At 33.6% G+C, this 124986-nt stretch overlaps 2 protein-coding genes across 9 annotated transcripts in view; one reads left to right on the forward strand and one right to left on the reverse strand.

Annotated features, from left to right (window-relative positions):
• The window catches only part of LOC100645113 (NK-tumor recognition protein), a 21116-nt gene extending 2148 nt beyond the window's left edge, over positions 1–18968 (forward strand). For 3 of the 6 annotated variants that reach the window (XM_003393390.4, XM_048409707.1, XM_048409846.1), the window contains 9 exons: positions 48–332; positions 406–626; positions 1421–1549; positions 1919–3024; positions 4823–5248; positions 5337–5474; positions 13450–13638; positions 13713–13858; positions 18016–18968. In XM_003393390.4, coding sequence (XP_003393438.1) covers positions 48–332; positions 406–626; positions 1421–1549; positions 1919–3024; positions 4823–5248; positions 5337–5474; positions 13450–13638; positions 13713–13858; positions 18016–18131 — 2756 coding nt within the window. In that variant the 3' untranslated portion in view covers positions 18132–18968. The remainder of the gene's footprint in view (positions 1–47; positions 333–405; positions 627–1420; positions 1550–1918; positions 3025–4822; positions 5249–5336; positions 5475–13449; positions 13639–13712; positions 13859–18015) is intronic. The other 3 variants (XM_012313063.3, XM_048409800.1, XM_012313067.3) reach the window with 3 other exon arrangements.
• An 18855-nt stretch (positions 18969–37823) lies between these two features.
• Positions 37824–121550, reverse strand: LOC100645233. 3 transcript variants are annotated; one of them, XM_048409285.1, is made up of 6 exons: positions 121289–121550; positions 109548–109689; positions 96547–96635; positions 95606–95830; positions 56473–56940; positions 37824–39352 (listed from the first exon to the last, which is right to left on the reverse strand). In XM_048409285.1, exons 3-6 carry the CDS (start codon positions 96561–96563, stop codon positions 39055–39057), a joined length of 1008 nt encoding a protein of 335 aa, XP_048265242.1. In that variant the 5' UTR covers positions 96564–96635; positions 109548–109689; positions 121289–121550; the 3' UTR covers positions 37824–39054. The 3 variants fall into 3 exon arrangements, with proteins under 3 accessions (XP_048265242.1, XP_012168468.1, XP_012168461.1); XM_012313078.3 differs by lacking the exon at positions 109548–109689; XM_012313071.2 differs by lacking the exons at positions 109548–109689; positions 121289–121550 and having other exon boundaries at positions 95606–96467.
• Between the last annotated feature and the right edge of the window lie 3436 nt (positions 121551–124986).

Below are 124986 nucleotides of genomic sequence, written 5' to 3' on the forward strand. Positions count from 1 at the left end.
CTTTTATTGTAATATAGAGCTATTATATTTTATATTATATTTTATAGAATACATGACAGAAGGTAATTCATATTATAAAATTGATGACTTTATGGAAAGTGATAGTAAAAAAATAGAGATAGAAGCAAAATCATCATTAATAGAACCCAAACATTCAAAAAGTCAAAATAAGTCAAAAAAGAATATACATAAATATGATAGTATAGGAAAAGATATTAGTGCAAATTTGTTTTTAAAGCAAAAAAAGAAAAAGGAAGCAAAATGCTCACAACACAATAAAGATATACAAAATGGTGGCCAAGATAATAATAAAACTACAAATCAATTACCAGGTATATTTGAACAAAGATATTATATATATATTTACAATAGTTATTAGTAAATAATTTCTTCCTTGCTATTAAGTTCTGGAAGCTGGAGATGTTAAGAGTTTACTTGAGCAGTTTGAAGCTTCCGAAAGCACTTTAGTATCAACTTATTCATCTGCTGGAATGAATACAGAATATGAGCCAGATTCATCTATGAAATCTAATGAAATACAGCAATGTATAAAACAGCCTCAAATTTCAGACTTACATAAAGATATTAGAGATGCTTTACCCAAAGAAGTCATCGAAAAGATAAAGGTAATTATATGATTAATTAATAAACTCTTCGACAAAATTAAAAAATTATGAAAGCACAATCGAGAAACCGTCATTTTCTTACTGATATAATTTAACTTCTAAAGCAAAGTTGTACAGTAATCTATTTATAGTCATTTTGAAAGGTAACTCATTTTATTTTCTCAAGTTAATTTTTCTGGATGAGATTTTTACAAAAACAAGGCTAGGAGGTCAATATGGCTTTTTTCTTTTTCAAAAATTTTGCAAACTAGAATGTGGTTTAACATTTTTTGCCATGATTCATTAGTATTATGAATACAGTATTATTCATATTAGTATAAATTTGAATATTAAATCATCTATATTACAAAGTTGTTTTAGAAATCCAGATACATTTATTTTTTTTGTTTATTTGTACAACTACACATCAGCTTTTAAATGATTTTTGTAGAAGGTCTTAAAGTTTTAAGTGCATGGATGATTTTAATTGCGAACAAAATTTTGTATCCGCATGAAATTACTTGACCTTATAAAATTTTGATAAAGAGAAACTCACCTAATCTTCCAGTTTTTCTTCTTATTGTAAAATCTTCCAAAAAATTAATTTGGGAAGGTGAAAAGAAACTTCACTTTCAAAAATAATTGCAGACAGATTATTGTATGATTTTTCTGTATTAAATAATGTCAATCAATAATTTTTTGCTTAAATTTTGTGATATTTGCTTTTGCCATTAAAATATATATATAACAAGAAAATCAATATTTGGAATAAAAATAAACATAAAAATTGACTATATTGTATTATGTTATATTAGACATCTGCACGTAAAAAGATGATTTCAGTAATACCTGCAATGTCTAGTAATCAAAATAATGGTCACAGTAATGGAACACGTATGCAAGATGCTGCTGCATCACTTTTTCGAAACAAGCTATTGAAAATAGTTAAGTATAAATAATTTGTAACAATATATTCATCTTTATATATTTCTAATGCATAAAAATACATTTAAATCATTAACTTGTTTAAGATAATAAACAATTAATCTTTTTTGAAGCGTTAGAATATATAAATTAGATATTAGAAGAATTCTTAGAATTGGATCTCACATTATGAAATATTTTATTTGTACTTCACCTCTGCAGTCGTAAACAATTTTTTTACGTGTTATTATTATTATGACAATAATTTTCTTTGTTGATTACGCTTGTTATTATTATTATTATCAATATCATTTACATTATTACTATTGTTAAATAATCATAATGTTTGAATAAGTGTAAGTAATATAATAATTATTGTATTATATTAGGTGACAAATAATACTAAGAGTAAAACAATCGATGGCGGATTAGTTCAATTGGATCATGATTATTGTAGTATGAATTCCTGTATTAAAGGTTTAGATACTAACAGTGAGTATGAGAAACAATCTAGAGAAAAAGTGATTACTATTAAGAATGACAATCAAGGCGCATCTCATTATTACACAGCATATGAGAAACGATCATTTTCATCAGATTTGAATAAAAGTTTCACGAAAAATACAGAATATTCAACTGACAGCAATTCAAAGAAAGATAGTGGTTTGGAATCAGGTGAAGTAAGTGATAATAATGAAGAGCAATCAGGAGTTACAACAGTTAGTGATATTCAAGATAATAAACCTACAAAACAACTGCAAAATGAAACAAAGATTTGTAGAAAAGAAACATTAGCAAGCAAAGGAAATTGCCAACAAATTAATATTTCAAATAATACTACCAGTTGTGTTATTTCTCAAAATGAAAATGCATCTACAAGTAATGCAATACCTCAGATGAAAATACATTCAGCTCTAGCAGCAAACATTTTGCAGATACGACAAGGTGTCTTAAGTAAAACAAAATCTATAAAAGCAGGAAGTCAAAGAACGAAACAAATGGTTTCTGTATTAAAAAAACCACTTAATGTACAAGTACCCGTTGTAAAGACTATTTCCAATGAAAATATAGTAACAACTACTAATAGTTTACATGATAAGGTACAGAATATAATCGTCCAAGATAGCGAAAAGACATTTACAAAGGAGGAAGAAAAAAAACCTCCCCGTAAAAAATTAAATTTAGCAGAATATAGAAGTAGAAGAGAACAGAATCGCAGTGATAATAGTAGAACAAATTCACCATTGCAACCTATGACATTAGTATATATCCATCATGCTTCCACTACAACTGAACCTATTAAGGATGACCCTAAAAATTTAATTTGGTCAGAAAGAGAAATTGTCTCAGTTTTAAAACCAAAATTAGATGTAGATGAGAAAACAGTTCGTCCAAAACCACTCACTTATGACATAGGAATTCAAACTTATGAAACAGTATTTGAATTTCCTCCAAAATCTTTAATAGATGTTGATGAGAGACACAAGCAACGAAGGTAAAAATACAAAAATATAGATTGTTAAGAGCTGTTATCTGAAATAACTATTTATTTATTTTATTAAAAAATGTTTTATAAGTCCTGTTATATATATTCGTCGTAATTTTCGTTTCAAACTTTTGAGATATTTTTTGAGACGTTAGAGAAATCTTTTTTTTTATATAGTACCGTACATTTTTGTCAATATTACCTTTAGCTAAAATATAGATGGCCTCAAAAACCTATAATAAGATGATTTTAAATACATCGAATATGATGTACTTTATATAAAATATTTTTGTGTTGTTAAATTTATGAATTAATTTCAGATGTAAGTTCTTATTAGCTGGTTATGTTATATTATGCGTATAATGTGTTATAATATGTTATAGTATATGTTATAATGTAATATATAATATAACATATTATGCAGTGTATCTGAGTATAAATAGATATCTACCTAATATATATCTTCTTTGTCTCTAATGATATGATTTGTCTTTAATCTTTGAATAATTTTGAACAAGAGTAGAAAGAAATATTCCTTATAGTCATCTTTTTTTAATGTATCTTATAGTTGATATTATAATATTTTCAAATATACCTGACTTATAAACTTGAGATGACTTTAAATCAGTGTTAAATTATAAATTTACTATTTATCTGATAAACAATCAAAGTGATATGTGTCTATGAATACCTTCCGAGTTCCTTAAAACGGATGATCACAGATCGTAATGCTTAAATCTTTCTACCAAATTATCTGTGTGCATGATCATTAAATGTTTAATGAATAGCTATTCAAATATTCTATGAAAAATTTCCAAATCATTGGATTGGATATAAAGATTCAGTATATTACCACTTTTGATGTCATTGGACGTTTTTCTTTGGAGAAAAATAAGAAAAGATGTTTATTGACAATATATTATTAATTCAGAAGATATATGAAATTGTTTAATTAGAGTTCATGCTGCTGTCAGCAGCAAAAAAATAATTGAAGGGCATCACAATCAATAATTTCTTGTTGCAGAAAGTACATATCAGCTGATATTTCACTTTGTATCTTTGTAATCTCAACTTTGGAATTCAATCACGTTTTTATTGTTCAAGATTATAATTTATAGCTGAAATTTTTTGCTTTAAACATTTTTCATATCATTATAAAGTAGGTATTTAGGTGTTCTTTACTGTGCATATTCTCCTGTATATTTCTTAAAAGGATTCAGAACTTCCATTATGAGAAACTGGTCTTGTAATTAAATATAACTAAACAACCAAATATTATTATAAATGGATGAAAATTTGTTTTCTTTTTTATAATCATCTGTCTTACTATATTTATTTTGTATAATGTCCTCTTTTTTAGTTAAAATAATCTTAAAAAACATACGTATTGCATTTTCATTTTTATTAAAACTTCAAACTATTTTTTATAATAACATCTTTAATTTTTATGTAGTTATCCAGAGATATGTATTGTATTCAACTTAATCTTTTACTATTTAAAAGCATACTTATATTCAATGTAATATTTTCTATTATCGTATTGTAAAATGGAAGATGTTAATTTGTACCAATGTAATTATATTTATCTATGTATCACTCAATTCTTTGAGTTGAAACATAAGTATAATAGAATATGAATAAATAGGTACCTAGGTTTGGTTGAAATGAAGAATGGAAACTTTCAAAAAATGTTTATCTTTAGTTTTGAGTTCTTTTAAGATGTTTTGTAATTTAAGAAGAAGTATAATTTAAATTAGGTAAATATTTGCTAATAATGTATATTACTATAAAATTTCATAATTTTCAGGGATAATAATGTACGGGATAAAAATCAACGATCTAATAAAAAGCACGGGATTGGTTCCAACTCAAATCGATCTAAGTCAAGAAGTAAAAGTAAAAGCAAGAGTAGAAGCAGAAGCAGAAGTAGTAGCAATCGAAGTAGATCTCATAAACGAAGTAATACACGTCATCGAAGAATAAGTCATCGGCGTAGCTCCGTTAGCTCAAGCAGTAGTTGGTCATCGCGTTCACATTCACGTTCGCGTTCACGTTCGAGTTCACGTTCGCGTTCACGTCCGCGTTCACGCTCACGTTCGCGTTCACATTTCCGTTGTCGCTCACGTTCAGATACGAGGTCTTCTTTCAGTTCGGAATCAAGATATTCACGATCACGTTCTAGATCGACTAGATCAAGATCCCAATCATCCTCTCGATATTCTAGTTGTTCCAGGTATATAGTTATGAAATAGATTTTTTAATAAAAATTTAATGAAAGCGATCAATTCTTCAATTTAACAAAGTTGTAAAAATGATTACAGATCTTCATCTCGTTCAAATTTCGGAAGAATTAAATGGTCAAAAAGGAGAAGAAGACGAGATAGGAGACACTATATAAGTTACGACAGGCATAGACAACATTCTGCAGGAAGTTATCATAGCTACAGAGATTGGAGAAGGTAAGTGATTTTTTTGTATTTATAACGTTTTCAAAATATACAAACTTTGAAATTTATAACTATAGTAGTTATTAAAAAGATTGCTACATTTTTATTTATAAAAAGGAAGTGGAATTGGAATTCTGTAACTATTAGGTGGCTGATCGAGATGAAATTTGGTAGGTATCATGGAGACAGATAGTGGATCTGAAATATGAAAACTAAGTGTTGGCAATACACGCGATCAAAAAATATAGAATCATATACATATGTATAGCGTGAAATCCATGTCAGTCTGGTGGCAGCACCATTGTCGTTTTTTTTTCTGTTTGTTTTTTTTTTTTTTTTTCACCAGCTGTAGTATATTTAGTCCAAACTAACAGCAATACTTTTTGAAAGGTTCATATTTTAAAAGTTGTTTTTTTCGTTTATTATGTGTCTCTAGTCTTTGACATATACTTACATGTATCTATCAGCTAAACAGAATTTTTTAATAGATAAATTGCTAAAGATGAGATTTTATATTTCAGATCCACTATCTCTTTTCATGATATGTAGCAAATTTAATTTCAAACGACTACCTAATAATTTGAGAATAATGACAGACAGAGTATTATAATAAAATTCCACATATAGGAATGAAATTGACACTTTTACTAGCTAGATAACAAGATCTGTATCTTTTGGCACCAGAACAATTATCTAAGCATGTTTTCACATGAAATACTTGCATATTTGAACGAAATTTAGACATCCAGTATGAATGTGATTAATTTAGTATAGTATATGGAAGAGAATCACATAGTGTAATATTTCACTTTTTTCAAAATCATCTCTAATATTTTAATTATAAGCAAAATATTTTCACAACAAAAGATTCACAAACAATGTTTGATGTGTTATCTTGAAATATCAATAAACTTTCAAGTCCTTTTTTCAGAAGTATCTAGAATTTTGTCATAAATATTATATAAGCATTAATGTTCAAATTCAACTCAAATTCTATGATGTATATTATCAATAATAGATTAAATTTGATAAATGATGTTCTTTACGTGACCTTATAGAAAGAAATTTAAATGGAGAAATCTGGAGATTTAAATAGGTAGTTAATTGATAGATTTTTGACCATATTTTAGGAATAAAACTCTGTAATACATGCTCGCTGCAAATTGATTTCATTGCTTTATTGGGTAGAATTTTTTGGAAGTCTTTAATGTCGTTTAAAATCATTTTGATACATTACATTATTAGTTGTAATATTTTAAATTTTTGTTATAAAAGAAATTTAACTTCCATTTTTAACATTGAAAATGAGATCTTTAAAATTGAAAATGAAATGAAATCACTTCTGGATGACCAAAAAATCAAAATAAATGTTGATAAAGAATTGGATCTCCTCCTCCTATAGGATCAAAAAATGAAGTATTAAAATTTCGATCAAATAGTAATATAGTAATTGCTTCAGCTAATACTGGTAAAGATAAAATTAATAAAATAACTGTAATACATACTGATCATGAGAATAAATTAATTTGATCATAATTTAATGAAAAATTTTTTATTATTAAAATAGTTACAATAAAATTTAATGATCCAATAATAGAAGAAATTCCTGTTATATGTAAAGAGAAAATTGCGATATCAACTGATGGTGATGAATGAAATAAATATGAAGATAGAGGAGGGTAAACAGTTCATCCTGTTCCTACATTAGGTGTAAATATATTTCTTAATAGTAATATAAATAATGATGGGGGTAAAAGTCAAAATCTAATATTATTTATTCGAGGAAAAGCTATATCTGGTGATCCTAACATTAATGGAATTAAGTAATTACCAAATCCTCCAATTATGAATGGTATAACTATAAAAGAAATTATTAAAAATGCATGTCTTGTTACTAAAGAATTATAAATTTGATCATTATTAATTCATATTCCTGGATGTCTTAATTCTATTCGAATTAGTAAACTTATAGATGAACCAATTATTCCTGATCATATAGCGAAAATAAAATATATTATTCCAATATTTTTATGGTTAGTTGATATTAATCATTTTTTTATTAAGATTTATAAATTTATTTATATTTTTAATTTTGAAGATTAATAGTTTTTAAATTAACTTAAAATCTTTAAAATTTTAATGTTTAAGTATTATGTCTGAAAAAGAAATAAATTGTAAATTTATTAATGAAAATTAAAATTTTTCTAGCACTAATTTATATTTAAATTTATTTGTTTATAAATATATATATATATATATATTTATATATATAAATATAAATTTATATATATATATTTATATATATATATATATATATATATATATATATATATATATAATATAGTTTAAGAAAAATTTTAAATTGCAAATTTAAAGATCAAAATAAAATTTAAATTAAATTAAATAATATAAATATAAATGAATAAATTATTAAAATAGTTAAAGAAAATTTTTTTATACATATAAAATTAATTTTAGGTATTTTATTAAATTTAAATTTTAAAATTATAAATTTAAATAAAATAAAACAATTTCAAAGTATTAATATACTTGATAATATTAAAAGAAAAATTAAATTATTTCTTAAATTTATATTTAAAGTATAAATAAATTCTCATTTTAATATAAATGTTGCAAATAATGGGAATGATGCATATATAAGTAATATTAGAATTAATAGATAATAAGAATTTAATGAAATATTATTGAAATTTAAATTTCTAATATTATAAAATTTTAGAATTAAAATTAAATTAAGGAATGAAGTTAAATAAATAATTATAAATAATAAAAATAAATTTTTGTTTCTATATATTGTTAAAATAAATAGTAAAGAATTAAAAATTGATGAACATCCAAATAATTTTTTAATTGAAAAATTTAAATTTGTATATAATGAAATAAATAAATTATTTAAAAATAAAAAAGTAATTATAATTGGTGAAAGATAGATAATTGAAGAGAAGAAGTAGATAGGAATAAATTTTATAAATGTTGAGATAATAAAAATTTGTCTTCATGAGGATTTATTATAAATAAAAATTATTTAGAAACAAAATGGAAATATTCCAATTTTTATAAATATAGAAATTATTAATATAGTAGTGCTCGGATTCTCAAAAATCATAGATATCCTAGTTCGGTTCGGGTCGGAAAATATTAGCCAGAATCGGATGGGATCTGATATGGTATCCCACTACATGTATATACCTACATGTATATAATATGTATTCAGTCACGAATAAACGAATCGGGCCCCGAAAGTACATTTTATATAACATACAAATATACGTTTATATTAAAAGATAAACAAGTAGTAACAAAGATAGATATTTTATGTTAAGTTATAATACTGAAAACAACTTTTCTACATCTATGCCGCGCTAGTCCACAAACCGGAACCGGTCCGTCAGAAATTCCCTGTCGCTCCACGCGAAAGTTATTACTGTTTACACGTCTGAGATAATACTATTATAAAGTTATGATATAAAAGTTATTATATATATAAATACAGTTTTTATTTCTGCTTGGTGTCTCTGAAATAATTTTTCTATTTTCACCGACTCACAAGTGCAAAAAGGCTAAACACCACCGCTGGATATTGTCTAGTTGAAATTTTAACCTAATAGATGTAACAATATTTTCTGCACTAGAAATATGAATTAATTATCCTTTCTTATTGACATAATTATTATAAGCATTATCCCTGGGAATATCGTGAGAAGACAATGGATGAGAAATCATAAAAGAGCAATTGTTTTAAACGTTTTAAATCCTAAGTTTTGGATAATCTAATGCAGGAAATATTGTTACGCTTAGTATAGATCAAAATTTTTAGCAGTCAACGTAGAGGAATTATGTTTATTACATTATAATTTAAAATAAAGTACGGTATATAAGTATTATATACTATAATAAGTATGTATATTTAATATCTGTTACTATTTCTTCGTCTTTCGATATAAATGTATACCTTTATGTTGTATGATATATACTTTCGGGATATCGTCCATATTCTTGTATATATGTACAAGTGACAGTAAAACATTGAATATCGGATTATGTAGTACCACATTCATGTATAACATTTGTCTGAACTAATTTTCGCTAAAGTTAATGCTTGTGTAGTGAGCCATAATATACCAGTAGTCATTTTTTTATAGATAGAGGATTTTTATAAATTATTATGTTACTTGTGATATTTTTTCTTTTTGTTTAACAATAAATAACGATAAATATAAAGGAATAGAACAACAAGTCTTACATCATCAAATATGTTCGAGATAATTTGCGACATACATAATTGCCATAAGTCATTACTTCATACTTATGACGTTATCTCCGTATGAATCACTGTACACAAATATAAATATATGCAAAGAAAAACACGAAAGTGATAAAAAATGTAAATAATAAATTAATCCACATAAGTTCAGCTAATTAACATTGTCTATAAAATGAAATTTCCTTTCATAATTGCTAACAGATTTTTCAAACGGTAAATTATTCATTGGGTTGTGTCTTTGAAAAACACTAAAAAATGTTTACTAGGTAAAACCGGCAAATATAAACGTTATTGGCACACTGTATACATAGAATGTTTCATATAATTTTATCACTTGAAAAACATTGATTATAATTAAAATTTCATAGAAATGCTCCCTACAAAAATTATATAGTTTTGTGAAAGGTAATGTAATTACCATAGAGAAATCAATTTTTAAAAATGAAATTCTGTTTGCGTATAAGTTATAAAGGAATGAAATTTTTTCATGTGTAGGAGACTAATCAAAATATTGCTTCGCATAGAAAATTAGAAAGAAAATTTTTGTTACGACGCATGAAATGGTCCGCGCGACGTCCTTCATTGTCTGACCGTCAAGGCCCAAGCATCATTAGAGAGACCTTCAATAAACCTAAGTCTTATACCATAAATAACCATAAATAACCATTATCAATAAACCATAAACCGAGTCTTATTGCAGTAGAGCTTGCAGAAAATTTTAATCCTGCAGGTATTTTTGGTTTATAGCTAGTACTGAAAACAGTCCTTAGGTCTATTGCACATTCTTACAAATTACAGAGAAGCAGGTAGTTACCTAATGGGAAAAACGAGTAGTTGCCTAACGGAAAAGCTGATTTTTCCCATAAACCATGTCGCCCATGAGTCACGTTGGTAGAAGGCTTCTTCCTCCTATCTTCATTCCTAACATTGGTCATAACCAATCGGCATCGCGGATCGTTACCCTCACTTTTCTAACTAAAAGTGTACAGTGAGTTTCTCGAAAACAAAGCCTCAAACGAAAAATTTTTATTCTATATTTTCGACTTCTTTTTTCGCGTAGAATCACCCTCTTTCCGCTTGTGCCACCAGTTACCAACCACCCTGTATATTTTATAACCCTGTTAATTGCAGCGTTATACCAACTCAACCACCCCTATTATCTCAATGGAAATCAGGGGATCATCGATCTATTCGCAGCGTCGATTATTATAATCGTAACGGGAATTTAGGACTCCCGTTGACGTGTTTCTTCGCGATTGAAGATCGTCTCGAAATTGAACAAATTTTATTTGAAACATTTTTTTTAATGACGAACAATTTGTAAAATAATCGTGAGAAAGGATTACAACTTTGGTCTGTATTTATACAGAAGTATGTAAATAGGAGCGTCTAAATATTTCTCTTTTTATATACACGTATGAAAAGACAAAAGATAAAATCAAATTGTTGGAAGGAACAAACAAAATGATAAAAGGAAATGTTTTACCAAGATCATACTATTCGCGAGATTTCGAAATTATAATGACAATCTGGTTGTATCTTTTTTAAGTGAAGTAATTTTTGCTTTCTCTGGTAGAACTAAGAAATTATGATAACATACGTATCGTTTTGATTAAAACATTTTAATCTAAAGCTAACTAATACATATTCTTGCATATTAGTTCATATATTTATATAGTTCAGTAGGATTAGTTCTTTATATAAAATATAAGTATCAATAGTATAAAAATATAGAAAAAATAGGGATGACTTTATATTTTTTAAATAACTTTATTTGTAACATGTTAAGTTATTAAATATTTCAATTATTGTCCCCTTTTTATTTTTTTTTTTTTTTTTTTTGTCTTTTCCGGGACTACTGACTAATTTTAATAGCAAAATTCTGTTACTGTTATTTACAGCCTTTTCTAGTCCCATTTTCACGGTTTTACGTAAGATAAGATGTTACAACACTAGCAAAAAATATGCTCTGTATTATATATTTTCACAAATGAAAGTATCTAATAAGATATTTTATGAGCACAAATGTACTATGATTTTGTCTCACTAAATATGAATTTCTACAAAAGCAACATTCTATATGTATGTTTTCATATGTTGTGATGTGTAATGTATTTACATAATGTTAAAAAATTATTTGTTATCGTTTTGAAGGTTATTCTACATCTTCGGATTGATGGAAATCTCTTTTAAAAAGTTACTGCAACATTGAGTTTGGCCTTGAAATTTAAGATGAATTTTTTTCTAATGTATCATATTCTATTCACTATGAGAATCAAAAGTTTCAGAGGACCGTGAGTTATAACTCAACCGTTCTCTTAGAAAAAGCTATTAAAATTTCATTAATTCTATGAAAGGTACCCAGCAATTCTGGTACAGTCGGCGGTAGGATGATTTTATGTTAAAAAGGAAGTCGAAAATTTAGAATAAAATTTTTTTATATAATGCTTCGTTTTCGAGAAAATCGGGCTTGGAAATTTATCAAATATATTTTAACTTGGCTAATTACTTGTCAATTACTAGGTGTGAGTGAACAATTAATAGGTGGTTATTCTACGTGCGAGAAGTGTAAAATGAAAATTTTTCGTATCAAGCTTTGTTTTCAAGAAAGTATAGTTTAAACATGTTTAGTTAAGAACTGATCTGATATACGCACATAATAAATTTTCAAATTTACCTTTTTCGAAAACTTAACATTTATTTTGCATTTCTTACTTATTTTTATATGAAGAATGATCTTTTGTCAATGATTTACTTTGTTCAATCCGGAATTAGACAAGCTCAATTATAATTAGCTATACTTGATAAGTTCTCAAACTTGATTTTCTAGAAAGTGAATCTAATTTCACAATTATTGCCTATTATACCACAGTTATTGGGACAACTAAAACTCATTTTCTTTATAGTAATATACTAGCTGCCTGTCCGCGGCTTTAGTCAAACGATATTTATTTTTATGGTAAATTTACGTTTATTACTCTCTGAACATTTATGAATTATGAATATCTCGTCTCTTTGACTTGAGTAGACAACTCTAACTTTAGTGGCTTTAGAGATACGGTTATCCTTTTAAAACAAATTCTACCCCCTTTATATTCCCTCAGGGTTCGTCTTCCCAAAAATCCTTTCTTATCTTATGCCGATATCATGAAAGAAATATTATTTCCAAATTTTACGTTTCTAAATATAATGATTTGGGTTGGGCGTTGATAAATGTGTCAGTCAAAGGGTTTACCTTTTATGTACATATGTATATAGATCATAACATAGATGAAATTTGTTTTTACACGATGCAATACAAAAATTTAACCCTGAAATTCAAGATCGAGTTTAGTTTTGCAGTAACATTCTTAATAGATCTCCAGCGATTCGAAAGTATAGAAAAAGTGTAGGCCACGACAAACAATTTTTGAGCATTCCATATAGACTATGGAGAATATATTAGGATATTTTAATTCATGTACCTTTTTAGAAATGAACAAGAATATTGAGTACGCCATCATTTTATTCCGGACTGTTGGTTTTATTGAACTGTTTATATATCACATTATTGAAAAATACATATGCGAAGTAAATGACTATTTAGAAAATAAGTTACTTACTACAATAGTATTAGCTAAAGGAAGTATAGAAAAGTTATTATAATTTTTCAATGTTGACTTATTTATTTAACGTAACGTTTTACATTTTTATTTATGTTAGATCACCAACAACTTCATACCGCCGATCTTATGATAATTGGTACGACCGAGAGAAACAAAAACAAGTGGAAGAGAGAAGAGTGATTTACGTTGGGCGCTTGGATGAAGCAATCACTAAAGCTGATTTACGTAGAAGATTTGAAATTTTTGGTCCTGTAGTAGATATTAGTATACATTTCCGCGAACATGGGTAACTTTCTGATATTTTGTAATTCTTTGTTATACTCATTGAATATCCTAAATTAAATATCTTTTATATTTTAGTGACAATTATGGTTTTGTAACCTTTGCTTATAAAAATGACGCATATGAAGCTGTAGAACATGGCAATGATGATCCCACTTTACCTAGATATGATTTATGTTTTGGAGGTCGTCGGGCTTTTTGCAAAGTAAAATATGCTGATCTTGGTAAGAATAATTATATTACATTATATACATATACATACATATAAAGTAGCAATTTGCTTTAGGAAATTGTAATGAAGATCTGATTTTAACTAAGATTTCTTTACGAGTTTACTGAAAAATCTTTAAGTACAAATAATCTTCTGCATATGTTACTACTTGAAAAAATATTTGATATGTGCTGTTTAGATATACATACATATATATACGTACACATATATACATATGCATATATATTGAAATTTATTGCTGAATGACAATTGTTTACCAAAATCGAATTTGTATATGTTTGAATAATTCAGGAATTTATCTAGACAATATCATTTATAGCAAATATTTAGCTAATGTTATAATACCAAGGAACCATTAGGATGTGCGAGTGCACAGATCCTGCTTATTAATGAGTAATGATTTAAAATGTTACTTATCAATGTTAATACATTGGTTAAAATTAATAATGATAGATTCTAATCCCCTTGCAAATATTTCTAAAATAGTACTGATATAAACTTTAATTATTCAATGTTGTCTGGAATAGTTAATCATTTTCAGTAAATACCTTTTCTTACCTTTGTGTTTGTAATGTGGATGATAATCTAAATATTACTTTTAAATTTCATAACCTTTTTAATGTCTAGGTCACCTCAAGATCTTAATCCATACATGACGAAATACAATTACACTATACTGCAAAAGTAGCAGTGAGTTTGAGAAACTCAAAGAAAATAAGTCTGACGAAATTAGATTATCATATTATATTCTGTCCTCAAACATTAAAATTAAATATCAAGTATCTTTTTATACTATTGGTAACATATTTTAAAAAATTAACTTTTCGGAATAGTGTTTAGATAGCTGCAATTTTTATTAAAAATTTGGTAATTTTCATATTTCATAAGTCGCTTCTTAAACTCTTAAGATACTAGGAAAATTTTTTTCAATTTCAGCTTTTAAAAATCATTATCACCGCGTCAGTATTGGTTTTGGCATTGACTTAAAGACAATACGTATTAAATATTTTTTCAAAATCAATGCTTTTACGCTTTAAGATATTTGCTTATAAATAATTCCACAAATGTATACAATATATAATGTATAAATAATGATAGCAGAATGATAACATATGATAGCAGATTCAGGTAATGATTTCAAATACAAAATATAGTCAAAGATAATTTTTAAAATTAAATAAGAAAAAATATTATTAATTTTAAACATTTGGGAAAAATTACAAAATCTTTCTTTCCGACAAAATAATTAAAATGACTTCCTGGTAATATAGGCGGGAGTTATTAGCGTTACTATTAACTATAAACAACATTTGTACAAACAGTTGGTCGAATTTCTGTTAAGAAAAATTACACAGTCTAAAAAAGTTAATTATATATGTGTATATGTATACAGGATGATACATGTAAAGTGTGACAATCAAATATTGTCGAAAATATTGGTGGTACAAAAAATGTAGTTAAGAAAATCTAATGTGTTGTCGGTGCTACAACTTTCCTCATAATTAAATTTTTTGTACATCGAGGGATTAAGGACATTTCAAAACTATCAGCATTTTTTAAAATGAAACTATATATTTTTTAATTTATTAAGTATGGGCCACTTTAAGATGAATTCAATGACTATAGTCATTCAAGGTCAATCAACGTCACAAGTAAAGAAAAAGTCATTATATGACTTTAGAAAAAGTCTTTCCAACTGTATTCATAATTCATTGCAATGTTTACAATTTACGATATTTACAATTATTTAAGCAGAAGTTCCAAGTATTGCTTTCTCACTTGTATACATTTCATGAACCCATAATGGAACTTCATATATCCTAATTTTTTGTGACATAGATTGACCTTGAGTGATTATAGTTCAATTCATTTTAAACATATATATAGTATTAAAAATATTATATTAAAGATATATATAGTATCATTTTTAAAAAAGGTGATAATCTTGAAATGTCATTAGTCCCTTTGTATACAAAAAATTCAATTACATGAAAAATTGTGGTTCCTAGAATACTTTAAAATCTTTTTAACATTTTTTTGTATCGCCGACATTTTCGACAATATTCAGCTGTCACGCTTTACTTACCTTACCCTATATTATTATTACACACGGTGAACCACGAAACGTGATCAGCTTAAATTATTCTATTGTTAGTGGTCCGATCAAGGTCACTACTTTCAATTTTTTGTAAATAAACCAATAATCAGAACTGAGGAAAGATTTAAAAAATAATAGTTTAAATCTGCTAAAGAGTAATTAATTTTCTGTCGTTTTAATTAAGATAAAAGTATTTTTTTAACGTTTCTTCCGTTCGGATAAAAAAATATTTTATTATTCTATTTGTTGAATTCGTCTCAATATCCACTGAAAAATAGATGCAGAAAAATTGCAGATTTATTTACAAAAAGCTGAAGATGATTTTGAAAACTCAAAAAAAAAGAAGAGATTTGACAAAAAATTTATCATAATCATCTTAAAGCTCTCTTTGAACCATGTTATCATAAAAAAAAATGTTCATAAATTAATCATGTTTTGTTTCACCCTATAAATGAAGAATGTCCTTGTCTTTATTGAAATATAGTATTTTATTACTTGATTGGAAGATTGTCCAAGACTTAAAATTGGTAACAAATATTTTGTAAACAATATTTATCATCTTAAACATTCTATAAAGATATGAAGAAGTATGCGGGTATATTTATAATATTATGAGTTACGGTTGCGATTTTATTTTATTTTCCAAGTGTATACAGTAACAGTGTATTATATAGTTCATGAACGAATTTGATGTAAAATCCGCTATAATTACTGAGAAGTGAGGAGAACACCATGGAATAGTAAAAGCTTGAAATCTCGTAGTTAAACCCGATGTAAAATTAAAAAGTCGCGAAAAATATTAATCTCACAATTTTTAATTACTGAAATTTTTGAACGATATAAATCAAACGGCGAAGTTGTATTATATAGAAACGTTTAATTATATAAAAATTGCTAGTTTAAATAATGATCAATTTGAATTTGTTTTATAAATATGACGAACTATGATAATTAGCATAATTTTTATGTTGGCATCTACCTGAACTGTGATCATAAAACTTGCCGCCGTGGTCAAGGTGAACAATCCTGATTAGCAGTCAGTTCATGAACTTGTCAACTCATGAATTTTTGTTCATACGTCATTATATAATATTTTTCATATAAAAAATTTTTGAATACAGGTATAATTGCATGGCATTTATAATTGAATATATATTTCAAATTTGTATAATAAGTAACAAATTCATTCTTGTATTGTCATACCATTTCCAATTTCAATTATTTAATAATTTTGTTTTATCAATATTTCAAATTGTTTACAGAAATATACAAATACAAATCCCAAGTTTCAAAGATATATTTATATTTTTGTATAATAATTAAATTTATATCTTAAATGATATCATACAAATGTTTATTTCACCAATAGAATCAAAGTCTTTTATAAAAGATATTGTGCCTAATATAAAAAAATAGTATTTAAATAATTAAAGGAATAATAAAATTTATTAGTAGAGTAACTGTAGTGTTAGTTTCTGCATTTTGAATAACTAAAGTACATTACATCTTTATCTATCGAAACTAATATTTAACTATATATATTAATTATAATGTTATTAATATTATTGGTTCATCAATCTATATCAAATTACATATGATTTACTATTGTAATAAACAATTTTTTAAAAATGTATGACATTCGATAGTAGCTAATTACTATTACAAAATTTGAATCCTTTCTATCTCAAATGAAGTTTTATATGCTAATATTTCAAGACTATTATCTTTGTATTTTTTTTAATTGTGTTTTATTTTTGTAAAAGTTAAAGTTATTGTCACATTGCACTATCTTTTACAATTCGATATAAAATAAAGAAATATTCACAGAAAATGAATTGTTACCTCGTTATATTTGAGCAAAAATCTGTCCTGAACAGATCTTAAAATTGAGAAATTTTCTTAAATTCATTAATAAATTAGAATTATCTAATAGTGACCTGTTTCTCATTATTCAAATGAAATATAAAGTTTAAAATAATAATTATAGATAATACATATATTCTATTGCAAAATCATATTAGAATATTCTAATAAGATGTTATTTTTTACAGATGGCATGGCAAGCAGTTCATTTAATAGTGGGCACATGTTACAGAATAGTGAAGATAACACATTTGATCTTCTATTAAAAGAAGCAAAAGCGAAATTACGTAAAAGAAAGGTTTGACATATGTACTATTTGTTAGTTATAAATGTAATTTAAAAAATTAGTACAGAGATGTCGTCACTGATGATATTTGAAATAAAATTAAGCGAAGAGATCTATACTGGTATTTTCCATTAACAGAAATATAGTAAAAGTTATATAATTGTTATAGACTATACATAACTGTTGCAATATGGCATCTATAATGAAAGTAACAGTTAACTGCTGTATTTTTTGAATTAATTGAAGATATCAGTAGCAGACATATGTATAAAATATTTCTTTAATCTATTTTGATATTTTCAATAATAATGAAAGTATTAGATCTTTTCTATATGAAAGTCTGTTTAGTTAAAAATATATATATAACTCTTATAGATTTATTTTACTCACAGTTTTTATAAATAATTTATTGAAGCTAATACAATATTAATTACAAGATTTCTGATATAGGAGCATTTAAGTTAAAGAAAAAAAAAATTGTAACTTAAATAATTTTATCTTTGAACGTATGAATCATAATAATCATACATATTAGTTTAAAGCTATTTTTTACGTAGCAAAGGAAATGTATTTTCGTCGTCTTCGATACAAATATTATGCATTAATCGAGATGAAATGCATTATGGAAACTTAAGAACATCTTCATTATACCCTACTAAACTGTTTGTATGTTTGCATAGAAAAATGTAGTGACAAAAAAATAACAATCTGATAATACATTTACTCTATCTTATAATGGCTATAATTTCTTTAAGCAATTAAAGGTACGTTAAATGATTGTATAACATGGAATATATGCATATTTAAATTTGCTGGATAAATATATAATATGGAATACATATGTGCATATTTAAATTTGCTTCGCTTACTTACAATTTGATATATAGATAAATTGAGTTCCATATATTTTCAAATTAAAACTTTTATTCATATATTATCGTACAAACTGTTAACTGTATTATCACTTTTTACCTTTAAATGTTATAAACTCGTAATAAACTTTTATCACATAAGAAGTTTTTATTTTTATATGAAGAGTAACATGGAATTAAAAAAACAATCTTATTCTGACATTTATTACATTCTTTTTTCAACATTTATCTGTTTGTTAGTTCTTTTTATTAATATAATGTAGAATTCCCAATATTATGTATTTATATAAACATAATTTAAAGGTAAGAAATGAACACATTTATTATAGATTTTCAAGTAAATATATTTTATTTCAAGCCTAAATTAAGAATTCTAAGTACTAAGTTTTAGATTTCGTAAAAGTAATAAATATGATGCCGAATTGAAAAGAAGCAAATTGAAAATATTTATCCCTAATTTTAGGAACTATAATTTCTTTTATAGTAAAATATCAATCTCTATAAATTGTAATAAGTTTTATTAAATGTATGTATTGCTCATGCTGACTGGAGATTAACATTTAGTTAGCTTATTTTATCAATATAATTGTTTATCTTACTTAATTATCAATGTAGAATAATATAATAAATGAATCACAATTTAAAATACCTTTATTCGATAATAAAATGTACAAAGATAAGTACAATCGTTGAACTATATTGTCAATCTTTACTATTAAATTAAATACTGATCATCATTTACATTTTTTGTTCATAGATTAAAGAATTTTTATTTATTTTTTAATTTTATTATAATCCACTTTTATAGAATACAAAAAAATATATTTTTTACATTATTTTTAATCTATAGTCATCCAGTATTATTTACTTACCAATGAAAACAAATATTTTACGGGTATCCGGCTGGCAATGGTAATAAATATTCATAGACATGGGACAAATTGGATATGCAACTAATTATCAAACAATAAATTTCTCTTAAGATCATTTTTAAAATATTTGGTTTTTAGCAAAATCTACGAATATATTTGTGTGAATATTATGAAAAAATTATAAACATAGTATGTACAATTATACATATAATTCGTAAACAAACATTAGTAAATAGTTACGAAAGTAGAATATTTAAAGCATTTTGTGAACTACAAAAAATATCAATAAATACTTATAATTTTGAACAAAAAATGACATTGTGATATTAACAACATAAGATACACGATTGTGTTTTAAAATTGAAAGGTATGTCATATACACATGTAACAATACATGAAATTGAATAGATTTTGTAAACTTTCAGTATGTGTAAACTAAAAATACGATCCTTTCTTCATGGAAAATAGAACTATTATTTCACTGGATCCGTTCGAATGATAGTCATGAGGTAAATAACTGCGTGATTTGCACTACCTAACCGTTCGCTTTTTGTTCCTTTCTGCGAAATTCTCTTTACTTTATCTTGAGGACCCACAGCGTAGAAGTGAACACGAGAGTGGAACATGAGACAGGGAACCGATGTAAAAGTATAACATTCTCTTCACTAGACTTTCTTGATGTTGAAATCGTGCTCATTTTTCTATTTCTCTTTTCTCGGCTGATTTAATATTTGTTATAATTCTTATTATAATTCTCGTCTCAGTAATCAATATCGCAAAAGCGCTAAGTGAATGCTAGGTAGCTACTTCTGGTCATCAGTCTTGTCGGGGATCCTAGTCTTAATTCAAGACTGCTCGGACTTTCCTTTCCTGATTACCAGCCTTATTAGGGGCCCTAGCCACCTGAGAGTAACCAACTGAGACTGTGACCAGCAACAAATTAGTCCAAAATGATTCTGATTTAGACTACCGTACTAGATATTTCTGCTACTACGCATCGCTGGTTGGGCGACTTCTTCAAGTCCCGCAAATCTTATACCTCGTAGCGATTGTTGGATGACACCACATCTTCCACTTTGCACTGCGATGGTTTAAATTTGAAAGCACCAAACCTTTATTTCTGTTCAGTCTGGTTTTGGTTTGTTGATTGCTTTGCTTCTTTCTGCAGTTTTTGAAGATCCAGTAGATCCAGAATTGCTTGGATTTCTCCGGATAACGTTGCATTAGTTACTTTTCTGGGTTTATATTCAAACGGAAGCTGATCTAGACTTCTTATCGATCTATTGATTGTGCAATCTATTGTATTCGGTATCTTCTTTATGCTCGTGTTCCAGAAATCTTCTGGCTCTTCAGCACAAGTTGCTGCAATTTGAATTTAGTGCGATTTCATCTCTCACTCTGTCCGTTGGTTTTCGATATTTCAACAGCGTTTAGAAGTATTTAACACAAATGTGAAGTGAATGCACTTGCTCTGTCGGTTATCATTCTTATGGGAATTTTAAAAAGTGCTAATATCTGGTCTAGTGCCTTAATGGCGCACTTTATCTTTGTACTGCGTACGAGGTAACGGATACAAAACTTGGCAAACCTGTCAACGATTGTCAATATTTGTGTTTATTTTTTGGCCGCATAAATGAATCACTATAATCAAAGTGCAATGCATAGAAGGGCACTGGAACCTTGTCCATCGGGTGAAAGAACCCTCGTTTTCGACCAGCCGACGATTTATAATAAAGGCAGTTCAAACAAATTCTGATGTATTTAAAAGCAAATCATCTCATCCCTTTAACTGTTTGAGTCTCAAGCGGTAAATTTTGTGTCGAAAAGTCTCAGTACATTTGAACGCTACAGACGACTGACGGTATTTTGTATTTCATTGTTATCTTCTCATCTATCATTTTTATTGAACAAAACTTGAAATATTTATAAACTAATAGTACGCATATATAATAATATAGATGTATTTCATAAAAATAACAAATATGACGAGCGCTATTGCGCCGTTTGTTTTTCTTCGCAATTGATTAAGACAAGCGCTATCGCACTGTTCAGAATTCATCACCCTTTTTTTTTAAAGACACCTGGGACTCAAACGGTTAAATCAATGATTCCCACGTGATTTCCTTTTTCGTGGATCTTCTTAAAGGCAAAATGTCCCTGATATTTCATTTTCACCACATTTCAGCGAAACATACAAGCCACTATTTGTATCTATTCTCGGTTTTCCGAAAGACTATATCCTTCAGGCCATACTTCTCCTGTTTTACCTTTGGATGAACATTATCGACTTTCAATATTTTCCGTATTATATCAATATGATTATCCTGCAGTTGCGTCACCTTAATCCACTCATTGGTCATAAATGGTTATGTCCATAGACAAACAATTTATAGGATTCTTACTTACATAATCCAGATAAACTGTCTGGTCCACTGGGCGATACACGATTTCAAAATTGTAATCCTGGAAGTAAACGCATTAGCGAACCACTCTGGATTGAATATCTTTTTTATTTGCAGTCGAGCGAACTGCATTGCAGTCCGTAATCATTGTAAACCTTATATTAAGCAAATACACGCGAAAGATTTCAAATACCACAATAAATACTAAAGTTTCTAAATCATACGAATGATTTCTGCTCTTCCGGACTAGTTTTTCATATGTTCAATCAGCAATTAAATTATTCCAAATCCCACTGTCAAAGAATTCTGCAGGAGATTTATCAATAATGCTATATTCCGAGTAAAATTTTGAATAAATTTTCGAAAGAATTTTGAAACCCCTAAAAATCTCGTCGTATCTGTTTAACATTTGTTGAATCGGGAGTCTCTATAAGTGCACGGATCTTTTATATCTTGTCGCATGCCCTCACTGGAAATTTCTCTGCCTCAATATTCTATTTTTCTAAATTTACTATAAAATTCTTTTTCTCAAACACGCGTAGAACAATTTGTAATTACTTAAAACCTTTCTCAAGCTCCTTAATCTTTAACAGTTAGAGACATGCGAGAACTCGAAAATATCGGGTAGAGTCGGGATGAGAAATATCCTTGAAAATCTCGGGATTCTCGAATATGTCGAGATTCCTGAGGGTGTTGGGGATTCTCGATGATGGGGAGGATGGGGATTGTGTTGGCAAGGTAATAGATGTTATTATTTTAAGTATCATTATTTTTTGTTATTTATATTGTGTATAGAAGTGGCAAACACTATATCAGCGCTTATAGTTGATAGATGGAGTCCACGAAGTAGCTATTTGTCACTAACAATACATGACGTAACAAAAGACTATAAAATGTGCCACTATATTTTAAATTTATATCATTTAAGAGAATCACATACTGCGGAAAATATTAGAAATACATTGTTATCATTTATAAGTACATGGAAATTACATGTAGTTAATTAATATTTATAACTGACAACGGCCGAAATATTGAAAAGAAATAATGGAAATCTGTACAGATTAGAAACGAATATTTTGCTCCGTTCACTGATTACAAATGATAATAAAAATAATAATGAGAAAATTTCCCTCGTTCATAGTTTTAAACAAAAAATCCAAAAATATTGTTGCCCTTTTCTCAAGATATACGTCTGCAAAAACAAAAGGTTTTTATACATGCAGCTAGGTAAATGTAAAACCGAATGAGACGTCTTTGCAACTAGTCCAAGATGTGAATACACGGTGGAATTCCATGTACGTAATGTTAAACGTAATGTTCGGGATGATGGTGTAATCGGGAGTCATCCTTGGTTGATTGGGTCGTTAGGAGGAACCACTCTTCCTAACGCCGAACTGCCTGGGCCGCCGTGCAAGTCCGAAGGGAAGACCAGACCCTCTTCGGCGTGACGGCACTCTCGATGGATGTTGCCCTCTCACCCTTTCTCTCTCAGCGCGCTCCTTTACGAGCATGACATCTCGCAGTGAGAGCGGATGGCGATGTACTCCTGTTGCTCCATCAGTATGGCTTCTACGATTTCCTCGGAGGCCAAACTCTCACCGATGGCGAGTCGGACACGGCGCGGTTCCTCCCACGCCGGGCAGAACTCCAGCGTATGCTGTGCTGTGTCTTCCTCTTCCTCGCAGTGGTGGCACGTACTAGTCACCTCCCGCCGAATCCTTAGCAGGAACTCCTCGAACGCTCCGTGCCCGGTGAGCACCTGCGTCATCCTGTACGTCAGCGGGAGCCCGCCACGATCTCTTTAGGCCTCTCAGTTCGGTAGGACCGCTCCAACGGCCCGATGAGGCCGCACCGTATCCTCGGTGGCGAACTGACTGCGCCACCGTTTCCAGGCCTCCCCCGGACGTCGTGGATCGATTGGCCGGCAGAGGGCGTATCCCCGTCCGAGCACAGGCCCTGCAGTTGATGGTACACCCGTCCGAACGCTAGGGCCTGGAGCTCAAACGGAGGAGACGCCGCCAGGACAGTCGCCGTAGCATATGATATCGTCCGGTATCCCCTTACGATCCTGATAGCGGTCATCCTATGAAATCTCCTCAGCAAGAGTAGACTGCGTCGACTTTTCATCAGATCCTCTGTCCACACCGGAGCTCCGTACAGGAACCGAGAACGGATGACTCCCTCATACAGTCGGCGCACTCCGACTTCTGCCCCATCGATATTCAGCAGCAGCCCACATAGAGCGTTGGTTGTCATCGTCACTTTGGGAACCAGGAGCTTGAAGTGCGGCCCGAACGTCCATTGACTGCCGATAGTGAGGCCCAAGTATTTCATCTGAGGTCCTACACTCAACCTCCTCTCCACTTATGTCCAAACACAGGTCGAACGGAGGAGTCCCCCTACATCGGTAGTCATAAAACCATATGGCCTTCGACTTGCTTGGGGACAGGTTCAGGCCTAGCCTTCGTATAACCCGTATCACGCAAGCGGCGGCAAGCTCTCCGTGGCACAGCGTTTCGAACCACCAGCGTCCTCCGGCCAAGACCGCGTATGTCATCCGCGTAACACACCATGCTTGAGTCTGGGGGCATGGGGCAACGAAGTACCGCGTCATATCTGATGATCCCATAGTTCGTTCGTGAGTGCCGAGGCGTGCAGACGTGTGTCCAGTGCCCTGCAAAGTCCACAAAACAGCACGTGACCATCCAGTTGCTGCTGAGTGCCGAGACGTGCAGACGTGTGTCCAGTGCCCTGTGAAGTTCACAAAACTCCACGTGACGCCCATCTGTCGAAAGCGAATCCAACTAACCTAGCCAGGGGTTAACAGCCTCTCGACTAGTTCTTTCACACTGAATTAACTAGCTCGATGATGGCTCTATCATTCCCAACAGGCTCCCCGGAGCTAAATTATAACACGGCCATTTTTCCTCCCCCGTGACGAGAGGGCAACACATCTATCCTGGTAAACGACCATCACCCGAAAAAACGAAAGCTCGAACCAACAAAGACAAATGTAAACAAGAGTCAAACTAAACCACCGGCCGACTCGGGATGGCGGCAAGCAGAACGGACACGTGCACGTCGCTCCGTAAGCATAACCGAAATATCTGGGTATATTAAAGAATTCGGGCGGAAAGTGCACGAAAGTGAAGTTTCTAGTGCTCCGGAATGAGTGGGAACACAAGAGATAGGTGAGCTCGCTGGTATAAAAGCGAGAGAAACGATTGAAAGTGCTGTGTGTGAAAAGTGAGGTTAGGGGCAGAGCGGGGGCCATCTTGGGTCGCGCCACCGTGCAGGCTACCTGGGTAACCAAGGAGTGGTGGAGAGCGCCCCCGTGGAGGGCCAGTCAAAACTCCCCGCGTCGAACAGACACGAATCGCATACACGCGGAAGGATACAGTGGGATTATACGACGACCGGCTACGTCGAAGGACATCCATCTCAAACATACATATATACATATATATATATATATATATATATATATATATATATATATATATATATATATATATGTATATATGTGTATATGTATATATATATGTATATTAAGACACAAACACAATAATGGACAAGTACTGTAAGTCAAGTAAACTTACGGCTCAGGGGGTTTCGGAGCTTCCAGGCCCCGTCGGGGATTCGAGTAGCGTCCCAGGCTCGACCCGACGGTCACCCAACGACTGGACGAACGGCGAGGGGAAGGTCGATCCCAGGGCCTCCCCTCGTTCGGTAAACACGACCGGGGACCAAGAAACACCCGCAGTTGTTACAGAGGAAAAGACGTGCAAGAAAAGCACTAGAAGATACCTCGAATTTGATGAAGACATCGCGAGAATCATCGAGGATGTCGAGATGCCAATGCAGGCACTCAAGGATAAGACACCACCCACCGAAAAGGCGACCCGAATCGCCAAGGAAAAAATCTTCAAAGGTGACAAGATCACCAGATATATGAGAAAGTCCCCAGTGGAGCGGAGCGCGTGCAAGACAACGAGAAGCCTGGCCAGGAGCCAGCCGAGGGCAACGAGGGACGAAGCGGCCAGCACCTCGGAGCTAGACACACCGGCGGAAATGTCGGACAGCGGCAGCGAAGCGGCGGCACCAAGGGAATGTCTCAGGAGGAAGGCCATGGCGAATAGAGCAACGGCCGAGACCGAAGGCAACGACGAGGACAGTATCGTCATTAAGATGAGCGAATGGAAGGCGATGACGGAAATCATCACAGAAGTCTTCCGCGAAATCCAATACATAGGTAGCAAACTCTACCTCGTGAGCAAAAAGGATACCGACATCAAGAAAAGGAGGGACGCCATCAGTAAAAAAGCGATCAAGCTCCACTCGATGTTGGACGAAATGAGGCTCAAGAGGAACGCGAGGACAGTCGCGGCCACCAGGATGACCACCCCTCCGGGGAGGAGTGAGGAGAAGGAAGGAAAAAGGAAGGAGATATCGCCCGTCGAGGGGAAGGGCGATACCAAGAGAAAGAGACCAACGACCGTGGAGGCCTCCTACGCAGGAGCCTGTGCCGGCAACAGCTCGGCAAAAGCGACTACGGAATGCACGGACAGCGATGTAAAGGAAGACTGGATCCCTGTCCGCAGAAGGAGAGGAAAAGGAACGGACACCCCGACGGTGGTCAGGAAGGCGAACGCAGGAAGGGCGGCATTGGACAAGCCAAAGAGGCCGGAGGGACCGAAGAGGATACGTAACAGACCCGAAGCCATCCTCGTCAAAGTAGGGCAGGACAAGGAGTGGATCCAGGTCTACAAAGACTTGATGGGGGCAAGGGAGACCCTAAAAGAGAGCTGTGGGATTATGAGGACCAGAACAGGTGACATCCTGATCGAGCTGAAAGCAGGTAGCAGCGCCAAAAAGACCGCGGCGGATATGAACACGGCGCTAAGAGGCAAGATGAGAGCGTTACCAATGCGCGACAAGACCTCCGTAGAGATCAGGGATATAGACCCGCTCGTAGGCAAGGAAGAACTAGCCAGGGAGATAGTAGTGCAACTGGGCGTAAGCGACATCACTGAGGTCGAAGTAAAGACCCTAAAAATGGCGCCGTGGGGCACCCAATCGGCAATAGTGACGATGCCGAAAGCCTATCTGGCCAAAGAGGGGGCGAGCCGGAAGATCAGAACCGGCTTGACGATAGCCTCGATAAAGGCACTACCCAATGTGGTAAAGTGCTTCAGATGTCACATGTTTGGGCATATCGCGAACAAGTGCACGGCGATAAGCCCTGGAAAGGAGATTTGCAGGAAGTGCGGAGCCAAAGACCACACGATAGCTGCCTGCGTCAACGCACCCTGCTGCTCCATCTGCAGCAAGGAGAAAGGAGTGAAATTTGACCACGTAACCGGATCCCTGGCTTGTCCAGAATATAGAAGGCGGTTGAAAGCGAGTAAATGAGGATACTGCAGATAAACCTCAACAGATGCAAGCTGGCGCAGGACATGATGCACCAATGCGCGATCGAACTTAGGCCGGATATAATAATAATTTCCGAGCCGAACAGGCAGCTACCGCACTGGTTTAATGACACCAAAGGAGACGCCTCGATATGGGTCACACTCCTCAATGGAAAGCTGCCTGATGAAACAACGGAGGTCAAGAGCGACGGGATAGTGGGCGTCCGCGTTGGCGACGTCTTCTGCTTCAGCGGATACTGTTCGCCCAACATAAATAAGCCAGCATACTGCAAATACATAGACACGCTGTCTGCTATGACGAAGAGCGTTGCTAGACGACACGACAAGGTCGTCGTGGCCGGAGACTTCAACGCAAAGTCAACCTGTTGGGGAGGATCGACCACAGACAAGAGAGGGAGAGTCTTAATGGAGGCACTAAGCGCCCACCGGGTGTTTCTATTGAGGCTCAAGGAAAAGTACACCTTCTTCATGAACGGGAAGACGAGCTTCCCCGACATAATAAGCGTATCCAACAAGGTCAGCGAGATACACGCCGGAAGCGCGGTCTTGGACAAATACTCGGCCTCGGACCATCTGTACGTGCTCCACAGGTTTAAGACGAGGAAGACCCGAACCGTATCGAAGTTCTACAGGTACGTGACCAAGGACATGTCTCCGGAGGAGTTCCTGAGCAGATTCGACGACACACTGAAGAAGGAGGACCTCAACGCGGCTATCGGAGAGGATGGGGCCGAGCCCTTGCAAAAGAGCATCGAAGGTACGTGCGAAGGGATGCTAAGGAAGTCGAACGGTGCGGCGAGCCGCAAGTACGCGAACTACTGGTGGAACCCGATGATCGCGGAACTGAGAGCGCAGGCGCACAAAACGCTCAGGAAGGTGACGAGAGAAAGAAAGAAGAATGCCGGCAACACCGAGCCCCTCGTCAACGCCTACAAGGAGATCCGTAGGCAGTTAAAAAAGGAGATCGCCTGTAGCAAAAAAACAGCTTGGGCAGAATACTGCAAGATACTGGAGAGCGACCCTTGGGGCAAACCCTATCGCACGGTCATGAAGAAATGTAAAAGCAAGGGACCAACAAACGACATGCCGATCGACATGGTGAAGGCAGTCCTACAGAGGCTATTCACCTTGGGACACGGACCCCCCTCCCCCCCCCCCCCCATTATGAAGGCCGCGAAGAGGCAGAGACCGAAGAAGAAGGAGATATTAGCCTCAGCGTCGCCATCGACGAAGGCGATGTCGTCGATGCCGCCGGAAGAATGAACACCAAGAAGGCTGCAGGAGTCGATGGCGTGCCGGGCGAGATCGCGAAGCTGGTAGCGAGTCGCAGGAGCGAGCTCGTGACAAGGGCGTTCAACGGCATCACCGAATCAGGAAGGATCCCAGACTGCTGGAAGACGGCCAGAGTAATACTGCTAAGGAAACCGGGAAAGGATCCCAGTCTCCCCAACGCGTACCGGCCGATAAGCATACTCCCAACCATGAGCAAGATCTGGGAAAAATGCTTTAAGAGGATCATCGAGAGATGCATCGGGACGGACCCGTTCCATCGGAGGCAATATGGCTTCAGAAAGAAGAGGAGCACGGTAGATGCCATCACGCAGGTGATGAAGTTTGCCAACATCTGCAAACAGAAGAAGGTAATATGCGTGATGATCACCCTGGATATTAGCAATGCCTTCAATTCGCTCAGCTGGAAGAGCATATACGAGGAATTTGACAAGAGGAAGCTGCCATGGAAGGTCAAAAGGCTAATCAGCAATTACCTATCCAGAAGGAGGATCATCGTGAGCAACCAGCACGGCACGGTGGAGCACGAGGTGGCGGCGGGAGTTCCGCAGGGATCCATCCTCGGACCATTCCTGTGGAACTTGGTATACGACCGGTTGCTCGAGAGACTCGACAACATGCCAATGGTCAGAGCAATCGCCTTCGCGGATGATCTGGCCATCACATGTTCCGTCGGGAGGAACGAAGATGCCTCCGTCAAGGTCAACACGATGCTAAGGATCGCCAACGATTGGTGCACGAGTGTCGGGCTCACCCTGGCGAGGGAAAAGACGGAGGTCATGCTCATCACAAGCTTGCGAGTGCCGAGAGTGGTGAAACTCAGGTTGGGCTCCTCGGACATCGAAACGGTCGATCGCATCAGGTATCTCGGAGTCGTCATCGACTCCAGTCGGAGGTTCGGTGCGCATATCGAGATGGTGTGTAACAGAGCCGACAAGTTAATAGGAGCCCTTAGGGGAATTCTACCCAACATCAACGGGCCGCCCAGCTTGGCTCGTAGGCTCTACTACAATGTGTGGGAGTCCATCGTAACTTACGGAGCACCGGTGTGGGCTAGAGCAGCGAATACCGATAAGAACAGGAAAAAGCTGAAACGAGCTCAACGAACGGCCCTGTGCATAACAACGACGGCATACCGTACCGTCTCCCACGCGGCACTTTGCGTGTTGACCAGGAATCTCCCGATTTACATAAAGATAAAGATGCTCGGAGAGACCTACGAGAGGAACAAGATCCATGGGTCCAGGATTGGCACGGATGACGGCTCCAAGCTGAAGGAGGAACTGGAGGCGATTCGCAAGAAGGCCTAAGAGGACTGGCAGAAGGAGTGGAACAACTACAAAAAAGAAAATATCACAAAGAAGCTAATACCGAGTGCGCTACTATTTACCAAAAAGAAGATGGACATCGATCACCACACCATGCAGCTGCTAACTGGGCATGGGAGCTTCGGGGTCTATAGGAAAAGGATTGGCAGGGACAGCGACAGCAACTGTCTCGACTGTGGAGACCCGAACGACGATGCAGAGCACGCCCTCTTCGCGTGCCCGAAGTGGACGGACAGAAGGATCGAGCTGGAGAACGCTCTGGGAGGGAAGATAGACGTGGGCAATCTGATCGCCACGGTGACCGCCAAGGACGAGAGCTGGAATAAATTCAAGCAATTCTGCAAGACCGTCATGTGTCACAGGAGGGTGACAGCGAGGGCCTGGGAAGAGGCAAGGAGGAGAACGAGCGTAACAACAACTACGCGGAGCAATGAGGGCAAGAACTTGGAACAACGAAAAACCGCAGAAGAAGACCAGCCCAGTATTCTGAACTGGCTGAGAGGACGACATGAGCAGTAACTGCCCGAAGAAGTAGATACAACGGGGCACGAAAGGACAACCCTGATGACTGCCGACAAGTTTTACCGGGGTTGTCTGCCCTCTAAGCGGAGGAAGAAGGAGGAGGGGTTTTTAGTGGGTATGGCAACGACATCCGACCGACTCCCACATAACCCAGTGATGCGGGTCACTGGGCATGCGTAATAGTATTTTCCCCTCCCCACGCAAAAAAAAAAAAAAAACTAAACCACCAGCCAGTCAGGTGACCATCTACAATAGATTCTCAATACTGGAGTCCACGGAAGACTCCATGATTACAACCGAAAAGGTAAATAATCTCCATACTCAAAGAATTCCCCCTCCCCCACCGATATTCATTGACGACGTAATTGACATACAGTCAATGATTAAGACTATCGAAAAAGACATCAGCAAAGAGGACTACAAGTTAAAGATTAACAACAACCACGTGAAAATACTGCCGACCCACCCAGACGCCTATAGAAAGTTAACCAAGCTATTAAAAACGTTAAACGCTAAATTCCACACATATCAGCTCAAACAAGAAAGACCATTTCGAGTGGTGCTACGCAACATCCACCACTCGGTCGATCTAGACGAACTAAAGTGCGAACTGTTAAATCACGGCCACGAAGTAACTAACATCAGCAACATTAGAATCACAAAAAACCCACTATCCTTATTTTTTATAGACTTAAAACAAAAAACAAACAACAAAGAAATCTACAACATCAATCGGCTGATGAACTCCATAGTTAAGTTCGAGCCACCTCTTGTAAAGAAAGAAATAATACAATGCAAAAGGTGCTAAAGGTACGGCCACACGCAGAAATACTGCAATCATAACTTCCGGTGCGTAAAATGTGCAGGTAATCACCCCACTGACCAATGCACTAAATCCCCGGAAACCCCCGCCAAGTGTATCCACTGTCAAAGAGAGCATCCTGCGAACTACAAAGGATGCTCAGCCTACAAAACACTACATACTATAAAGTATCCAAAACTGAGACCCAAGGACATAACCATACAAGAACCTAAACCCCAAAAACTCACCTCACCAACAGTATCCTATGCGCAGGCAACGCAAGGAAACGTAAACAACTCGAAAACACACAGTGTACACACAGAAAATAGAATTCCCACCCCACAAAACACAGACAACTTCACCAGACTCGAAAAACTTATCGAGAAGCAAACTGAGCAAATTAACAACTTGCTGTCACTACTCACACTCTTCATGGACAAATTCATACGCACAGAAGCAAAATAAAACCAATGCGAATAGCTCTGTGGAACGCCAACGGTCTAGCTCAGCACAAATTTGAACTAGAACTATTCTTAAAACAACAGCAAATCGATGTGATGCTCATATCCGAAACCCACTTCACCGACAAAAACTACCTCAAAATACACGGCTACAACTTCTACCACACCCAACACCCCAGCGGAAAGGCCCACGGCGGCACCGGAATCATAATCAAATCAAACATTAAGCACTACGAACTTCCACCATTCCAGAAAGACTACCTCCAAGCAACAAATGTTGCAATGGAAGACTGTCATGGCACAATCACCACTTCAGCTGTATACTGCCCTCCCAGACACTCCATCGCCAAAGAAGACTTTGATAACTTCCTGGACACCCTGGGCAATAGATTCATAGCTGGAGGAGACTACAACGCCAAACACACCCAATAGGGCAGCAGACTGGTTACAGTAAGAGGCAAAAACCTCCTCAACAGCATAATAACCAACAACCTCAACTACCTTACCACATACGAACCCACATACTGACCCACCGACACAAACAAAATACCCGATCTTCTTGATTTCCTCATAACTAAAAATATCTCGTCAAGACACGTCCAAATCAATTCCTCGGCGGATCTCTCCTCTGATCATTCCCCCGTGATAGTAACAGTCAGTTCAACTATCATCGAGAATACACCTAATGGCTTTATTCACAACCAACTCACCATCTGGCAGCTCTTTAGAGAAGTCTTTAATCACTCAACCTTCGCTTCAACTTCACTAAAAACCAATGAAGAAATCGGAGCAGCCACGGAATACCTAAACACGAGCATATTAAACGCTATTCGCTTCTCCACACCGGCAAAAACGTCCATCAGCAAACACGAATATCCCCAGTACATATTAAAAAAAATAGCAGAAAAACGTAGACTAAGAAGAGTATGGCAGACCCATAGAACACCGGAGGACAAATGCAAACTAAACAACGCAACTAGAAAACTATCCAAAACCATAAAAAACTACAATAATGACTGTTTTCACAAATATCTCGCCAGCTAGTCCCCCACAGCCGAATCCAACTACTCACTAGGCCTCCTAGGAAACCTAGGAAGGCCTCCAGGAAACTCACGCGCCCCCCACAAATAATACCTCCAATCCGCCGCCCGCAAGGTGGATGGGCGCGTAACCCTATAGAAAAAGCCAACCTATTTGCCAAACACTTGTCTGAAGTATTCAAACCCCATTCCTCCGTAGCTGCTGCAGACGTTACCGAATACCTGCACACTCCCTTCCAAATGTCCCCTCCTATTGAACCCTTCACTTCCGCAGAGATCATAGAAGCAATCAGTCGTCTAAACCCCAAGAAAGCAGCAGGTCACGACCTAATAGGAAATAAAGCAATCAAGGAACTTCCCATAAAAGGGATTGCACTCATCGCATCAATCTTTAACGCTATCCTCCGCCTTCAACACTTTCCCAAGGCTTGGAAAATCTCACTGATCACCCTCATCCCTAAACCCGGTAAACCAATATATGAAACCAGCTCCTATCGCCCAATCAGTCTTTTACCTACCCTGTCTAAACTATTTGAGAGGATGCTCACGAATCGTCTCCTTCCACTCCTAGAAGAATTGAAAACACTCCCAGACCACCAATTCGGCTTCCGAAAACAACACTCAACAGTAGAGCAAATCCACCGCATAAACCACATGATCAGCCAAACCCTTGAAAAGAAAAAATACTGCTCAGCGGTATTCCTAGACATCCAACAGGCATTCGACAAAGTATGACATGAAGGGCTACTCTACAAGCTCAAAAAGATCCTACCCCATCCATACTACTCCATCTTAAAATCCTACTTAACCAACAGACAATTCATAGTTAAATGCCTAGGCGCCACTTCCGCAACATTCCCAATAGAATCCGGCATACCCCAAGGTAGTGTCCTCGGACCCCTACTGTTCTCCATCTACACTGCCGACTTACCTATATCAAACGAGGTAACAATAGCAACATTTGCCGACGACACAACACTATTAGCTACCCACGCAGACCCGACAATTGCCTCATCCACTCTCCAGCGAAGTCTCGACTCCATGGAAAAGTGGTTCCAAAAGTGGGGCTTCGAAATAAACGAAAAAAAATCCTCTCATGTAACCTTCACGCTCCGAAAACAAACCTGCCCCCAGGTCACCATTAACAACACAATAATCCCAAGCAAGGACTCCGTAAAATACCTGGGCATGACCCTGGACAGGAGGCTAACTTGGAAAAAACATATCTCAGAAAAAACAAAGCAATTAAAGGAAAAACTAAGAAAATACTATTGGCTCACGGGCCGACGCTCCAAACTAAACATACAGAACAAAATAACCCTCTACAAGGCCGTAATAAAACCTGTCTGGACCTACGGAATCCAACTATGGGAAACAACAAGTAATTCCAACATCGAAATACTCCAACGCTTCCAATCGAAAACGCTAGGATCCCTATTAAATGCACCCTGGTATGTTACCAACGAAACAATCCACCGTGACCTCAAGATACCTACAGTCAAAGATGAAATACACAAATCCAGAAGCAGATATAACACAAGAGTCAACAACCACCACAACCCACTAGTCACCCAACTAATGGACACGACGGACCAGATCCGCAGACTAAAAAGAAAATACACTCTAGATTAAATCCTTAGTTTCTACTAGAACCAACAATATAAAACTATTATAATCCATGTCATTGTATCACGCCAAACTAAGTTACTGAAAATTCTCAACGAGAATTGATTGTAAATATTCTAATAAATAAAAAAAAAAAAAAAAAGAATAGCAACACACCCAAACCGGCTAGCTGCGGAAACGTACAAAACCATAAACATGGACAGAAGTCTAAAAAGGAATCACCCAGCAGACCTTATAAAGGACATAACCTAGCAAACACGAGGATGGTACCCCGCTGGGGGTAGCCACCAGCATGCTAATTTAACTGTTAAAACATTCCACCAAATGTCCAAATTGGACAAATTGTGAATTTCAATAAATAAATAAAAAAAAAAAAGGAATCGCTCTTTAAGGGGGTATTCTAGTCTAGAGGCATGAATTTCGGGCGGATTTTGAAGCTCTGTACAAACGAAACAAAATATATTTTTACAATATCTTTTACAATATCCATTTTTTTATCATTTGTTTATTGATATTTTAAGATTACATAAAGAATTAACCGAAAAAGAAAATTCAAACTTCAGAAAGCTATGAGCTGGCAAAGTGAGGGGTCAAAAAAAAGGGTGTCCTGGCGTGTATGATTTCAACCCTTCTGGTCATCTGAAGGAAAAAAGCCGTATGGATTCTTAATTAGTATAGATGCGGCTATAGCCTGAACCTTGAAAAAGTCAAAAAAATATTTTTTCATACAATGGCGACCGTTTGAAGAAAAAGTTTCCTTTTGGACATGTTTTTTGGCAATTCCGAATTATTTAAAAATAGTAAAATTAAGTATTTTGATCTGAACGTGGTTCAAGTGATAGAGGAATGTATAAAGAAAATTCACACCAAATTTCAAATAAATCGGTTTATTAAAACTTGAGATATCGTGCACGCCAACTCGAAAAAAGTAGTTTCGAGAAAAACGCGTTTAAAGTTTTGAGACAAGTTTCCGGCAATTTTACTCATAGAATGGTACAGCATATTTACATATTTTTAATCGGCGATTCCTGCTCTATACAAGAAATCTTCCTCTACTTCAAACTGCTCATTCTCCAAAGTTTTTTCATGGAGACGAGCAGTTTTGGCTTACTTTGATGCCTCTGAAGCTCGGAGTTCAGAGCGCTTGATGCGAACTTCGTCTCGCTTGACTACGAATGCATGAGCTTCTGGGCCAATCGTGATTCCCATGACACTTAAGATTTTTAATATGAGTATAAAACCTTTATTAAAAATAAATACTGCGAGGAAGGTGGAAATTTGAATTGTCTGTGTTCGTGCGTGGATGTACTTCGAAGTAAAAGTCCATATTAAAGAGTTTAATGATTCGTTATTATTTTGGGTTTCAGAACCCAAGCATCTTTCCAATTGAATTATTGAATTAAAAATACATTAAAAAGGGATAAAATACAATAAAGATTTCATGAGTGTTACGCCGCGCAACACATCCGCACTCCATCCCGCGCGGCGTGACAGCCAACGGTCTACGTGTCGTCCTTCGAACCCTCCATAGGCCTAAGGGCCCACCATAAAGTCGAAATCCTAACTGCATTGTTCGCACACGTGGTTTAAGTCAATCTGTTTGCCAGAAAGGACTTTCTAATTCCAGAAGTGTTTTCAGCTGGTTTTTTAGAAGGGTCCTTGGGTTTATTATGTGCTCTTAAGAATTGCGGAGAAAGCAGGTAGTGGCCTAACGAAAAAAGCGGAGATCTCCCTAACGGAAAATCCGAGTCTCCCCATAAACAATGTCGCCTAGGACCCAAGTTAGTAGGAAACTTCTTCCTCCTATCTTCCTTCCCAACATTGGTCATAACCAATCAGCATCGCGGATCATTGCCCTCACTTTCCTAACTGAAAATGTAAGCAACGAATCCGCGTTCTTCGTTCAAAGGGCACACCCATACCGAGCTTTCCTCCGTATCCACATTAGAACAAACTTCAGAGTTTGATCGTCTCTCACGGTGCCTAGAGTTCCTGCAATCCCTATAACTCTCACCGTTCCTATATCTCTCAGAGTTTCCTACAACTCTCAAGGTGCCTATACGGCCTAGATTCTCCTAAGGCTCTCACTTATCCAGAACTCCGACAATTCCTATAACTCTCAAGGGCCTAGAGCGCCTAAAAGCTCTCCTTCTCTTATCTAAGACTAACCCTTCTCTCGTTATCTGTATCTTAATCAACGGCGTTACTACTTTGTGTGATTGTATAAAGTGTTGGAAATATACATTATTATAACTCTGTGACTCCCAGTGTTATACCGCATCAATCACCCCGATTATCCTAACCGAAATACGGGGATCGAACTATTCGTGGTGTCGATTATTCTAATCGCAACGGGAATTTACGACTCCCGTTGACGCGTATTCTAACGACCGCGTCTCCCCGCGATAGCTCGAATATACAATAAGGGTATTCATACGTAGGTACCCGGGCAGAGTCTATCGTCAGACCCACAGCAGATGCCACGTCACAAAAATGGCTGTAACTCATAAAATAATTGAAATTTTGAAAAATCCTTTTAAGGGCATATTCTTGAATGTCTAAACTTTGGAAATATGAAAAAATTTTTCGATTTTTTCAAATTTGTAAACTAGAATACCCCCTTAAATTGTGGAAAATCTGTAGTCCTGCACTCTGTATAGAATATTTGTATTGTATAGGAAAAGACGAAATTATTGATTTATTTCTTCTTTAAGAATAGCAACAGATTGCATTTCTTTCACACCTAGATAAAGTGACATTAATAAAGGACTTTCAAATAATTATTGTCTTCTGTAGTAGAATATAGTATAGTGTAAAACTATTATAGCATAGCATATTTCTTATATTTATTTGCTTACTACTAACTAATTAAATTATTAGTCCTTTAATGTGTAAATAGATTATTTTAAAATATGTAATCTTTCTCTAATATCTTTTTTTCTACTTTAAATTTTTATTTTTCGAAAGTCTTATGTGATAGAGCATAATAACTTTATGGACATTCATCAACCTCAAATTTATAAAAAGATATTTGAAATTTTGTTGGAAGTAAAAAAGATATTTATTTGATTTGATGACTACTTGATCTTTATTTATAAAGTTACATAAAATAGTTAAAGTATAATCAGAAACGTGATTTAGGTGTGAGAGCGCATTCGAAATGCCATTTTTAACAATTTGTAATATGTCAACAGCACACGAAGGAATTTATTTTGATAAATGGAAGTTTGTATATCGCAAAAAAAAGGAATTTTTAAGCATCGATTATAGCCGTGAAGCTTCGCAAAATTATATGTATAAAAACTGAAAAAGTGATGTCAGTCATATGTTTGTCAATGAGAAATCTATAGAATTACAAAATCAACAGTCTTATATGTATGACCGCTTAACAGACAACAAATACTTAATTTCTTATAGTTCTTTAATGAAACATCTTCGCATATGGAACCTTTTTTATCTATTTGACTTCTTGAACACCGCAACATCAATTTGGCACTACATAATGTTTCAGGATACCCGTAAGTGCGTACAAGTGACATCATACGCTGAATTGTTTGAAATTTAATCGGTGCACTTCAAAACATAGATTGTAACATAGATAAATTGTACTCAGTATATTAATGTATTATAAAAATAATGCCTTAAATCGTAAAAGAGTAAATAATTGTTCAATGTTATTTGTTGTGAGAAATTTGAATTTTAATATACTTTGATACAAACTTTTATAACATGTATCGTAATTAAATGTTAATGTTAAGCGTAGTGGAAAGGTTAATTATAATCGCTCAAGATTATTATATCAGGAGTCCCATTGAAATCACCGACACTGTTTTCACCGACAACAACTCACCGACACCAGACTTTACCGAAAATGTTATTTCGCTGTGCTAATACTGCCAGTCAGTTAAAGTTGTTGTCATTCAAAATTGTTATAGGTCAAATGTATGTCTGGTGTCGGTGGAAAAAGTGTCGGATTTACATAGAACCCTGTATCAGAGGTCAAAAGATCTACGTAATCGATTAGATATTTCTCCATCATTAACTACTTAGCGAAATCTGTGTGTGTCATGGTTTAGTAAACCATCGACTACACTTATGGGCGGCATCTCTGAATTCTGGATATATTTTCCACCATAACACGTTTTTTATCTCCCTTTACACGGCAATGTGTATTCTCTGTCTTTTTATTTAAAATAAAACATTTTCTGGCCGTTGCACTTTTTAGGGTGGTTTTAATTCTTAACGATCTTAATCGGTTAAATCTTTCGGCCTCTAGCACTGTTAACACAATTTATTCTGTACTGTCAACAATAGCAGTATCGTCGAGAGTATGTAGCCAATTAAAGATCATCATATTTCTTTCATATTTGGATAATTGATTTCCACGTTCTCTTTCAACGTCTTTAATGGTCAAAGCATGGTTTCGTTCCTTTTGTCCCAATAGTGCAGGTCCAGTAGTACCTGTTGTTCCAGGGACCAGCAATGTAGTTCCAGAAGCTGTTTGTGCTGCACTCGCTACAACCTCCAACTGATCTAAATTGAATTCGCTTTGTGAAAGTCGCTCCAAAGCACGATATGTTGTTAACAATCTACAAATTATGAAAATTAGATATTAATATTCAACTGTTACACACATTTCATATACTTCTTTTTTATTGTCATAATTGCTGAAGGAAACATGTAAAAATAAGTATTGTTAATTTTCATGCTTTTACTGCCTTATTAATCGTTTTAAAACCCAATATTACGCTTATCATGAAATGATCATATCAATATTAGTACTAGAATTTTTAATACTATTCTTGCTTTGTAAGATTATTCTTGATTTGTTATATAGGGTATAAGAAATGTTTGTCACAGTTTATGTTAAGGAATTAGAACAATATATGGTATTAAAAACGACATCTATTGGAGCGAAATCAAAACATTCCTTTGTTCTAAATCTTTTGTCTCCTAGCTAAACAGTCGTTAATCGCATTCTGTTCTGCATTTATATATAAAGAGTTTTGTCATAAAAATAAAGGATAAAGCGTGGTTAATACAAACCCTACTTCATTTCCATCGCTTTATCTAGTTTTCTAAGAATAGTTTATAATGATGATTTAACACTCTTAGATTAATAGAGATCTATTAGAAAAGTAAACTGCAGAATTGATTTTGACCGTTAAACTCAAGGTTAAAATGATTTTTATTGCATTTCATTTCTGGAATTATGTTGCAACTCGTCCGTCTATCTCGAAAAACGACAAAGTTTTATAACTTTTTGGACTAACTTTATTTACAATATACTTATACAGTGGGACATTGGATGAACTAGCGAATTCCTGAAGCAATCGAAACAATGCTATTAAGTACATACCGTATTGTCTCATTATGGATAAGGTCGTGATTATAAACAGAGCGGCGATAAGCCGAGCTTGATAATGCGAGCGGCAAGAACAGCGAGACAAATGAAAAGACAGCGGATGAAAATAAATTAAACTCATAAATTTATATAAGATAACCTATACAGTAATTACACAACAGAACAAAGGCCGATATTTGCCATTGTGTATTATTATATTTATTATATTTATTCTTTTAGTAGATATCTAAGCGGTAAATAGATAGTAACGATAAATACTTTGGAATATTTTGGAATATCGAATCTTTAATCAGGTGTAGGCCGATTTTATGGCAAGATAATCATAAGTATTGTAGAAATATACATTTCTTTTTGCGCGCGCGAGGAGGAGAAAATGCTGTTACGCATGTCCAAAGTGGACTATGTGGGACTATGGGAAGGAATAAGGAGTAACGGCATAATTGTCCCATTTTTCTACATGTTCATGCGGAGTTCAATTTTGGCGCCACAAATGTCAATTTTGCCGTTTATCGCTCGCCGCTCTCTGTATAATCACGACCTAACTATTAGTTAGGTTATCCCCACTATTGATTTTATTTTAATTTAACGGCAAATATAAAAGACGAAGAACATGTGATAATAAGGAATCATAAATTTTAATAGTAATATAAAGGCAATGTAAATGCAAAGGAAGGTGAATGAATAGATTTAGGTGAGTCATTAAGATTAATTTCTTTTTATTTGGCGTAGGTGTATGTAACGTTGGTGATTGGAGTAAAACAAAACCAAAGTAGTAACGTTCTATTGAAGTAATAAATTACAAACTACGCCAGAATAAAAGAATTAAAAAAAACTATTAATGAAGACAATAAAAAAACATTTTGTTTTTGGATTTCATATGAGGGAGATATGACTATCAGTGTTCGGGATTTGGAGTGACCGTTGGTTACGTCCCGTAACTCTCTACATAAACCAGATGTCTAATCATTCTTATTGCGGACCTATAAAAAATCTTAGAATTTTTATGGTTAAGGTTCTTAAGACCGCACAAGTATCTTTTGAGTTGAAGCATTCCTTAGAGTTATTGTCCACTCCGAGAAAACACGGCAAACGGATTTTTCCCATGCAATGCCATCCACGAGCGTCATTCGATTGGAGATGGCTAGCCCCATCCTTACCCACCAGTCTTTTTCTTATATAATTAGCAGCAATAACCGTTGCCCACACTTTCCTAACCAAAATTATCATTAATCAAACCGCTGGTTCCGTGCGTTAGACACACCCATCACTAATTTTCTTCCGCGACAGCACCATCACCGAACGACAGTAGTTTTTCAATCTTCAATCGGTCAACATTGTAACTTGCTAGTGATTCTTTCCGTGTATACTAAAGAGTGCAAATAAATTATCTAGACACAATACTACACTGCATCTTTAATTTACCTCCACCTTGAGCGTTAATCTCATTCACGGATCGCGATCACTTCTGCCTGAGCAGCCGAGCTAGACAGAAGTGAGAAACTGTGCTTCAGTGAAAGTGCGGAAAGCAGTGAATTCAGGTGAACGAAAAGGCAACAAACACTGGCAAATGGTAAAGCTACAAAATGCAAAAGCATATACCACCAATCAAAATAACAAACAAAGGTGAAATATATTACATAAATAAAACTACAAAATAAATGGAAACGATTCAAAACCGAGAAGAAAACAGCTACGATGACGAACTATCATATCAAGGTGAACACTGGAAGACACCAACAGCGCACAAAAAGCGTAAAATAATACCAGGTCCAAGCGCCATGGAAACTTCACATACAGAAAAGCAACAATGGGTACAAGATATCTTACTCCGAAATTTATTCGGATTAGTAATAGAAGAAATAAATACGGATCCAAAAGAAAAGGTTGCAATTCATATCGTTAAACCACCACCGATCTACATAGATGCTCAAATAATAGATCCCCTAATCGAATTATTGAACAACACTGCTGGAGAAGAAAACTACAGTATAAAGCAATTAAAACTAAAAGAAGCAAAAGTACAAACAAAAACTCTAGAAATCTTTAGAAAAGTGACACAAGGAGAAAAACGTTGGGTATCATACATACCTGCTCAAAACAAAAAAAGCTACAAAATAGTAATTAGAGGACTACACCCAAGGACAAATATAAAAAAATATATGCGAAGAATTAGCAGAAATAAGACACCAAGCAAGAACAATAAATAATATAACCAGATATGATACGAAACAGCCATTGCCACTGTTTCTAATAGAACTTAAGCCCAAAGCTAATAACAAAGAAATCTTTGACATTAAAAAAATCCTGAACACAATAGTAACAAGTGAGCTACCTCGTTATAAGAAGTGTGTACCGCAATGCATACGATGTTAACAATACGGACACACAAAAAACTACTGCAACAGAAACCCGGCATGTGTCAAATGTGCAGAAAACCACTTAACAACAAACTGCCCATACACAGGAAAGATAAACGAAGTAAAATGGAAACCATCCAGCAAGCTATAAAGGCTGCGAAATCAGAAAACAACTATAACGAAAACTGTTTCCATCGCTTCGAAGCAAAACATATAGCAACTATCACAACAAGAAATTGCAAAACCAGAGCCAACATCAAATGTACAGAACGTATCGAACAGTAGCCATAGAAACATCAACACCTTTGGTAGCCGAAGTTATGCACAAATAACTAATTAAACACCACCCTTAAACAAACAAAACCAAAACAACAACAATAACGACGCTACAGAAATCAAGGAACTGCTCAAGCAATCCATCCAAAATACTGAAATGATAACAAAAATGATAAGTGAACAAAATGCAGTACTCAGGCAGCAAACGCAACAAATTACAGTCATGCTACAAACATACTACTTACAAACATTTAAGTAAAAAATAGAAATGGACACGCTGAAAATAACAACTTGGAACTCCAATACCCTCCAACAAGGGGTCTTCAAAACTAAAACATTTTTGTACAACAATAATATTGACATATTACTTATTTCAGAAACACATTTCACTTCAATAAGCTACATGAAAATACCATATTACACAATCTATGATACCAAACACCTCTCAGGAAAAGCACACGGAGGGGTCGCAGTGATAATAAGAAACGATATCAAATACCACTTACATAGTCAAATTAGTCAGGAACACGTTCAAGCAACCACCATTACAATACAAACTAACAGCAATTACTTCCAGATATCAGCAGTATACGCACCATCGCGACACAAAATGACATTAAAAAATTGGAACAGTATTTTTAATTTTTAGGTGACAAATGCATCGCAGCAGGTTGATTTCAATGCAAAGCATACGCTATGGGGCTCAAGAATTAACACACCTCGAGGTACAACATTAGAAAAATATTTTAGAACTAGTAATCTCAACATATTATCCACAGGAAGATCAACATACTGGCCGACAGATCTAAAGAAAATTCCTGAATTGCTTGATTTTGCAATTATAAAAGGACTAAACGCAAATAAATTAAAAATAATACCCAGTCTTGAGCTTAGCTCTGATTGTACACCGATAATAATAGAATATACAAGCAGACCAATACTTTATATAAAATTAGAGTCGCTTTGCAATAAAAACACCAAATGGCAAACATTTAAAAAACTAATCGAGAGCAAAATCAACTGCAATATTCCACTAAAAACACCCGAACACATCGAACAGGCAGTAACAATATTGACAGAAATTATACAAGAAGCAGCGTGGGCAACTACTAATTATGAACCAAACAACAGGCAAACAGAAATAATTCCAACAGACATCCTTCACAAAATCAGAGAAAAAAAGAAAGCGAAAGCAAAATGGCAAAAACATAGAACACGTGAAAACAAAGAATGTCTAAACAAACTCGTAAAGGAAATAAAAAGTAAAATAAACAATCATAATAATAACGAATTCTCAAAATTTTTCAAAATAGAGACACTGCGCACGAGAATGTCAATTACTCTATGGAAAGCCACGAACAAAATAAAGAACCCAATAAAACTAATCCTAGCAATCAGAAAAGCAGACAACACATGAGCCAGAAGCAACGAAGATCAAGCTGCAGAACTTTCCAACCAGTTTTGTAATACATTTACTCCATATAATATTAACAACAGTAAAACCAAATGTCATTCAGATGAAAATGCGCAAAATACTAGTACTCCACCTAACAAGCATTACACCATACCTAATACAGCAGCAGGAGAAATTAGAATTCCCCCAAAATTAGAAAAATACCTTCCCCAGAAGCAATACGTTTAATCACAATAATATTCAATGCAATTTTAAGAATCTAATACTTCCCTAATATATGGAAGCTAACACAGATCACAATGTTACCTAAGTCAGGCAAAAACTCACACCAAACTGCATCTTACAGACCAATATCACTACTTCCTATGTTTTCCAAAATTCCAAAGAAAATAATATAAAATCTAACCTAACCTAAAACCAACAATAGAGAAAGAAAAATTAATACCAGATCACCAATTTGGATTCAGAAATAAACACTCCACGATAGAGCAAATGCACAGGCTCGTCAATGAAATTTTACTAGCAATAGAAAAGAAACGATACTGTACAGCCCTCTTTATGGACATCGAGAAAGCATTTGACAAAGTGAACCATGAAAGCCTCTGACAAACAATCAAAAAACATTTCCCGGAACAAATCAACCACTTACTCAAACCATACCAAAGCAACAGAACCTTTGTAGTAAAAATAAAGGATGTATATTCTGAAGAAAAAGACATCAAGACAGGGCTACTGCAAGGAAGCGTCTTAGGACCAATATTTTTTTATTATTATTATTTAATTTGTACTTTACAATTTGTCCAACTTAATAGGACCAATATTATACACACTGTACACAACAACTACCAACCGCAAAATACTGACATTCGCGGACGACACGGCTATACTAGTCAAGCACACTAATCTAGACACAGCAGTCACATTATTACAAGAGCGTATCATAAAAATAGAAAAATGGCTACAAGAAAAACAAGTAAAAGCAAACCCCAATAAATGCAACCATATTACATTTACACTGCGAAAACAGATACCACCAAACATCCTTCTGAACGGCACGCACATAACGCAAACAAAGCAAGTCAAATACCTAGGACTCCACATAGATACACAACTCACATGGAAACAACATACTAAATCAATAATAGACAAAATACAGACAACAAGGAGACAAATGTATTGGCTAACAAGTCGAAAATCCAAATTAAGCATAGAAAATAAATTAAAAATATATAAAACGATCATAAAACCAATCTGGACATACGGAATACCACTATGGGGGACAGCAGTAATGAGCCACATAAATAAACTAGAGTCGTTACAATCGAAGATACTGAGAACAATAGTCAACGCCCAATGGTATGTCAGAAACGAGGATATACGCAAAGACTTAAAAATACCAATAGTCAAAGAAGAAATCAGCATGTACGCAGAAAAATACAAGAAAAGAACGGCAACACATCCAAACCAACCGCTGAACCAGCTGCTGAAGCGAGCAAAACCGTCATAGAAAGAAAACTAAAAAGAAAACACTTCACTGAACGCACCAAAGAAATAAAATATTCAAACTCGAAGATGGTATCCCGCTGGGGGTAGCCATCCACATGTTATTTAGCAATTATTTAGCAATTATTTAGCAAGCTAGAAAAATTTACCAAATGTCCAGTTGAACAAATTGTAAAGTACAAATTAAATAATAAAAAAGAAAAACGATTCGCGATATCAACCGATCAGTTGCGACCGAACACCAATTAGTTGAGAACTCGCATCAGTCAGTGCTCTGATTTTACAGGTAAATTTTACAGGCTTTATATTTTTACAAAAACAATGATTAATAATGATGGAAAATTTACTGCGAGTAAGATATAACTGAACAATTTTAAACATCGATATGGAATTTACCAAAGTACTCATTCAAATAGAAAAGCTACCTGCCGGCCATGCGGCAGTTAAACGATATAAAGAGATAAGTCTGTACCAATTGTTACCAATTGTCCAAAACCTTACTATCAGAACTAAAGAAGAAAACTTCAGTTTATTAAAAAGGAGAGAAGATGCACTACTTTCGCGTATACTAAGACTTAGGAGACTATAAGCTCTACCTTCTTGTAATTGGTAATTCAATAAATCCAAAAGCATTTACACATGTTAGTGGCAATATTCTACCATGTAGATATACACTACTTGTAGTAAAACGGCTTAGATGATCATTTTCATATCTCGGAATCAATTTCATATCGACTTTGTAGTATTCATAACAAAATTTTTAAAGGACAAAAATATTCGTTTGAGGACTGTATTTAAGATCCATGTAATGTAATTGAAGTAATATTTTTATCTTCACGCGTAACACCGATTTTGCTTATCAAATTGTTCTAAAGGTATTGAAGAGGAATTATAAATGATTCTTGTTACTATATGTTCCATCACACTAAAATGTAAGTTGATGTCAGTTAACATTGCAGGAGCCGACATATGATCGCTTATATTTTCAATATCTCCAAATACATATTGACAATAATATTAATCCTATGCACTCGATATTGTAAAAATTATTGTGAAATTTATGACAATTTTAATATTTTAAGGTCCATGCATCAATATTGCTAAGCAAGGATATTAATAATAATATTGATTATGTGCGATCAAAGTTCAATATTATTAATCAAGATTCATAGCCTAAACTTGAAGCAGAGTTGAGCAGTAACTGATTGTCTTATAACCACTTCCGTAATCGATTATTGAATGTAATCATAGTAACTGTAATAATTACTTGATTAGTTATTGATTAACTATGTAGGAAAGGGGGCTTCAACTTCAATAACCTTGACCTCGATATATGTTATTGTGGAGAATGTCTTGAGTTCACATTCACTTTGCAGAACCATGGAACGATTGTGTTCAAAAGTTATGACAAAAGGAAAGTAGCATTTATTACATTAAATTTACTTCAAAATAAGTGGTTAAAAATGAAATTGCATATATATTTGTGTAGGTTTGCTATTCTAACAATTTTACGGTATATTTAGGTTAGTTTAGAAGGTTAGATCCCATGAGTTCAGTGTTTCCGGGGTTTCTGCGTCGCACCTGAGGATGACTACCATGAGGGATTTAATGGGAAAGAATTCTACGCTATCCTGCATCTTCTCTCCAGGGGCTATGGAGCATCTTTCGAAGATTTCTTTCACGGTAAAAGAGAGGAAGATTTTATGGGATGGATAGGGAGAACAGAATCCCTAAATTCATCTAAAAATCCAACCTAAACCCTCTTTTCCGCATAATTACCAATCATTCTTAAGATAAATCAGTGATCATGAATAACTTTTGTAGTTTTTAATCATAAGTCAATAATTTTTAAGCCATTCAGTGATTAATTTATGCATAGTTTATAAACTTAATTGTCCGATTTAATAGAAGTGATTGATATTCTTGATATCCATTCTAGCATATAATCATAATCTTGTAAACTGCTTGTCAAGCAAGTTCACAACCCAGCAGTACAGTAACACTACAAAGGATATCTACGCTGTGATTTTAATATCTTATAGTAATGTATACAATTCTCTCCTACAGAATGGCTAGTATCTACCATTGAGTTTATATAACTTTCATATCATCAGATCAAATTTCCAACTGTAGGTGATGCAAAATTTTTTTAATATTTGTCAGGGGAAAGTGCTATAAATTCTGATAAAATCGTATTGTGTATAAAGTGCAAATTCCAATGAACGGTTATGGAAGATAATTCAATTTTATCACGCATTTGAAGCGAAAATACAGGGGAAAACAGTGTAGGAGTACAAGACACATAAAGCTCGTGTAAAGTATGGGCAGCCACAAGTAAGTATTTGAAGAAAATTTATAAAGAAACTTTGGAATATTTTAACGCAAGACCTATTTGATAGAGATATTATTAAATACTTAGTAATTATGTATAAAAAAAATTTTCCTATAGATATAACCACCACACAACCTCAATTTTGGAGATATTAACAAGAAAATGTTACTACTACTACATTGTATATTGCTTATACGTGTACGCTCATGGTACATATGTATCAGCATAGAATAACCGCTTATCTATTGTTTCTATGTTTCATCACAGTGGCCGGCAGATAATCTCTATAACAGCCGAACTTTTCAATATTTATTTCTTTTTTTTTTTTTACTAACTCGGAACTAATTTCAAAATATAAAAAGTCATTTGAACGCACAAATCTCGCAAGTGTCGTTAGCCGCTTGTCGGCAACCACTATTAAAAATTGCACAAACTCAGACGTTACTATCTCAGAAAAATAAGAGCACTGATCGATTTGATCGTCGTAGGAAGGCTGACTATTACCCGATAAGTAATATAATTTTGTATATTAGGGTAGCTGAATTGAAAAAATTAATCTATATCTAATGGAGATAATCAATGTTTTCATTTTACTGCGATAAGATTTGCGTTTGTGTAACAATTGCGAAAGGCAGTCGTTAGGCTATGTGAGGTTTGTGTGTTAAAAGAGAGATCTTTTTTTGTATAATTTTTAAACCATTTCACATTAGACAACCTTGCATTTATAACTTCGGTTATTGTGCTTTATAACATATTTCTACTCTATCCTTTTAAGATACTTTTTCGACCGGTTTACCTATTATGTACATGTGTTTATAGAAACAGTAAGTAAACGATTATATCATGCAGATGTATACGTTGCCATGGATGTATAGGCAAGAGTCAATACAGTAGTAGTAACAGTTTTTTGCCAAAATCTTCGAAATTAAAACCAAACGGCAGTTATATACATAGGAAAAAGTTGTTCAGAATGATGAATTTTACAACATATATAAATTTCATCAAAATCGTGAATGTAGCCCCTTTTATGCGCAATTATCAAATATTTTTTAGTCTTAATGATACCACCAAAGTTTCTTAGATATATTCAACGATTTAAATATATCGGCATGTAGATTGCATGTTATAAGTCGTCGTTATTTCAGTCAACGGATTGAAAATGAATACACTCCTCGTTATAAAGTTAACCCAGGTATGTTATCTTTAATTTCTCAATGACGCATGTAAAGTTTATATATCAAAACATTATGAGCTCAGAATATGTGGTTCGTTGAAAATAATTAAAAATATTATGAGATTTAGTGTGTAACAAAGAAAAACTATTCCATACTAAGGTCGATAACATACTCTATTAACATGTTTAGAAATTGCTCAGTAGTTCATAATCTACCAACGAGTAAAGGTTACAGTACAATATTATATAAATTTGTAAGTATATGGGACGCGGAAAAAAATTAAATGGGTCTGAAAAAAAGTAAATTCTAGAACTAAAACAGTAACAGGTATCAATAGCAAAAATATTGATAAAAATTATGGCAAAAAGAAAAGTACTGGTCGGCCATCATCCGATCGTGATATGCGAGCAATTTTGCGTGTAGCTTCCAGCTCGCAGTTAACAACGAAGCCAATAATGGAAAAATCTAGTGTTATTGCCAGTGTTTCAAGTGTTCGTTGAGTTCTACTATCCTGCAAAGATATTAAGAGGCTAAAATTGAAAAAGAAACCTTCGTTAACAACGAAACACAAAGTAGAACGTTTACGCTTTGCAAAAGAAAGAATACATTGGAAAAAGAAATGCAGAGGGGTACTATTTTCAGATGAAAAAGATTCAACTTGGATGGTCCTGATGGGTTAAAATATTATTTTCATGACATAAGAAAAGAGACAATGTCAGCAATACGACAACAAATGGAAGGTAGCGCGATGGTTTGGGCCGGTATCGGTTATTTCGGCAAGATAAGTATCAAGTTCATCGTTGGGAGAATGAATAATGTCCGATACATAAATTTAATCAAAGAACAAATACATAATCATGCAGAACGCATTTCTGGATCTGATTAAATCTTTCAACAAAATAATGCACCTGTACACACATCAAGATTAGTCCAATCATATTTTAATGAAAATAAGATATCTATTTTGCCGTGGCCTGCACGCTCCCCGGAACTTAATATTATTGAAAATTGCTGGGGAGAACTTGTTCACGGCGTATACGCGAATGAAAAGCAGTATCAACACCTACAAGAATTAAAAAATGCAATTGTACGCGAATGGGATACATTAAGTCAAAATTATATCCAGAAACTATATAAATCAATACCAAATCGTATAATAGAAGTAATAGAAAATAAAGGGGATGTACCCATTATTAAATAAGTATATATGTTTGATAAGTAATTATTGTTAGTTATATTTATGTTGATTATTATTTTTTTGTTGTACATATGTTATCATTTCGTTCTTAAAATAAAACAACTTCTTTTTGTTACGCACCAAACCTCATAAGATTTTTAATTATTTCCAACATATCCTGAGCTCATAATATTTTGATATTAAACATTACAGATGAAGAACTTTGCACGTGTCATTGAGAAATTAAAGATAACTCATCTGGATTATCTTTTTGACGAGGAGTATATATACTTATTATTATGAAGAAATAAAGTATAATTTAGAGTATGTGTAGTTTGTACGCAGAATCGTTAATATATAGACAAGTAGGAAGAGCAGTTTTCTTGGAGTTATCGCACACTGGATATGTAAATAATTTAGAAAGAATGTCTGTTACTTTAGCATACCGGAATTTTCGTGGAATTTACAGTTCAATTAGAATAAACGAGTTGTTTCAAGAAATATATTCTAATCTAGAAAACGACAATTACAATTTTATTAAAACGTACAAAACGTTTGGAATAAAAGAAAGATATATAAATAATTCTGAACAGATTTTGAATGGAATGAAACATGCTAGTGACAGCTCTGAATCTCATAATGGAAACAAAAATGGAAGAAGGGCACTTGTAAACCAAAGTTCATGTTTATTAATCATTCCATTGCACAGTATTATAACAATATCGTTTACGTTGGGGATCATATACGTTAAATTTCTGTATTACTGCTGATGCAACTAAGATTTTACAAAAGTCAACAGAATTAGCAATCGTAAATAATAACCATCAAGAAATGTAACATTATATGGAAAATGACAGTTCATCCAAAAACTACTTAAATAAATCAAGAAGTTTAGGACATACTCTTAGTAAACTAGATGAAACAGCCTGTATGATTTTTATGCCAAATTTTTAATATTCAAGAAAAGGGTAGCAAATTATACAGAACTCTTGATATAAAAAATCCACTGAATAATCAGGAACTATCTGGAGGAATATTAAAATTATACTAAACTTTTAGTTATGTCACTTACTATATAATCTAAGGAGAGTATAATACTGTGGTACTTTTATACCATAAATATTTTATGTACATGCAAAACTTGAAAAAACGATAGATTTTGAGTAAATTTTTTGCAAGTTACTTCTAGAAGCAATATTAAACAGTATGAAAGTAAGGTTTAATGAATATTTATTTTTCTTACTGGAGAAGCTCAGAAAGCTGCAATACTAGCTTTATCACACCCACATATTAAGCATATGATTATCTTAAGTATAAATGTATCAAAAAGGAAATCTAACTTTTCTAAAAAGCCGTAGTGGCTAAAGTAATTCTGACTCAAATCTCTCCAAAAAGGACCAGAAAATAATTCGTATAATGAGTTTTTCAATTTGGAGAATAATTGTGACTTTAACCACAAATTTCTCTACTTCTAAGACAGAATTAGACATATTATATTTCATGTGAGAGCAACAACGAAATTTAAATATTTTCGATGAATATCCATTGATAAAAGTAGCTTTTATTTTATGTAATCAGCTCCTGTAGAGAGGTTATTCTCATATGTTATAATATTTAAAAAACTGAAAGCACATAAATTATAATATTATAAAAGCATATTTTAGTTGAATATCAAAGTAGGCAATTTGGGTGAAACTATAGAAACGCTGACTAGACTCCGATTTCCATGATTTTTGTATGCATATGTTGTGGAAGCTGACGCTTCGGGTAATTTCTTCCTATACATATAAGGCTTGAACTCGCTTAATTTCCGAGATATCTACGGCAAACTTCCGGTATCACTACAGTGAACTCTGTTTATAATTGTGCGTTTGTAGTAGTGTATGCATTATGTTAACTGATGATTAAGTCATAATCATTACGCGATAATCATGACTAATAATTGTTAAAGTAATCATGATCATTGATTACAACAACTTTTATTACTTCTCCTAGTCATTAATCAATGATTATTCATTATTAATCAGTATAATCAAATGATCTGTAATCAGTAATCACGAATAGCTCAATTTTACATTAATCATAATTTTCAATCATTAATCAGATTACCAATTAGCCATGTTCAAGTATACCTGATAAATTTTCCAATTAGATTTTCTCGAAAACTAAACCTTAAATGAAAATATTTTATTCCATATTTTGCTCTTATTTTTTCATAAGCAATCACTTTGTGCTCGCTTGTACATTTTATCCGGTCGCACCCTGTATATTAAATATATCAAACTCAATTTTCTCGAAAATATTGTATGACAAAATTTTATATATTTTTGACTTATTTTCTCACGTATACTCAGCCCGTTGTTAATTGTATCATAATTATTGGAATACTCTGTATCAATATTGATCGTGTATGGTCTCTAAGAAAGATTGAAATGGATTAACAATATTATTATCAAATTACATTTAACAATACATATTATTGGCCATGTGCGGACCCCTGATAAAAGTCTTTTATACGTTAAACAAAATACCAATATAAAATTATAGTTTCACCTTTGGAAACATAAAATTTCTATTTCATATATATCGAATCGACCAACTTATCAGAAGGCCAGGAAATTTTACAATTTGCCCATCATATGAAATATTATAAAATGACAAACAAATTAGAATATAACAAGATAGTCGTTACTATCCAAAATAGTTTAGACAATCAAACAATTGAAAATAAAAACAAAACATATAAATAAAAGAAAATAAAAGATTTTTTTAATTTAAAATTGTACTAAAAAGAAACTAGTTTCTTTAAACAGATATCATTAAGTAATTGATTGCAGTATTAATATATTATATTACATAAAGCAAAGAAACTAAAGTAAAGGAAATAAAGAATGTATATATTGAGCACACACAGTAATTTTATAATAGGTATCATTCAATTAGTGAATATATATTACTAAAAATAACAACCAGGCGGGTTCATTGTTTTAACCTTGCGATGCATTCTATGTTCCACCAACCTCTTCTATTCTCTTGAATGAATTTTTTGGATGAAGAAATTTTTAATGAAGGCAAGGAAGACAATTCTCTAATCATTACGAGGTAAAAATAGAAGAATATTTGACTCATGAATTCGAACTTCATCTAATGAAATAGAGGATCTCCGAAAGTGTGAAATACTAAGAAGTTTGGAACTAAACTAATATGAGCTTGCCAGATTTTTATTCTTAGTAAATGAGATCAATAAAGAAGTGATGCCTATTTTATGATTGTCGCGTGTGCTTAACATACACAGATTCCACGGTATATTATTATTACGTTCAATTACTTAATGATACCTGATTAAAATTATTTTCTTCTTTTTATTAACTTTTCAAATTTTGTTAATTTATATATTTTGTTGTTTACTTTTTAATCCTTATCTGTCATCTGACAATATACATTGATGTAAAGATATATAACAAATAAAGATATATAATGATATAATGATTTTTTCAGATTTCATCTCAGCTAACCAGGCCTTTCAATGAAAGAATTCTCTTTCCAATGAAATAAGAGTTGTCTACTGTTTAAAATTATGTGGTATTGTCATCGGAAATAAACATGTGTTCTAAATTTCAGCTTTCTAATTGCTCGGGAAGTGAGTGAAATTTCGCTTACAAAATTCCAGACAGACAAACAGATATTCAGAAAAGTAAGCTAAATGAAAACCATTAAAAATTAGGCGTAAAGAAGGTGCTTCCGTATACAGGGTATCTCATTGTGGTTTACCCACTCAATTATCTTTTAAACTATTCAATATTCGAAAAAAAATGTGCCAAATAAAATTTACTTGGTTTCGACAGGGACATCTTGTGATGGGTACAAATCTTGTCTTGAAGACACTTATTTTTATAACGTTAATTTTTTATTAACGTTTATTTTTTAAAATGCCACTATATATTTTTTTGTGCGTCATTTGATTCTCATTCTAATTCTGCAGAAAGTATTAAAGTTCTTGGATCGAATGATTAGTTTAAAAGATATTTTAACTTTAATGTTGCAGAAATTATCATATGTAAAATAAGGAAAACATAAACAAAAAAGTATTGCGTTTTCGTTTCTTATTATTTATATGATAGGTTTTACAACATTAAAGCTAAAATATTTTTTAAACTAAACATTTTTCGACCCAAGTATCTTAATAACTTTTTGAACAGAATTAAAATATGCATTGAATGGTGTATAAAAAAAATGTATAATTCCATTTTAAGAAAGACAAAAATCACCTTGATATTTCGAAAACACACCCATTTAAATAAGATTTGTCATCATCACAAGATGTCCCCATCGGAATAAAATAAATTTTAAACATTTTTTTTTTTCAAATAATGAATATTTTAAAAAATAATTGTGTGGATAGATTAAAATGAGACACCTGTAGATACAACTGTATATGTATATGAATAATAAATAGATGTGTATATTATATATGTGTGTATTGTGATATGTTAGATATTATGTATATATACAAACAAGCAATTACATTTCTTATGAAATAACATGCCTATCGTGCATATAAATTTTTAATTTTTCTTTCTAAGACTATACGTGCACTAGCGACAATTTGTTGCGCGACAATTTTGTCACTCTGACTCGCATCAATCAAAAGTTCAATTTTTTCTTTTTCTAAAAACAAGAAGGTTTGAAAAAGACAAGGTGTATGTCGCATGAGCAAATGCGCGCAAAATGAATGCTCTTTTCGTAAACTACAAATCTGTTGTTGGACATGTTGTAGCTAGTGCGCATATAACTTAAGTCTCGATTATCTAATGCGTTTTGGTTCTTCATGAAACGGTTTAATGGAGGTTCCATTGTGTTTACATTTCAATGTCACATATAACGTAAATAAAGACAATTAGTTGGATATTTACTGTGAAGAATATATAATACCATAGTAAAATATAATAGTGGTTAATCAATCTATTATTCATATTTGGAGAGTAAAGTAAATTAAATTTAATATTATATGATCCGATCAGATTATAGTTGACATAGAAATGTTCTCGTACTGCTTCGTACCATTATTGAAACAACGGAAAATTAATGAATAACGGAACAGTATTATGCCTAGAAAAAATTTCAAGTTATTATAATTTTTAGCGACTCGATCAATACTTCGGTCAAAAATTTTTAGCACAATTTCCTGCTGAACATCAAACGTTTCGTTGTCGTACATGCATATCCATTAATGATGGCTTTGTATAATACAGCTATATTCACTTATAAAAATGACTCTTCCAATAGCAACCATTTAAGTCAAAAGAATGCTAATTTGGGCAAATAGAATTTTCAATCCTCCCTCCACGATTCAGAGATTGTAAATTTGTGAGCAGGGATCATTGACAATAATATTGACCTTGTTTATTTACCTGCACAGACTGACAAGTTAAAATCAGTTATAATCTCTATGTTTACAACATAACTGCACTAACTGTTATAGTCCATCACATTTTTCTTGACTAGTTCAAAAATTTTTTAATCGATTGAAACTCGTTGTCTTCCATTATTCCGTTCTTCCATTACTTTTCCATTATTTTTTGTTGTATTTGGATATATTTTATCAATAACACGAAGTGGATTTTTACATACCATACTAATAGATGGCACCAATTCCATAATTGACACCATTACCAAAGTATGTTGGTGGAGAATCAAATGATAAAATTACTTATGTATCTACTTAATCTAACAGCTAATGATATTGTAATATAACTTTCAAGAGAATGGTTAGGTTGCACTATATGATTCCAGTACTATATGTTGAGATTTAATTAAGATAAGATTTAAAACTAACTAAGATAGGAATATAATACATCAAACTAAAATAAGAATTAAAAGTAACTGAGAAACTAACTGAGATTTTATCTTGTAATGAGTAGAATACAGTGCAATAAACAAAGACCTTGAGTATCAAGATCAAAATCTATTTTATGATCTATTTTTTGACGGATCTCTACTTATCCAGAGGCCGAATTAGTTTCATAAGCAATATTATCTTTTTTTATTCAGCATATTCACGAAGAAAATATAAAATTGAATAATAATTAATAATTAATTCTTAAACCAACCTTCGGCGTATATAATTTTGGCGAACCTTCTTATTCACAGACCTAACAAAATCAGCTCCTGTGAAAGGTATGGATGGATGTGATGCAGTAGAAGGTTGTTGAGCTGATTGAGAACTGGATGTTTGTTGCTGACATTGTTGTTCTTGCGTAGCTCCGCCATGAGGACTAGGAAGTTGCGATGTATTGGCGACTGGTTCACCAACAGCAACCCATGTGCTGCAGGATCTCGAAGCATGATCAAGTCGTGCATGTTCCAAAAGCAAAGTATTTCTTTGGGCAGTGTTAAGGGCCAAGGTAGATACAGCTGATCGCAACCCATTCGGCCCCAATATATCTGGACTTGGCAGTTGAGATACGTCGCTCGTGCTAAAACTTTTGCGAAGTCCAAGTGCCGAAGAAAGTACTCCACAACTACGAATTAATTCATTTTCTTCTTCAAACCAAAGAATTTCTGGTATATCTGCTGGCCTAAGGAAATGAAAGAGAAAATGATGTAGATGCAAGTTCATAAATATTTTAAATTAATTATATTAGATTTTCCCAAATTTCTACATTTTAACCCGATTAGTTGAAGGAAATACAGAACTAATTCTCCGTAACATTGCATTGCATTTTATTGTAACTAAATGTTTTTAATTTTAGTAAATAAATTTTACTGTATAATTAATATGTTCAATATCAAAAGGACTAGTTGTAAGAGCTGTTTTCTTACTATTTTATATGTTAAGAAATTAGCATATTATTATTTGTCGTAAAAGTTTTGATGAAATATAACAACTTTATTTTAATAATAACGCAAGATGACGTATATTAATAGTGAAATAAAAAAAAAGAATAATATCAGAAATAAAATGGAATATTCGCATTCCGTATCAAAGATTTCTATCCCTTTCAAGCACTAAAAAGCTGTTCGGACAAAAAAAATTGAATAAGTTCGTTGGCTGTAAAAGGGCCGAAGTCATTTTTGTAAAAAACATAAATCAAAAGATTTTTATAAGAGGATATAACGCAACACTCACACAGATAAAAAGATGTCATAAATAAGGATGAAACACGGATAATTTGAAATAAGTATAAGTACTGTCTCTTAAAATCTAATTTATAGAAAACATAATAATTTACTACTTTTAAGAACTAATTTTTCTTTATGTAGGAACCATATCAATTGTTATGAACATGCAGCATCATATAAAGGACACGCACGCTGCGTCCATATGAAATGTCCTATTACAAAAATTTAAACTAAATCGTTTTGTAAAATGTTTAAAAATACATGTAAGATACATAAATATACATAAGAAAAATTTAAAACTATGTTGTAAACTCGAAGAATTTCCCAATTAAATTGAATCTCTAAATGATTTGTTAACTAACAATATTTGACTGATTTAAGCGTCCTAATTAAAACCTAATTACTTGATTAAATAGCAACCTAGTTGTTCTGAAGCTTTTAATTCAAACTTGATTAATTGTGAGTAAAATGAATTGATTGGATTTAGCGACTGATCTAACTAAAAGTAATTATATAACTATGTTACACTGACACGGTTAAAAATTGGTCTAAGTGAAGCGATTGATTAATAGACTAAAAGTTAAATTTTTTTAGTTGTTTAGGTCTTTTAAGTCTTTTTTTTGGTTACTTTCTCCTTTCTTCAATCTCAAAGGTTATTCTCTTGATCGAGAATCTTCAAATTCACAATCTTTTTGTGATTTGTTTTTTTGATCGATTGGTTTGTTTTTCTAAATACAACCAATCGACATACACAGACGTATTTATTTCTTTTGAAGTGCGAGTGAAGTAATTCTAAGAATTTTTAGCACATCTGCTCTAATAATTTTGGGAAATCTTTTATTCTTGGTCGCTTATTCTTTCATTGGTGAACTGTCGCCTGCAAAGAACTTTCAAAAATGCCTAATTTAGGATTAATATAGTCGAGTAAGTTTTATCTCCTGAAAGTTGTGCTATGCCCTTAAGCACGAATGTTAGGATTGCAGAAACTGAAATCTGAGAACATTTAAAAAATTGAAGCATACCAGATTTCGAGTAATTTAATGGGTAGACGAATTTTTATTACCATTTCTTCTACTCTTCAATTAGATTTGTACACTGCAATTCGTGCTTGCAGTCATGTCTTACTTCAAAAATATATCACATTGTTTTTATCATTTGCCTACTTGAAGGAGCAAGGGTAGGGTTATGAAAAACTTTGAACAAGTGCGAAAATACGCACTGCTGATATTCAATCTTAGAATCGTTTTCCGGTTTATTCTACGAACAATTTTATACATAACATCCTTCCTCTATTTATTTCTTAAGACACGGCATTAAAAATGTATCCCGAAATTTGATTATATTTATATCATATTTTGTGAATGAAATTATAAAATATTTTGTTTGAATTATGCAAATATGCAGAATGAGGATTAGATTTACATTAGATTATGAAAGCTAGAAACAAATAATTTTTTATTTTAGATAAAATTTTCTTGTCAGGTTATATTCTATCATTTTTCTACATAATTTATAAAATAATCAGTTTATTTCCCTTAATCTTGATTTATAGTACTTTTTTCTTACGTAATAATATCGATTTTTTATACTTAGTGTTTCCGCAAAATTATATTCTTTTCTACGTTAAATATAGTTGTGGAGTATAGTTGCGGAATATAGTTGCGGACATACAATTATCGTATTATCTGCCGACGAGGAGCGTTATTTTGTTACTACGTGTGCATTGTTCACTATTCAATAATAGTACATGCTACTGCGAAAACGAGTAAAAAAAGTCACTCGCCTGCGTCGAGCATTATGGCGCAGCTATGCGTCTTGTCAATGAAAGAAATCAGCCTAGAGATATGCATAAGTCTGTCATCTTTGACACATTTAAATGCCTTTTATAGCATAGTATGCGTGTGTGATATTGTATTGCAAATTCTTCATGTACAATCTTTACCTGCTTGTTCTACTAGGAAACTGCACGTGTATATGGCTATGATTTCTTTAATTATATTATACTTTTTTTGTAATTTTTTGTGACTAGGACACTGCCTTCTGTTACTATGACAAATCTTGTTTCCATAAAGAATTGTTCTATTACGAAGCATTTGCAGGAGAATTATTTATCTACGTTTTGTCTTGCATGATGTAGTGCTTATCGTGTATTACTTCCTTCTCTCATTTATCTTTTTTCTGTTTCATAGTGAGTATATAAATATTTTCTGGCTTTTCTCGTCTTAAGTCGAGTGGTGTATATATATAGTATGTATTCATATGTCTAATATCCCTATCGCTCCTTCTTTTCGGTCCAATGTTTCGGTAATGTTATTCTGCTATGCATAAATTAGGGTGCGGTTTGCAGTGTTTTGTAAGTTTTTTCAGTTCAAAACTTCTTATTCGCCGGCTATCGACCTTTCAAACTCAAGCACTCTACGGAGATCCTTACTAAGTTCTCGCCCCAGTCATAAATTAAGATAAGGCTAAATAGCGCTAATAGGGCTATCTTTCATAATATCGTTAAGAAAACGCGTTGCGTCTGGGTATATTAAGGTTGTTAGTACAGTGTAAATGCTTTTTGATTTTAGTATTTGTATGAGTCTATATTTATATTCTCTTTTGAGTTGTTCTTTAATCTGGGTATGATTTATATTCCTGTTTTGTTCGAATCCGAATTATACAAGGTACTCTGTTACAGGTGTAAAAAGATTTAAGGGGTGATTCGTTAAAATTAAAATAAAACAAAAATTAAGAGGGAAAAAAATTGCATTTTCGGTTTTTTATTTATCAATAATTAAAATTCGATCGAAATATGCCTGTGTATGAGCAAACCTTCTTACACGAAAGGAAGTAGATCAGCTCCAGCAGTGAGGTACACAGTAATCCTCAAATCGAATGACACATGGGCAGCAGCTTAACAAGTACCAATCATAGAGAAACAGACTATGGCATTCAGAAACGTATCCTGCGCAACGTTTTGTAAGAAAAATCGTAGATTAAACATTAAATACACTTGCGCATTGAAATCCATTACGGCATATCGGCAACCGACCCGTGAAAATTTTGAGTAGTGAAAATTAATGTTTCCCTTAATCATTTCCCTTCATAAATAGTTAATAAACAAAAGCACATGTAAAGAATGTTTATTCGAAGATTACACATGTACCACGATTTTCCTGTCCGTAAATTCCACAGAAGAATCATATACGCATTCAGTATTCTTCAAGTACTATTGGATGTGGTCGTACGCTGTCTCGCATGAATCACAAGTAATTTCCACGCAAATTACTGATCACTACATATTATACTATATTATAATAAATATTGAAAAAACCAAAGAAATTGAAAAAAAATTACTTAACCTTATTACTCGAAGAATTAATTAAGGTATTATTTTATGAAGTAATGTGTAATAATATAAATTAATATACAAATAAATGGAAAATTTTAAATAGGTCTTTTAAGTTTTCGTTGTCGAAATGATACTATTCTTGCAAGGCAGTTTTAATCATTTTTTACACTAACCTTACCAGGCTCGATCAAATGGCCGGCTTCAAAATTTAATTTAAAATTGTACATTCATTATTATTTCTTTTGTTCATCTACTTTATGTGAATTCTTATATTAACAGAAATTGAAAATTGATCTGATAATATTGTTAGTGGAGTTATATTTTGTTTGACTATTGCTCAAGTATCTCTTTATTTTCATATTGTCAAGATTTTGGTAGAAATGTTTTTCATATCTATAAAATTATATGTTTTGTGTCTTCCTTTCATTTAATTCTTTGTAGCTTTTCTATTTGTCAAGTCTTTCTATTTGGTTTTACTTTTGTTTCCTATTTATTTCCACTGTTATAATATCTTTTGTTTGTTTCGTATCATAGTTGTTGTTCTAGTCGCATAGATCAGTAATTGTTGTCATTAAGTGTTGTTATGATACTTTATGTGGTTTTATTATGCGTATATTACTTTTGGTAATTAGATGGACCTATCCCTACCCATTTAATTATGATACTTAGTATTTCATTGTCTCTACTTTGCTGTGTTCTCTTTAATAATGATGTCTGTTATGGTTATGTTGTTATTTTGCGTTGCTAGTTATACGGATGTCTGTAGTATGTTATTTGTGTGATTATATTTGTGTTATATATGTCGGAGATGTAGGGACATCGGGCCTTTCTTTGGGAAGATCCCCAATACTTGGGCTCGAGGTGACATAACTGGTCACCAAACGTAGCCACGGTCACGGAATGAACGTTATGTCTAACAGAAGAAGTACCGATGTTGAGGGACACGCTGTATTAACAATCAAGCCCCGGCCAGGAGCAATGTTGGTTTTACGCGGGATTGCCTAGTAACGGCGCTTGGAATTTTGTTGATATTCTCGATCAATATGTAATTGACAAATGTGGCCGTATCTGTTTTTTATTTTTGCAATTACCTTAGAGAGTTTACTGATATCGTCTAGGCGGTAAGTCTGAAAGTAACCCAGCGTCTGAGCTAACGTGTCTGCGTGCTACAAAATATATTCTATTGTACAAAGAGTTTTCCCGTTGACCGTGGATTCGTTATTGAACCCAAGCACATTGTCAAAAGCATTCGTTAAACTTATTGTACGTTAAACTAGTTAATCGTTAAACTAATTATTCGTTAAACTTTGTAAAGACATATTTATTCGTGTAAATACAATCTTTGTTGTGCATCATAATGGCTAATTCTAATGAAGAATTATCACGCGCCCGAAAACCTAACGAAAACTCGACATATATATATATATATATATTTATTTATTTATTTATTTATTTATCTATTTATTTATTTATTGTATTATGTATATTTGTATTATAATTTATGAAACTTTGGTTTTGTAGATTGTTGTGTTTTCGTCTATATTTGAGTCTTTAGCAACCTTTTCGCATAATTTTTGCAGTTCATATGCATTGAATCTATTGTTTTCAGTAGGACTTTTTTCTACCTGATGTTTTGTGGTTGCGGGTACTTATATATACATTTTGTGTCGCTCGTGTCCATATTCTATGGTTACAATTTCTGGTTGTGTGGCTTTGCAGTAGCACTACACGACAGTTTTATTCATTTTGTATGTCCGCGTCATGCGTTGCCTTGATTGTCCGGCTTTCGTAGTTGGTGTTTGTCCCGTCAAAACACTTATTATATTCCGGTAGAGGTGACCACCTGTTCTGCACATTACCCTTATTGGTTTATATGCTGTTACCTCCCGCGGCAGCTTCAAAAACGCTGTAGCGATTTCTCCATATTATTCTTATATGGAGGATATGAATCCTATTATTATCATTATTGCAGTCTGTTCCTTTCATTCTCTTTGCATTTTTATTGATATATTTTTGTATTTTTTTCAATGTACTATTTTTTATATTAGAGATATTTTGTATGGATACTTTGATAAATTGTGTTTGTAAATGGTTGTAATAGTATCTGTCCAACAGGGAAATGTAGATATACACCATAGATATATTTCCAATGGCCCAAACTATTCAGCGTGTTTATAGAAGACAGGTTAACACTTAGCCAACCGCGCGAGCCACGGCGAGCTATGTTCCCATCGCTCTTGGCCAAGCCAACCTATACTTTGTCCTTCGCGTATTTTTCCAAGTATCGAGAACTAATATTCACTACTCAAAAACAAAGAAGTTTAAAAATTATTTAAATGGTTAATTATATTTTACGATAATGGTTTTATTTAACGATTTCACATATTATTTATACAAAACATCAAATTAAAAGTATGTATTAAACGTATCAAAAAATGTGAAATGTGAAATTACAATGAACGTGAAATTACAAATTCATAATGCATTTTAATATTTTTTACAGCGTGGTATCGTGCGGTTAAAACTTTATTTAACCATAATAGATAGTGTAACTTTTAAATAATTTTAACACCACTAAATTGGTATATTTTATTATATACTGTACTTTATAAAAGCAGAAAAAGTGGCGCAATTAATTAGGAACAATTCTAGGTAAACAATAACTGATAATAACGACAAAAAAAAAGAAAACGCGTTGCTAAAGTGAAAACGGGAGATCTCTCCGTCCAGTCACGCAGCGATATTTTCAGAGAGAAGATCTCTCTATTCAGTTGGCTAAGTTGGTTGACCATATAGATTATTTGCTAAGATATTTTGATGATGGACTAACGCCTCTTTATATTTTTTAACAATTAATTTCCTGGTTCAATTTCAAGATCTTTTCTTATATCTTCGTTTCTAATATACCATGATGCTTTGACCATTATTCGCAGAATAATTATTTGAAGAATTTGTAGCGATTTTGAACAATAAGCCTTTGTGTCATACTTTGTAAAATATTTTCTCAAAGTTTGGGAATGTAGCAGAACAGCATAATTTATTTGCAAAACGAGTAATGATGTTGTTAATAAATTGTGATGAATTTCTTTGATTGTAGCATATTGATTACAGAAATTGAATTGATGATCTGGTATAAAATTTTTTGCTTTGATGATTGTTTTCATCTCATTGCTATTCTATCGGTTTGGGAAGTATTTTGTTTTTAACACTGAATTATGAATAATAGTCAGGATTTTAAAGAAAGTTCCTTAATAATTCCATTGTTGATCCGACGACATTCAGATGATCTCTTTATTCGAAAATTGGGAAACTGTTTCAAAAAAGTAAAGTTCGTCAATTATATTGGCTTCGTTTTCTTTTTTCTTTTCCTTTTTTTTCTTTTCCTTTCCCCCCCCCTTTTTTTTTTTTTTTTATTGATTGATTGATTAGAATACTACAATCAATTCTCACAGAGAATTTTTAGTAATTATGTCGTCCTGTTTCCATGGCATGCTATGTAAACTTATGGTAAGGCTACTTCTTTTCATACGTATTTTAATAAACTAAAGTTTTCTTTGCTAGTTGAATCTGTTGTGTCGATGTAATGTATAATGCCTTTTCAGTCTCCTCCGGTAGTCTGCTCTGTTTAGAAACACCCAGAAGTCGCCTGACTAGAGGATTGGAATGCTTAATCAAGCGTGTGTTGTAATGGTTACTGAATTTTAAAATTTCTTCTTTGACTGTTGGCATTTTTAAGTCTCTATGAATGATTTCATTGATTACGTACCAAGAGGCATTACAGACAAGCCTTAGCGTTTTCGATTGAAATCGCTGTAGGATCTCACTGTTAGAGTTACTGCCTATGCCCCACAGTTGTATCCCGTAGGTTCATACAAGTTTTAGAATAACATTTTATGATATAATTTTGCTTAAAAACATTAATCAAACACTCATTTCTGGACCTTTGTAGAAATTTTTTGAGTTTTCTGTTGTTGAGTTGCGTTGTTTAGTTTCCTTTATCTCCAGGGTGTCTACTATTTTGTTATAACCTTCGTAAATTCCTTTTATCTTCGATTTTTTCTTTATAGTGTTTTGACACTCGTATTGTATCATATACTCCAGCTTAGGGATAAAGAGTTTTTAATGGTACTAGTGTTGATGTTGAAATGTTGAAGGATTCCCTAAAGTGAGACCAGTTACTTAGTTTGTTATAGATTGAAATAGCAAATTGATTTTCAATAATCGTAGAGCCGACTATTGCAATAACTGGTAAGTGATCTGAGGACAATTCTAGAGAAGAATTAACTTGAATATATCTTGGAGATACATTTTTGTTTATGAAGAAATCCAGTAAGTCGGGTAATTTGTTTGTGTCCGTAGACCAGTACGTGAGCTCACCTGTACTAATGTAATTTAATTTACTTGACAAAATACTTTTATATAGTGATCTACCTTTGGGAGTGATGTTACTAATACCCAAGTGAGTATGTTTAGTATTAAAGTCACCTCCTGTTATAAACCTGTGACCTAAGCTTTCCAAAAAAATGATCAAAATCCTCTTTTAGTAGACTGTACCTCGGAGGACAATATAGCAGATATTGCAAACGGACTATGCCAATCTTGAATCATAATGTTAGTTGCTTGGATCATCGTATGGATTTTGTATATTATAATAATACCTGGTCCGCCATGTGCTCTGCCGCAGGAGTGTTGAATGTGATAAATATTGTAATCGTTGACTTTAAAGTAATTTTTATCCGTAAAATGAGTTTCAGAAATAAGCATTATATCTATTTTTTGGCAGGTTTAGAAAAATTTCCAGCTCGTTTTTATGCCTAACCAAACCGTTAGTATTTTGTATATAACATTTTGAAAAATTTCACTGGCATATGCTTTTGTCCCACTAATTATATTTCTTATCAAATTTAAACCAGTCTATCACATCAGTTTTGTCACAATTTTGATATCTCAGTATATTATGTAATGTTACATGCATTTCATCTACATCTTTTTTATTGCTTTTGATTCTTCCGCACACTTCTTGGCATTGATCCTTCTCCATTTTCATATGTCAGAAGCTACCTCCACTTTTCGGTCTTGCATTCTTAACATTTCCTATCATGTAACAATCTCTTAAGCTTAACCTTTTAAGCAATTTTATTATCTCCTCACCTATCTTGCAGACAACATCCTGTAGATAATTTTCAATTGATCGTCCTTCATTTTTTATATTCAAATTAAATTTCTTAATACTTATATATTAATAAATTTCAGCCGATAACATTGCCCATTTCTATTTTGATAGTGTTTCTATAATTCCATAATCGTTTCGAATGAAAATATTATACTTAAATATTGTGAATAAATTTTGTTTTGATAGAAGTCTAAGCACGATTTTCATGATTGGAAGATACAGTTTGTTAATAGTTCTTAATACTTTTACAAACAGCGAAGTTGAGAAATTCAAATTTCTTTTTCTTATATTTTAGTCCAACAAATAAGCTCTGTTGTTCATATAATATCTATAGATAAGTAATGAATGGCTTGTTGAAGAGCCACAAGAGAACAATTATATCTCCGATTTATGACTATGTATCCCCAATAGGGGCTATTGGATTATAGTCACCGCTTACCATAAATGGTACGCCAACAAAGGGAGTACTCCTGTCATATTTATAATTTTGGTAAATTGCGAATGGCTGTCGTGTTAGCCATATTATTATTTATTTTGATTATTACAGTTGTTTCTTGAAGATGTGCGAGGATTAGGCGCTGTACTGGCGACCTATTTGCGCCAGCGTCACCGTCGCAGCAATTTGTTGCTGCGTTGAAAATGAAAGTATAAATTCTGATCATGAGCTTCTAGATAACTGTAATGAAATCTTGGATGATGAAAATGAAAATAACATTGTAGTGCCATTTACTATTTCCTAGTACACTGTAAGTGGAGCACATCATAAAATATTTCCATTTATTGATGTTTTCGACATATCTGCAACAAGTAATATGCGACAGTCATAGTCCAAACAACCAATAGATATATTTAGTCAGATGGTTAGTTGTTAGTAACCATAAATATCGTTATATTTATGATTCAATTGTAAACCACACAAATTTTAATGTTGAATATATATTCTAAATACAAGAGTAAGTAGATCTCGTACGAAAGTTGACAAAAAACTGATCCAATAGAAATAAAGAAATTTTTCGCCATTATTATGTATAGGGAACTAATAAAATATCCTCTCATTAGCTTATATCGGAGCAAAAAGAAATTTTATAAGAACAATTTTATTTCCGAAATTATCTTACATAATAGATTCCAATTACTATTGAACTTCGCTAGACCAGATCGATTAGCAAAAATTCGAGACTTGCTTCAAATGCTAGAAAATAATTTTATAGCAGCAAAAGTTTCTAGAGAAACGATAGCAATTGATGAGAGTACGCTTCCCTGGCATGATCCCCTAATGTTCCGACGATATAATCGTATAAAAAATAAAAAAAAAAGATGTGAAAATTTATAAATTGTGTGATCTGAGAGTGTTAGATAAGTGATACAATTACACTGTACATGTGAATGATGTGTAAGCGTCAGAGGGCGTCCAGGTCTGAGTTGAGACAAAAGGTGGTTGGAAGCCGTTAGAAGAATCTGGCTTTCTTTTTATATCTTAATATTCACAATTTGTGCATTTTGGACATTAGGTCGAATTTTTTAGCGGTATTATTATCATGTGGGTGACTACCCCCAGCGGCTACCATCCTCGCGTTTGCTAGGTTATATCCTTTGTGAGATCTGCTGGGTGTTTCCTTTTTCACATTCTTTCTATATTCAAAGTTTTTTTTTTTTTATTTATTTATTGAAATTCACAATTTGTCCAATTTGGACATTTGGTGGAATTTTTTAACAGTTATATTAGCATGTTGGTGGCTACCCCTAGCGAGGTACCATCCTCGTGTTTGCTAGGTTATGTTCTTTATAAGGTCTGCTGCAGGAAGGAAGCACCTTCCTTTTTAGTCTTCTGTCCATGTTTATGGTTTTGTACGTTTCCGCAGCTAGCCGGTTTGGGTGTGTTGCTATTCTTGATTTGTATTTTTCTAAGTATCTGCTAATTTCTTCCTTGACCGTTGAGATTCCCAGGTCCCTCCGTATGTCTTCGTTTCTGACGTACCAAGGTCCGTTTACTATTGTTCTAAGGATTTTAGCCTGTATTACCTCTATTTTGTTTATATGGCTCATTGCTGCCGTCCCCCATAATGGTATTCCGTACGTCCAGATTGGTTTTATGATCGTTTTATATATCTTTAATTTATTTTCTATGCTTAATTTGGATTTTTGGCTTGTTAGCCAATGCATTTGTCTCCTTGTTTTCTGTATTTTTTCTATTATTGATTTAATATGTAGTTTCCATGTGAGTTGTGTATCTAAGTGGAGTCCTAGGTATTTGACCTGTTTTGTTTGTGTTATATGCGTGCCGTTCAGAAGGATGTTTGGTGGTATCTTTTTTCGTAGCGTGAATGTAATATGGTTGCATTTATTGGGGTTTGCTTTAATTTGTTTTTCGTGTAGCCACTTTTCTATTTTTGAGATATGTTCTTGTAGTAATTTGACTGCTGTTTCTGGGTTCGTATGCCTGACTAATATAGCTGTGTCGTCCGCAAATGTCAGTACTGTGCTATTGGTAGTTGTTGGTATGTTCGCCGTGTATAATACGTATAGTATTGGGCCTAGGACGCTTCCTTGTGGTACCCCTGCCTTGATGTCTTTAACTTTAGAATATGTGTGCTTGATTTTTATTACAAAGGTTCTGCTGCTTAGGAAGGGTTTTATTAATTGGTGTATTTGCTCCGGGAATTGTTTCCTAATTGTTTGTAGTAGGCTTTCATGGTTTATTTTGTCAAATGCTTTCTCTACGTCCATAAAGAGGGCTGTGCAGTATTGCTTGTTTTCTAGTGCTACTATTATTTCGTTGATAAGCCTGTGCATTTGCTCTATCGTGGAGCGTTTGTTTCTGAATCCAAATTGGTGATCCGATATTAATATTTTCATCTCTATTATTGGTTTTATGCGGTCATATATTATTTTTTCCAGTATTTTGGAAAATACTGGAAGTAATGATATTGGTCTATAAGATGCAGTTTGGTGTGGCTCTTTGCCTGGTTTAGGTAACATTATGATCTGTGCTAGTTTCCATAGTTTGGGATAGTTCTCGTGTGTAGAGAGTGTCCCTATGAACTTTGCGAATTCGTTATTGTTGTGCTCTTTATTTTGTTTTTTATTTCCTTTGCAAGTTTGTTTAGGTGTTTTTTGTTTTCTCGACTTCTATGTTTTTGCCATTTTACTTTCGCTTTTCTTTTTTCTCTAATTTTTTCGAGTATTTCTTGCGGAATTATTTTTGTTTGTCTGTTGGTTGGTTCAGGTGTCAGTGGTTGTCCTTGCTGCTTCTTGAATAGTTCCTGTCAATGTTGTTACTGCCTGTTCGATGTGTTCAGGAGTTTTCAATGGGATGTTGCAGTTTATTTTGCTCTTTCTTTAAAAGTTTGCCATTTGGTGGTTTTATTGCATAGTGTCTCTGGTTTGCTACAAAGTATTGGTTTTTTCTGTATTCAATTATTATGGGTGTATGATCGTAGCTACGCTCGAGGTTTGGTGTTATTTTTAGTTTGATTGTATTTAGTCTCATTGTAACTGCAAAGTCGAGTAGGTCAGGTTTTTTATTCAGGTCAATCGGCCAGTATGTCGGTCTACCTGTGGATAATATATTGAGTTATTGTTTCTAATGTATTTGGGTTCTACCTCGAGGTGTAGTAATTCTTGACCCCATAGCGTGTGCTTTGAGTTGTAGTCTCCCGCTGCGATGTTCTTGTCTCCTAAGTGTTGGAAGCATTCTTCCCACATTTGTGATGTTATTTTGTGTCGCGGAGGTACATATCCTTATTAACTTGGCTGTGTAAATGATGTTTGATATCGTTTCTTATTATCACTGCGGTCCCTCCGTGCGCTTTTCCTGGTGTTTGGTATCATATATGGTGTAGTATGGTATTTTCATGTAGCTTTTTGGAGTGAAGTGTGTTTCTGAGACAAGTAGTATGTCTATATTGTTGTTATAAAGAAATGTTTTAGTTTCAAGGGTCCGTTGTTGTAGGCCGTTTGAGTTCCAGGCTGCTATTTTTAACGTGTCCGTTTTTATTTTTTGCTTAACATGTTTGTAAACAGTTGTAGCATGACTGTGATTTGTTGCGTTTGCTGCCTGAGAACTGCGTTTTGTTCGCTTATCATTTTAGTTAGCATTTCGGCGTTTTTGATGGATTGTTTGAGAAGTTCCTCGATTTCTGTACTGTCGTTGCTGATGTTGTTGTGATATTGGTTGTCAGAGGGTGGCGATTGGCTGATTACTTACGCGTAGCTTCGGTTACGAACGGTGTTGGTGTTTCTGTGGTTAGTGTTTACTGCGTGCTGTGAATTTGGTGTTGTCTGAGATTTTGTGCTGTCCTTTTGCGCTTGTAAGTTATTGTATCTCCTGTTTCGTAGCGGCGGAAACAGTTTACGTAGTGAGGAAACAGTTGTAATTGTTTCCTCACACCCTTTATAGCTGACTGGGTGGTTTCCGTTACAGTTATAGTATCTAACTTCTTCTATTTTTCCTGTGAATGGGCAGTATATTGTTAAATGGGTTTTTGCACATTTAACACCTGCCGGTGCTTCTGTTACAATAATTTTTTGCGTGGCCGTATTGTTGGCACCGCATGCATTGTGGTATATCTTTTTTGTAGCGTGGTGGTTCCACTGTTACTATTGTGTTTAGAATTGTTTCGATTTCGTAACTTGCTTTGTTATTGGTTCTGGGTTCAAGTTCTATTAAGAATAATGGTAGCGGTTCCTTCATATCGTATCTTGTTATATGGTTTATTGATCTTGTTTGATGGCCAATTTTTGCTAGTTCGTCACTTAATTTTTTTGTGTTGATTTTTGGACGCAAACCAGTTATTACTATTTTGTAGCTCCTTTCCGCTTTGAGCTGATACGTGTGGTATATAGCACTTTTTTCCTTTAATGCTTTTATCACTTTCCTATAAATTTCTGGCGCGTTTGTCTGGATTTCTATTTGTTCAATTTTTGTTTGTTTTATTGTGTAGTTATCCTTCCCGACTATATTGTTTAGTAGATTAATAAGCGGGTCTATTATTTGGGCCTCAACGAATATTAGTGGTGGTTTTGCAATGTGAGTTGGATGAGTTGTGGTTTCACTTGTCGGGTCAGCGTCTATTTTTTCCGTTAGTGAGCTGAAGGAGTTTCTTAATGGTAATTCTTGCAGGCATTGCTGTTTTTCTGTGTCTAGGTTTCCTGCGGCACTTGTGCCTGGAGTTATTTTACGTTTTTTATTGGAAGTTACCACCTTCCAGCTTTCATCCTGCTGGATTATTTCGTTGTTGATTTTATTCTCCTCATTATTTTTTGATGTTTCCATTTCTATTTCATTTATAGCTGAGCACTCCTGATCTTCGTTTAGTGATTGTCTTAGATTTGTTGTATTTGTAGCTCTGTTTATGAAATATGTTTCACCTTTGGTTGTTATTTTTATTTGTGGAATTTGCTGTTGCATTTTCCACCATTTGGCGATGGACGTTGTCGTTAGTCACTTTATTTTCACCAATTGACGCACTTTCACTGGAGCACCGTTTCACACGTTCGTGTAGCTCGGCTGCTCGGACAAAAATGGGGGACAAATTACCGAGATATTTTTGAAAACAGTCATTTTTATATTTTTTGATAATTTTGGTTAACTTCCTGGTTGCGTTGTTTAGTTTGCGTTTGTCGTCCGGTATTCTACGGGTCTGCCATACTCTTCTTAATCTTCGTTTTACTGTGATTTTTTTTAATATGTAATGGGGATATTCGTGTTTGCTGATAGAAGTCTTAGTAGGTGTGGTGGAGCGGATAGCGTTTATTATGCTTGTGTTTAAGTATTCTGTGGCTGTTTCGATATCTTCCTTTGTCTTTAGTGAAATTGAGGCGAAGGTTGAGTGATTAAAGACTTCTCTAAAGAGCTGCCAGATGGTGAGTTGGTTGTGAATAAAGCCATTAGGTGGGTTCTCGATTATTGCTAAACAGACTGTTGCTATAACGGAGGAATGATCAGAAGAGAGTTCCGCCGAGGAGTTGATTTGGACATATCTAGGCGAGATATTTTTGGTTATGAAGAAGTCAAGTAAATCAGAAATTTTGTTAGTATCAGTGGACCAGTATGTGGGTTCATATGTGGTGAAGTAGTTGAGATTATTGGTGATTATGCTTTTCAAGAAGTTTTTGCCTCTTGCTGTGACAAGTCTGCTGCCCCATTGGGTATGCTTGGCGTTATAGTCTCCTCCAGCTATGAATCTACTGCTTAGGTCGTCAAGAAAGCTGTCGAAGTTTTCTTTAGCAATTGAGTATCTAGGAGGGCAATATACTGCTGAAGTGGTGATTGTACCATGCCAGTCTTCTATTACTACGTTTGTGGCTTGGAGGTAGTCTTTCTGGAATGATGGAAGCTCTTAATGCTTAATGCTGGATTTGATAATGATTCCGGTGCCGCCGTGCGTCTTTTCACTGGGATGTTGGGTATGGTAGAAGTTATAGCCGTTTATTTTGAGATAGTTTTTGTCGGTGAAGTGGGTTTCAGATATGACCATTACGTCGATTTGCTGTTGTTTTAAAAAGAGTTCTAGTTCAAATTTGTGCTGAGCTAGACCGTTAGCGTTCCACAGGGCTATACGCATTGGTTTTATTTTGCTTCTGTGCGTATTAATTTATTCATGAAGAGTGTTAGTAATGAAAGTAAGTTGTTGATTTGTTCTGTTTGTTTCTCGATTAGTTTTTCGAGTCTGGTGAAGTTGTCTGTGTTTCGTGAGATGGGAACAATATTTTGTGAGTGGTCACTGTGGGTTTTCGTATTGTTTATATTTCCTTGTACTGCCTGGGCATAGGAGATTGATGGTGTGGAGAATTTTTGGAGTCTGGCTTCTTGGGGTCTGGTTATCTCCTTGGCTCTGGGTTTACGGTACTTATTATTGTGCAGTGTTTTATAGGCTAAGCATCTTTTGTAGTTCGAAGGATGCTCTCCTTGACAGTGGATGCACTTGGCGGGGGTTTCTGGGGATTTAGTGCATTGGTCAGTGGGGTGACTACCTGCACATTTAGCGCACCGAATATTATGGTTGCAATAGTTCTGAGTGTGGCCGTACCTTTGGCACCTTTTGCATTGCACTACCTCTTTCTTTACAAAAGGTGGTTCGATATTTACTATTGAGTTCATCAGACGATTGAGTTCGTAAATTTCTTCATTGTTTTGTTTTTGGTTTATGTCAATAAAGAATAAGGATAGTGGGTTTTTCGTGATTCTATGCCTAATGTTGCTAATGTTAGTTACTTCGTGGCCAAGCTTTAAAAGTTCGAACTTTAGTTCGCCTAGATTGGCTGAGTGGTGGATACTGCGTAGCACCACACGAAAAGGTCTTTTTTGCTTGAGCTGGTATGTGTGGAAGTTTGCATTCAAGGTTTTTAGCAACTTAGTTAATTTGCTATAGGCGTCTGGGTTGGTCGGCAGAATTTTTACGTGGTTATTATTAATTTTTAACTTGTAGTCCTCTTTGCTGATATCTTTCTCGATAGACTTTATGATTGTTTGAATGTTAATGACATCGTCAACGAAGATTGGCGGGGGAGGGGGAATTCTTTGGGTATGTAGTCTATTTACCGTTTCAGTTACGTCCATAGAGTCTTCTGTTGTCTCCAGTATTGAGAACCTGTTGTAGATGGTCACTTGGCTAGCTGATGGATTAGTTTGACTCTTGTTCACATTAATCTTGATTGCTTCCAGCTTGCGTTTTTTCGTGTGCGGGTCGTTTGCAAAGAGGGATGTATGGTCCCTTTATCACAGGGGAGGAAGAGCGACGCTGTTATAACTTAGCTCCGGAGAGCCCGCTTGAGATGTTTGGGCCATCATCGAGCTAGTTAATTCAATTTGAAGTAACTAGTCGAGAGGCTATTCGGGTCAGAGATTAGTAGCGTTGGGTTTTCCACTAGCACGTCTGAGAACACTTGGCTAGGTTTATTAGATTCGCTTTCGACAGATGGGCGTCACGTGTTGTTTTGAGAACTTCACAGGGCACTAGACACACGCTGCACGCTTCGGCACTCAACAGCAAACTGACTACGGGTTAACACAGAAAGTTGGCTTTCCTTACATCTGGTATATTCCGTTAGCAACTCTCTCACGAGGGCGGCTAAAACCCTTCCTGGTCCATCAACCGTTTTATTATCCAATCGGAGACGGTGTCTACTGCCCTCACTTCCTTAACCAAAATTACCATCAACAAATCTGATAGTCCCGTGTCCTTAAACACACCCACCCCTAGTTTTCCTCAGACACAGTATCGTCAGTAAGACTTACTTATTCTGTATTCTTAGAATAGTCAACTTATCCTTACCGGTCTCTACCCTTATAACAGTCGCGTACTTAACGTATCATTGTAACTAAGTTTTACATAACGTGGTTGGAGTGAATTGTGATCCATGTCAATTCAGTGTGTATTCCGTTGTGATTGCTGAATTCGCAATAAAGTTTAACTAAAAGTAATAGTTGTGTTACGACTCAGCTATCTTATTTTATCCAACCCTCAAGTTACATGACAACCGAGAGGTCAGAATGTGTGAATCGAGAAGTCAGAGTTAGTTGAGAAGTCGAGGAGTAGAGTTGTTAGCGTTGTCGAGTTGCAAGAGTTGCTAGTGTCACAGGAGAGATTCGACTACCTATGTGATAAGACAGCCAAATTCCAAGCGCCTTATCATGAGTGACCACCAGGATAGCGTTCGGTCACTCTGCCCGTTTCCAGAGACATATGACAAGTGCAACCAAGGTCTTTTCCCACTCCCACGAATAAAAAAATATAAATACTCCTCCTAAAATCATCCAAGTCAGTCTGAATCAATCCAAGCCAGCCCGAATCACTGTGTGATAATAAAAGAATTCGACATTTTAATCACTTGTTGAATATTTTTTACGCGACATTTTGATGATCCTGCCAGGATTCATTCGCTTCAGTGTAAACGAAATCACGATTTCGGCGTACGCGCATCATTGAAGATTGATGAATCAGCGAACCACTGCTAATCTTTGCTACTACGAAGCCCTGCAGCAACTTTCAACGTTCCACTACGGTGAAACTAGACGAGAGGACTACGATCAGCGCAGAGCAAGCCTACGAATAAGATTCGGAATCTAGAATCAACCAGAGAGGAAACACCCCCAGAGACTCCTCAACGGCCATAGCTACTACGATAAGCGGAAAATCTGGATTCATTTGTACATTACCGTGCGAGAAAACCAAGTTTCTCAAGCGTTTCAAGGTCAAATAGCAACAATAGTTCAGACTCGATAAGCTCGATTAGAAACATGTCCACATCACGAAAAGATAAAATCGAAACTATCAATACCGCTTCTACAACCGGAGATATGGATAATTCGACTCGTGCCATACTCGACGCGATACAAAAACAAAACGAAAATTTCACTAAGCAAATCGAACTTCTTACGCGACGTATAGAAAAGACACAACGGATAGCCGACAGTGAAAACAAGAGACGTGCAGCATAGACAGAACTACTAGATAAACACATCTCTAAAATAAAAATAGGACACGACGCTACTACAGAATTAGGCTCCCTTATTACCATAGACGAATCTATTACCGCTAGAGACAGAACTTCTCCACCATCCGCCCCGATTCGACCAGAAGTAAACAACCATCCCTCTTATGAAGACCGTTTACCGCACTTCGCTTCTCCGAACTTACGAGCCAAAGACGCGATAGCATGTATTCCACAGTTAAACGGCGAAGACGATATCGGAGTAGAAGAGTTCTTACGCGAAGTACGCGAAATGCGAGCCATGTGTAGCGAACAACCGCTCTTACTTAAAATAATCAAGATCGGGAAAATTACGGGTAAAGCCAAAATGGTCATCCGCAATATACGAATCAGCGAATACGGACATCTATACGATGCCCTACGACAAAACGTAGCCACCCAAACCTCCATTAGGGAACAACAAGACCAGCTACGCGAAACAAGTCAGCGCAACGACAAAAATGTTCAAAGCTATATCATCAGGTTCCGCAGAGCATTCAATAAGCTACAATATAGTATAACAAACGAATACTCTGATGAAATTACTAAACGAGCAATGAACAATAGAATTCTAAGAGACTCTGTAACCGATTTCATTCGAGGTCTAAAAACCGAAATAGAACAAGTATTACTCGCCAATCCACCATACAATATCGTCGAAGCTGAAAAGAAAGCCGCCGACATCGAGATACTTCAGGGAAGATACGCCGAGATACGCCGACAGCGATACTTCAGGGAAGATCGAAGTCGACGACCAAAACCAATGGAACGATCACGATTCTCCGAGCAGCAACGGTCAATGACCAGTAATCCTAACACAACCATTAGAAAACCAATTCCAACACTTAATCCAATGCCAAGAAACTTCTGGCAAGCTGAACGAATGCTACTTGCCCAAAGAACTCAACAAAAATGTTTCAAATGCAACCAAATCGGACATGTTTCCAGTCAATGCAGAAATTTTTAAACACCCAGCCAACATCCGAGACCACCAGCAGCCCACAATCTCGAGACACGCAAGGAAGAAGCAGAGGAACTAATAGACCAGACCCTACGAGTTAACACCACAACAGGAAGACTACCCACAGTGGTTCTACGATCCAACGGACGACGACATAAATTCCTCGTTGACAGCGGAGCAGGAATTAACATATTCAAACGAAGATGTGTATTACAACCAAGAACAATAAAAGAACAAAAATTCTCGACGGGACACTCGAAATTTAAGACTAACGAACACGCTTTTGTAAAATTATTCGATAAAATTTTAGAATTATTTGTAGTAGATGATAACTTTCCAATTATAGAGGACGGCATACTCGGTTTGCCAGCCCTATCTAAATTCAAATTTGAACTCTCGAATCAACAACTAAAACTTGACAATAATATTCTTTTATTGCAACAGGAAAACGACGTACTCCCAAAACAAGCAGTGTTAAAGACAGTCTACCTGGAAGGAAAACCGACAACGATATGCTTTATCAATGGTAGTGAGTGCTCAGCCAAAATAACCAATCTTATCGAAAACTTAAATACATACGATCAAGTCTCCACATTTAAAGATTTAGTCAAATTCTCGCATATAGAGAAAACTCTCCGTGAACCAATCGAAAAGATATTGCTGTTTTACCCCGACGTATTCAATTTAGAGATCGACCTTTTACCATGCACTAACCTTGCTAAACACGCAATAACGTTAAAAAAGAATAAAGTCATTAACACAAAATCCTACCGACCACCCGAATGCCACAAAGAGGAAATTAAACGACAAATAGACGAAATGCTACAAAAGAACATCATAGAAGCATCTGATTCCCCTTACAATTCACCAGTCTGGGTAGTACCAAAAAAGGCAGACGCCTCAGGGAAACAGAAATGGCGAATCGTAATAGATTTCAGAAAAATAAACAAGCTAACTGACCAAGACGCATACCCATTACCCGACATAGACGACATACTATCCCAACTAGACAACGCAAAATTTTTCTCATTTATCCTCCAGATTCCACCAAATCCAAATGGACACAGACTCTAAGAAATACACGAAACTAGAATATCTCGGACATATAGTAACCGCCGAAGGTGTAAAGCCAAATCCCAAAAGGTTAGAAGCCGTTAGTAACTTCAAACAGCCACGTAATCCCACAGACATCAAATCGCGAAACCATTGACTGAACTTACAAAGAAAGAGACACCATTTCATTGAACAGATAAAACCCAGGAAGCATTCCAGACGTTAAAAAGACAAACTCTGTTCATCACCCGTACTAAAATTCCCAGACTTTACAAAACAATTCACATTAACGACCGACGCCAGTAACGAAGGCATAGATGCTATCCTATCACACGACGGACATCCATGTTGTTATATCTCACGAACTCTGAATCCACCGGAACGGTTACCTCCGACAATATCTGTTAGGCCGAAAATTCCGTATTTGAACCGACCACCAAGCGCTAAAATGGCTACAGAACTGCAAAGACCCCTCATCACGCCTGATGAGATGGCGACTAAATTTAGAGGAATACAAATACAATATAGAATATACGAAAAGAGAAGATAATACTGCAGCCGACGCACTATCTAGAATACATGTTCTGACCAGACGAAGCGAAAATTTAAACATAGAACTCGATAAAAAGTATCACGATTGGGAAAAATCTACCGACGCGTTATCCAAGATTCTCAAAATGACTCTGAACCGTAAATCTTTCTATCAATTATCCAAAACAGAGCTAGGAAATTACGACAGAGTCAAATGGTTAACTAAATTAAACGAAATTATTCATACGAACGAGAAGATAAGTATAGGTGACGACAGTTTCACAGAAACCGAGAAGAATGCGATCAAACGAATTTTATTATTCCTGAACAATACCGTGAAAGAATTAAATTTTGCATGGGAACCAATCCAAACATATAGCGACGAAGAAATAGACAAATTATTAAAAGAAAATCACGATTTTCCAATTACACCCCGCTATACAAAAGACATACGACCGCATTCGTGAACGGCACAGAGTACCAGATTTAATGAAACGCATACAACAAGACGTAGAATCATGCGACACCTGCCAAACATCTAAAACTACACGTATCCGACCACGTGAAAAACCTTGTATCACTGACATGCCCCTCGAACCAAACAATAAAATTGCTATAGACTTATTAGGCCCATTGAAAAAGGCAAAGAAAGGCAATCAGTACATTCTATCCATACATGACGACCTGACAAAATACTTGATACTCGTGTCACTAAAGACTCAGCAAACGGAAACAATTTGAAACGCACTCTTGAATCATTACATTTATATCTTTTCCGCCCCAAAAAAGATACTAACTGACCGCGGACAGAATTTTATATCTAGTTTGATGCAACAGTACGAGGACGCGTTTAAGATCAAACATATCAAAACGACATCTTTCCACCCACAAAGTAACGGATCTTTAGAACGAACACACGTAATAGTAATCGACATGCTAAAATCGATACAGCGAAATTCAGATGAGGATTGGGACGATCAACTTAACTTTGTATGTCTTGCATATAACACGATGATACACGACTCCACTGGTTAGACGCCATTCGGACACCAAGCCTATCTCTCCTCCACAATATCTAAGAATCCCCAACGCACATACGCAGACTAGGTGACGTTCCGCAAAAGAGAATGTGACTCTAGACTCTAACACGTTCGCGAAACATTGATCAAAAGCAAACAGCGATATCAGCGCGACCAAAAACGTAAAATTATAAAACCTCAATCAGTTTTCAAAGAAGGAAACTCCGTTTTAGTACATAACGATCATAATGGTTAGGCCCATACACGATTGGTAAAGTATGCACTCCATACTATCTGATCCAAGCCAAAGGATACACGGTAATCGTTTAAAACCTTACTTTCCAGGTCGACACACCACTTTGCCGGAATAGTATCCACGCAGATAAGTATTGCACCATTAGAAGGAAACTCTATATTCGTAGAAAACATAAGAAAAGAATGTTTGTATAGCGATACTGCCAATATTATTGTAGGATTAGACACTAGCGACATATATGAGCAAATAAGCATGATAGTACTATATAAATCAACAATAGACTCACGCGCAACCAACAAAGAATACGCTGAAGTGTTAGACAGATTACAAAATCGCATCAATAACCTGAAACAACTCGCAAAACACTTGAAAGCGTTAACACACACCCGAAGCAAACGAGGTTTATTCAACATTATAGGTTCCGTATCGAAAAGTCTGTTCAGAACTCTCGACAATGACGATCTTACACTCATAAACGAGAATATGGACAAACTATTCGATAACAACAATAAAATTAAGACTATAATACCAAATCAAACAGCACTTATTAGGAAAATTGTAAACTCAGAAAACCTAAACCACCTAGAGAAATCATATAACGATGTATTAAAACAACAATAGTAGGCAAATATCGGTAGATTTATCAGGTCTGTAAGTATGAAACCGGAATTTGCCTATAGATGGCCCTAGCTGATAATGTAGTTATCACTAAACTGCGTCATTGATGCCAAAAGTCTTTGTTGACATCTCACAAACATTTTCGACTCAGAACAATACAAGTTTCATACAACAGCATAGTTTGTAATAGCGTTGAACATGTCGAATTTTGTGCCTGGAAACTACGATTTGCGGACAGCATTGATTTTCTGTTACCATTTGAAGAAAACTGCTGCAGAATCTCATCGAATACTTGTCGAAGCTTATGGTGAGCATGCTCTTGGTAAATCACAGTGCTTTGAGTGGTTTAAAAAATTCAGAAATGGCAATTTTGACGTGAGGAACGAAGGACGTGGAACGTGGAACGTGATCTATTATGAGCTGTTAAAACCTGGCGAAACCGTTAATACTGAGCGCTACTGACAACAAATGATCGATTTGAATCAAGCTTTACGTGAAAAACGATCAGAATATCAAAAAAGGCAACACAAAGTAATTTTGCTTCGTGATAATGCACCATCACATACAGCAAAACCGGTCAAGGAAACGATTGAAGCGTTCAGTTGGGAAATACTTACTCACCAGACTTGGCTCCGTCCGATTACTATTTATTTGCATCGATGGGACACGCACTTTCTGACCAGCACTTTACTTCTTACGAAAATGTACGAAAATGCCTCGATGACTGGTTTGCCTCAAAAGAGCGACAATTTTTTGGCGTGGCATCCACCAATTGCTCGAGAACCGATTGCCGCAGCAAAATAATAAACATCAAACCTCACATCGAACATTGCCAAATAACTGTACTTAATATTGAAGATATTAGCTTTATACCGCTCAGAATTAGCAACAGCTATATTGCGATACCGGCAAACCCGATACAAATAGACACAATTTGTCAAACGAAACATACCTTGCAAAAACTTGACAAGCCCTCCATCACAAGAGCCAACACTTCCTGCGATATATTGTACAAAGATGAACACATGCGTATAGGTGAAGCAAAAAACGAAGTCAAATACGAAATCAAAACTAAAAACCTAGCGCTCAAAACAAACGATAGCTTTATTCATCTGTTAGAGAAACTCGAACGAGCACCAAAGATAATAGATAATTTACAAGGCTATAAAACCACGATCGATAAAATAGGCGACGAGATAGAAACTCTTAATTTCGAACATAGAATCAAAAATAGTATTGGGAACTAACCACGCTCCAGATATGAGGGTACATAGCATTAGGCATGCTAGGTATATACGAATTAAAAAATATAGGAGTATTCAAATGCATCAAAAAATGTATACCGAGCAGTTTATGTATCAATTTATGTTGCTGCCGAAATGAAACCGTAATCAACAGCCACAATGCAACATCCCCACCAGCACCAAGCTCCCCGGCCTCAACACCCAACATCTATATCCCGACCAACACATACCACCTCGAAGAAGAAGAAGAAGAAGAATCAGCTGAGATTTTCAAGCCACGCCGAGTCCAATTTCACAAAAGCCTTCTGAAGAAAACTTGAGGGACCAAGTTCAATCTAAGAAGGGGGGAATGTCACAAGAGAAATTCGACTACCTATACGATAAAACAGTCAAATTCCAAGCGGCATATTATCATGAGTGACCACCGGGTAGCGTCCAGTCACTCTGCTCGTTCCCAGAAACATATGACACTTGGTTGCACTAACCAAGGTCTTTTCCCACTCCCACAAATAGAAGAATATAAATACTCCTCCCAAAATCATCCAAGTCAGTCTGAATCAATCCGAGCCAGCCCGAATTACTGAGTGAAAATAAAAGAATTCAACATTTTAATCACTTATTGAATATTTTTTACGCGACACTAGAGTTCTTAACTTTGTCGAATTGCGAGAGTGGTTGAAATCAAATACGATTGTTGCGTTTAGTTCAAATTAAACAACTATCGTTTTCTATCTAATTAATATCTGTATAGTTTATTTATTGTAAATAAATTATAAATAGTAAATTAAATTAATTAAAATTATTAAAAATTTAATAAAATAACTTAAAATTTATACCTAAATTTTCCCGATACTACAATATATTTAACGAATACAAAAAATTTTTTTAAGTAAAAAGGAAAATTATAACAGATTTCTAATCCTATTTCATGGGCTGCAATATTCAATCGGTGTGAAAGATCCACCTCGTAATTCTTGATTAAAACAAAAAACCAAAAGAGGATTAAATTATTATATATTTTTCTTCTCGATGAGGTTCTTTGGTTTTTCGTTTCAGTCAAGAATTAGGAAGTGGATCTTTCACACCGATTGAAAACTGCAGCCCGTGAAATAGGCTTAGAAATCTGTTATAGTTTTTTCTTTACTTTAAAAAAAATTTTTTTGTATTCGTTAAATATATATATAAAACCATACCTCAAAATTCAATAACTTCATTTCTTTCTTCCCCTTCTAAGAAAAATCACAAAAAGACGCTGTTTTAGAACATTCTAATTCAGGACACTCCCTTAATTGAGAAAGCACTTGCCCGGCAAGCGATTTCGCTTATATTTATCCGCGTTGGAATCCCGATTCTACAACTCCTGCAATTCGTGGGATGAAAAATATTCAGCCGATCTAGTTGCTAGAACGATTCGAACCCAGATCCTCCGCTTCCCCATTAATTAAAGATGGTATTTCCTTGGCCGTGTTGCCATACGCGGATAAGTCTGAAACAACTTTGATGTCGACTCGCAAGAGCGACGTTTATTGTCCGTTTCACATCTTTGTTAATCACGTTTGACGATCGACAGATTGGGAAGCAGTCCAATCACAAACGTAATACGGTCCGACTGTAACGGCCGAATTAGTATTTATTAAATGCTTTTATTTTAAAGATACATCTTCCCAATAAAAATTATAAAAAGCATATCCATTTCCTAAAAACAACAGCATTTTTATTCTACAAATGTTTCTATTTAATAAAAATTAATAAAGTCTTTTTAACAATAATCAATTGTTTGGTAAATATTCTAGAAGCAAATATGTTACAAGTATATAAAATGTTCGGCTACAGGTGAACAAAATTTAAAGGGTGATTTTTGATCCTAAAATAGAATGAGAATCAAAAATAAGAAATTGCATTTTGGGCTTTATTTTTTAGTTATTGACAATTAAAAATCAGCTGAAATATTCTTGTGCATGAGTATACCTATTTACATGAACGAAAGTAGGTCAGCCTAAGTAGCGAGCTGCACTGCCTCATGGAATCTTCGAGTAGAGAAGATTAATATTTCCTCTAATCATTTGCCTCCATAAATAATTAATAAATAAAATTACATACGGGTACCATTTACACGATTCAATAAACATCATCAATCCAATTACTCAATCACAGGCAAAAGATTAGAGGAAATATTTATCCTCTTTATTCGAAAATTTCATGAGGCGATTGCGTTATGCTGTTATGAATTTTAATGAGTAGGCAGGTTTAGTGTTTAATCTACGATTTTTATTACAAAACGCCGTGCAAAATGGTTTATGTTTTCGAATGTCATAATCTTCTTTACCGCTTGTACAAGATAAGCTGCTGCCCGTGTATCGTTCTATTGGAGGATCGTTGTACACCCCGCTACTCAGGCTGATGTACTTTCGTTCGTGTAAAGAAATTTGCCCGCGTACAAGGATATTTCGGCTGATTTCTAATTGTCAATAACTAAAAAATAAAACTGGAAATACAATCATTTTGTTCTTGATTTTCATTTGATTTTAGCTTGAAGAATCACTTCTAAATTTTTCTACCACCACGAACACCCTGTATACTTATTTAATGGGATATTCTAATTAACTTTCGGAATCCAGTCATAGGATTTTGCACACATTTTTTAAAAAAAGGGATATAAAAGAAATGGATTTTTTCAAAGATAAACAGTATGTAATTTCAAATTTTCTACTATTGTCTTCCCTTGTCATAATCTATAATAAATTGTGTTTTAAATAAAGTACAATTTTCTGTGAAATGTGTTCGTGAAATAATCCTGAAACATTGAATTCATTGTCCCACATTTGATTTTATGCATAATATAGTTTCACATCGTGGTTATATAAAGCTTAAAACTGAGTTGAATTATTAAAATATCGTACTGAATATTCTTTCCATTGATTAAAATCAACGCGTAGTCTTGGGGAGAATTTTTGCTGGAATATGTAGAAACGCGAGTCCGAATCTAAAAATGTATCTGGGTTATCTACGTACGATAATAGATCCTACTTACTCTGCATCTAAGTGCACAGCATAACCACATTGTAAACAAAATCCAAAAACTAATGGAACTTTAACATCATTTTCTAAGAGAGTGGTTGCGTTGCGCATGATCATGGCAAGAAATCATGATTCCTTTAAGACTTTTTGTTGCCGTAATCAGTAGAATATAACATAATACAAAAATATTTAACTGTAACTCTCAAGGATAAAATCTATTTTGCACTTTTTTTTTAGAGTGATCTAACGTATTCACTGTGGTTGTTTTTATGCCTATTTCTTATACAGCCCGTACATATTCGGTTACACTACTATATCTGTAATCATACTATGATGCTAGGAAATTATGTTAAACACACTTAGAGTAATTCGTAATTCATTCTGACAGCGTTCAGAGAAATATAAACAAGTAAACGACAAGAACTCTGAATAAAAACATTACAAGTAAGTGATACGATTACATTCAATTTTGTCTGTTTTTAAGATTCAAGATTAACTCAAGATCGCTTTATTACTAATCGTTAGATGCGTTTTTCCTTCGGCTACAACTTACAAAAAAAAAGATACATACACTTCGAAAAAATCAAGGTCATCTTAATATCTCAGGAAACATAAGATATAAAAAAAATAAAGTGCATCCATTCAATGAGTCCCTTCAAATGCAAGGCCAGAGATTTATCTAATCCGAATATATCGGATATGTAATAAATAATAAATAATTCGAACTTAAAGTTTAGTATTCTGAAATCGACATTTCAATAAAAAACAAATACCGTAAATTGTTTAATTTACATAAAAAATATATTTTTGTTTTTACATTACTATGTTCTTAAAGTTTCTCTTCATATTTCCTCCTTTTAGACATTTTTTATTCTTTTCAAGATCGTTCTTGAAAACGCAGACTCATTCTTTTTATTTTTCACGCGTGTAAACAAAGAGATTAAATCAGTCTCAACAAAATTTCTATAAACTAACCGAATTTTATTATCTTTTATTATTATTTGTCGTATTGACAGTGTAAGTTCTTCCGTATCCGTAAATAGACTTAGTACTTGTCATTTATAAGTATACGGACGTTGTTTTTGAGACTAGATAACAAGACTGAGAAAAAAGACCGTGCAAAGTTGCTCTTGACTTCGAAAATGAGGATCAAATTTTCTTGCTTGCATTGTATTCTACTCAGCAAACACCAACCTTGCAATAGGAAGCATAGGTCACAATTCAACCATTCCCTTGGAAAATGGTTTTAACATTTCATTGCATTTGCATTGACATTATTTACGACATGTTTATATTTCGCAGTCAAGTAGAAAGTGTTAATGGGGATATTAATGGGGAAACAGGAAATTATATCTTAGTTCGTGAATGACCGATCCTAAGTAGAGTGATATACCTAACTTCATGATTTTAAAATATTACAAAATTATTATTACAATACTTCATGATAGCAATGAGCTAGCGAGAGCGCTAATAAATAGCGTAAAAGAAGATTCAATGTTATTAGTCTTTTCTTGGGTGGACACGTAAAAGACACATGAAAGCTACAACTACATTTATTTTAAATAGTATTATATATTTTTGAGTTGGTCGATGCTATTCGTTATAGGAAACTATTAAATTGATCATGCCTAAAAAGGAATTGGTTCAGGAGACACTTTAATAAATTTTGCTTTTGAAACAAGATAACAAGAAGATAATGAATATCTCCTGAACTGATTTTTTCCATAACTACCATACATATCAGTAAAAGTAATTTTGTAATATTTTTAAAGCAGGGAGTTAAATGCTTTATTCCATTTGGGATCGTTTATTTTGCAATGAAATAATTTCCTGAATCCTCATTAATATCCCGATATTTATTTTCTATATCTATTCTCTATATCTCTATGGACATATTGTAAAGAATGTCAATGCAATTTTAATATCATTTTCCAAGACAACGGTTAAGTTGCAACTTATGATTCCTTTCACGTACTTAGTTCTCGTGATGAATAGAATACGATGCAAGCAAGAAAATTTGACTTGCTTTTCTAGGTCAGACAATTTTACATGGAATTTTTTAGTCAAATACCAACAATATTATACACTATACATATACAAAAATGTTGGATGAGACTTATTTTTCTTGTTTTGCACTATATAGGAATGGTTGTATGCAATCTATCTTATACCAGTATGTGCGTTTGGTCGAATGATAATATTACAATGTTGCTTGCCAGGCAAAGCTGCATTATGAAAAATATCCAAAACACGCGCTTGCACACACACGATTGACTCTATAGACCGTAATGTAATGTAACACACATATAAATGTAATACGTATGTCGTTATGAAAAATATTTTAGGATGCTTCTTACTTTTTTATTCAATAAAAGCATACTTTCATATTATCAATTAGCGGAAAAATAGATATGTCATCTATCTTTTTTTCCTTTTATGCACCACACATATGTGGTACAATCCAAAAACTGCTGAGATTGTCTACTTATTATCATTTTCTATTATTTTACATATAAAAATATATGTCATATTATATAACATATTGAAAATTCGAAACTTGACTCGAAATGATTAAATTTGTTTTATATTATTGATAGTTTACAAGAAAAGGTGCTGGTTATGAGCTATACACATAATACCTAAATATACATAATCACAAGCTTACCAATCGGATACTGATACGATCGCGAATTACGAATGACGGACAACGGCCTCCCATCATCAGTTACACAAAAAGAATAATGGAAGGCGCCACAATCTCTGTACAGGAGTGCTGCCATTACCATTGAGTGTGAAACTCCAAACACAAACATATGCACGACATTTTATATCATAAAAAAAAAGAATGCAAAATCTACCAAGTGTAATTTTATTATCGGTATTTCTTGCAATTTTTATAAGTTGTGCTGTGCTATACTTATAATTACTAATATTACGGATTATATATTATACGATACTACAGCTATACTACTATTATAACATTAGTATAATAGCGTTAAAAAGTGTTGAATATAATCAATCGTATTTTATGTAAAGAATTTGTAAAGTTATTTTACATAGAAAGTTAACAAAGAATAATGAAACGAATAAAATATAGTTAAATATACAATATTATGTCTAACGAAAGAATAAACTTGGAAGAAAACTCTCACTAATTCTTCTGAAAAACATCTCATTTGTCATGTTTATTCTAAAATTGCAGATTCTAATGTGATAACCAGAAATTTGAGACTCTCAGATTCAATTGTTGTACAATTATAAAAAGATTCTTTTGGAAAAAATATCCCAATGTTTCATAAATACTGCAACTGATTCTATTAGAAGTTAAATGACACAAAAATACTCACGCATATACATTGTAATAACTTATACCAAAATTAATCGAAAAATCATCAAATTGAAAATGTATGAAAATGCGCGTAAATATCCTAGATTTTCTCGCCTCAGATCATGGAATATGTGACAAATAGCGAATATCTGCTATTCAACATAAGTTAAAATTAATGGAGATAGACCAACTAGCAATCAGATAAAATAGTAATGCAAAAAAGAGGAGAATCACGCAAATAGATACACGTATTGAGAGTTCAGAATACGATAGATACATTAAAGCAAAAGATATCCCATCAAGTACAAAAAGGAAAATCCCAGGAAACAAGAACAAATTAAGATTCATATTAAGATTCAATACGAAAAATGTTAGAACTAAATGGTCTGCAAGATCGGCTCTACAACAAATAAAGATCGAACACGAAACAAGCAAAAGAAGGAAAAACAATATGTGAGCTAATGAAAAAATCATAGACAATAGAACAAATTCATGTTAAAGACACCGATAAACACGGTATTCGGCTACAGGTGTAAAAAATTTAAGGGGTAATTCTTAGAGCTAAAATAAGATGAAAATCACGAACAAAAAGATTGCATTTTCGGCTTTGTTTTTTAGTTATTGACAATTAAAAATTACCCACAAAGATCCTCAAATCGAACGATACATGGACAGCAGCTTACCTCGTACAAGTCGCAGAGAAACAGATTATGACATTTCAAGACGTAAACCATCCTGCGCGATGTTTTGTAAGAAAAATCGTAGATTAAACATTAAACCTGCTCACTCATTAAAATATATAACAAAAGCACCGCAAAATGGAATTTTCAAGTAGACAGAATTAGTATTTTCTCTAATATGTTGCCGCCAGAAATAATTAATAAACGAAGGCACGTATAAACAATGTTTATACAAATTTCACACACACGCTGCGTAAATTCTTTTCGAGGGCGATCTTTTCTTTATCGCAAATTTATGTACTTGCTTTATGATGTAATTTATCTTAAGGTCTTTGTGAAAAGTACTTCCACTGACATACCTCAGAGCGGTTGTTACTATTCTCAAAGCTTCATCTTGAAATCTTTGGATAGTATTCAAGTTGCTTCCTTGGTCAGAGTTGTATACCATGCATCCATATAAGAAAGTAGCTTTGTATAACAGAACTTTTTTTGTAATATGAGGGAAGATTTGTATCCCAAGGCCTAATACAGACTTCTAACTTTTAAATATAATTATTTTTTCACTATTTATATATTATTTCTCTCCATAAGTTCTTTTTCCATACATTTTCCATACATTCCAAGATATTTAATTGTGTCTTTTATAAATATTGTATGTAGATATTTATTGTTCAACTTGATTTGTGGTCACGTAATATATTTTGAAATAGAAGGTGGACTGATTCTTTTTGCACGCATTTTAATTTCTTGGCTACTTCTTGGTTCACACAGCTATCTTTTCCAAAGAATTCTATAGAAGTTTTGATGGTTCAGAGAGATTTTCGTGCAATGGCAATATCATAGCGCCGTTTAGATATGTAACTGTAAAAACATTAGTGTAGTAAAAACTACAGGGTCAAGAGAGGTCCATAAATATATCTGTGTCACTTTTTATATAGCATTGTATTACACGATTCACAGTCACATGGTTCTTTTTAACACGTTTTATTCATAGTTACACAATTTTTTAACACATTTCATTTACATTTACTCGATGTTTTTTACTTACTTTTACACAGTTATAAAAAAAGCACACGTACGAATATTTCAAATCTTACTTTTCTTAAATATAATTTATATTTTCATGAAATAAAATATTTTTTGTGAATGTATTTTTATATTTTAAATTGCTTTTTGTATAGTATGTGTTAATTAGTTTGGTACAGATTTTATACTTTCTTACAAATTAATTTTTACACAGCATTCGCTATACGATTTTGTTTGCATAGTGCGCGTTCACCATATAAGAAGAAAGCCAGGTGTATCTGATATAACATGGAGACTCGAACGCTTTCTTGAGAAACACTGGCTAATATGGGACTTATCTTGAGAAAACTGCTATTTTGTTTAACGTGAAAATATTTTTCGTTTAAGTAAAACTTCTGTAGAATATAATAATTGTGTGGCAGTTCTTGTTTGAGTTTGTATAATTAGCTTGTATGCGATACTCTATCGATTGCTTGACTCTCTTGCTTTCCAGTAGTGTTCCCGGAATCCAAATCGATATCGCAGTATCAAACAATTTCCTTTTATTATCTGTTTTACTTATTTTAAAAATAACTTCTCAGATAATTTTGATAGAGTGGCTATAAATAATTGAGAAAGAAATCGATTTATCGGAAAGTAGCTAGATATTTATCTAAGTTTAGAGTAAGGATGATTTCAGCAAATTTCCATCGTATTGGAAATTATTGGTTTCTGATTATTCGATTATTTATTTGCCTATTGTGATTATGTACTGTTTTTGGTAATTCTGTTAAAATTTTGTCAGTTATTAAATTATATCCAGGTGCTTTTTCCTTCATTCAGTAATTCCATCTCTTTTATTACTCCTTTGAAACTGAAATGTTGAGCAGATTTAAGGTATGTAAATACGAAACAGGAATTTTTGTACAGAAAATATACGTTTATTGTATGAAAATGATTAAAAATATTTTATTCGAAGTATTGCTCATCGCATTGCCCATATACATTTTTCCCACCTGTCTGGCAATTGGTGGATGCCACGCTAAAAAAACTGTCGCTCTTTTGAGGCAAACCAGTCATCGAGCCATTTTCGTACATTTTCGTAAGAAGTGAAGTGCTGGTCAGAAAATGCGTGTCCCATCGATGCAAATAAATAGCAATCGGACGGAGCTAAGTCTGGTGAGTAAGCCGCGTGCGAAAGTATTTCCCAACTGAATGCTTCAATCGTTTCCTTGACCGGTTTTGCTGTATGTAATGGTGCATTATCATGAAGCATTTGTGTTGCCTTTTTTGATATTCTGGTCGTTTTTCACGCAAAGCTTGATTCAAATCGATCATTTGTTATCGGTAGCGCTCAGTATTAACGATTTGGTCTTGTAGTCGATGTCGGTGGTTCGCCTGGAGCTACTCATGATCTTTTACGCTTAGGATTCTCAAAATATATCCACTTTTCATCGCCAGTCACAATTCGGTGGAGAAATGACTTTCTTTTGTATCTGGCGAGCAGCATTTCGCAAGTAGTTTTTCGGTTTTCCTGCTGTCTTTCATTCAGTTCATGTGGAACCCATTTTCCCACCTTCTGGATCTTTCCCATGGCTTTCAAACGTATGAAGACGGCTTCTCGTGTCACGTTTAATTGATCAGCGAGTTGTTGTTGCGTTTGAGCGTCATCCTCATCCAACAATGCTTGCAATTCGCTGTCTTGAAACTTTTTCGGTGGACTTCCACATTCTTCGTTCCTCACGTCAAAATTGCCACTTCTGAATTTTTTAAACCACTCAAAGCACTGTGATTTACCAAGAGCATGCTCACCATAAGCTTCGACAAGTATTCGATGCGATTCTGCAGCAGTTTTCTTCAAATGGTAACAGAAAATCAATGCTGTCCGCAAATCGTAGTTTCCAGGCACAAAATTCGACATGTTCAACGCTATTACAAACTATGCTGTTGTATGAAACTTGTATTGTTCTGAGTCGAAAATGTTTGTGAGATGTCAACAAAGACTTTTGGCATCAATGACGCAGTTTAGTGATAACTACATTATCAGCTAGGGCCATCTATAGGCAAATTTCGGTTTCATACTTACAGACCTGATACTAAGTTATAATGAGATGTTTGGGCAATCCATAATGGCATTGCACTCGTTACCAGATGTCAAATCGTCATCGGATTAAAAGATTTTAGATAAGCGTATCGTGAAAATTTTAGCTTCATTCTGATCTTCTTTAGCCTACGAATTATTTTCCCCTCTTACGGATGGAATAGTCACTAGTTAGTTTTTGTGGCATGCAAAAATAAGCGTGTGTTATTTCCTACAATTGATAGAGTTCAATGTTAATATAACATTGTTATATATTAACATTCGAAGACTAATCTAATAAGAGATCAAAGCTGGAATAAAAGTTAATATAATTTAGGGAGGCACCCTTTGTAATATAAAAATCAAAAAAAGTTTCTAATGAATCCAGTTGGCCAACAAAGTAGATTTATCTAGTTGTATCCTCTTGATAACATTGTTTTATGGAGTGTATCACCTTTGTAGTTGATGAGTCTTGAACTCCATTGCGGATATTTTGCATTGCAGTTTTCTCCTGCTATAAACCTCTCATTTAACATATTTAAATATTTTCGATATCGTAGAAGATAATATACCGCAGCTATGACCAGCGAAACTCTTGAGTTCTTTATTTTGATGTTCGTAATTCGAAGGAAACATTGTTCATATTATTTATTTCACGGTATGACATCTTCCCATTAATCCCTCAAGCGATTATGTAGCATATATACATCAGTATCAAAGTCAATTCACAGTGGAAATGACGGATATAATCAGATGATGAAAATTATTGTGTATGTCACTGTTTATATCAGATATGTTAACTTATGAGACTTTGCTGTATGATACTTTGAAATATCTCATTTACTGACCTACTTGTTCAAATTTATCTTCTTTTGTTCAATGATAAATTCAATTCTCAAGATAGTATATTGATTACGATGGACATATACGCTAGTAGCGGGAAATTCATGCTAGTATAGAAAACACTTTCAGTGATAAAATATGACGCTCAAGGGATTAATAATCGTAGCAGTACCTTAAAATGAGTGGTTCCGTCTGAATGTAGCATGGAATATATTTTGTAGTTAAAGATATTGGAGTAGTTTTTATTTGTAAAATATGTTTTTAGAAATAGGAGCACATTCATTTTCTTTCGCTGTCTTAAATCGTTTGCGTTTCATATGATCATTTCTAAGTCGCAACCCATTGTTATTATTTTTCGGTAACGATAGTTAGCGCATTTATGATTATATTGCTTTGATTCATGAACTGGTTAAACAGTGTTTTCAATTTGTGTAAAAATTGGTTCAGAATTGAGTTATTATTAATATAGTTATTATTATTTACTTTTTCTGTGTTAACTTTTCTGGTCCAAACATAATTTTTCTCTTATTTCTTACTTCTGATAATTTTTGTGTCTCTATCTAATTTACCTCGTGGTTTATAGATTTCTGTATTCGTGTACCCTTTGTAATTTGCGAAATGAGGGCATAATGTACATTTTTCTGAAAGGTCTCTTGATGTACTGCATGTGCTGAACCTGGAGGATAATTTTTTGTTCATACTAGACAATAATATGGTTTCGTACAGTATCTCGTGGTCCATATTATTGACAACAAACATCTCTCTGTAATATTACGACAGTAAATATTAGTGAAGCAGATGAACGTCGTCGTTTTTAACATTTTGACTTAGTTATATCCCGGTATTCGAGTATTATAATTCGATTTCGCACTTGCGTTTGCTTATTACCGTTATTCGTTCACTTATATTTACACATAAAACGTGCTATACATCTTATCTCCGACTATTAGATAGTCCGATAAATTGCAACAGCAGATTTAAAGCAATAGAAGATATTGAGGAGGCAGAAGATAGTTCAAACAGTGACAGTACTTTCTATATCATCAATGAAATGCAGAATAAATAAAAAATGGAAGAAATACCGACATTTAGAACGATATACGACAGATAAGTGAAAAAGTTACTCAAGGAATATAGCAATAACATAATCGAAACATACATAGTAAGCCTAGAAACCACCAAACTTCCCACAAATTACAATCTGTGGGAAATAGTAAAAAAACATTAAAAAACTGAAGGAGACTAATGCTCCATAGAGAACGCATAACGCGAAACAGAACTAGCCAAGAATACTTACAATACAAACAATAAAGTAAAACATACAAAACAAAAACTGAAACCTCCAAAGAAATTCAAAACAAGTTAGAAAGAAATCAAAGTGTTAATAAGAAATCTTAACCTTAAAAAGGTTTCAAGGTCTAATTATTCGAAAAAATCCTAAAAGACATAATATTAAAATCAATTAAGCACATTACAATATTGTTCAATGCAATCATGAGATTCTAAGACTTTGTATTAGTGTGAAAATATGCAAGAATTGTTCTACTACTTACCAGAGAAACCAGTATAAACATCCACTTTATCAGACCGAGGTTATTACTCTCAAAAGGAGAACTACCAAAATATCAAATAAACATGTTACGTAGCTACGTAACTAACGGATTCTTTTATATTAAAATAGACAATGAAAATTCAAATACATATAAATAAATATTTTTTATATATACTTCAAATTCTCCCAAAGAACTAAGGAGATTAATGTTAACAAGTCATCATCATGTACAAGTCATCTAACAACGTATTTTGCTGCAATTATCAAAAATTGTAGAGAAAGACATAATAGAAGCGTCAGGTAAAGTAAAGAAAGGTAGACATAAAGATGCATAAACTCCAATGCAGGATCGTTCGAACATTTTTTATGGCATAAATATCACATTTGTAGATATATCGAAATAATTTAGCAAACTCTTAACTACAGTAAGTTTTGAATTAATATGTCTAGGGTATTAAGTACCTTAGTACGTTTTTGTAAAAACTATAAAACTGCATCGACTATGCCGATCAGAGCTATAGAATTCTGTTTAAAAGAAAATGCAATTGCATTTTTCAAGTATATCAATGCATAAAAGTGTAATATATTATTTCCGCATTATACACCATTAGATATTATTTAATATTGACTCGAAGCATGTTTACCCATTTCTAACCATTTGGAAGATACATTTGTCCAGTTACGTGAAACACGCTATACATGTTTTTTAAACCTGTGACTATTCATATTCCAATACTTCTCTAAACAATGCGATATTAAAATGAATCACAAACTAACAATTTATTTTATGCAATAGCTTTATCGACACATTGTGTATATAATAATAGTTGGGCTATTATGGACATATCCTTCAATTCTATAGAGTACAACTATCAAAACCAGTCTGAAGAAAATTAAAACAGTATAATCCAAACTACTGAGGATGATACTTACGATACTGTACCATGGTATATAGGTAATAACAACATAGCGAATACTTTATGCGACTTATCAATCGTATAAACCCTTAAAAGTATCAACAAAAGACACTGGATCAGTATGAAACCTTCACCAAACCCTAACGATAGAAATTGCACGATACACTACCATCTAAAATCACTAAATGCCTATCCTAGGCTAAAAGTTACACTCATTAGACAACCATCCAAAAACCACGCTACTGGAACATTCGTGAAGGCGACAATAATACGGATCAATGCATGGATGGAAAGAATGAAATGGAATGAATAATTGAAATAAACAAATGATTGTAAAGTTTAACTTAAACTTATTATAGTTATGTTATATCAATAAAGAAACTCTCTACATTACTGAAACATTAATGTACATACTAATTATTAAATCTAATGTAATGTAAAATACTTTTAGTATATACAAGGTTTGCGCAACTAAGTTTATTTGAAATAATGGATACGTATCATTTGTTATAATTAACGCGCAGTGGTTAAAAAAAAATATTTGTAGAGCACTGTATTCATTATAACATTTACAAATTAATTAATTAGATCTACATGCTTGAAAATAAAACATAGGATTTAATAACAGATGTTTCATTAGAATAAAAATTTGAACAAGATGTGGACATTTTCTGATATAATACACCACAACTCCCGAAAAATGATTTATAAGTGGATCATACAATCTGTGGTTAATTGTGGCTAATGAGCTTGCAGCGCATAAAGCTGGCTAGCAGAATATATATTTCATAAGCAACGCCGTATCTCGTACAAAAATTTTTTAATTGATCAACTAGGTAAATATTTTATTCCAAAAGAACACGATTTATGTCCGAAAACCTCAATTTTAATTAATATGATGATTGGTAAAGATAAAAATTAGCAAAAATCTTGACATCTAATATCTCAATAGAATCGCCATCTACCAATAAAATTTTTGTTAACGATCAAGTCGATAGTTTCGATAGATTGTCCGTATAAATAAATAACACAAACCTGTTGCTTTGAACCTGACGAGAGTCAGGTTTCGGTGATGGGCCACGACCAGAAAGATGTATATCGGTATAAGATTTAAAAGTAACGAGTCTGTTAACCCCTCGTAGTTCGCTTGCTATTGAAGAGACGCTAAATAGAGAGAGGTCAGTTGTAACACTTTCATGACTCGGCGATCGTAACATTCGTGACGTCACTTGAAGTGCTGGACATTGTGTATCTGTTAAACTATTACAGCATTGTATAGTAGTAGCCGGCGGTATTGGTGATGCCGGTTTTGCTTTACTTTCAGACATTTTCGTATCCCTCAACGTTTTCAACTATTAGAGAACTATTATTTTTTCATAAAATATGAAAAATTGTATGTTATTGTATTCATTATTTATCATCATACTTAATTCAATGTAACAGTTTTTCATAATTAATGAATTTTTTCTAATTTTCAGTTAATGTTAGCGGAATGAAGTTTTTCATCAACTCGAAGTCCTTAAAATTTCGTCAAAATATATATCTCCATTACTTTCGAAGTAATCAATTATATTCTTAAAATCTGACATTGAATGATAATTTTCAAAGATTTATTAATGTAATTTTAAATAGTTTCACAAAATTATGACAACTAATATTATATCGTATTAAAACACTAAATAAATTAATTTTAGATACTCTCGAATACTACATTTGAACAGCAATCAAATTATTTAAAATTTATTTAAAAATGACTTGCAATTTAGCAGTTAAACTGACAGAAATTCAATAAACAAGTATTTTCTATTGCAATTAAATTTGTTTTATACCAGATGACAATAACATTCTTACGCCCGCTTTCATATATATTTGTTTTTGTTATTTTTCGTTTATATCTCTGTAAAATCAAGAATTTTGTTGCTGTTCCAAATTCATTACTGCGGACACGAGGATGATTGTAATATATACTTCTATACCTTTTAATTGTATTCATTAGAATATTGCAATATTCCCATATTAATGCCGTACTGTAACTTGTCTATTGTTTTATCGGTCACCAAAAACCCTGAAAAAAAATTATATATGTTATCGCTACAAAATTATATTGTTCTTAATATAGTATTATTAGTAATAATATATATATACATATGGTAATAGTTTACTTATTGTAGTTAGACTATTGTAGTTGCCTAATAAAATCTTTGTCATGCCACAAGATTATTTGTCATGACTTTGGGCGGTGATTCTACACCCCCGAATTAATAGAGATTTGTTAAATAAGTAGATCGCAAAATTACCCTTTAATATGATTTTCAAGGTCAAAATTTTTTTTAATTACATCATATAGTACTATCACGAGGAGCCATACCAAAAAGTGTTTAAAGTTCCGTTAATTCTTAAATTGATCTTATTTATTATATTCTGGTAATATATTACAGATAAAAGACAATATAAGCGCCAAAATAAATAAACTAAAATTGATATATACTAAAAGTAAATAAATAAACAAAATAAATAATATAATAATAATATAGTATCATATAATATAATGGGTATGATGATAAACAATAAAGGTTAGAAAACGTGCCATTGATGAAGCCGGTGGGAGCTATTCTTTATTACGTAGTATAATATCGACAATCGTCAAGAATTAATAAAAGACTGCAGCATCGAGAAGTTCCAGATCATTGTGATTCCCAAAGAGTTCAATGGTTGACAGTTGTTACAGCAATTCTTCATTCGACGGATCTCGTGTTCATTGACGTAAGAAAGGAAATTTTTACGTGTGTATTGATATATATGCAAAGAATAGCTCGTCGAATAAGTATTATACTTTACACAACGCAGTGAAAAGAATAATATGTGAAGAAGATGAACATTCTTACAAGGTTCACCGTGTGCAAGAACTTCATAGAATGAACTGTTATTACATAGGTTTGGGTTTTGATATTTAATTGATTTACACAGATTAGTTTTGTATGCTCTGTCTTTCACCATCTTGTACAATCATTACATCACATACTCAGATAAAAAAACGTGGCGGACGGGGGAAAACAGAAGAGAACCGCAAGCAGTTGTACGAACTCTGGATATAGAAACTAGTGATCATACCAACATGACATTTATCTCAACGTGAACTACATCGCTCAACGAAAATTTTATCGCTGAATGCGATTAATTTAAAAGATATTATACTATTAAAATGATTCGAACGCAACCCATGATGTCTTAAAGATATCCTGTTCACGGATGAGAGTAGATCTTCCACAGCAACATTCTCAGTCATCAGAATGCCAAATTTAGACGTATAGTGATCCTCACATTATGACGCAGAGATAAATCTCTGATAAAGTTAGGGCCGCTTGGTATGTCTGATTTATTTCACATCTGAATCTGCATCGTTTCCATGTAAATAAAGGCAATTTGAAAGTTGAAGTGATAGATGTTATACGTTCACAAGTAAGTAGATATTAGCATTGACCTTATTTTGTGCTACTTCTGATTTCAAAATATGAATAAGATCAATTTCAGAATTAACGAAACTTTCAACATTTTTTTCTAAGAAAACCAGTCATTTGTGACCCATGGTTCTTTTGAGACTTTTGTTTCCCGTGATGAATACTGTATGATGTCATAGAAAAAAATTTTGAGAAATCTTCTCAAATCAATCATATATATCAATTCAATCAATCATATTTAAGGTCAATTTTGTGGTCCATTTTTTAAACAGATCTCCACCGATCTGAAGATATAGAATCACCTTCCAAAGCGATAATAAATAATTTTTGAATAGCCTGTACATATATGATTTTGAACTCCATAGTTAAAACAAAAGAAAACAAAACGGTAGTATCTTATGATATGCTATTAGTAATCGCATTTAGGATTCCAATAGTTCAATGAGAGGATGAGAGAGAGAGAGAGAGAGAGAGAGATTTCATACAGACTCCAACGCACCCCAAAATATCTTTTACTGCCTCCTTGTTCTCCGTTGCTACAAAGTTGATGATATTTTTGTTTGAGATAGGCTTCAATCCGAATATTTCGTATTGCAGCCAGTAAATTAAAACATTTTTTACTTGCAATTCGTTAGAATTGCATAACATATCTACACATTAGGTTGCCATTTATTATAGCAGGATATCCGGTTTTAATTTATAAATGCGAACTACCGATAAGCTATCTGCTGTATCGAAAAAATGTTCAAACAGCAATCAAATGTTGTCGAGTAGATTCATGCAAAAAATTCCACTTAAGAGAATATATGTCACCTTCTTATGATCTCTACGCGTTCGTCTACAGAAAAACTAATTACTAACACATTATGTTCCCTCAAAAACATTCAATTCCTCTTTGAATGTATTTTTTATACAGTAGGTAGTTTAGCAATAATTCGTAATTATAAATTACAATCAATTCGTACAAACCAAGCCCTCTTGGATTATTTTGTTATTCAACGCAATTTGCCTATGAGTCTTAATTGCACAAGGATTTTTCTGTACGTTATTGATTGTTCAAACTTAAGTATCCAATTTTCTCTCCTTACGTCAAGTCCGCTATTCTGCTACACAGGATATTTCATGTGAAATAGGTCACCTAAATTCTTTCGCTACTTGTTATAATACGAGATATATATTTACGTATTTTACGTAACTTTAATAAACTTGCGCAATTTAATTGACTTTAAGAGGCGAATCAAACAGAAAAAACTTTTCTTAGCAAATATAATTTTTTAATAGTTTTCTTCAAAGTCATCTATGTTTTTTGAGGATATACACATAATTTCTTCTATTGTATGTTATAGTCAACATTACTTTACATTCATCGATGTATGATGGTATCAGCTTAAAATGTCCTTGAAGTCACAAATTTTAAGATTAGTGTCGAACATTACATTACATTCAACGAGATTCTAGGTTTCAACCACGACAAAAGTCAATTTAAGATTGAAAATAAACACATTTATTATTGCTCTGCAGCTATTCAAGGATTTACTTTCAGTACATCCACAAACTCGAAGGAGGCAAAAATTGAAATCATTCTCATTTATGATAAAACTCAACAATGTCTAAGAGAAACTGTATAGAGCTACAAAGAAATATTTCCAATAGGTAATTGTCCATTGCATTCTATATACACAAATATTATTAAAATATTTCGTGAAAATAGTAGTATCGGTGACAAACATGAGGAACGTAAGACTATTAAACAAATCATGACCATGAAACAAATCATTAAAGTTCATCAAAAACTGCTTATCAATTTATATTGACCTAACCTCTCCTTTCTATAAGGAAGGAAAAATGCACATCCTGTACCTATCAGCCCCCTGCCCGTACCCGTCAGTTATATGTGTAGAGCTGGCAAGTTGTCATTTGCCGATTCATTAAAAACCTCTCCTCGTATCCGCTATAAGCGGCATCCATCCATTGGAACACACGATGACGGAGATGTCGTATTCAACTCAAAGGTTGGAGACGACGTATACTATCTGGAGACAATACCTGCGGAGGAGCACATGGCAGGCCTCTCCGTGGAGCATGATCAGAAAGCTAGCCAGGATGAAGGAGACATTGAGGTCATCGAGGCAAGGGCATACAAGGGTACCACGTCGTGGCACGAGAGATTGGGTCATTTGCATGGAAATGCAATGAGGAAGATTCCTATAGGGAGCGTGAAGGAGGAATCCAAGAAACAAGATGTGCTATGCGGAGTCTGCGTGAAAGGAAAGATGACAAGGGTGCCATTTCCGAAGACAGCCCACCATATGTGTCAACGTCCTCTAGAAATCGTACACAGCGATGTCAGCGGCAGAGCTCAGTGCAGGTCGTTAGGCGGAGGTAACTATTTTGTAATGTTCATAGATGATTTCTCCAGGTACATGTATGTTAGGATCATCAGTAAAGAGCGAGGTATTCAAGTGTTTCAAGGAATACCAGATGGAAGTAGAAGCCTTACATCAGTCGAGAATTTGTGCCCTCCAAACCGATAACGGAGGAGAATATACAGGAGTTGACTTTGAGAGCTATCTGAAGGAGAGAGGTATTTTGCACAGAAAGACTGTTCCAAGGAACCCTGAGCAAAATGGAGTTTCAGAACGGGCAAACAGGACACTGGTTGAGATGTCTAGATGCCTACTAATCCAATCAGGACTTCCTAACTACCTGTTGGGAGAAGCTGTGAACATTGTATGCCACATTAGGAACCTATGCCCATCCACCGCTATCGGAGATAAGATCCCACTAGAATTGTGGAAATGTAAGGGATGCGACATCCAAAGGGAGATCAATAGGCTAAGGGTATTCGGATGCAGGGTCTGGTACCTGAAAAGCCCAGGTGAAGGTAAATTCGACAGCAGGGCGGATGAAGGGATATTTGTAGGTTATGACAGATAGGTCAAGGGATATAGAATATCTACCTACCGAAGACCAAAAAAGTAATAATCTCTTGTCATGTCAGGTTCGAGGAAAATGTGTTCCCCTATAAGAGCATGAAAGTGGATGCAAGGAACATCAAAAGGAGATTCTCCGAATGGATATGGGACGTTGAAGACTTCGAACTTCAAGGAGGAGGTAATACAAGTGATATAGAGACTCAAAGTGACGGTGAAAACGATAAGGGACACAGTGACTACTTTCTGGATAACCTAACCAATGAAAACAATCAGCAAGAGGTTGTGAGTGTACCAACCGTACCTAGGAGATCAGCGAGGTTGCACAAACCAAAGACGTGCAATAGTTGTGCTCGTGTTGCGACAGCTTGTAAAAAGCAAGGTTCATGTGAGTCTGTGAATGTGCACGATGCCCTGAAGGGACCAGATGCTCAAAAGTGGACCGATGCAATTGCGAAGGAGTTAGAAAATTTAGCGAACAAGGATGTGTAGGACAGTAGTATAAAAAATACATTTTTCCAAAAGACCTTTGGACAGAAACGTAATAGATTGTAAGTGGGTACTAGTCATGGAAAGAGACCCTGATAGGCATAAAGCTAGGCTTGTAGCTCGAGGATTCTGGCAAAGGCCTGGAGTAGATTATTCAGAAACCTTTAGTCCAATAGTAAAGCGTAGGACACTAAGGATTTTGCTTGCTCTGTGTGCATGAGAATGAGTGGTATTACGAACACATTGATGTGGGGTGTGCGTATCTAAACAGTCCTTTAGATGAGGACATATATATGGAGCAACCTGAGTTCTACAAGGTTCTAGGGAAGGACAGGACTCAGTATGTGTGTAAGCTCAAAAAGAGTTTGTACGGTTTGAAGCAAGCAGGGAGAATGTGGTTTAAGTACATAAATTGTATTTTGAGAGGTATGAGTCTGAACTCATGCGCGAGTGATCCATGTATGTATGTGAATGTATCCAAAGATCTTATTGTGGCTGTGTATGTGGATGATATTCTTGTATTTGGAACAGAGGCTATGATTCGCGCGTTCAAAATTAGGATTAAGGCGAAATTAGATGTGAGGATGTTAGGAACTGATACTCAATTCCTATCCGTCCACTTGAGTAAGCCAAACAGCACCACGGTTGTGTTCGACCAATCCGTGCAGATAAGTCAAATGTTGGAGCTGTTTGACGTTGCTCAAGAGGTTGGAGTGTCTACACCGCTAGCCAAGGAGTGCGAGGCTGGTCTAGACATTGTGGATAACGAACCGGTAGACAATAAGCTGTATGAACAGGCTGTGGGGCATATAATGTACGTCGCCACGGTAAGCCGTCCTGATGTCGCGTGTGCAATAGGAAAGTTAAGCCAAAGATGTGCGAATCCGACGGTGTCTGATTGGAAGGCAGTGAGACGTATTTTTAGGTACCTATTAAAAACTAAAGACTTAAAGTTAGTATACCAAAGGACAGGACAACCTTTGAAGGTGTTTTGTGATTCCGATTTTGCAGGCTGTGCAATAGATAGGAAATCTAGAAGCGGGTATGTCTTCATACTTGCTGGTGGAGCAGTATCTTGGTTGTCGAAGAAACAACCAATCATATCTCAATCGACATGCAAAGCGGAGTTCGTAGCGATGCAAGAGGCAGCTAGAGAGACTGTGTGGATATCCTTATTGTTAAGGGAGTTAGGTCAATCGTCATATTGTCCGCGTCCATGCAAAATTTTCTATGATAACATTGGAGCTATTTCATGGTCCAAGGATGAAGTAGTTGCTGAGAGTTCTAAGCATGTCCAAGTGCGTTACTTTTATGTTAAGAACTGCGTGTCAAAAGGGATACTAGATTATATCTATATATCTAGTTCTGAGAATGTTGCCGACATTCTCACCAAAGGGTTAAATAGAGTTAAGACTCAATATTTTACCAAAGCTATGGGGCTTGTAGAAACTAGCGATCAAAGGGGAGTGTTAAGAAATGTTAAGTTGGTATGACTGCTAGTTACTAAAAGCTAGGTTGGTACAACTCCTAACGACGCTCCTTTGTCTTAGGAGTTGACCATGCGTTAATTGCTAAGACGCATCCTGCGTGATTTGGCGTTTTGTATAAGAAACAAAGTAAAAGGTGTGATAACCAATCCGTGTGAATCAGCTTGAATATCAACCCCAACCTATATAAAATAACATATAAATCGTCAATTCTTATGAAACTTATGTATAATATGGTAGAAAAAATATTTGACATGTATCTTTTTCTTTTTACGTGTTGACATTCATATTGAAGAGGTGAAAACAGTTCCCAAAGTTGAAAATTAGAAACAGATATCACAGAATATCTCCAGAATTTAGGTTATATTACAATTTTCGTAATTGCTAATATATATTAATTGTAAACAAGGCTTGTTACTGCTACCGCTTTATACATGTACTGAAATGTACTTTATCCAATAGCTGAAAATTTTATTCGTTATAACGTTTGCTTCTATGAAAAGGATTCATTTTCATATAATTCTGGTTAAACTAACATAACTGTTCTTCATTTTCTTTCAATTTTCTTCAAAGAAATGGCTGGTTTTTAAAAAATACGTGATAATAGAATATTTTTATAGTTATTGATTTATTACTTTCTTACAGAAAGAATTCTATGTCATGTTGAATATTTTTGGCATTATTAATCCATCTGGAACCATGATCGACCTAAAGAAGGGTTGACACATTTATAATATTGTAGAACCAGTCATGTTGACTGCTGTGACATTTCTAGCGTTAGCATCTAACAACTTAGCAATCGATCCGGAATTTTCCTGATAACTAATATCATCAGTAAAAATTTAAAAAACGTGTGGCAAATTGTAGAAAACGAGGAAACTGGTTAATTGGGATTCGATAAACAGATTGCAGGACCCCTTTACACTTTGACAAGTACCAGTCATTTTGACCGATATTGGTAGAAGTAGTCTTGATACAAAATTATTTCAAGTTGGAATATATAAAAAACAAAATAAAATTCATTTTATTATTCTTTTAGTTATCGTTGCGAAAGTCATCATTGCGGAAAAAATATAACATGAAGTATGAATATTAAAATAAAATTGTAAAATCAGTCAATTTGGTAGTTCTGGTGTTAATTAGCACTCATATTTCTTTCAAAGTAAGCATACTATCGTTCACAAAATCTTGTGAAAATAATATGACATGAAAAATATTTTACAAGATAAGTTATCATATATTATATGTAGTTATCGCACATTATACTTATTTTCTTGCATAGTTGTGTTAAACATTATAACATTGACCACTGCTTATATTTGTTATATAAAGAACTATTAAATCAAACTATACAGGATGTTCCGTGATAAGTCCAGAATGATATAACTACTGAAGATAGGTGATAAGATAAAAATGTACGGAAACTGTTATTGTTTCTTTTTATCAAGAATATCGATGTCGAAGAAATTTTTTCCTACAACTTTTCAAGGTTATACTAAAGTCCTCCATTCTTTAAAATGGAACTATACATATTTTATGCGCCGTATGATGTATTTTTATTACTACAAATTCTCTACAAAATAGTATTAAGGTGCTAGAGTTGAAAAATAATTAGTTTAAAAGATATTTTAGTTTCAATCTTCTATAACTTATGGTATTAAATATAAGGAAGAATATAATAGCAATATTTTTAAAAGCTTCGTATATCTTAAAACTCAATCTTGTATATAATCTTATGTAGAATATATCTTGTGCAATAAATTATATACTTAGATTAAGAGTTTATTTGCCTAACATTCAGTTTTATTCAATATCATAATTTCGTTAACTACTCGAATTTCAACAAATTACTTCGCCAGAATATTCAACATATATATATAACGTGAAAATATTCAAAAATAATTTCCCTGATTTCTTTTTAAATGTATAAAATGATATATACCTTTAAAAAAGGTAAATGCTGCTTTGAATAGAATAGATTGATTATAACATTTTGACGAGCCATTCGTTTTTAACATAGCTGATATAACTGCATGATTATAACATTTATAACAATAATATATCCTATTTTATTTGTAGGGTTGCCAGAGGAAATGCGACAATTGGTGTTTAATATTCTTTATTTGATATTGTTTTCATTAAAAATTTATTTAAATTTGTTTGAATTAACGAGGTTCGTAAAATTACATTAGAAAGAGATAACGTGTAATGTGAAGTAAAATTGACGTGCCGAGTCAATAATCTTACCATGATTTCTCTGGAATAATTATCTATTGAATATGAATATGAAAACAATGTCGTAATGTGATCTTCTATAATATTAAAGTTTGTTCACATATCTATAGGACTTTTCAAACAAATCTATAACCAGGAGGTTACTGTTACACTTCGGAGGAATAAAAATATTGGATCATACAGCAAATCATTAAATATTATTCTTCACAGCATGTGGTGTATAAGGTGTAAAGAAATTATATGTTGAAACCATCGTAACTGGTTATTAATATAAGAAAGCAGTTGCAAAATTGGTCTTGATCTTGAAATGCAAGATCAAATTTTTTTTGTTTGTGTCGTATTCTATTCATCACGAGGACTAAACGTATCAAAAAATACATGAAAGGGTCGAAACTCAACCGTTCTCTTAAAAAATGGTACCAAAGTTCCATTGACATTTGTGTATATTAACATTATTGCTGATAAATACTGACTGTAGGGAAGGTACCTCCGATGAGTTTGACCATGTATTGTCAAGGACGCTCTCCTGGACAACTTCCAGAAAATTTTAGTTGTCGCTCGTGTTCCTTAAAAGATTCTTAACAAAAAATTGTCGTCACTACTACAATAAATTGTGTCTATATGTATGTGTCCGTGGAGGCATATACACTAATATTGGTTGCCAATCGCCGTAACGCGTCCGGATAAAACAACATCTAACCCAAACGTAATTTTTATCTTTTGTTAGTAATTTGATATACATAAACGGAGGTTGAACGATTTACGATAATGATAACGATAGTTTGTTGTAAATATCTCGAAAACTGAGAGAGCTCGGCGGTTATATATGTCGGAGATGAAAGAACACCGGAACCTTCCCTTTGGAACTTTGCGAAGATCCCTTAGTACTATAATCTAGATTCCACCATTTTTTTTTTTTTTTTTATTAGAATATTTACAATCAATTCTCGTTGAGAATTTTCAGTAACTTCATTTGGCGTGATACGATGACATGGTTTATAATAGTTTTATATTGTTGGTTCTAGTAGGATCTAAGGATTTAATCTAAAGGGTATTTTCTTTTTAGTCTACGGATCTGGTCCGTCGTGTCAAGTAATTGGGTGACTAATAGGTTGTGGTGGTTGTTGACTCTTGCGTTATATCTGCTTCTGGACTACATTTCATCTTTGACTGTAGGTATCTTGAGGTCGCGGTGGATTGTTTCGTTAGTAACATACCAGGGTGCATTTATTAGGGATCTTAGCGTTTTCGATTGGAAGCGTTAGAGTATTTCAATATTGGAATTACTTGCTGGATAGTTGGATTCCGTAGGTCCAGACAGGTTTTATTACAGTCTTATAGAGCGTAATTTTGTTCTGTGTGCTTAGGTTGGAGCGAAAAACTCAAAATTTTTTGAGTTTGTCCCTGAGTTGTTTAGATTTGTCTACGATGTGTTGTTTCCATGTTAATCACCTGTCCAGAGTCATTTCCAGGTATCTGACTGTGTCCTTGTTAGGAACTGTTATATTGTTAATGGAGACCTGTGGACAGGTTTGTTTTCGCAGCGTGAAGGTTACATGTATGGATTTTTTTTCATTAATTTTGAAGCCCCATTTATGGAACCACTTTTCCATAGAGTCGAGATCTCGTTGAAGAGTGGATGAAGCAATTATCGGGTTGGCGTGGGACGCTAATAGCGCTGTGTCGTCAGCAAATATTGCTATAGTTATTTCTGTTGATATTGGTAAATCGGCAGTGTAGATGGAGAACAGCAAGGGTCCGAGAACACTACCTTGAGGTATGTCGCTTCTATTGGGAATGTTGTGGTAATGGCGTCTAAGTATTTAACCGTGAATTGTCTTTTGGTTAGGTAGGACTTTGGATGGAGTAGTAAGTGTGTGGTAGGTCTTTTTTAAGTTTGTGAAGAAACCGTTCATGCCATACTTTGTCGAATGCCTGTTGAATATCAAGGAATACCGCTAAGCAGTATTTTTTCTTTTCGAGTGTTTGGCTGATATTGTGTGTTATTCGGTGGATTTGCTCTATTGTGGAATGCTACTTCCGAAAACCGAATTGATGATCTGGCAGTGTTTTCAGATCCTCTAGGAGTGGAACGAGTCGATTCGTTAGCAACTTCTCGAATAATTTTGACAAAGAGGATAGAAGACTAATTGGGCGATAGGAGCTAGTTTCGTGTATTGGTTTTCCGAGTTTTGAGATGAGCGTAATCAGTGACGTTTCCCAGGTTTTGGGATAGTATTCAAGGCGAAGAATTGCGTTGAAGATTGAAGAAATGAGTGCAATCCCTTTTATGGATAGTTCCTTAATTGCTTTATTACTTATTTGGTCATATCCTGGTGCTTTCCTGGAGTTCAGACGATGGATTAATTCTGTAACTAGATTCCACCATAGCCGTATTAAGAAATTGTTGTCATTCGATCTGACTGTATTTATTTGAGATTTATGATAGTGAGCTCGGGCTCGAGGCGACAACCGGTCGCCGAACTTAGCCGCGATCAAGGGATGAACGTTTTGTCTAACAAAGGCAGGAAGTAACTCTATACCTCTCCTTAAAAGAAATAGTCGTAGCGACACGCGGCAGTAAATATTTCAATGGTTTCTATCCCGTGGCTCGCTACACGCAGATTCTATCCTCCGGGTAAGATGATTACCAGATGTCAACGCATCTTCACAGTATATGTTTAACTGGCCGAGGACCCGTTATAAATCTTAAGTTTACGAAAATGTACGAAAATGGCTCGATGACTGGTTTGCCTCAAAAGAGCGACAGTTTTTTTGGCATGGCATCCACCAATTGCCAGACAGGTGGGAAAAATGTATAGCTAGCGATGGGCAATACTTCGAATAAAATATTTTTAATCATTTTCATACAATAAACGTGTATTTTCTATACAAAAATTCCGGTTTCATATTTACATACCTGATAGTCTTTGTCCCAACTACGGGAAGATAAGAGAAATCTATCCTTCCACGAACGACGCTTCCCGCTAGCAACTTTCCCTCAAGGGCTGTTAGCATCTTTTTCTAACCAGCGATATGGAGATTGACCAATTAGCAGCAACGCCAATTTCCCTCACCTTCCAAACGAAGGCTTTCTTCGACGAATCCGAGGATCTTGTGTCCTTAGACACACCCCATATAGTTTTTCCTCGGTGGTATTATCGGGACGGAGAGTCATTCTCTCGTGCGATCTCATCGACGAAAAGAGTAACGCCTTTACGATCAGTGAATATTTCACGTTTTGTTAACAAAGGGTCAGACGTTGTGGGGGTCAGTTAGACGTTGTGAGAACGTGCATCTATCATCCCGTCGACCGCGGATTCGTTATAGAGCCTAAGATCATTGTCTTTAGCTTCTCGAGTATCTAATTATCGCGATTACTTGTCAAATTCTATAATAATCATATTTGCACTAGTAAATATCTCCTCTATTGCATAATGATAACGTCTAATGCAAATGGGAATTCGTTTCACGCCCTTAACCCTAACTCTAATCTTAACGTCAACCCGACATATATAATAGGAAAAAATTGATCAAAATGTTGATTATCAGAACATATTTAAAAACGATCGAAATCGATGGTGCCGTCCGCTTTTTAGATAAAGACCGATATATGCATACGTGTGCCTGGATGTGCGAAACAACAAAACTTGTGTTAAATGCTATTTAATTCATTTCAATGTACGACTATGGACAGTATTCACTCTACAGGTAACGACAGTTTTCTGTTAATAACCGTTTAAGGAAGATTAAAGGAAGGAGTGACGGTTAAAACCTCTTGGATGTTACTCAGGAGAGTGTCTTTGACAACAAATGTATATCAGGATCAAGGTCACCGAAATTATTTCTCGTAAAATTAACATTTATCTTATTTACAGTATATTTGTCTTTCCCAGTCATATAAAAAAGTAAATAGTGTAATATTATTGAAGAAACAGCAAATTATTCCTTAGTACGTAAAGTAGTTTGCCCTAAATAGAACGAAGCATCTAACTTCATAATTTCAAATTATTGCAAAATTACTTATTGTATGAGAAAAACCTTACAAGTAAGAATTAAATAGTGTCGAAAGTGGTTACGTAGAAGATCTAAGAAAGTCAACTATATTTTCTTAATAATAGAATCTCATTTCTTAATGTATTGAACATTCAGTATATAATGATCTACCTGCATTCTATCCATATGATAATATAACAATAATTATATAAATAACTTACTGATTTATAAAATAATATTTAATTACCATAATGGAGTTAATTTTTTTATTGTTAAAATTTATGCAAATTTGTTTTTTATGAGAAAATATTATATTAAGTATTATTTATTGATAATTCGAGGAGATATTTCTTAAAATGATTTTGGATTTATCGTTTACCTTACTTACGGCAGGTAGTTACACTTATAGTTGTTGATATAAATACAACCGTTAAAAAATTATGATGGACACTGTTACGATACTCCATTATGACACTACGACACGTTACGAGACTCTAGATTTGACGCCGGCAAATTATTACCTATGAAACACAATTAAAAAACAAAATTATTTGTGAATTATTCACGATAGAGAAAGCATAAATTAAGTTACTCGTTTAAACCTGCACTATCATTGCAGAGATAATCGAATATGTAATCTGTTATCATTAAATAATTATATAACGATTAAATATTTTTAACAATTTGAATTTCTTCACTTCTACTTGTTTTACTTCTACTAAAAGTAAGCATTCAGTTAGGAATTTAAGACGATCTAGATTTTAATGATTTGTTATATAAATTGACCATAGTAAAAATTGACTATAAGTGAAATACTACATTTATAAATGTTTAGGTGTATAGTTGATTCCAAAAATATGAGGATTATGTGGCTATGACTTTATGCATACATCTTTTCATTTAATTTATGAATTGTAATAAACTTCAGATATACCAGAAGACATGCTGGTTGTTACAATAGAGGCCAGATAAATAAATAACTATATGTGATTTTGTCGGTATCTTTTAGAAACTATCAGGAGTACTGAAGAAGTATCCAGAGGATTGAGATTTCGATCAGAGTCTCATGTAATCAAGTGTATTTAAAGATTTTTACTTGAAAAAGTCAATAATTTCACAGAGATAATTAGTTTTCTGAAGGATTATTTACAAAATTTGAACATCCAACATCGTATATCAATAGTAATTTGCAATCACTTAGATTATAATCGAAATAATTACCAATCTTGATAATTGTCAGTTAAACTTGAAAGTGAAAACAAAAAATTAAATTTAAAGAATAATTAATGCTTTCAAGCTTTAAAACAAGAATCATTGAGTTTTCAAAATCAATGAATATTTATTCTTTACATAAACAAACTAGTTATTCAAATCTTGCGTCTTTTATTGTAAATTAAAATAAATAAATTGTACATTATTTTCTAACAGTCAAGATTGAAATATAACTTTATGTAAACAAGGCAAGCCATTTATTAAGTATCTATGTAGCGTAATACAATCGACACACACTTTTATCAAGGCCCTGGATACTTCTTTCAGTTCTCCCTGTCATATTGTTTGACAGGGCCTAAGACCAGAGAACTGAGAATTTTGAGATTAAATGATAAAAATTCTCAAATGAATTACTTATTCTAATATTAATTCTAATATAAAAAACAATTGGATGCCAATTTTATATTTGCGTTACATTAAATAAAAGTTAATAAAGATTAAAAACTTGAAATATAATACGACTACAATTTTAACTAATCAAAAATGACCACTTACACATTACAAAAAGTAAGAAGTATACTAACTTCACTTGATTAATTTTGACTTGCTTCACGTGATTCCTTTCACAATGCTATAGATATGGTCTTTTAGAAATAATTTCACAGACATTAGTGAGATATAAAAGTGATGATAAAGATTCTAGATATTTTTTGTCAATAAAGTGAAGTCGATTAAAGTAAAAATAAATATGAATGATAAATGACTATTGTAAAATGTATATATAAAAAGAAAAAATTAGTAAATAACTTCAAATTCTTCACTGAGCATGGGTTGCAGAGTAAATTTTGTAGCTGCGACCTGTAGACTGAGGATTTCAGGTATAAAAAATAAATTTTGGATATGAATAAATGAAATTTACAAATCATCATAATTTATGAAGTCACAGTTATTATTTTTCTCTGCCATGCAAATATAATACAATTTAACGCTTTAAAAGTATTAAAAAGTAAAAGTTACAAAAGAATCATCTATAGAATCACTCATATATATTTATTGCGTAAATCAGGTGTCCTAACGATGTTATGAATAAGTAATTCAGTTTAATAAGTAACACCCAGATCGTATTCTATTTAGAATATTTTTGTCATGGTTATACCTTTTTATTAGCTTGGTGATTTACTTCTGTTTAAAAGATTCGTGGTTTCTTTATACGATTTTCATCTTAAAAATAACTTCCCGTTCAGCTTTATTTCTTTCCGATTTCTTCTCACTTATGATTCTCAATTGTACATCGATATTAAATTTTCGTTTTGTTTTGTTAGAAGCATATTAAAGACCATTTGTTTATATTTAATCTTTAGATTATTACATGTTTATACATTGCGTGCTTTAAAACACAGTTTATTCGAATATTTTTATTATGTGTTATTTGTACGTACTTAGTTGTAACAAATGTTGTGTAATTCATTTTTATATTTTGAATTTTTTTTTAACTTCACGTACATTTAGTGAATGTATATACAGGGTGTTCAGTTACAGGAGTAAACAAATTTAAAGGGAGATACTTGAAGCCAAAATAAGACGCAAATAAAAAATAAAAAGGTTGCGTTTTCGGCTTCATTTTTTAAATCAAATTTGTTAAATCCAACGACATGCAAGTTGTAAAGAAAAAGACTATAACATTGTAAAACATAAACCGTTATGCGCGACATTTTGTAAGAAAAATCAGAGATTAAACATTAAAGCTGCTTAATTATTGAAATACAAAACAACATATTGAATACCGTCCCATGGGATTTTCGAGTATACAGGATTAGTGTTTTCTCTAATCCTTGCCCTTCATAAATAAGTAATAAACAAAAAAACATATATAGAATGTTTACACAAAGTTTACGCATTGTCCTATTCGTGAATGTTCTCAGAAAAATTACGTACGCATTCAATATTCTTGAGGGGCTAATGAAGGTGATCTTACGCTGATCTCGCATGAACCACACACATTTTCCATACAAATAGATCATTATTATTGTTAATTATTGTCACTATTATAATTAATTTCTATAATATTAATTAAAATAATTATTAATATAATAATTAATTCTATAATATCTATAATAACCAATAGGTCACTAGATATGATAATATTCACATACATACGCGTGGAATAAAAAAACGAAGAAACAATTATAGATAGGATAACTACAAACGAGGAAACAATAAATAGGAAAAGCTACAAAATAATTGTTTGAGCCTATACTCATAGGATTAATTAAAGTATCGTCTTATAATGTGATGTGTAATAACATAGATTAATATACAGTAAAATGTTCGTTATCGAAATGATACTATCCTTGCAAGGCAGTTCTAAACATTCTAAAGCACATCTGGTGAACAGCCTGTTCGCTTTCTCGATAGATATATTCAACCATGCTTTTAAAAGGAACACCTTAGATCCATGACTGCTTCTGACTAATTTCAAATTATATTATAAAGAAAACGAAAAAGTGGACGAAGAGTATCGTAAATTTTTCTTTTCGATCGAACTCTGTACTACTAACTTGCCATGTAACACGTTTTAACGATTTTGGAAATATGATAAGAGAAGAGAACAATTATAAAAGAACAAAGTCATATCAACAGCTAAAGAGGAACTTTAGGAGAACTGTATAAACATAAAGTTAGAGTTAAAATTAGTTTTAGTACAAGTTTAAAGTATTTCGCTGTAAAATTTGTTAGGCCACTTTACTTTTAGTTCATTGAAATCTTGTAATTTTAATTCTTTTATTTTTACTTTTTTTATTTTTGTACTTTTTGTATTGTTTCCGCGTATTGTACGTATCCATTTAATTTGTTTATTAATTCTAACGGGAGTGATTTGGATGTATAGTGTGTGTAGTGCGTACAGTGCGTGCTGTACATATTGTGTTCATAGCGTACTTTTTTTGCAAGAAAACAGAGGTTATATTGAATATTCACTGTAATGTAAAACGACTGCTATTTTCGTTACGATTTCTCTATGGACACTCGCAGTGCGTATGCGATTTTTGTGTAAATATACTCCAAAATTCCATAGTATAGTTTTCGATATGCTGTTATACATTTTCCATGGGTTAAGAAGTTTAATATTTTATCTATGACTTTTCTTACAAATCCTCGCGCAGAATGGTTTATGCTTCCACACGTCATAGTCTTTTTCTCTACGACTTGTATGAGATAGGCTGCAGCCCATGTGTCCTTCGATTTGAGGATCGCTATGTATTATTTACCTCGCTGCTCGATCTGATCTGCTTTCGTTCTTGTAAGTAGGTTTGCTCGCGCATAGCAATATTGTCAAAGATGCGTGTAAGCCATCATACAATTTCGAGAATTATATTCATTTACAATAACAATATCTTTTATTTAAAAAACTTTATTACGTGCTATTTGCTTATGATTACGTACTTAACTATTAATTAAAATTTTCTAATCTGTAATTCAAATGCGACACGGGTTCCCGTTGTTTAATCATTCTATTTTGCATATATTATTTTCTAACCAGGTGTCACCTATTTAACGAATTATTTCATAAATTTTTTTTCCGTAAACAACCTTACAATGATGGGTACATTTGCTTCATTTTTGTCCAATTGAAGATCACAATAATCATCATCAGAAATTATCCTACGCTAGCGTTACCAGCTACCATTATAGTTCGAATACTATTCTATCCCTACCTATAACTGATTTTTGTTTATGCTATATAAAAATTTGATCGCCTAATCGATGATGAATTGTAAAAGTAACCTAAAGATTGTAGTTTCCGTGAATATCTTGGATCCGAGCGACGGCTACATTATGTATAGAAAAGAAATTGTTCAGAATGTTGACCTTGAGAACCTATTTCAGGGTCATCAAAATCGGTGGAACCGCCCCTATTCCGAATAATTACCTAATATTTTTCTAAATTATTTCATTGTGTTACCATCAAATGAATGAATGTTAATTCAAATAATTTCTTAAATGTTTCCTAATCCTTTTATATCAACATTTTTAATTGCACAAAAATACGTACATGTTTTCTTACAGTTTTTCACACACAATTTTACCACGATATACATGTTTTTCTGACAAAATGTTTGGAACGAGAACAATTTTGAGAGCAATTGTGGCTATCAGAACAGGGCATTATTGAAACAAACTTTTATTCAAATAATTATTCAAATAAAATTTTTATTTTATTTGTTATTTTCTCTGTTACTTTAAATTAGATGTACCAGGAAAATAATTTTATTTCTATCGTGGGTTGGTGGTAGAACCTCTATTTCAAAAGCACAAATTTATGACGATATATATTATCGCCGATGTTTCTGTTCTCTATTGTTTATATTCTAATGCCCTATTCTAGTTATACTTATTACGATTCGAACTATTTATTTTATTCATTATTCGTTTTATGTTCAACAGACCTAATTCGATTAACATAATATGTAACATTTCAAACATGGTTTATTTTGTTTACATTGAATTTCGAGTTGTATTAAGAGCGAATAATTTATAATAATTAGTATGTCTATTATGTATGCAAAAAAATTGTCATTTTTTATTTTGCATTATTGTTTGAAATTATCACTTGATAATAATTTATTTTTCGAATAAGGTTAGAGTTTATTTGCACTTATACTTATTTTGAAATAGACTTATTTGCTATTTTATTTAGAATAATTATTTGTCCTTTGTAAAAGTGTTCAATTCTGGCAATTATATTATAAAAATTCATGGGCTTCAAGTTTAAGGATTTAATGTAGCTAAATAAAGAAATAATATAATATAACAAATCATTTCATCACAACCTTTTATATTGGATTATTTATTTTATTTGAATAATTTAATGAATATAAATAAGAAATTATTTGAAAATGATTTGTTTAGTTTCAACACGAAGTAAAATTACTTTTTCAACGTTATTAGTTGAAACAATTCATTATTTCATATTGTTATATTTCATTTTATTTCAAATAAAATATATTGCTTCCTACCACGCCATCTGAATACCTTTGTTGCTCACTATACAGGGTATTTCACCTAATTCGATCATCTTAAATATCTCGTAGCTTATTTTTTATGATAAGAAAAAATATAAAATGTAAAAGATATCAAATGCGGTAGGCAAAAAAATTTTCTCGGAGTCACTTTTTCGAGATGTCAAGGACATTGAAGTATTTTTAAATGGAACTACATATTTTCATGACAACAATCTTAGAGCTCATAAAAGAATCATGAAATGTTTGAAATTAATTTCAATATCCGTTCAGAGTAAATGAAGGAATCTTAATTTCATTGAAACAGTGTATCGTTTAATTGTTCCTGATGTTTATAAACAAAATGTTAAAGTTCACAATGATACTCCCACAACACCAGAAATCATGCAAGAAAGGGTTCTACACGGATATACATCAATTACTACAAAAATATTTAAAAATATAGAGAAATCACCCATTTGCCATCTCCAAAAGTATGTTGAGGTTAATGGTGCATATTTTGAACACTTTCTGAAATAAATATTTTGCATTGAAACATATGGATGATAAGAAGTGGGTCTTATCTTTGCTTTTTCCCTATACAAATATAATTTTCTCTTTTTTTTTATATATATATATATAAGCGATAATACTGTTGTAATGAAAATATGCAGTGAAAAAATACTTTGATGGCCTTGAAATATCGAGGAGAAAAGCAACCTTGAGAAAATTTTTTTTGCCTATCACCACATTTTCCCCTTCGAACCGAATATTCTCTTCCTCTGATAGTTTTTCCTATCATAAAAAATAAATGAGATATTTAAGATGATCAAGTTAGGTGAAATACCCTGTAAATGTATACATACATATGCATAAGTAATAAATGAAGGAATAAATGCAGCAATCACAAAATGCTGTCCCTGAAATTGTCGTACTTACAAATATTGATACTCTATCTGGTATTATTAAAATACGATTAAAATACAAATCGAAGGAAGAATAAAATCACATCCGTGATTAATATGTATATTAATTAATATTTATTTTATTGATTATTTGAAATTTTACTCTAAACTGCATTTATCAGAAAATTGTATATCGATAGATACTTCAATCTGATTTTGTAAAATCTTGTTAATCAAACCTAAAACGACAATGAATACATTTATTAGATAAAGGTATTATTAATCCCTCTAAACTGACAGTTCTACAATATTCTCGATGCATATCCTGCTATCATACATCGTAAAGCAACTAAAAATAAGCAACTCGAAAACATATACAACATCCGACATATGCGACATCCTGATCTATAATAGCACTCCTCCGCCCCCCCCCCCCCGCGTGACAAAGCAATCAAGACTAATGTGAACAAGAGTCAAACTAATCCACCAGCTAGCCAAGTGACCACCTACAACAGGTTCTCAATACTGGAGACAACAGAAGACTCCATGGACGTAACTGAAACGGTAAATAGACTACATACCCAAAGAATTCCCCCTCCCCCGCCAATCTTCATTGACGATGTCATTGACATTCAAACAATGATAAAGAGGACTACAAGTTAAAAATTAATAATAACTACGTAAAAATTCTTCCGACCAACCCAGACGCCTATAGCAAATTAACTAAGTTGCTAAAAACCTTGAATGCAAACTTCCACACATACCAGCTCAAGCAAGAAAGACCTTTTCGTGTGGTGCTACGCAATATCCACCACTCAGCCAATCTAGACGAACTAAAGTTCGAACTTTTAAAGCTTGGCCACGAAGTAACTAACATTAGCAACATTAGGCATAGAATCACGAAAAACCCACTATCCTTATTCTTTATTGACATAAACCAAAAACAAAACAATGAAGGAATTTACAACCTCAATCGTCTGATGAACTCAATAGCAAAGATCGAACCACCTTTTGTAAAGAAAGAGATAGTGCAATGCAAAAGGTGCCAAAGGTACGGCCACACGCAGGAATACTGCAACCATAATTTCCGGTGTGTTAAATGTGCAGGTAGTCACCCCACTGACCAATGCACTAAATCCCCAGAAACCCCCGTCAAGTGCATCAAGGAGAGCATCCTGCGAACTACAAAGGATGCTTAGCCTATAAAATACTGCACAATAATAAGTACCCTAAACCCAGAGCCAAGGAGATAACCAGACCCCAAGAACCCAGACTCCAAAAATTCTCCACACCATCAATCTCCTATGCCCAGGCAGTACAAGGAAATATAAACAATACGAAAACCCACAGTGACCACTCACAAAATATTGTTCCCATCTCACGAAACACAGACAACTTCACCAGACTCGAAATTTAATCGAGAAACAAACAGAACAAATCAACAACTTACTTTCATTACTAACACTCTTCATGGATAAATTAATACGCACAGAAGCAAAATAAAACCAATGCGTATAGTTCTGTGGAACGCCAACGGTCTAGCTCAGCACAAATTTGAACTAGAACTCTTCTTAAAACAACAGCAAATCGACGTAATGCTCATATCTGAAACCCACTTCACCGATAAAAACTATCTCAAAGTAAACGGCTATAACTTCTACCATACCCAACATCCCAGTGAAAAGACGCACGGCGGCACCGGAATCATTATCAAATCCAGCATTAAGCATTACGAGCTTCCATCATTCCAGAAAGACTACCTCCAAGTTACAAACGTAGCAATAGAAGACTGCCATGGTACAATCACCACTTCAGCAGTATATTGCCCTCCCAGACACTCAATTGCTAAAGAAAACTTTGATAACTTCCTTGACGCTCTGGACAATAGATTCATAGCTGGAGGAGAGTATAACGCCAAACATACCCAATAGGGCAGCAGACTTATCACAGTAAAAACCTCTTGAATAGCATAATCACCAACAATCTCAACTACCTCACTACATATGAATCCACATACTGGCCCACTGACACTAACAAAATTTCTGATTTACTTGACTTCTTCATAACCAAAAATATCTCGCCTAGATATGTCCAAATCAACTCCTCGGCAGAACTCTCTTCTGAGCAACAGTCTGTTCAGCAATAATTGAAAACCCACCTAATGGCTTTATTCATAACCAACTCACCAACTGGCAACCCTTTAGAGAAGTCTTTAATCATTCAACTTCTGCCTCAGTTTCACTAAAAACGAAGGAAGATATCGAAACAGCCACAGAATACTTGAACACGAGCATAATTTATACATATTTATTTATATGTGATTCACGTTTCAAATCATATTTACCTTCATAATATTTGCAAGTTAGCAACATTTAATTAATAAATCAGTAACATACTTGTCTCTCATCTCAAGAATTAAATGTTGCTTATCCTGCAGCTCTTTCATTGATTTTTTAACAAAATAACCTATGGTTTAGTAGACGTTGATTATAGGAAATTTTATTTTTTGTTGCCTTAAAAGATGAACTATTAATCTTATCCATAAAATATTTTCATCATTTGATGATTTTTTGGAATTTCAAAAATATTAATATGGTTGTAGAATAAAATAAATAAGTGTGTCAATGCTACCTTTACTCTCATATTACTCATATATATTTTCTACAAAAGTACTTTTACAATATAAATATATTTATCTTTTTTGTCCTTAATAGTGTTTAGAATATTTCATAACGTATAACATTGTATTAAAAAATTAGTTAAATCAAAACTTAAAAATAAATATATCTTACACCGTTTGTATTTTCACTATATATAATAATCTAAAAAGAAAAACTCGTTCATAACATCTCACCCTGAAATTATCACAATGTATATCTACAAGCCAATCAATATCATGTGTGCTATTTGAAGTATTAAAATAATTTTTAAATAATTGAGTACACGGTAAAAATAGATATAACTTTTGATATTTTTGAATAATATTTCGAAAAAATGTTTATCAATAACAAGTTAAATTAATTGAAATAGTTGTTATGTTATTTATGTGCATACGTATATATTATGTGATAATGTACTTCAAATTCACATTATATATACACATATACATGACATTATATATCAATATAGGTTCAAAAATTTGATTAATCAAGTATAAATCCAATCAGTAGTTTAGGTTATTATATTACTGCTACTATTTTTTGTAAGTATACAAAATAATTAAGCATATAATTTGAATTCAATCCTTTGTTACAAAATTAATATAAAATGATAAAACACATAATATAATAAAATTAAATAATTAATGCTTTAGTAACAATCTTAGATATAGTTTGAATGTTGCACATGAAGGTTACGAGAGAAAACATGATAAGTACATTTTTTAATTTTCTGACTTTAATATCACTTTATGATTAAAGAGGAGAATTTTAATATGAAATATTTCAAAATCCAAATAAACTGCTAAGTCCACAGATGTGGGCCTTTTAAAAATAACTAGTAAATTGACGACAATTTGTAGAAGCCCAAGCTATAATTATTTTGAGATGCAATATTTTAATATCTTCAATACAGTAACATTATGACGAGCAATGCATATTTTTTAAATTTTGGAGAAAATGAAAAAACACATGACTAACTCCGAAATCAAATATAAAGATATTAGTAATACGAAATTGATTGACAATGTAGTGAGTCTTAAAATTACCTTCCTATAAAAAATAAAAAATATAACTTATCATGTTCTTTTCCAGTAGTCTTCGTATGGCATCTTCTTCTAAAATAAAATTGTACGATAATAATTTGTTATTTATAGTAAACTATTCTATGGTATACTTAAGGATATAACTGACATGTATTGTACGATACATATGTAATAATAAAATGCAGTGCTGAGTAAAATATGTAGAAAAAATATTTAAGATACTATTTTAAGTAGTCGCCATTTTACAGTTCAAATAAAATAGTATTTCAAATAGAAAACAAAAAATTATTTCCAGAAAATAAAATTATTTTTATTTCCATATTGTATTGCATAAAAATAAAATATTTTAACTTTGTATTATAAATAGTATCTAAAATATTTAACAATTAAAATTAAAAGTGAAAGTAGATTACGAATAAAGTCAATGTTGGAATGTAAAAATCCATAATATTTGCAAATTAAATTTATTTTCTTTTTAAGGTTGACTATTCGCATATAACAAAGTGCATCGTTCAAAGTTTGCATCACTTAGACTACTCTTTTATGAACAAAAAGCCAATCCAGCGTAATTTAATAGTTTTTTAATTGAAGGACACGTCGATATCAACACATTATATTTTGAAAATAAATAAATAAAATTATTTCTTCTACTTGTACTTTGTGATGCTTTAGATTCGCTAATTTTTATCATCCAAATATTGCAATAATTCTAATTCCATAATATTGCTATGAGTTTCAGGGATATCACTACTGAGTTTTTCAATAAATGTTAAAAAGTCATATTTCTATATCTTGTATTCTGCCTTGCGGAAATGAAAAAGACTGAAATCATGTATCTGGAATTGCTATTTCTTTTAAAGCTCTTAAACTGTTTCTTTAATATAATTACGTTTATCTATCATATTCTTTAGAAGCTACTGTAATCTTTATATTGGATAGTAAACAAATATAAATTAAACTAAATAAAATATGTTAATATAAGCCTCACTACTTTCAGTATTCCTCAAATAAAATATTCTTTTTCTCACATTTTTTCACTAAAACTTCTCCTCGCAAGTAACCCATTTTATTTTCGAAAGTATACGTACAAATTAAAGTAAAACAGGCTATTTAGAATTTAATATTTGAAATAATATTTTACCCAGCTCTGATGAAATGTTATCCTTTTCGTAATGCAAGTATCAAATAATTAATAGCTAATATGTATGGGCATGTTATATATATTTGGACACCATTTCACACTTTTATTTATTCTTTAAAATAAGAAAGTCTTGGTTTAAAACAGTGACAGTTTTGTAGTTACCTTGTAATATGTATGTATTGTTTTTCTAAATATTGTTCTGATTGTTGTCAGCGCTTTCACTATGGTATTTTTAAATACTTCATGTTCTCTTCTTTCTGTTCTTCTAATTTGATTTTTAGTAGACAAAGATAAACACTATGAATCACGTAAACATGAGAACACCAAAATCGAAATTTATAGTCGTATAAACAGGTTCAAAACGAGAGAGGATCGAACGATGATTGCTTCTCCTGGGCTACGGTCGGCGGTCAAGTCGACGTCGCTCACTGCACAGGCGTCGATCGATAGAAACAAGAAAAGCCACCCTTGCAACTTGCGAACTCTACCCAGGGATACAGGACACACAACATTTTATTATACTGTGTTTTTAAAGTTATATATATGATTTTCCATATAATTCTGTTAATCGCTATTACGTATGGATTTGTACTTTCGACATCTTCAAAATTAAAATAATAATGATAAAATCTATTAAGGTGAGACAAATATAGTTATTCACTATATATATAGTAAAAATATTTTATCGATGTAATAAAATACATTTTATGTAGTAAATTGCTGGTTCTAACATGACTATTCCTTCATTGTAACAATACTTGTCATATTATTCAGCAGCTTACAGTTTACAGATGACTGCCATCTCAGTCGAATTTGTGAGGATCCAACTATATTTATAAACAAAAAATATTCTTTATACTCTAAATAATATATTCTTTTGAATCATTCTTTTTGATCCACTGCTTAAGAATAATAAACAATTTGTCCTGGAATGTTCTTGCTTTTTCCTAGAATTAGATCCGTATATATTGTCATTTTTTGAGCTCAGAAAACTGATGCCAATAACATTTGACTTAATTTTAGAAGATATTTTTATCTAAGGGCAGGAGAATCATCCAAGAAGTCGAAGTAAGTAGCTGAATATAAAATGTATACAAATTACGACACAGCAGCAAGATATTGTTAGCAAACTACTTAAAAACAATATCATTTGATCTCATAAATATAGATTTTATATTTTTTGACATATTATAACCAAAGGTATAATATACATCATACGCAGGTTTTCGCTTAGGACCATTACATTTTGCTTTGAAGTTCTCTATAATAAATAAATAGCAATTTAAAACAACTTCATTTACAAGTACAAAATTACAAGTATTAATTACTACATTAATAAATTGCAAAACGATAAAGAGAAAGTCTAACATATTTAAATAACTTTCTATTTCAATATGTTACATAAATATTACAATAAAGTATTTTATTAAAGTATACATATATGTATAAATTATACTTACATTTTCAAGACTTTACCATATATTGTGATATTTCTATCCATTCACTTGTTTTAATATCCAAAATGTGTTAATATCATTATCTGTGTTATTATTCATCTACAATTTAAATTGCAATTTTCTGAACATATTAAAGTCTAGATGAACAAATTCAAGAAAACTTTCATAGTCAACAACCATCTTCTCTTCTCTAGATATTTAGACAAAGGGATTAAGCTCCCTTCCTATAAATTATGCATATATATGTCGGAGATTAAAGAACACCGGAGCCTTCCCTTTGGAACTTTGGGAAAACTCCTTAATACTGTAATCCAGATCCTACCATAGTCGTAATTAAGCAACTGCCGTCATTCAATCCGATTGTATTTGTTCGAGATTTATGATAGTGAGCTTAGGCTCGAGGCGACAACCAGTCGCCGAACGTAGCCGCGGTCAAGGGATGAACGTTTTGCCCAACAAAGGTATGGAGTAATTCTATAACTCTCCTTAAAAGAAATAGTCGTAGCGGCACGCGACAGTAAACATTCCAACGGTTTCTGTCCCGTGGCTCGTCACACGCAGACCCTATTTTTCGGGTAAGATGATTATCAGATCTCAACGCATCTCCACGGTACATGTTCAGCTAGCCTGAGGACCCGTTATAAATCTTAAAATAGTTAACTAAAGTCCTTCAAACAGACAAACAGTCTTTGGTCCCAACACGGGAAGATAGCAGAAATCTATTTTTCCACGAATGACGCTTCCCGCTAGCAACTTTCCCTCAAGGGCGGCTAGCATCCTTCTCTAACCACCAACATGGAAATTGACCAATTAACAGCAACCTTAATTTCCCTCACTTTCCGAACGAAGGCTTTCCTTGACGAATCCGATGATTTCGTATCCTTAGACACACCCCATCATAGTTTTCCTCTGCAGCATCATCGTGACGGAAAGTCATTCTCTCGTGAGGTCTCATTAGCAAGTTACATAGCGTCTTTACACTCGGTGAATATTTTACGTTTTAACAAAGAGTTAGTTTAGTAATACTTGTACCGTAGACAAGCAAGTTGAGTACAACTTAGACATTGGAAGAAAACACATTTTGTTATCCCATTGACTCGTTATCCCGCGGATTCGTTATCAAACCTAAGACCATTGTCATTAGCATCTCTAATACCTAATATCCAATTACCACGGTTACTTGTCAAATTCTATAATAATCATATCTGTACTAGTGTAACCCCTAACCCTAATCATAATGTGAACCCGATATATGAGTACAGGGGATAGCATGACAATATTTTTTTTTATTTACTTCTTTACATTCTCAATTTGTCCATTTGGACATTAAGATGAATTTCTTAGCGGTATTATTATCATGTGAGTGACTACCCCCAGCGGGGTACCATCCTCGCGTTTGGTGGTTATATTTTTGTGAGGTCTGCTGGGTGTTTCCTTTTTAGCCTTCTTTCTATGTTTAAAGTGTTGATCGTTTCCGCTGCTAGCCGGTTTGGGTGTGTTGCTATTCTTGCCTTGTATCTTTCAGCGTAGCTGCTGATTGCTTCCTTGACCGTTGGGATTGCCAGGTCCCTCCTTATGTCCTCACTTCTAACGTATCATGGGAGGTTTACTATCGTTCTAAGAATTTTAGCTTGCATTCTCTCTATTTTGTTTATATGGCTCATTGCTGCTGTCCCCCGTAGTGGTATTCCGTACGTCCAGATTGGTTTTATGATCGTTTTATATATTTTTAATTTATTTTCTATACTTAATTTGGATTTTCGGTTTGTTAGCCAATGCATTTGTCTCCTTGTTTTCTGTATTTTTTCTATTATTGATTTAGTATGTAGTTTCCATGTGAGTTGTGTATCTAAGTGGAGTCCTAGGTATTTGACCTGTTTTGTTTGTGTTATATGCGTGCCGTTCAGAAGGATGTTTGGTGGTATCTTTTTTCGTAGCGTGAATGTAATATGGTTGCATTTATTGGGGTTTGCTTTAATTTGTTTTTCGTGTAGCCACTTTTCTATTTTTGAGATATGTTCTTGTAGTAATTTGACTGCTGTTTCTGGGTTCGTATGCCTGACTAATATAGCTGTGTCGTCCGCAAATGTCAGTACTGTGCTATTGGTAGTTGTTGATATGTTCGCCGTGTATAATACGTATAGTATTGGGCCTAGGACGCTTCCTTGTGGTACCCCTGCCTTGATGTCTTTAACTTTAGAATATGTGTGCTTGATTTTTATTCAAAGGTTCTGCTGCTTAGGAAGGATTTTATTAATATTGGTGTATTTGCTCCGGGAATTGTTTCCTAATTGTTTGTAGTAGGCTTTCATGGTTTATTTTGTCAAATGCTTTCTCTACGTCCATAAAGAGGGCTGTGCAGTATTGCTTGTTTTCTAGTGCTACTATTATTTCGTTGATAAG

Source organism: Bombus terrestris, chromosome 1 (genome assembly GCF_910591885.1).
Source record: "Bombus terrestris chromosome 1, iyBomTerr1.2, whole genome shotgun sequence".
NCBI lineage: Eukaryota > Metazoa > Arthropoda > Insecta > Hymenoptera > Apidae > Bombus > Bombus terrestris.

What these genes read in the sequence shown, in the direction of transcription:
- LOC100645233 (XM_012313071.2), bottom strand. Translation starts at nt 95,898, where the DNA reads ATGTCTGAAAGTAAAGCAAAACCGGCATCACCAATACCGCCGGCTACT. An exon ending in CGTCAGGTTCAAAGCAACAG is followed by an intron (nt 56,941 to 95,605) that starts GTTTGTGTTATT and finishes TCATTTCCTTAG; the next exon opens with GCCAGCAGATATACCAGAAA. An exon ending in CAAAATTATATACGCCGAAG is followed by an intron (nt 39,353 to 56,472) that starts GTTGGTTTAAGA and finishes CATAATTTGTAG; the next exon opens with ATTGTTAACAACATATCGTG.